Below are 144179 nucleotides of genomic sequence, written 5' to 3'. Positions count from 1 at the left end.
TGTCTTACTAATTCATAGTATATATAAGAAATAATTATACTAATGTCAACGTAAAAATAAAAAAGTGAGTGAAAGAAACACTGTTATTACAACTATTTGCTGTATTAATCATAATGAAATGTAGTTTTAGCTTGGCAGATGAAAGAAATGTAATTGAAGATGTAAAAGTTCAAGTTAATGTTTTGTAACCTGATTACCTTCAATTTCTTTACTGTATTCAATGAATCACAAGTTCTAAAATTGAAACACATACCTCTTCAAGAAGTCAAAAGCCCATGCCATTTGAATTCATCACAAGTAAACATAAGCACTACTGATATAATTTTTCCCAAGTACAAAAGTAATTCCAAATCCTTAACCCCAATGTATATATAAGCACACACGTTTTACTTCAACAAAGATTTAACTGCAGTATTTCAATAGTGTATGAAATGATGTGTAAACAGTATTGTGTACATTTATTGTGCTTTTTCTGTTTTATCTCTCCCCATCCTTTTTTCTGTGTTTTTTTTTTTTTCTTATTTTACTAATGTATTCATTTCTCCTTTTTTTGTTTTGTTTCTGTCTCATTTTATGTTCTTTTTTTAAAGGTTCAAATCCCTCAGGAACAGACCAAGCATATGACTCCCAGGCTAGGGAACACTCACCAGGGATGACCTCAGAGGGTTGGACTGGAGGAGCTGGCCCTTCAGGAACTCCCAGTAGGTGGCAGCCTGGAAAGCCTCATAAAATGGGGGCTTTGGAGTTTGGTTGAGGATGTACTGGTGGAGGTAGGCGAGAGACAAATTCAGCCAAATGAAGCCTCCCTTAGTGTGCAGAAGACATATTCTTTCAGTTGGTGCTGATAACAGCACCAACACAGACCACAATTCCCCCTCAACATCCGGGTCCCCCGCTGCAACGTCATCTGGCAGTGGACATGTTTGAGGCTTTGTGGACTGGGATGCCAGATGGGGCTTCCTCAGCCCTTCTTCCCTTTCCATTTTTCTTTGACCATCTTCCCTGTTTCCCTCCCACACTACCCCCTCATAAAAAACAATTGAAATATAAGGGTGTCTATCCACTGACAAAAATGTAGTGCCCATTCTCTCTAACCTCCTGCAGCACAAACCCTCGCGATATTTCCCCCTTTTTGTTCCCCTCTTTGTTTTGTCTCCCCTTTTTCAATTTTTCCTATCACTCCTATTCTATTCTTTAATGAAACCATTGAGATATCCACAAAAAGGATACCACTATATAAAAAATGATAAACCCCATTTCTTTAAAAAAAAAATCCATCTTAGCTACTGCACAGCCCACAGTTTTAATAAAATGCTTTGTGTGGCTGTATGGAGCCACTCTTGCTCTTGATATGCAAAAAAAGTAGCAGCAACATTCAAGATTTCACAAAGTAATTCACGAATTCTTAATGCTGAACTTTATTCAACTTAGTCTTTTGCAAAAAGTGGGCAAGTTTTCAAAAAAATGCTTCTTTTTTCCTGTATTTATCACAAATGCATTTCACTAACCTCCTTTGCTTATAGGGTCACAGGAGCTTGCTAGGCTAATGGCCCTATGGTCTTTACAAGCCTATGCTATAACCATGTTCCCTAAATGACCATGGTTAGATGGTCTTTATTTACAGGGTGAGTCTAAATCAACAACGAATGACCCTGTCCATAAGGGACATAGAACCCACCCCCGGGATGAATTTACAGTCTCTCATCCAATCATCTAGGTTGCTCTTAAATAGGGTCATTGATGAGCTCTACTTTATATGAATTGGGATTTTATTCCTGAGGACTGTCAATCTCTGGGAGACATATCTATCTCTCCTTTATGTTCTGCTGATGCCACAGCCTAGGTGATTGAGATTCCTAGAGTGAGTGACTCTTGTTCCATTTGATTTGAGGACATGAATCATTTCTATTACATCAGGGACAGAGACTGCTGTAGGCCAGGTCCAAGTTGCCTCTCAGCAATCTGTAAGATACAGAGTATAGTGATAGGGCTTTCAGTCTTTCCATTTAGATCATGTTTTGGATACCCAGAATTTTCTTGATGAGAAAACTCTGTGGTCTCTCCAGTAGCTGGAGGTGTCTGCTGAGGTATATACAAAAGAGAACATTGTACTCTATTAGTGGTCTGATGAGGATTGAGTAGTGAAGAGTTAACATCCTTAGTTTTGGCTGCTATGCCCTTACTTATAAGATGTGCAATTTATGGCACCTTAGGGCAAACAAACACAAGATGCAGGGTTTGATTCTCACATGGGGTAATTGGCTAGGTTTAAAATGGCCTACAAGAGCAGTTAGCCTAGTACTAATGTGTGAACCAATGAATAAGGTTTTCCTTACCACTGTGAACACATGGTGATTGAAGTTTAGGTTGCTATCAATCTGTGTTCCCAAATCATGCACCACTGGGTTTGATCTTTGGGACGTGTTGTCAGTATTGTAATTTGTAGGGACTTCCTCTTTGCCAAAGGGGATTAAATGCACTTTTTATCATTATCATTTAGTTTTAGTCCGTGGCTTTTGCACTAATCATTTGTCTGTGTTAGCCCCTTTTGCAGTATGTTAACATCATTGGAGGACTCAGTGATGTTTCCAAGTTTGTAATTATTAGTGAACTTGGTAAGCCACAGGCAATCTACTTTCACCTGGAATTTCAAGAAATAGATTCCAAATAGTAGAGGGCCTACCATGTATCCTTGTGGAATACTACTGGTAACTGGTCTACTGGTAGAGGTGGACTCCTCAACTTTGACAGTATGCGTTCTGATGGTGAGCCAGTTGGCTACATATGTAGTAATGTATGAGTTAATCCCCAGGTGGGAGAGTTTCTCAATGATACCTGAGTGGGGGATGGTGTTGAAAGCCTTGGCCAAATCAAGATAGGCAGTATGTAGTCTTTTGCCTTCATCCAGGGCTTTCATATCATTCTCGAAGAGGTCCACCAGGTTTAATGACCATGATCTACCTTTAACAAAGCCAAACTGGGTCTGGTCAAGAGTTTGAAGGCCACCTATGTCCTTGTTGATAAAGTTCACGATGATTCTTTCCATGGCCTTGTAGATAATATTAGTTATACTTATGGGTTTATAGCTCCCAGGGTCAGTTGATATGACCCCTTTGTGCAATGGGATTACTGTTGCAGTCCTGCTCTGCTGGAGCAAAACCAGAGCTCAGGCCGTGGTTAAAGAGAGAGCTAAGTGGTTCAGCTCGGTCTTGTTTTAGATTGTTTAGTAAGCTGCCTGGGATGTTATCTGGTCCCATAGAGGCCACGTTATTTGCCTTGGACAGTGCTGATATGACCTGCTCTTTGGATATGTTAGTAGAAGACTTGTATCAGGTATGCTTTTGAGTATGGCTGGTGGGTACAGTAGGTGAACTTTCTGCCAAATCTGTCAGCTAGTAGATTGGCAATTTTCTTGGGTTCAGTATGAATGGTACCATCCACTATAAGTTTTGCACATAGCTGAGCATTCCCCTTTCAGCTTTCAGATGTAGCTAAAGAATGCATTATGGTTATACTTAGCTAATTTAGCCCTGTAACTAGCTTTGAAGAACTTTACAAGATATTTGATTTGCTAGTTCAAGCTGTGGAGAGTATCTTTCTTCTGCTGAGTAAGTTACATTTTGTTCTTAGATAATTTTTTTGATCCAGTCAGGTACAGCCAAGTCTATACAGTTATAAAAGCAGTTGCACAGAGCATTTGTGTACTCCTCTGCATGGCAGTCATTGCTAGCTGCTAGGGATTTGAAACTTTTTATACCATTGTTTGGTAAGCTATAGTTTTTTTCGTTCCTGTTTGGATGTCAGGACTGATCATTACTTTGCACAAGACAGATTTATGGTCTGCCCTTAACAGGGAGGGCAACACATAGGGAGTATTGCAGTGCTGCCCCTCCATGTTAGTGAGTATGAAGTCCAGGACACTTGAACCCCTTGTGGGGATGCAGAATAACTATCCCAGGGGATTTGTATTGTCATAATCCAGGAACCTCAGATCAAGCATGTGTTTGATGGAAGGATAGTTGAAATCTCCCACAACCAAAATGTTTGGTGGTATAGTGAGTGAATCTGGCAAGTCTAGGTGAGAGGTGTGCTTCTCTTGGTACATGGTGGGGGACTTGTATCTTGCTATGATGTGGTATGGAGTTTTGCCTATAGTTAATTGGACCTGGAGTAACTCAAGTAAGTCATACTATTTAACCAGTCTTTAGGTGTATTTGGTTTTAATAAAGATGGCTATAGCTCCACCTTTGGTTCTTTCATGCTCATTCTGAATGTGTGGAAGGTGTTGTAGCCTTACATGGTCAGGGTGCTCTCTGCAGCCTTGAACCATGTCACAGTGACTGCACAGACATTAGCATCTTCCAAGGTGAAGAATGCTTCCAGGGAGTGCAGTTTCCTGTTTGGGCTCTTAGGATTAAGCAACATAACCTTGAATTTGTCTCAAGTGGATTTTTTTTATGTTGGCTGTTTTGCTGTTTTGACATTTCCTAAAAAGATACTATGGGGGAGGCAAGTGTCTTTGTCAGTATCCAAAAGGCTAGAGGAGACAGGTGAAGACCATATTTGGCAAAGTGGCATGGTTTGTTGACCATGTCTTCCTGGGCTGACAGATACTGGATGCCCATGGATTGACCCAGATCCAGCTAAGCCAATTGTTGAAGTTAAATACATTTTATCTATATTGTGGCATCATCCAGGGTGAGGGTAGAATGCTGCTTAGGGCTAGGGACTTACCTACCCAGGGCACATAATTTGAGAGTTCAGTCATGTTTCTCTTTATGTAGTCTAGAGAGGTACATCTCAGGTCATTCACCCCAACAGGTACTATGACATAGTCATAATGGTAATTGTTGTTGAGTGACTTGAGTGTTTGCATAATTTGACAGATCTTGGCACCTAGCAGGCAGCTGACCATGACCTTCACATTGTCCAGCCTGGTGAGAGGGACGTGTGTGTGTGTCTCACTATAGAATCGCCTGTGACCAGGACATTTGGTTTTGGGGTGTTTTGCTTTAGGGGCTTCTTTGCTGAGACACTGGTGTGTATGCTATTATGTGTAGTGGCTTCTGTTTGCTTTGCAGTGCATGGAAGTGGTTTGTACTTGAGAGGTCTCTGATGTTTTAGTAGGCTTCTATTGAGTACCTCCTTATATGTGGGTTTATGTGTTGTGACCTTGTTTTGTGTGAGAGGTGATGTGTGTGCTGACAACCTATTTGATGTCTGGTTTGTTGTTAGAGAATTGATTCCAAATTCATAGTGTAATTACATTTCTCACATGTTGTATTTGTTTGTTTTGGGGGTAGGTGGTTGTCAGTATACATGTGGGAATTACCACATTGACTCATTTATTTATTTATTTATTTTACATTTGTTAACCGGGTAGTGTCCAGCTGGGCAAGTAGCTTGTTTTCAGCAGAGACCCGGGGAGAAAAGCTCCATAACAATAGTCAAAAAAATTACAAAAATTTTACAATGACCTACAAAGAATATACAAAAAGTGTAACAGTTGCCTTCAATCACAATTTACAAAAAGTGAATGCAACAGAAAACATCACATTTCCTAAGCCTTACTACAGACAGTAATATGAAACTCATTAGATACATAACTAAAACAAACCATTATAGTATTTTCATTTGACAGAAGTAAGACCAGGAGAAGATAGCAGAAAAGAAACAGATGATTGATGGCATGAGAAACTAGCCAAGAGTATCAGAGGACCATAGCCATTGTTGAGTAAGCTATTCTTTTAGGAGTTATATGAAACTATGATTATCTGCATTTTTTAGGATATTCTGGGGTATTAGATTCCACTGTTTGGCTACTTTATAGGAGAAGAGAGAAAGTCACCAAAGTAGTTATGGGACATTGTTACCTTGAGTATGTTTATCAGATGATCTAAGGGTCCTGGGGTTGGTATTTAGTTGCACTGGGTTGGAGAGTGCAGGGGAGTTTTCAGGTTTGTGGATAATGGACTGGGCAGTGATTAGCTGATTGAGTGATAACAGACTGAGAAATTCAAGCCAGTGTAGTTTTCAAAGAGCAAGGCAATGATGGGTCCTGTTGGGTATATCAGCAGCAAATTTTGCTATTTTATTATAGGATGCATATGCCAATCAGGCTGGCTGTAGAAATGGTTGAAAACTGACCATCCATTATGGCAGGAATTTACCATAACTACTACTGGTGAGTAAGCTAGTTTGACCAGATTTTGCTCAAGGACTAACAAAGGGGCTTATCCTATTGAAACATAGGGGGAAAAGACTATGGCAGTGCTTCTCAGTGCATAACTAAATTACCTGCAATGCAGCAAGAAGCTTCAGAGGGCTCAACTAACAGGTATATAGTGGAAAGTTGTCTTTCAAGGTATTTGCATCTGTACAGGGCTCCACTTAACCCCATTGCTTGGTGTGCAGCTACAGGCAAATGGGAGGCTTAAATAGAAATGAGAATAAAGACTTTAAAGCTAACCTACCAATGGGAAAGCACACAATGAGCTTTCCTCCTGTAATCTCCAACTCAGATAAAGCTCAGACTACACACTTCTGCCAGAAGGGTGTAGACAGGGCCCTCCTAATGTAAGATGGTTGCAATAGTACTCAAGTGTCGCAATATAGCCTACATTTAGCAGATCTGAATCTAGTCTATGGTATGTGCTAGCTACTTAAAGCTACAGAACAGTTTTTTTTTTATTAATTGCAGAATATACAGTAAAATTCAGCAAAATGAGGCAGTAAAATGATAGAATACAGTCAACAAAGTGCAAAGGAAACTCAAAATGTACTTATTTTTTCAATTCTAGCAGTGGATGTTTTGGATTTCAGCAGAATCTCTCCAAACATTTGGCAAAAGTCACCAGTCGTTGAGCAGCTCCCAATAAAACTGTTCAAACTACCTAAACATGAGGCTTAGATAGAAATGAGAATAAAAACATTTAAGCTAAACTACCACTGGGAATGCACACAATGAACTATCCTTCATTAATCTCCATCTCAGGTGAGGCTCACCACTAATTGCAGAGAAACATGACTCTTTTGTGAAACCACAGATTTTTGCAGTCAAATGGGCCTTAATTAGTAACCAAACACAATGCTTCTCAAACTTGGTAGCTAACAAAGATATTCTTATTATAACACAGCATATGGCTTCTTTTTTTAATTTCTCATAGTGTACTCTCATTAAATAGTTTAGCTAAGGCCCCAGCAGTTAATGCAGCCTGTATAGTAAGGATATTTTCCTTATATTCTTTGCAGTTGTTAATAGGTTTTACAGACACATCATATAATTCATTGATTTCTAGTTCATAGCTTCATAGGTGTACTAGGCTAATGGCCCTGGGACCTTTACAAGCCTAGCCCATAGAAGTGCCCTGGCGTTGTGCCGCCCATCGTGAGTTCCCAGTGCCTCTATCAATTAGAGCCCCTTAGAGTGATCCCTGGGGTAAAATTTCTATTTCCTATCTATTCATTAAGATTTCTCTTGAAGAGGGTTATTGAGGTTCTCTGCTTGACATGTATGGGAAGTCTATTCCAGAGCATCAGCAGTCTCTGGGTTATGAACCTGTCCCTCCAGCATGTTTTGTTGATTCTAATAATGAGGTTGAGGACTCTGGAGCATGTGCTGTGGAGGGATTGGGATTTCTATAGATGTAGCATTTCTAACAGAGCTGGGTCAGCCAAGGCTTTGTAAGTCAAGCAGAGATTGCCTCTTAGTAAATGATATGAGACAGAGAATAGCTGGAGCTTTTTTGAGTCTCTTCATGTAAGACGTGTTTAAGGCCTAGGATCTTCTTTGTGAGGTACATTTGTGGCCTCTCCAGCTGTTGAAGGTGTCTAGTGAGGTACATGACAAATGGGCATTATACGCTATGAGTGGTCTAATGAGGGAAGAGTAGAGAGAAATGATGACCTCCTTCTTCCTGGATGCAAAACCCTTGGTAATGAGATGTGTCACATAGAAAGACTTTCTGACCACAGTTGCAATGTGGTGGTAGAAGGAGAAGTTGCTGTGAACCTTTGTTCCCAGATCTCTTATAACGCTTTTAGTGTTCAGTGGGCTCTCATCAATGTGGTAATTAGTGGGAACTGAGTTTTTCCCAAAAGGGATGGCAAAGCATTTTTTGACATTAAGCTTAAGGCCATGGTTTTGACACCAGACATTGGTCTCAGTCAGGCCTTTCTGTAGGATAGCAAAGCACAAATCCAGGGTACACGCACGTAGGACAGGCGTGCACGATCCCTCAAACACCAAATCAACACACAAAAGTGGACCAGCACGTAAAGAATTGCCAGATAAAAAAGTATTTATTCCATCATAGTTTCATCAATCCATACAAAGTAATGGTGGTAACCATTACTGAAAGCAAACCGGTTTCGGCTTGTATAAGCCTTTGTCAATGCAAAAAATGAAAAAAATCAAAATCTCCACCATTTTGAGCACTATTTATAGTGCAACTCTTAAAGGACCATGCCTCCAAATCTTACATGTATGAAATGTGGGTGAATTGAATATTCTAACTAAACAAATAACTGTCATAGAGAACCAAACAACATGTATATCAAAAAATATGTATATCAAAAAATGTATATCAAAAAAATCATACTAATATGGATATGTATAAAAATAAATCCATATGTATATATATATCTCTAGTGTATACATGTTTCTCTCCCTGCTGATGACCACTTGATTATACCAGTCTTAATATAGTATAAAGACCATATCATACATATAAATATATAATGTATATATATGATTAATATATAAAAGATTATCAGGTCTAAAGAAATTCACTGTTAGTCATGAGCAAAAAAATATAATTTTTATCTTATTACATGATTATGTATTCATGGCTCTCTTATAATTGTTCGAATATGTTCAATCCAGGTCTAAAAAGACCCCCCAATTTAGTAATCCATTTGTTTTCCATGTCATTAAGCTTTTGATGCCATCCTGCTTTGAAATTTCTATGTAACATAATCCTGTCTATAACAACAAATTTGAATGTGGCAGAAGGATGTTCCAAAGTATGTTTGTACAATGCATTTGTAATACGTCTGTTTCTGATCGCACTCATGTGCTCACCTATTCTGAGTTTAACAGACCTCAAAGTCTGTCCAATATAAAATGCAGAGCAGGTACACGTGGCCAGATATACTGCCCAATCTGAGCTGCAATTTGCAAATATCCTAATATCAAAAACCTGAGAGGTATTTTTGCTGGAAAATTCACTGGTTTTTAACATATATTTGCAAACAGAACAGTGGCCACATGGAAAGCAGCCTTTCAATTTATCTCCAAATAGAGTAATTTGTTGTGGTATGTGTGGAGTGTATCTCTTATAATGAGTGAAATATGAATTCAAATTTCATCCCCTTCGGTAGGAAAATGAACATTGATCCGGTAATATTCTATTCAAAACCTCATGTGACAATAATATGTCCCAATATTGATTAATGATGTCAATGAAACGATTTGTATTTGCCCCATAAGTGGTTACCAACCTGAAGGGTTGATTACATTGTGATGCAGAATTTGCCACCTTATGTGATTTATATTGCAGCAGTTCAGAACATGATAGCTTATTGGTTATGTTCCTAGAAGTAGAAATGTTATGTGCCTTATAACCACGATTGACAAATCGTTTAGATAAATCAACACTAAAATGAGAACAGTCTTCAGGGGAAGAGCATATCCTTTTCATCCTCATAAATTGAGATTTAGGAATATTGCGGATGATGTGGCGTGGATCACAGCTCTCAGCATGCAACAAAGTGTTATATTGAGGAAATTTTCTATAAACTGATGTAGCTAATATATTATCGCCAAGTCTAGTTACCAAAACATCCAAAAACACAATACATGCACGTTCCATAGTAGCCGTAAATTTAATACCAAAAGAGCTGTCATTAAGATAGGATACAAATTGAGATAGTTCTTCCTTGTTACCACGCCACACCATCCAACAATCATCCAGATATCTCCTCCAGATGTCAAGATGTGGTAAAAATATGTTGTGTTGACTATCATATATAAATGTGGCCTCGTAATAACCCATAAAAAGGTCTGCATATATAGGTGCAAACGAGGCCCCCATTACTGTTCCCTTGATTTGCCAATAAGCTTTACCATGGTAATAAAAGATTTTCTTACGTAACACAAATTCAGTAAGTTTAGTCAAAAAGTTGTTAAACTCTGTTGAATATAACTCTGATTTATACAGCCAATATGATACAGCAAGAATGCCTAAATCATGGGGGATACTAGTGTATAATGAAGCACCGTCTAAAGTGCACAACCACCACGAAGATTCTAGCTGAGAGTCTTTGACAATATTAAGGAATTCAGTAGGGTCCTGAATCCGTGACCTAATTTGACTCAACAATGGTTTTAAATATTGTGTAAGAAAGGCTGACAAAGGTTCTGTTAAAGAACCCCGGCCAGAAACAATCGGCCTGCCAGGGGGATTAAGTGCATCTTTATGTATTTTGGGTAGCAAGTACAAGTATTGTGGAAATGATGACCTCCTTCTTCCTGGATGCAAAACCCTTGGTAATGAGATGTGTCACATAGAAAGACTTTCTGACCACAGTTGCAATGTGGTGGTAGAAGGAGAAGTTGCTGTGAACCTTTGTTCCCAGATCTCTTATAATGCTTTTAGTGTTCAGTGGGCTCTCATCAATGTGGTAATTAGTGGGAACTGAGTTTTTCCCAAAAGGGATGGCAAAGCATTTTTTGACATTAAGCTTAAGGCCATGGTTTTGACACCAGACATTGGTCTCAGTCAGGCCTTTCTGTAGGATGCCTGCATCACTTGGGGAGTTAATAATAATTGCAGTTGTCTGTGAATTTGGTCAGCCAGAGTACCTCCCTGTTGGCCTGGACTTCTAAGAAGTAGATACCAAACAGGAGAGGACCCAGGACTGATCCCTGTGGGACTCCGCTCATGACAATGCCAATGCCAATTTGCAACCCATCTAATGATATAGGGGTTGATGCCTAGTTTGGTGAGTTTATCAATAATTCCTGAGTGAGGAATGGTATCAAAGCCCTTGGCCAGATCGAGGTAGGCTATATGAACTGCCTTACCTTCATCCACCTCTTTGGTGACTGTCTCAAAGAAGTCAACCAGGTTAAGCATGCAGGATCTACCTTTCACAAAACCAAATTGCATGGGATCAAGAGTTTGGAGAGTCCCTATATCTTTGTTAATTACTGTCGCAGTGCACCATTTGGTAGGGACAAAGCCTAAGGTGAGGCTGTGAGTGAACAGAGCACAGAGATGTGGTGCCAGTTCACTTTGTAATTCATGTAGAACACAGCCAAAGATATTGTCAGGTCCCATGGAAGCTGTATTCTTGGCCTTAGATAATGCAGCTTTAACCTGTGCTGCAGTAATTCAGGGTGCCTGACATTTTTCTGGTATTGAGATCGGTCCTGTAAGGGGGGGGGGGGTGGAGAGGGTAAGGATGGCAATAAATCTTTCGGCCAGCATGTTGTCAATATCTGTTGGCTCTGTATAGCAGGTACCATTGTGCAGTAACTCAGAGCAGATCTGGGTGTTGCCACGGAGATTCTTGATATAACTAAAGAATGATTTGTGGTTGTTTTTAGTGTCTGCCACAATTCTGCCTTCATAGCTGGTTTGGAGGTTTTGATAAGGGATCTCAGCTTTTTGTTGAGGCTAATCAGGGAATTTTTCCAGTCTTGGGACTTCACCTTTTTCTGTAATAGTTTCTTCCTTCTGTTGTAGAGTGTATTAATGACAGAGGACCACCAGATTGGCTTCCTTTTTTTGAAAGATAGCGTCTTGGTTCTGTTGGGTATGGCTAGTTCCATGCATTTATGTATGTGTTCGTACAGTGCATTGGCGTATAATTCAGCATTCCTGCATCCATTTTCAATTGACATGGGTGTTGTGATGTTAGCCACCTCTGTTTTTTGGAGTCCAAAGTCAGCTATGGAGAAGTTTTTCATGGTGGATACCTTTCTGAGGGGTGTGGGCGAGATGTGGATTTCCATGGTGATAAGTTTGTGGTTGGATCTAAGCAGGGAGGAATTGACTATAGGTGTAGAGCAATGGTTGCCCATGTTAGTAATAACCAGGTCAAGGATGTTGCTTCCTCTAGTGGGCATAAGAATGAGCTAGTCTAGGGCATTGGAATTGATGAATTTCAGGAAGCGTTGGGCCAGTGCATTGGTGCTTGAGTATTTGTCCCAGTTGATGGAGGGGCAGTTGAACTCTCCTAGCATGAGAGTGTTGGGTTGGACCTTGATAAATTCCAGGGTACATAGAAACATGGAGTGAGAGTCTAGGGACTTAGTTGGGGACCTATAGCAGGCTATGACCTAGACCACAGTCTTACCCAATGTTAGTTGTACCTGAAGTATCTCAGATGTATTATGCTGGGCTACTAGTCTGGAGGTGTGCATATCCTTTATGAATATGGAGACACCACCGCCTTTGGAGCTTCAGTCCATGTTTTGAGGCCGAAAGGTGTGGAATCAGTTATAACCTGGTAGCACAGGGATGCTTTCTACAACTTTAAACCAGGTCTCCATTTTGAGGAGTGCTACAAGTGAGCGCATCTTGAGATTTAGACTTCTAGCTTTGAGCAGCATGACGCCCCAGATTGCATTTAGCTGTTACTGTGGTAATTTAGTCTTTGGAACTCTGCCTAAAAAAGGCACTATAGGGGTGGTAAGAGCCTTAGCCAGTACCTGGAAACCCAGGGGTGACAGATGCAGGCCATCTCTAGCAAAACATTGAGGTCTGTCAATCATGTCATCCCAAGAAGATACTGGATCGCCTTAGAATGACTCCAGAAACTTAGCCAATTGTTGAAGTCCATCATTTTTTGTTAGTACTGTGGTATCATTCTGGGTGATGGTAGGATACTGCTCAGGGCTAGTGTCATACCTTCCTGGGCCAGATAATCTGAGAGCTCCACCATGTCTCTTTTCATGTGGTCTAGGGAGGTGTATCTCATGTCATTCACACCCACATGGACAATGACAGAGTCATACTTGCACTTGTTGTGGGGTGACCTGAGTGCGTGTGTTGTGTTGGATTCTGGCACCTGATAGAGAGCTGACTGTTAACTTCTCCTTATTCATCCTATTGAGTGGGACATCTGTGTGACTCACTATTGAGTCACCTATGATTTGTGTATTGGGCAAGGTGTTTAGACTTAGAGATTAGAATGAGGAGCACACTGTGAGGTGAGCTACAGTAGATATAAAAAGTTCACAAACCCCTGTTAAAATTCTAGGTTTTTGTGATATAAAAAAATGAGACCACAATAAATCATGTCACCACTTTTTCCACCTTTAATGTGACCTATATCCTGTACAATTCAATTGATAAACAAACAAATCTGTTAGGGGAGAAAATATAAAAAAATAAAAAATGTACAATAAGCTGGTTGCATAAGTGTGCACACCATTTAACCAATACTTTGCGGAAGCACTTTTTGATTTAATTACAAAATTCAGTCTTCTTAGGTACACATCTACCATCAATTAAAAAGATAGTAGGATTTTCCTGACATGTGCTCAGTTGCCTGGTACAGCAAAAGCTATGGTTCACAGAGAGCTTACAAAGCATCAAAGAGATATCATCGTTGAAAGGTATCAGTCAGGAGAAGGGTACAAAAAATTTCCACAGCATTGGATATACCATGGAACACAGTGAAGACAGTCATCAATATGTGGAGAAAATATGGGACAACAGTGATGTTGCAAAGAACTGGACATCCCTCAAAAATTGATGAAAAGACAAGATCAAAACTGGTCTGGGAGTCTACCAAGAGACCTACAGCAACACTGAAGGAGCTGCAGGAATTTCTGGCAAATACTGGCTGTGTACTACATGTGACAACAATCTCCCGTATTCTCCATGTCTGGGCTATGGGGTAGGGTTGCAAGATGGAAGGCTTTTCTTACACAGAAAACATCCAGGCACAGCTAAAATTTGCAAAACAATACAATAAGTGTCCAAAAAGCATGTGGAAAAATGTATTATGATCTGATGAGCCAATGTTAAACTTTTTGGCCACAATTCAAAAAGGTACATTTAGTACAAAAACAACACTTCGCATAAGCAAAAGAACACCATCCTCACGGTGAAGCATGGTGATGGCAGTATCATGCTTTGGGTTTGCTTTTCTTCAGCTGGAACTGGGGCTTTGGTCAAGGTGAAGTGAATTATGAACAGTTCCAAATACCAGTCACTTTTGGCATCAAACCTTCAGGTGTCTGCTAGAAAGCTGAAGCTGAAGAGGAATTTCACCTTTCAACACGACAATGATCCCAAGCATACATCCACATCAACAAATGAATGGCTTCACCAGAAGAAAATTAAAGTTTTGGAATGGCCCAGCCAGAGCCCAGACTTAAATCCAATAGATAATCTGTAGGGTAACCTGAACAGGGCTGTGCTCAAGAGATGCCCTCGCAATTGGACAGATTTGGAACGCTTTTGCAGGGACGAGTGGGCAAATATTGCCAAGTCAAGATGTGCCATGCTGATAGACTCCTACCCAAGAAGACTGAATGCTGTAATTAAATTAAAAGGTGCTCCAACACAGTAGTAGTTTAAGGGTGTGAACGCTTACCAGCTTATTGTACGTTCTTTTATTTTTTTATATTTTTTTCCCTAACAAATTTGTTTATTTTTCGATTGAATTCTACAGGTTATAGGTCACATTAAAGGTGGGAAAAGTACTGAAATGATTTATTGTGGTCTCATTTTTTTATATCACAAAAACCTGGCATTTTAACAGGGGTGTGTAAACCTTTTATATCCACTGTATGTGTCCTATGGCTTGTGCTGTGTTGTGTTGGTTGAGTGCATTTCTGTTTTGGAGGTCTCTACTGTTTGGGTAAATTTCTATTGAATGCCTCCGTGAAGTTGGGAGTGTAGTTTGTGTTTTTATGTGAGAGCTGTGATAGTGGGTCTTCTGTAGGGCTATGTGTTCCATGCGGTGTGGTGCAGGCGTTGACCTTCTCCTCTTGACCAGCTAGTCCGGTCTTGGCTGGAGAGTGCATAGCTTTGAATTTGGTGATATAAGTGCATCGAGAGTCTCTGTACATGAGGCAGTTGCTACACTGCTTTAGAATGCCCAAGTGCCCCATTTCCATTAAGAAAAACTAGTGCTGATGGCTCTTAAGTGTGCTATAATTGCTACAAAAACCTGTTGAAGTGTAAAGCGATTAGGCTATATGAAGTGCAAGAGAGAAAGTACTAGCAAGATGTAAGGGAAAAACTGAAGAGCAGACTTTCTGGCACCAGTAATAGTTTACCTCAGCTCGGCGCCACTGAGCGGAGTTTAAACAAATGCAAACCTATCCAAATGTGGGCTTTTAAACCAGAAAGTTGAAGGGGATAGAAAAACTGCCCAAACGGCCACTAAACTACAAATTCTGGGCCAGAAATCACTCCTCTTGTGGTAGATAGGTTACCTAGTGCTTACCACTCCCACTGATAAGCTAGAAGGCTTCCCTCCAACACAGAAAGGCTTGGGGGGAGGCTCAGATGCTTACAAAAGTCCTGGATACAACAAACCTGAATTTGGACTAGACTAGTTACAGGAAAGGTGGGAAACAAGCTTACAATATTTTTTTCATACAGAAAAGCAGCTAAAACAGCAGTAAAACAATTCAAAAGTAGTGCAACTTAGCACACTTGAGTGTGTAGCAATATTAAAGCAAATACAGATTAAATAAATGCAATTAAATTAAAAAATGACTAAAAACGTACAGAAAGCAGTAAATTAGGAAAAATCAAAATGGAGGCGCTTTGAGTATCAGAAAACAATGCCAGCAAATATATAAATAATTCAATCAAGCAAAAAATAAAGACAGTGCAGACCTCTTAACAGTTATAAAGTGACAAAAATATACTTATCAGCTATATATTTCCAGATTGTTTGAGAAGCACATTCCGTCAGAACACAAGGATATTCTAGCAATGGTAGATTCTAGCAAAGTATTGTTTTTTTTCTTCTTTTTTATATAAAGTGGAAAGGGAGAAAGGAGGAACAGAATATAATTCAAGGTTGAGAAACTAAGTTGGTTGGCATTCTCAAATGTTCTCTCTGTATTTGGAAGAATGAACTAGTGACACTAGACAGGGAGAAGTGTCCCAGATCAAATTTATAGTAGGGACGGGCAACTGCCAAGCCACCACGTGTAAGAACAAGACACCAGCAGGGAGGGAGGGTGATGAACTACTCACATAAAGAAAATACATCTCTCAGTATGAAAAGGCAGTTTACAGTTAAGTAATTCAATAAAATACAATTACAGTAATGAAACACTATCTAGCAATGAAAAATACAGTTAAAACTGTATAAAACAGTACACAAATGCAATGAAACAGTAAAATAAAAGCTTTATAACAGTGCAAAATGTAGTAAAATATCTCTATAGCACAATTATAAGCATTAAGAAATGCAATTCAATGAAATAAATTCAAGAAATAACTTATTCTGCTCTGGGAGTCTTATGGAATTTCTGCTTTGTCCCAGTGATGAATCACCACTCCATAGCCTGGTAAAAAACAAGCACAATCCCCGGCAGACACAGTGTTTAAATACCAGAAAAGATGGAAAAACTTAGAAGCTTGAATTACTATCCAGTCCTGCTAGCCCATGCTCTTTCAACCAATCACTTGTGCTAGAGGAGGTCAGGCAACCCTGAGAAGACAACACTATCAGCAGAAGATGGCTGTCAGAAACACAGGAAATTCAACAAACAAAACAACCAGGCCTGGATAACAGCAGGGCTCTATTCAGACTATGCAACCCTACTAGAACACAGAAACCTCACAAAAAATGCATAGAAAAGTACAGCTAGAGCACTCACAAACAGAAAATACAACTCTCAGTATGAAAAAGCAGTTTACAGTTAACGAATATAGTAAAATGCAATTACAGTAATGAAACACTATCTAGCAATGAAAAATACAGGTAAAACAGTACACAGATGCAATGAAACAGTAAACAAAGCTTTATAACCATGCACAATGTAGTAGATTATATGTATAGCAGAATTATAAGCGTTAAGAAGTACAACTCAATGAAATAAATGTAAGAAATAACTTATTCTGCTCTTGAAGTGTTAGTAGTACATATTTACTTTTTTCAGCATGTTGAGTCCTATTATGAACAGCTAAAGATATACAATGCTGTTTGACAGCTCTGAATAACTGTATTAGTCTTTCAAAATGGCTGCCTATTGCAATTCTGAAATAATTATGAACATCCAAAAAAGTAAATGTAGAACATTGCTGTTCTCTTCCAAAGTTGTTTTTAGTAGGGCATACGCTTTGCCTGCATAGCCAATCCCAAAAAATCTATATTTACCAACTCCCAGATTTTCATACCTCAGAGGAAAGGGAATATTTTGAGAAATGGCAGTTTAAAACTTTGGAAATGAATGTTCACATTTTCAGTCAGTCAGTCTCATTATCCTGAGACCCACACTGTTGAGTCTCAGAATATCAAGCAGTAACCCCTTTGAAATGCTTCAGCAGATAAATAATTTGCTGCATATGGAGATTACAAACTAGTCCTTTACAATTCCATAACAACACTGTCTGTATATTACAATATCCCACTGAAATATGCTTAAATAGATTCAGAGATTGTTACTATGCTAATAACCCAGGGAGGGGAAGCTTTTATAAACCTAGCCACATTCTCCTGAAAGGATAATGACATCCTGTATCTAAATTGAACATTGAAGGCCAGGCATTTCTAAGCTACCTCTGTCCATAAGGGAAATGGATGCCAGGCCCAGTATAAAATTCCTATTCCTCATCCACTGGTCAAAGTTCTGGTTAAATTAGGTAATACATGGAGGAGAAGCCTGCTCCATAGGAGGGGCAGGTTCTGGGTCACATATCTGTGTCTCCAGCATGCTCTGTTTCAAGTTGCAGACAAAATTCAGGTCTCTATGCCTTATATTTCTGGTACTGTTTGACTTACAAATATGCAGTAGATTCACAAGTGTGGGGTTTATGGATGCCTTGTAAGCCAGGCATAGATCACCTGTCAGCAATCTATAGGAGACAGAGTGAAGAGAAAGGGCTTTAAGGCATTCTCCATAAGGCAGGTTTGTTATGCATTGTATTTTTTTAAGGAATCTTTCAGGTTGCTGTAGTTGTTGTATATGCCTGGTCAAGTACCTATGTAAGAGAGCACTACTCTTAAGACTGGTCTGATAAGGGCAGAGTATGGTGGAATAATGAAATATAGGGAACAGCAAAATCCACAAAAAACAAAAATACAGGAACAGACCAGACCAAGAAAAGCTGTTGAACTGTTTTGACATAATACACACCATTAGTACCTCGGCTTTTCACCTTCAGTGGATAAAGTGTAATAAAAAGACAGCCCTTTTTATAACAAAGTCAAACCCCATTAATTACATTCAATTAAACTTTCAAATTTTCTTAAAGTGCCACCATTCTAACAAATACACATACACAGTATTGCATATAAATATATACACCTTTTTCAATATAATAACCTTTCTACCTTAAATTAATTCTACATTTTATTTATATTTTATAAAAAAATGTATTTATTCATAATTTTGATACTAAACCAAACATACTGTTAATTCACCAAATTCATTTTAAAGTTGAGACCCCTGGGAAATTATGAACTATAATTTAGAATAAATTTACTTTCTAATTCATTCAATTTCCTAACAATATCTCCCCCTCTATCTAAAATTGGTTGAGCCAATATACTACAAAAGAATAAAACAGTGTTACCCCCATGTTTATTCACAAAATGTTCAGCAACTGGACTTCTCATGTTTTTATTGCGAAAGTCCCTCAGATGTTCCAAAATTCTTACTTTAACAACTCTTTTCTGTTTGCCCTATGTACCATCTGACATTTTCACAACCACAACCCACAATGTAAACTACACCACATCAATTACAATTAAATCTACTTCTACAAACAAATGTCCTACCATTGATACAAATACCTGAAATATCCTTAACACAATTGCAAACTTTACAACATCCACAGGCAAACATACCAATGAAGTCTTTAGGAACATTAGTAAGAGCCATATTCAACAGTTCCTTCAGATTAGCATTCCATCCATATGAAAACTTAATGAATTTAGGAAACAAATTACCCACCATTTCATCTTCACAAACAATATACCAAAGTTCAAGAATTGCCTTTCTCATCTTTTCTGAAAACCCAGAGTATTTTGAAACAAAATACAACTCTTTTATTCCAGGGGAATCAGGCTCAAAAATTATATTATCAGCATTATTCCTTTTCATTTTATTAGAAGTCGATCATTTTTCACCCAGTACCTCATCAAGAGCCTGCAATAAAAATTCCTCCCTGTAGCCCCTTTCCATAAGCCTCTTTTTTTGTTTCCAAAAGAAACTCTAGCCTACAATTTTTTTCAGAAGTGTTTTGAGCAATTTGCTTAAATTCACCTAATGGAAGTCAATTTAACAAATGTGGGGGATGCATACTTTCTGCGTGTAAAAAAATATTCACCACAGTGCATTTCCTAAAAGGTTTGAACTGGATCTGATACTTTCAGTCCACATAAAATTCAACATCCAAAAACTGTGTACATAAATCACCTTTCACCATAAAAAATCTCAGGCCATGTTCATTTTTATTCAACTCTGAGAAAAATGGTGGAATAATGACCTGCTTGGATTAGATGCCATGCCCTTACTTATAAGTTACACAACATAAAAGGATTTCCTCACCACTGTGGCCAAATTGGGGTCGAAGGTAAGGCTACTGTCTGTGTGTACCCAGATCCTTGACCACTAGATCTACTCTTAGGGGCATATTATGAACATGGTAATTAGCTGGGATGACTGGCATCCCAAAGGGTACAATTATGCATTTCTTAGTATTGAGTTTAAGACCATGGTTTAGCAGCATTTGTTAATCAGAGATAGGCTTTCTAGAAGAATCTGGTGTCTGCAGGGGAGTTGATGATGACCCCTAGCTTGTAATCATCTGTAACCTTAGCTAGCCCTAAATTCTCAATGTTTGCTTCCACTTCAGAGACACAGATGTCAAAAAGGAGCAGGCCCAGTACCAAGCTCTGGGGGGATTCCACTAGTGACTGGCATCTTGGTGGAGGTGGCCTCACCTCTTTTGACCTCCTGGGTCCAATCAGTGAACCAGTTTGCTATCCAGGGGGTGATAAAAGGGTTTATACTTAATTTATTGAGCTTGTCTATAAAACCTGACTAAGGTATTGTATCAAGAGCCTTGGCCAGTTCAAAGTAAGCTCTGTGAACAATCTTGCCCTGATCCATTGCTTTGGGAACCCTCTCAAAGAAGTCCACCAGATTTAATAAGCATGGCCTTCCTTTAACAAAGCTGACCTGTGATGGGTCCAACATTTTCAGGTTACCTATGTCTTTGTTTATCATAATCAGGATGATTCTTTCCATGGCCTTACATATGAGGCTGTTCAGACTTATAGGCCTGTAGTTATCCATTTCAGTGGTTGGAGCTCCTTTGTGTAGATGAATGACTGTAGTTATCTTCCATTCCTTGGGCACAAAACCTGACTGTAGGTTCCAGTTGAAAAGTGATTCAAATGGAACAGAGAGGTCATATTTGATGCTATTTAGTAAGTATCTCAGGATCTTATCAGAGCCCATTGATGAAGTGTTTTTGGCCTTGAAATCTGCATGGATGACCTGTTCCCTAGTAATAGCTGAAGGGATTTTGGTGTGTGGTATTTCCTTTGGACTATCAGGTGGTAGTGGGTGAAAAACTTTGAGATGAACCTGTCTGTCAAAAGGTTTGCAATGGCCTCTGTTTCAGAGTGGGTGATGTCATTTGCTATAAGTTATGTGCATTGTTGAGTATTCCCCTTGAGGTTACAGACATAGCTGTAGAAAGCTTTGTGGTTTTCCTTTGCCCTAGAACCTATTTTTTCTTCAAATTTAGCCTTTGAAGTATTAATTAACCCTCTTAGGTGCCTGCTTAAATTGGTTGGGGATTTTAGTATGTTGAGGTTTGTCCCTCCTACACTTTGCCAAAACTTTTTTCTTTTGTTGTATAACCATTTGAGACTGTGATTTCACAAGGGTGGCTTGTCTTATGCGTTTGTCTTGTCTTAATTACATAAATGTTATGCTAAGCCTAACCTTCAAAACATACATGTGTAGATCTTAAATACAGATGACAGACTTTAATCATAATAAAACATATTTCAACTTGGATTATCCTGGTGCATCTCATCTTGTCAGTATGGTTGTTCAATTTTTTTGATACATGTATAGAACTAAGGCCACTATCTACGAAATGGAGACAAGTGAGCACTCTATAGCAGCCCCAGATGCAGGATTCAGAAGCACTTTTACTGCATATTTTTTTCTGCAATTATATAAAAAAATGCAGTTGCCAGTGTCATGGCACCTCTGTCAAAAAAAATTAGAAATTCAAAAGACATGCAACTTGGAGCATTTCTCCTTGGGCCTCCTCTGAAAATGGGCTTTGTCCCAGTCCAACTTTCTTGGTAAACAAATATTAAATAAATAAATAACTTTTACACCTTAACCTTTCACAACTAGTCAGCTCCTCAGCAATGAAAAAAATGTTAGATGTCATAATGACTAACATATCACAGAAATTAAAAGTATCCTGCCAATCCAATTCTTAAATGACCATCTTCCCATTCAAACCCAAACTTCATACAAACCCCTCAAAAACCTGTAATAATGCCGCACTGTCATTTTCCAGAAACTGAAGAATGACTTCCATACTCTGAGCAACAAATTGGAATCCCTTGTATCATGCTACCTCCCAGACACTATGCTAGATATCTTCAATACCCCTTTTTTCCCTATTATTGAAAAAGTATTCTCCAATATTTAAAGCTAAACATTAATGGGAAATCCTTTCCATGGAGAGCAAAGGAGGTAATTGCCAAATTTAAATTGTGGAAAAAAATCTTCCTATGTCCTGCCTTTCTAAGCTAGAAAAGTCCGGTTTCAGATATTTGCTGGTACCTGGACTGTGTTTAAGCTTCTGTGTTGCCCATACGTTATTGGATAGAAGGAAGTTACTTTGTTCACCAGTGAGAGTGGGGAGCTTTGAACAGCCTACCTGTCCTTGGAAGAGTGGTTTCAGTCGAGAAAATGTTGTTTTATTGGCCATTTTGGGCTAATTTCTATCTATTTTATCTTTCTGATATAAAAATCACATTTGCATGTTTTTTGTGCTTGTATCAGCTCAGCAAGGTGTCCTGCAGAGTCCTACAGCACCAGAAAGAGAATAAAGAGACTTTGCAGTGTTTAAGTACATTTTTTCTGTTTTTTCTTGCTGTTTATTGCTAAATCCGCCTAAATGCTCGGTTTCTGGCATTTACTGATACTCTAGAATCTCATTTTTAACTGCATTTGTACTTATTTATGGCCTGCACTTTAAAAAAGCCATTTTTGTTGTATATTGCATTATTTAATTATATTTGGCTTCACACACAAGTGAGACAGCCTTTTCTATACCTTAAAAGTGTTTTTTTCTGTTGTATCCGCTATATTTTTGAAAACAAACAAAAAAAAAAAATCTTCTTATTTCCTGCCTTTCTAAGCTAGAAAAGTCCGGTTTCAGATATTTGCTGGTACCTGGACTGTGTTTAAGCTTCTGTGTTACCCATACCTTACTTGGATAGAAGGAAGTTACTATGTTCACCAGTGAGAATGGGGAGCTTTGAACAGCCTACCTGTCCTTGGAGGAGTGGTTTCAGCCCAGAAATTGTAGTTTTTTTGGCCATTTTGGGCTAATTTCTGTATCTTTTATCTTTCTGATATGAAAACCGCACTTGCACAGTTTTGCACATAGTGCAGCGGCGGTTAGCTAGGGTTAAACTATCCCAGGCTCCACAGAGTCTGCTCTTCAGCATTTCCCTTAGTACTAGCCATTTCTTCCAGTTTTAGCACTCAAATCAGCACTTTCGGACTAGCACTTGCTCAAAAAAGAGACAGAAGCACAAATAAACTATAGTACTCAATCCCCAACATTTGTTTGTAGGGAACAGTCAAATTACTCTTCCCCCACCAGCTCAACAAGACAAAAGTTCCTCAACCCATTCAGGCATGTCCAAAGGCCAGTTCTGAGTGTATTCTACTGTTCACCTGATGAAGCTGGGCATCCTGAGGCAATGTCACAACTGCCTCATGTACACAGACAACCCTCTCCTCCTACCACAAGACACCAAAATCTGCGAGAGATGCACTTACACAGCCAAACGTGTGGCAAAGCTCTCTCCAGCCACGACTGGAGGTAACAACCTGCAACATCTCACTCACCACACATAGACTCACCACACCTGCAACTGCAAATCCCACACTTAGATAAACAAAGACATACTTGGAGGCTCTAAATAAAAATCAGTGGAAACAACAGAGTCCTCCAAAGCAGACATGCAAGCAACCTCCACCCATAAACACACCACAACAAACACATAACCTCCAAAACCAGTGCACCACACATCCACAACCCATAAGGCATAACATCATACCTTGCACACTTGTAATAGGGGACTCCATAGTCAGGCACACTGATGTCCCACTTACCAGGTTGGACAAAGAGAAGGTTACTGTCAGCTGCTTGTCAGGCGCCAGAATCTGCCACATCATGCAGGCACTCAGGTCACTCCATAACAAGTACAAATATGTTGGTATGAATGACCTGAGACGTACCTCCCTGCACTACATGAAAAGAGACATAGAAGAGCTCTCTGATCATGTAACCAAGGCAGGTCTGACCCTAGCCCTGAGTAACATCTTACCTTCACCAAGAATGATACCTCAGTACAAGGAAAAAATGATAAATTTCAACAATTTAATCTTGAAATTAAAATGACAAGTAGTATCCAAAAGAAACACAGCTCACAGATAGCTCCACAAACTGTACACGGCTCGAACAGGAACACAAAAAGAGTTTATTGATGTACAACCATATTTAAGCGCTTTCATCTGTTGTAACAGACTTCATCAGAACGAGATACACCCAATTAAAACCATTTAATTACTCTAAAAAGGTGCCAAAACGTAATCTCATTTAAACAAACATACAACTATTTCCTCAAAAATTTGAAAGCGCTTAACTTATGGTTGTACATCAAAAAAATCTTTTTGTGTTCCTGTTCGAGCCGTGTACAGTTTGTGAAATTTCAACAATTGGCTAATTTTCTGGTGTCATTCAAAGTGGATCCAGTATCTGTCTGCCTGGGATGACATGCTCAACAAGCCACTATGCTTCACCAGAAATGGATTGCACCTGTCACCCCTGGGATTCAGGATACTGGCCAAGGCTCTTGCCACCCCCATAGTGCCTTTTTTAGGCAAAGCTCAAAAGACAAACCCACCACCATAATAAGTACCAGTGACAAAAAACTGAGGGTAAGGCTGTTCAACGACAGGAGTTTAAACCTCAAAATGCACTCACTCGAGGCTCTTCTCAAAATGGAGAACATCGATATTTGTGCAGTAACTGAGACTTGGTTCAGGGTTCAAGGGAGAACCCCAGTGATTCCAGGCTACAACTCATACCGCACATTTTGGCAACAAAACCTGGACAAAAACACCAATGGAGGAGTCGTATCCATATTCATCAAGGATAACCACACCTCCAGACTAGTTGCAAAGAATGATGCCTCAGAGATCATCCAAGTGCAACTGACAATGGGAATAACTGCAATCCAGATTGTAGCTTGCTACAGATCATCATCCCTGCCCCAAGACCCCCACTCCTCATTCCTCAAGGTACTGAAAAACATGTGGGTCCAACCAAACACCCTAATGCTGGGTGATTTCAATTACCCAAACATCAACTGGGAAAACTACTCAAGCACTAATACCTTTGCTCAATGCTTCCTGGACTATATTAACTCAAATGCTCTGGACCAGCTTATCAACACCCCTACAAAGGGCAATAATATACTGGACCTGGTCATCACCAACATGGGGGACAAGTGCTCCACACCTGAGGTAAATCCCTCGTTTATTAGATCAGACCATAAATTCATCACCCTCGATATCCACAAACCACCCTCTCCCGCCCAAGGAAACCACAGTGAAAGATTTCTCCAAAGCAAACCTTATGCTGCTTAAAATGGAGGTGGCAAACTTCATCACCCCATGCAGACTCCTCCCTTGGTGTTTTTGTCCAGGTTTTTTTGCCAAAATGTGTGGTATGAATTGTAGCCTGGAATCGCTGGGGTTCTCCCTTGAATCCTGAACCAAGTCTCAGTTACTGCACAAATATCGATGTTCTCTATTTTGAGAAGAGCCTCAAGTGAGTGCATTTTGAGGTTTAAACTCCTGGCATTGAACAGCATTACCCTCAGTTTTTTGTCACTGGTACTTATTATGGTGGTGGGTTTGTCTTTTGAGCTTTGCCTAAAAAAGGCACTATGGGGGTGGCAAGAGCCTTGGCCAGTATCCTGAATCCCAGGGGTGACAGGTGCAATCCATTTCTGGTGAAGCATAGTGGCTTGTCGAACATGTCATCCGAGGCAGACAGATACTGGATCCACTTTGAATGACACCAGAAAATTAGCCAATTGTTGAAATTTCACAAACTGTACACGGCTCGAACAGGAACACAAATCTTGAATCTGCTGCAGCATACACAAAAGCACTCTACAAGCACTTACATGACTGCATGGACCGTGCTATTCTGAACAAAACCAAGACCAATTCCTCCAAAAAAAGGAAACCAGTTTGGTGGACCCCGGCCATAAACAACTCTATAATAGAAGGAAGAAATTATTACAAAAAAGAGTAAAAACCCAGGAATGGAGAAGCACCCTGACCAACCTTAGCAGAAAGCTAAGATCCCTTATAAAATCCTCAAAGGCAAGCTTTGAAAGAAAAAATTGCAATGGACACCAAAGACAACCACAAAACATTTTTTTGGCTATGTCAAGAACCTAAGTGACAACTCTCAGACCTGCTCTGAGCTACAACATAATGGTTCAAAATTCACGGAACCAACTATCACCAATATACTGGCAGATAGGTTCAGTGCAAATTTTACCCCACCCTCACCCCCTAAAAGGTCCACATCTATATCAGAATATTGTGCAGCCACCATAATTATGGACACCCAGGTGAAACTGGCACTTTCTAAAGCAAAAAACACAGCATCCATGAGACAAGGCAGCATCCCAGGCTGCGTGATACATGAACTCCAAAATGAACTAATCCCTCACGTGAATACCATGTTCAACAGCATCTCCTCAGGCTAAATTCCCACTGAGTGCCACACAGCAATGGTTGTCCCACTTCACAAAGGAGGAGCCCCACCAACCCTGGGAACTATCGCTTCATAAGCCTGACGAGCCTCATCTGTAAGGCCATGGAGTGCATCATCATGGAACTCAAAAACAACAACATTGGGAACCTACAAACCCTAGACCCTACAAAGTTTGGTTTCGTAAAGGGCAGGTCGTGTCTCCTAAACCTGGTTGACTTCTTTGAGATGGTCACCAAAGCAATCGATGAGGGAAAGGTGGTCCACACAGCATACCTTGACCTTGCAAATGCCTTTGATACTATTCCCCATTCAGGAATTATAGACAAACTCACTAACCTAAATATAACCCCCTAGATAACAAAATGGGTTGCTAACTGGCTCACAGACAGAACCCATACAGTGAAAATAGGAAACGTTAGGTCCGACTCCAAACCTGTGACAAGTGGAGTACCCCAGGGCTCAGTCTTGCGACCTCTCCTGTTCGGTATTTACTTCTCCGAGGTACAAGCAAACACAGAGGGACTATGGCTAACAAAGTTTGCAGACGACTGCAAACCGGGCGCCATAATTGAGACTCCTACTGACATAGATATCCTTCAGAAGAAGCTCATTGAAACAGATACATGGTGCCAAAATCATGGCCTCAAGCTAAATGCCAAAAAGTGCATTGTCATCCCCTTCAGGGAAAACCAAGTACCTATGAACTGCCACATAGGTGGTAACTCACTTAACACAGAAAGTGTGATAAAAGACCTAGGGACCCAAATGGATAGTAACCTCTCCTTTGATAACCACATCACTTAAGTAGTTAGAAAATCCTTCTACATGGCCCACCTTATCACGATGGGGTTTGCATCTAGAAAAAAATAAGTTATTGTCCCCCTTTACTCATCACTCATTAGACCCATTATTGAGTACAATGCCCCATTCGGGATGTACCTTACTAGACACCTGCAATAACTGGAGAGGCCTCAAAAATACCTCACCAAGAGGATAACAGGCCTTAAATATGCCCTATGCCACCAGGCTAAAAAAACTTCAGCTGTGCTTGGTTGCATACCAGCTACTCAGAGGTGATCTCTGCCTGACATACAAGGCTATGTCTAACCCCAAATTGCTGGAAATGCTCCACCTAAGGAAAACCCGAGCTACACGCTCTAGGGACCTAAACCTGACCTCAATAATAAATAGGACTTGCTGGAGGGACAGATTTGTATCTCAGAGGCTTCCCTTGCTCTGAAATAAGGTCCCCATATATGTGAGGCAGAGCTCCTCATTGGCGCTCTTCAAGAAGAATCTTGATGAGTGGATGGGGAACAGGAAATTCACCCCGGGAATCACTTCTGTGGCTCTGCTTGACAGAGGCGCAGGTAACTAAACCACCTGGGAAGTGCAAGCCAAAACAGTTTGGCTAGGCTTTATTATGCCCTAGGCCCAATAGCCTAGTACCTACCTATGAACCTATGCCTGGTACAAATGCACTTACTCTGTTTCATAATGATGATGACATACGAATGCAAAATGCATAAAGGAGGCAAAATTGTTTTACTAAAAAAATAAGCAAATGCCAATATCCTTCAATCCAAGATCTTGCTAGAGACCTTTGAAAGAGTCATCATTCTTTAACAACAATATGCACTCTGTTAACCTGCTGTCTTTCACTATGAATCCTAACCTTTTGGAAGAGGTTACAATAGGTAGTTCCACTGATATAGTTTAACAAAGTGATGGTTTACATTCCTATTCCACCTCTACCTCATCAGCCTCTCCTCCTTCCTCCTCCCCATATTGACTTTCTTTCCAAAGTCCTCCATTACCTTTTCCTTCCTTCCTTCCTCCTCTCCAATTTAGTTTTTCTCTTCTACTTCCCCTCCTTCCCACATCTAAATAGCTTCATCTAAATATATTTTAAGCTTCTGGACAAAATAAATATTGAAGCTAATATTAACCCTCAAGCTATACCTACCAGTTGTCTTCACTCCACCACCCTGTACATGTAAAAACCACTGACTCTTATATTTAACCTGCAGACTAACACTTGTATTGTCCCTTCTCAACTCAAACATGTTCCAAAAATCTCCATGCTTAATGTTTCCTCTTGTTGTTATAGGACTACTGACCCATATCTCTTGTTAGTCCATTAACCGCACTGCTGGAAAAAAATACTCTACAGCCAAGTTCTTGAACACAGTAACAAGTATGGCATTTTAATTAGCAGTGTACATGAGTTCAGGCAAAGCCACAAAACGTTCATAGCTATATAATCCTTCATAACAAAACTGTTTTTTTAAAATAAACCATCAAGCAGATATCATCTTCATAGATAAAGATGAGCCTTAGAACTTTCAGCCATAAAAACATCAGAAGTAAACTATAAATCATAGACTTCTGAGATTCAATACTTAAAATGTTTCTCAGATTAGCTTACAATTATAAAATGTTCAATTTCTGACTCTTTCAGTCAGTGAATCGCAGACAGTTTTAACTCCGACGTTTCTCAAAGCTGTGTGCTAGGCTCATTCCTCTCGGTTCATCAGTGATATAACCACTTGACAATGTCCATCTAATATTACCCTCTCTGACAATGATTTTATACTTTACCAGTACAGCAAATGCCTTAAATCTCACTTTGACAGATTCCATAACTTGCCAGCTATGATCTTTGGTTCAAAACTCAAAACTCAAAGTTACTCCCAATTATTCATGCTCTCCCAAGATGCAAATTCTGACCTGCAAGTGAACCAATACAAATGTGTTAGCCTTCTTCTTCTAGATCCATTTGCTAGCATATAAAACCATACTGAAATGATGTGACAGTTAATGCAAAGTATTAATGATTTGAGATGTTACATTGTTTTCTGTGATCCAGAGCTTGGTTTATCAACCTTCATTTACCTAAAAGTGTGAACCTGATTAAGTAAATTTATCAGGAATGCCTCCTGGAGTGAGTCTGAAATAAATACATAAGGACAGTCTGCTACTGTGGAGAATAAATATATGAATATATATATGAATATGCAATAATTCTGACTAATAAATTAAAACCTCAATCTCATTTTCTAATCACCTGAATCTCCAAACCTTCACAGCAAAATACAAGAATATCATCATCCCCAGAGTAGAATATGCTTTCCCTCCTATCCCTCTTACTGCCCTCGACTCCTTCCTACATAAACTGACAGACACACACACACACACACACACACACACACACACACACACACACACACACATACACACATACACACACACACACACACACACACACACACACACACACACACACACACATTCCCTTTCTATCTCTCTCTTTCCTTCTCCAAATTACATACACATCCATCCCCTTCCACACACACACACACACACACACACACACACACACACACACACACACACACACACACACACACACACACACACACACACACACACATACACCATACATGCACACACCAAATTACAGCAAAGTAAACAATCTCAATCACTTACTTGACAGATTGCAAGCTGTCAGCTATAAATCTAATAGTCTAACATTGTCTGTTAAGTGATGACATTCACTTAATTGACAGCTTTCAAGCTCTCAACCTTTTTATACATTCCACTCCCCCTTCAAGTTGGCACCAGGAGCAGGTGCTACATTCACTGCATCCTTGCTGCACAAAGGTATTGTTTTTCTTACCCTTCATTAACCTTATACTTTAATAAATTAGTACTGAATGGATGCTACTCTTCAGGTAATTGTATTCAATGTGCTCATCTCAAATACATTGATTCGTCTACTATCAGTAGGATAACTGCAAGAGTCATTTTATGCCACAAGTTTCAGTTCATGTGCCACTCAGTGGTTCCAAAGCTAACTTTCCCGCCATTCATGTAGAGTGAGAGTGAGTAATGACTTTCCTTTGCTTATAATCACATCTTCCTGAGATCCTCAAGGTTTGGAAATTAAGTACTCTACCATTCTTTCTATTTGTAAACCATTTTCAAATTGATCTTTGTGTGTATAACCATATTCTCTTTGAAAATGTTATACTTCTTTTTTTAGATCACCACTTCTTACAAATTTATTGTTGAAACCTAAATGATGACCTTAGTAACTTGACCATATAATTGTGCAAAAAGTAACTATTAAACTATTACTAAATAGCAATAATACAAATTATATTTTCTAAACCAAAGAGTAAAAAGGTCACACATACAAACCAAATAGTAAACACTACAAGAAAAACCTAGCCAGCTAGAGTTTTCACTGTGTGATACCTTAAACCTCATGTAACAGAGGCCCATGGGATATATGCAAATAACGCCTTAAGGACATCAGGTGTTTTGGGTACTGTATATGGCTTCTAAATGTCCATGACTTTTTACTTTTTCAAGACTTTGTGGATACATTCAAGTCAATAAAGCCAAAACCCGCTATCTGTGGTAATTTGTGTTTCAGCCTTCTTATAACCTCATCAGCACAGCATACGTGGACTGTTTGGCTATACTTTAGAAACACAAGGTCTTTACACCATTACACCATCAAACTTGCACTGCTATCTGCTGATCTTCAAAATGTTTTTAACCTACCAACCCTTTCAAACAGACATTGTAGAGCCTTCCTTCTCTCTTGACGTTCAACGAACCACTGTATCTTCCTCATAGATGTACTCCCTGGCAATTTATATATGAGTACAGCAATCTCCTCTATGAAATCTCATATACAAACTTTGCAATATCTTTTGTCCTCCCTTATGTTTTCTTCTAAACTTTCAGTTAAAATATACCTCATTACATTAATTACCAGTTTAATTCAAAAAGAGAATTTGTTCTATAGAACACTCATTGTACTATATCTGTCCAACAACCTTTAGAAAGAGTACAACATACTTTAGGAACAGTCCACCTTTCCACGAATTTAAATCTAAGCTCCCATTCTCTGTCACTGAAAAAGACAGTTGTACTTATGTCCAACACTCCTCCATCAAAGGAGATGTATACCTGTAGAAATCAGAGCCAGACTCAGTTGTGCTGTTAATATTGCAGTTCTGATTTATTAAGTTGTAGAATAAATCTGTGCTGTTTATCCCTTATGTGCTATTTATCCTAACCCTGATTTGCTTTATCAGTTTAATGTCATCACTGATGATATGATGTTTAAACATCTCATTTAGATACTTGCCCTGCATTTCCTTTATCAAGATATGTATACATAAATTGTTAATAAATAAAATATTTTACCACTATGATGATTATGCATTTTTCCTTAACATCTCTTCGACCCTGTATCTGATATGCAAAGCTATGGAACGCATCATGGACCTAATAAACAAGGATATAGGGAATCTCTAAACTCTAGATCCCACACAGTTTGGTACTGTGAAGGGTAGATCATGCCTGCTCAACTTGGTTGACTTCTTTGAGTCAGTCGCCAGTGCTGTGGATGAAGGCAAGGTGGTTCATACAGCCTACCTTGATCTGACCAAGCCCTTTGATACCATTCCCCACTCAGGAATCATAGAAAAACTCACTAAGCTAGGCATCAACCCCTATATGACTAGGTGGGTTGCTAACTGGCTCACAGATAGAACCCATAGGATGAAAGTAGCTGACTCCAAGTCAGACTGCCGACTAGTCACGAGTGGAGTCCCATAGGGTTCGGTCTTGGGTCCTCTCCTGTTTGGTATCTACTTCTCTGAAGTCCAGGCCAGCATGAAGAGACTTTGGCTAACAAAGTTTGCAGACAATTGTAAGTTTGGAGCTATTATTAACTCCCCAAGTGATGCTGACATCCTACAGAATGGACTCACTGAGATCAATGACTGGTGTCAGAACCATGGCCTTAAGCCCAATGCAAAAAGATGTGTCATCATCCCATTTGGGGAAAACCCAGTTCCCATGAATTACCACATTGATGGTAGTCCACTGAACACAGAAGGCGTTATAAGAGATCTGGGAACACGGGTTGACAGCAACCTCTCTTTTGATCACCGCATTGCCACTGTACCCAGAAAGTCCTTCTACGTGGCACATCTCATTACTAAGGGTTTTGCATCCAGGAAGAAAGAGGTAATTGTCTCCTTCTACTCTTCCCTCATTAGGCCAATCATCGAGTACAATGCCCCATTTTACATGTACCTCACTAGACACCTGCAACAACTGGGGAGACTGCAAAAGTACCTCACAAAGGGGACCCTAGGCCTTAAACACTTGTCCTATATGGACAGACTCAAAAAACTCCAACTATTCTCTGTCTCATAATGCCTACTTAGAGGCAATCTCTGCTTGACTTACAAAGCCATGTCTAATCCAGCTCTGTTAGAAATGCTACATCTAAGAAAATCCCAATTTCTCCACACCACACGCTCCAGAGACCTCAACTTCATTACCACAATCAACAGAATGTACTAGCGGGACAAGTTCATAACCCAGAAACTGCCTATGCTATGGAATAGAATTCCCATACATGTCAAGCAGAGTACCTCGCTGACCCTCTTTAAAAGAAATCTTGATGAGTGGATGGGAAATAGAAAATTTACCCCAGGGATAACTTCAGTGGCTCTACTCAACAGAAGCACTGGGAACTAAGGTTGGGTGCCAGGATGCCAGAATAATCCTATTGCTAGGCTTGTAAAGGCCCCAGGGCCATTAGCCTAGTGCACACCTATGAACTTATGAGTAGTACCTGAAATAATTCCTTTGGAATAAGCACTTAGCCCTATTCAAATAAATAAATAAATGAATAAATAAATCAAAGAGTTTACATTTACAAAGTTCAATGCTAAAGCTATTTATCATCCTTTAAGTAATTAGTGTATAGTAGGAAGTTTTTGCTTGTTCCTACAATTTGCATGAATACTGTGTCATAAAAAGTTAAATACATCTAGGCTAATTAAACAATATCCCATAAGTGGGTGTGGGTATTTGATGATTTACCCATGTCTGCTATTGTATGATTACGAGGGCAAAGTTTGAGTGATTAAAGAAAGCCAACTGTGGGTAAATCCTGATAATCCCACACCCGTGAGTGGGTTATTGCTATTATACAATGACATTTGGGGGATTCAATAAAGCCTACACCATCCTTTTTGACCATGTCTGCATCAGGGGCATTGCGCTCATGGCCAAGAATATTTTTAGATTCAGTAAACTCCATGTAAAGGCTTTCACTCAAACACAGACATGGCAATTTCCATGGCATGCAAATTACAGCATGAGTAGCTGAATTGTATGCTAATGAGGCAAACCAACACAGCAGAGTGATTCAACAAGTTGTAAAGTGACCATGTAGACTATATCCTCGTGTTGCCCATGTATTCGGAAACTTTTCGAATACAGCCACAGAAAAGGGTCTACACAGAAACAAGAGCAAGTAAAATTGAATAGATCTGAACAGAACTGACCTTAACATGTAACAGCAGACACATAATTACATTATTAAATACGGTGGATGCTACAAAAGTAGAGTAACAATACAAACCATCCTTTTTAAATGCCATGACATAAATGCAGCTTTGCTGCCCACCCCCAAATGAAGAATATACTCTAATGTAGGCAGCTAAAAGTGTAAACCCCATGAAACAGACTATTCATACTGTTATGCAAGCATTTGTAATATGTAGCTAACAGAATACAGTCAAATTTGATCAAAACCTGTATTCCTCTGTGCAGATATGTAGCAAAGTAGCACTCTCCCTTGTGTGTACAACATTAGGCTCTCTTTCAGTTTTCCTGCCTACATGGTTACCAACTCTGTAGATTCAGGGCTGTCAGCATGGTGAAGATGCAACTGAGGTCAAAACTCATTAGAATTTCTGAATCCCCAAAAATTGTAACCATGTAGGGATGTTTACTTCATGTACGCACTTCCACAGTGTTTGTTTTCAGTGGATGTAACCGTGAATGATGACATCAGGGAGTTGTGTTAGATTACACTTACAGAGTAGGTCTGTGAAGTGTGAAAGCGTATGTAAGCAATGCACAATTCACAAGTTCTATGTCATCCTCTTTATTGTTAGTTAAAATGTGTTGTCTCTGGCTGCTTTAAGTAATTTTAAAAAAAATTTCATTGTTTGCACAATGAGACACTTACAGCAATCACCAGAAAAGGAGGAATGAATGCCAAGTTTCTCAGTGCTTGTCATATGATTATTCCTGTGGCTGCACATGCATTTGTACGGCTAGAAAATAGATGGTCATGTGTTCTAGTACAGGATCTGCAACCATTCTTTTACCTTTTGAGTTCCATGTTTGCATGATATCACAAGAACACAAAAAAGTAATAAGATTACCTGTGTTTTTCTTATTTAAGCATAGGTGTGTGCAGTGGTGTGCATTGTGCACTAATGAGCACCAATGAAATTAACATACTCATTTAAGCAGCAGGTGTTTTTCATAGGTGCTAATTACAACATAAGCAGGTGTTTTTCAACACTGTGGAGTGATTCAACAAGCTATAAAACATCCATGTAGCCTACATTCTGTTTTCTCCTGAATACTTCATTACCATTGGTGTAGAGAGAAGGAAATTTTAGCCCTACAATAAAATTATGTCAGTTACTGCATTTGCAATTAAGTCGTGAACCTAGAATATATTTTTTAATAATATTATGGCATATCCTTGTATTTCTTAAGTTTGTGCAGTAATCAAATAAATAGCTGTGGATTTGTACAAAAAGTACCATAACATATGACAACAGACACTTATTTCAATTATGTGTGTCCATTACTAAGTTTTTTTCTATTCTCCTTGTTTTAATTGCACATTTTGTAGGATGTGCTGCATAGTCCAAACAGTGGAAGCATGAAGCAAAGACATTCCAGGTTTGGCTGTGTTTATCTGCTTTGTGGGAAGAGCAGTGGACCACCTAGGAAGCAGACAGTCAAAAATAGAAACTGGATACATTCAATTAATGTCCTTGAGCATTGTGAAAACCTGGCCTAGAGTATAGCTGGTACTGGGATCTAGTACAGAGTGTGCAGCCTTTGTTTAACTGCTGTGACATTACAGTTTACAGCAATTAAGTGCAACACAGACAACTGTTTCCTCAACATTTTTGTGGCAACAGGTGTAAGTGTAGGACTGCCATATCCATGCTCCTGGCTTCAAATACAGCATGTTCCATACTGCATTACTTTTACTGATAGAGTAATCTATGTATTATCACATTTATGATCAAATGTATGACTGCGGGTATACTGTGTACTATAGTACTGTAAATGTATTCCTGCTATCTGGACCAACATGACTTTAACTTCTGCAAAAAACACATACACAACTGCCTAGACATGCAGTCGCTTGCTACTGTTGTATTCTGCATGTCAGACATTAGCAATGCAGCTTGCATTTTCACACCACTTACCACATTCAAACAGGTGTAACTTGCATGCATGTACACTTTGTTAACGACTAAGCAAATCTGCTGCTCACTGTACAATGTAACTGTATATATGATGCTTTCTTATTGGTTTTTAATGTTCATTTCTTTTGTATAACATAAAACTACATGTGGAACCCTTGCAAACTAACAGCACAATCTAGCAATACATCATATATTTACAATAAATCCATGTGCCCCCCCCCCCACACCAAGCAGTATAATCCTGAGGTCTCAGTATTTTTTCCACATATATATCAACCACAGTACAATGTGTAATGTATAATAAATAAATAACTAATAAATGGCATACAAGGACACAGGATCCTCATTGTTAATGAATGTAAGAAACTATTTTTAGATTTGTATGCATGTATGGAGCTTTTCTCCCCAGGCCTACGCTGAAAATGGGTCTTGTGCCCAGCTGGACATTACCCAGTAAACAAATGAAATAAATAAATAAAATAAATAAATACAAATAATGTCGGTGCTCTATCATGGACAGGGCCAGGTGGTGGTGCTCACAACCTCACTCTGCTAAACTCAAACATCCAACTATGCTCAGTAAGGATAGTTGTGTTTTTACACAGCTAGGCGTCTACACACCCTATTGCTGTTAAGCTACTGGCATCATATGAACCTATGAATCTATGTGACTATATATCCTAGCCTGTTGCCCCTACATGGCTTGTCTTTTACTATAAGTTCACCTGCAGTCTTGTATAAATCAGACTTCTGCCATGACACTTGTGTAAGGTACTGAGTTCTGTAGTCCTTGTACTTAGATAGGTAAGGACTCTATTCTCAGTGCAGTCAACTGTGTGTGCGTGTGTGTGTGTGTGTGTGTGTGTGTGTGTGTGTGTGTGTGTGTGTGTGTGTGTGAGTGTGTGTGTGTTTCTAACCATAATAGCAAGTAAGTATCCTGCAGGTAGTCCCAGTACCATAAACTGACAGTATTTTGATACTTGCACCAACCTACAGACTCATTTCATGCAAGCCTCTCAACTTCTTCTCTCAGACATGCACTGCTGATATCATCCACTGTAAGTTGACCTGCAGCAACATAAAAGTCAGACTTGTGTTGTGGTACTTGCATTAAGTACTGTATTCTGTAGTCTGTGTGCTTTAGATTGGTATGTGTTCTGTTCTCATCACAGGCGACTATATACATATATATATATATATATATATATATATATGTGTGTGTGTGTGTGTGTGTGTCTAGATGAAGGTTAAGTGTGTATCCTGTAGTTACCACATCAATCCCATAAACTGATAGTATTTTGATACTTGCACCTGCCTTCAGATCCATTTCAAGCAGACCTCCCAACTTCTTCTCTCCAACATACAGTGCTGATATCATCCACTATACGTTGACCTGCAGCCATATAAAAGTCATACTTGTGTTATGGCACTTGATATGTAGGGGGTCTGTTCTCATTGCAGTTAACTGTGTGTGTGTATCATATGGTTACTTCTCTGATGGTATTGCTTACCAGTATTTTTTGCACAAGTCTACTCATCCATTTTATGCAGCCATCACAACCTCTTGTCTTCCACATGGCCTGCTGATGTCATCTGCTATAAGTTCACCTGCACTCTTATATAAATCAGACTTGTGTTGCGGTGCTTGATTTAAGTACTGTGTTATATAGTCAGTTTACTTAGATAGGTAGATGTTCTATTCTCACTGTAGTCAACAGGGTATATGTGTGTGTGAGCTGTTCCCTGACATTAGATAGAGCATTTTACATCAGCATGTGGGATACTGTAATTATCATATGCTCAACAGACAATGCTGATGTCATCGGCTATATCATATTATTGCATATGTAGTCATCTCATCAATGCATGATCAGACACTGGCCTGGAGGCCAGGAAGATGTTACCTCATCCAGTACTAGACAGATTACAGTGACATATCTTTTAATCTATACTCATAAATCATGGTGTGGTTTGTAGGCCCTGTGTTATCTTGATGAGAAAGCCCTGTGGTCTGTCCAGCTACTGCATGTGTCTGTTGAGGGTCATGCAAAAGAGAGCATTATACTGTATTACTGCTCTGAAGAGATTTGACTACATTGCTGTCATATAATCCTGGGATCTGAATGTGATGGCATGACTTATGGAGTGCACCATACTTTGTACTGGAAAATCATTAAAGAGAAAGGTTTAGACTGTAATGAGTCACATTGCTGTTTATGACTTCACAACCCTTATAAGAGAATACACTATAAAGTAGTGCAATGATGATGCTATCCACTGTATAACTTGACAAGGCAAATATAAGTGACAGGTACAATTCTCAGTTCAACAATACAAACATAGATATACTAAGCACGAATGTAGCTATGCACCCTATCCATCAGACGCAAAGCTTTTGTATCATTGAATCCAAATGAGAGAAAACAGGGATATGGCACAGTCATCACTTTTACAGGGTGTTATGTGGGGGGAGGCCTAGGCTGACACAAAAGCTCTGTGAGTGTGTGTGTGTGTGTGAGTAAGAAACAGAAGCAGGCAGGCTGAACCATGTAACTGTTGTGTGTGTATCGGTAGAGAGTATGCATAAACACAGCCAAGTTTAGTGCTAGCTCTACATTTTGGTATGTTGGAGAGGTGTGAGACATGCATGCTAGAGTTGGTAGTTCATCATTGTTATCCCCAACCATGACAACTGCCTCTGCCAGATGTTGCACTGGCATTTCCACACCTAAGGTCAGATGCAGTGCTGCTACCTGCATGTTACTGATGTCTACTGGACATGTTGCCTTCACGGGAAGACATATGACCACAACCCCATGGTGTGACACATCTGGATGAGCACAGAAATCTCACCAATGGAGCAGTGGAAGTACTGCAACTATGGGAGCATGATCGGGCATGGCCACATTAGCTATCAACAGATGTTGTGGCTGGCCTGTGCCCACAAGGATGCCATTCCCCTCACAGCAGATGTTCTGTCATAGACACTGCTCATTCCAATGTGTCATTCATTCAATCCATTGCATTGGCAACATGTTGGAGGCAGTCACACTTGTCAGACTAAGCCACATCTACAACCTTGAGCATTTGTCTGGAACACCTTTCTGACTGGGCCTGTGCCTCCATGATGGACCTAAACATACGGTGATTGACAAGTAAAGAGGCACCTGCACCAGGTGGAGGAGGGACAGCAGGACTCCTCTGAGCAGCCCTATCAACCATCCTCCATGGCACCTCACCCACACTTTGACTACGGCCACAGTCAACAGGCATTGAAGCTGCAGTAGCCACACTTCCCTGATAAATGTCCTCATCCACCACCTGTCCAAATTTGTGATCTCAGTGGACTGTATAGGTCTAGGCCTATTGGCTGTGTCTGGAGAAAATGAAGGGAGTGGCTGGATGTCAATCTATGTGTCTGATTCAACCTCTGTACCACCTGACTGTACCTCAATGTGGCCACCATCATCATAAGTGTCTACTGAGACACTGATATCAGGTGGTACAGGGCCCACTCTCCCACTGTCATGACCACCTGTGATAAAAGCCTGATCTGCAAGGGCATGGAACGCATTATCATGCAACTTATAAACAAAGACATTGGCAACCTTCAAACACTGGACCCCACCCAGTTTGGATTCCTGTAGGGCTGATCTTGTCTCCTCAACCTGATTGACTTCTTTGAATCATTCTCCAGAGCTGTGGACAAGGGTAAGGCAGTCCACACAGTCTATCTGGACCTCGCCAGGGTCGTCAACACCATCCTCCACTCTGGAATCATAGATAAACTTACTAAGCTGGGCATAAATCCTACGTCACTCGATGGGTTGCCAACTGGCTTACTGACAGAACACAGACTGTAAAAGTAGCCAACTCCAAATCCAGCTCCAGACAACTGACAAGTGGAGTACCTCAGGGTTCAGTCCTGGGACCGCTCTTGTTTTTGCATCTACTTCTCTAAAGTACAGCTCAACACTAAGGGACTCTGGCTAACAAAGTTTGCAGATGACTGCAAATTGGGAGCCATTATTTAATCCCCAAATTATGTGGATATTCTACAAAAGGGCCTTACAGAATCAGATGCTTGGTGTCAGAGCCATGGGCTCAAGCTTAATGCCAAGAAATGTATAGTTATCCCCTTTGGGAAAAAACATGTACCCATAGATTAATTACCACATCACTGGCAGTACACTAAACACCGAAAGTGTGATGAGAGACTTAGGGACAAAGGTGGACAGTGGTCTCACCTTCGATAACAACATCGCCACAACAGTCAGGAAATCTTTCTATGCGGCACATCTCATCACTAAGGGCTTTTCATACAGAAAAAGGAGGTCATTGTCCCACTGTACTCATCCCTCATTAGACCCATTATAGAGTACAATTCCCCATTTGGTATGTACCCCACAAGACATCTGCAACAGCTGGAAAGGCCACAGTAATACCTCACTAAAAGAATTACAAGCCTAAAGCAGATGCCCTATACTGACCATCTAAAAAAACTCCAGCTATACTCTGTTGCATATCATCTACTCAGTGGCAATCTCTGCTTAACATATAATGCCATGTCAAACCCTCAGATGTTGGACATGCTCCACTTAAAGAAATCCCAATCCCTCAGAGCCACATGCTCCAGGGATCTAAACCTTGTCATTACAATGAACAAAACATGCTGGAGGGATAGGTTCCTGAACCATAGATTCCCCATACTCTGGAATAGACTGCCCATACATGTCAAGCAGAGTACCTCCTTAGCCCTCTTGAAAAGGAACCTTGATGATTTGATGGGAGATAGGAAATTCACCCCGGGCATCATGTCATTCGCTCTGCTAGATAAGGCCAATAGCCTAGTACCAATTTATGAACCTATGAAAAAAGAAGAAACACAGGAATACATTAATACTTGCACTACTATTGTGCAATATATGCTAAAAACCTAACAGTGTTGCCACTATTACAAACAGTACAGCAATATACACAACAGGCCTAAAAATGACATATTATGATATTTCTTTAAATTGATCTGCAGTACTGACATAAATTTATTTGGCTTGCCATCTGCTAGCATATCTTGCTGGATTCCTGACAGTCCTGAAAGAAGTTAGCAAGAGATAAGGGAAACATCATCACATTTAACAGTAAGACAGGAGTAACACATGTACTCCTCTATATCTGCATTAACTCTACTTTCAACAAGAATGTGGATGATACCTCCAAGCTAAGCGTATAACTGTAGCAATCTTAAACCCCCCCCCCCCAAAAAAAAGACATGTGACACAGAAGTAACATTTATGTCACTTGTTTTACTATACAATTGTATTCAACCGGTCATATAACAAAGCCTACCTGGAAGCTCCAATTGGGACTAAGAAGGAGTGGAGCCCATGTCAAGTACATACTGTGGTCCACTCTGCTTTGAGCTGTCATGATGGAGGATATTTGCTAGGAACTCTTTATTGGGGGTAAGAGGTGGTTCTGTAGCAGGCCCTCCCCCCACTAACCTTTGGTCTAGGGCAACTGCAGCTGCTTGCCTCCGTGCAGTGATAATTATGTCAGTGGCTCTGTGGTACACCTGCTCATAGGTTCGGCTATGGCCAGCCACAAAAGTGATGTTCTCAACAATTTGCTGCCATAATTGTAGCCTGTGTGCCGCATTGCACCGACTCCTTCCCAATAGAAATGCCCTATGTGGATGGACAGCATCAACAATGATGTTTTTCGCATCACTGAATGGGGGTCTCCACTTCACTGACATTGTTTGTGTTCTAAAAGACAACAGAATGATAATACACATAAGTATCACATAACTACAAAGTAACTGTTTCCAGATAAAGCAGTAAAGGTGGCCAGTTAGTATTACACACTGGAGAAAACATAAAACAGTCTACAGATGTGAAATACTAACAGCAAGCAGGATGCAACATGAGGAGAATAGCAAGAACAACATATCCTTGTCTGTGTCATAGCAGTAACTCAGCTGTGCTCCCCCCCCCCCCAGGAGAACAATCTATTCTAGTATGTGACCTAACAGTAACTCTTCCTTGCTCCCTCACCCACAAAAAAATAGTCAAATGAGCCATTTTGCTAATAAATATCTTGAAATTGCTAAAAGTGCTTTCAAATGACCTGTCCCTGAAATATTTGACCATATTTATCACACAGCATTCTAATTTTATGTATTGTCAATCATGTGTACCTCTGAAATGGCTTGACAAACAAGGCCATGCCATCAGTACACTTCTAACTAATGCATACAGATAAAAGTGTAAAAACCTTTGCTTCATATTATTCATAAATATATTCCAGCATATGTATTATGTAGGTAACAAAATGGGAGCATACCTGCTGGAGTTCAATACTCCTCTGCAAAGATATCTTGTGAAGAATATGCCTCCATGAGGTTCTGCAAACACGTAGCAAGTGTCCTCACCATCAGTTTGGTTAGCTACACATATTGTCTTTTTATAATGGAGTAGATTATTAATGGAGTACATCTGACTTAGCCTGTGTTCCAGAGATTCCAATTACAGAATAAGCAGCTGAATCACATGCTAATAAACCAACCTGTTGAGCTAGTAAACAAGTTATAAAGCATCCATGTAGATTCCATGTTGTTGTTTCCTGTGGATTTCAAAAGTTGTGGAGTACAGACACAATGTCTGCACAGACAGAATGTTAGGAGCTGCTGCTGCTTTAATCCATTTGTACATGCTAGATGCTGCAGGCAATACTGCTGCTGTTGCCAAAGGGCCTAGGATGAGACACAGAAGAGTTTTCAGGCCACATTTTTCTTATCACAAAATACACAATATGGATATTGTAGAGTACTACAGGGTGGACAGGGATACACTACAGGAGCTCTGTCACCTCTGCCAGCCTCAACTCAGAGACAGAGCCTTTACCTCCCCATGTATTGACTGTGTACTGCACGCATCACAGTCGGTCCTGAACTAACACTGTGGCAACTGCTGCTTGCATCACAGTCAGTCATGAACTAACACTGTAGCAATTGCTTTATTTACTGGGTAAATTCTAAACATGTACTGGATTGTATAATAATATTATGGCATGTCCTTTTAGTTTATCACTTGGTACAGTAAGCAAGTAAAAGGTGGGAGATTTGTGCAGAAATAAATATACCATGTGACAGCAAAGAGTTATTTGACTTGTATGTGTCCATTAGCAAGTAGTAGGCCTCAAGCATCAAAGATTAACACATTCATATCTCCAAAGTACTTATGATCACTGCATGCACTCAGTTTAGCACCATATATTCATAAAGGGAAATCATTACAGAGAGAAGTTAGAAAGTAATGAGACACATTGCAGTTTCTGACTTCACGATCCTCACAAGATCAAACAGTCAGGATGCAAAACAAGGAGAGTAACAAAAGCAACATATTTTGTTTGTTCCATAACAGTAGCTCAGCTTGCCCCCCCCAAAAGAACAGTGTACCCTTGCATGTGCCATAACAGCAACTCACCTTTGTACCTTTGCTCCCCCAAAACACCAATCTATGCTTGTTTGTGCCATCCAACCTGCCCTTCATTTGATGGCAACTGCATATCATAAGTTAATATCCTCAGTTACACATTTTAAGATAAATTATATAGACTGGCTTACATACTGCATGTCTCTGATTACTGGTTGGATAACTGATGAATGACCAAGAAACACAGAAAGGTAAGAGAGAGCTGTATACTTGCAAACAATAATCATAGCAGGTTGTGTGAACACTAAGTGCACTACATCCAAATATATTAAATATAATAGATATACAAATAATAGCTTATGCCTTGATATCAGTGAACATTCAGTTGCACTTGGCTGTGTAAGGGATTACTCAATTTATTTGCTGTAAAGTTATTTGTGTGTCAAAGATGGGTAAGGCACCCATCCTGTTTTCTGAAGGTGAATTGGAGTGAGAGTTGAAATCCACAGCTTTGTAAACATATCTCATGTGTACTAACAATTTCATTTCAACTATTTCTCAGTTTTCATTTTTTTATGAGGGGCACTGTTTGCACAATGCACCGCTTAGCACAGACGGGTTTAGCTATGGTCATTTGATTTACATGTAGAGTGGCAGTGAACAAACTGGACAAAGGGACCACCCAGGTAGCAGACAGGACCCAAACAGCTACAAACATAAACTGGATACATGTAATTAATACTTCTGCCCATCATGCAAACATGTTACCCAGCAGTACACACCAGCAAGTACCATGTTTGCTTAATGGCAAGTGATGTGCAATATTTTCAAATGTTGCAAAACCAAAAAGTGTGTACTTTCAGTCAGCGCGATACCTGCAGTTTGTGGAAAAATACCATTCTACATAGATCTTGATCTGTGGTAGGCATGGCAGGCATTAATAGGTTCGTAGGTTGGTACTAGGCTGTCAGCCTTAGGGCCTATACGAGTCTAGCCATAACAATTCCCTGGATATTTCTTCCCACAATATTTACTTCCCTGGTCCCCTGTCTAGCAGGGTGATTGAAGTGATCCCCGGGGTGAATTTCCTATCTCCCATCCAATCGTCAAGGTTCCTTTTGAAGATGGCCAAGGAGGCTCTCTTCTTGACATGTATGGGCAACCTATTCCAGAGTATGGGGAGTCTCTGGGTCAGGAACCTATCCTTCCAGCATGTTTTGTTCATTGTGATGACAAGATTTAGATCCCTGGAATGTGTGGCTCTGAGGGATTAGGATTTCTTTAAGTGGAGCATGTCCAAAATTTCAGGGTTTGACGTGGTCTTGTATGTTAAGCAGAGATTGCCTCTGAATAGACGATATGCCACAGAGTATAGCTGGAGTTTTGTTAGATGGTCAGCACAGGGCATCTGCTTTAGGCCTGTGATTCTTTTAGCGAGCTACTTCTGCAGCCTTTCCAGTTGTTGTAGATGTCTTGTGAGGTACATATCAAACAAGGTATTGTACTCAGTAATGGGTCTAATGAGGGATGAGTACAGTGGGACAATGATCTCTTTTTTTCTCGATGAAAAGCCCTTAGTGATGAGGTGTGCCACATAGAAGGATTTCCTGACTGTTGTGGTGATGTGGTTATTGAAGGTGAGACCACTGTCCACCTATGTTCCTAAGTCTCTCATCACACTTTCGGTGTTTAGTGTACGGCCAGCTATGTGGCAATTCATGGGTTCATGTTTTTTTTCCCAAAGGAGATAACCATATATTTCTTGGCATTAAGCTTGAGCCCATCGCTCTGGCACCAAGCATCTGTTTCTGTAAGCCCCTTTTATAGAATATCCACATCATTTTGGGATTCAATAATGGCTCCCAGTTTGCAGTCATCTGTGAACTTTGTTAGCCAGAGTCACTTAGTGTTGGCTTGTACTTCAGAGAAGTAGATGCCAAACAAGAGTGGTCCCAGGAGTGAACCCTGAGGTACTCCACTTGTCACTTGTCTGGAGTTGGATTTGGAGTCAGCTACTTTTACAGTCTGGGTTCTGTCAGTAAGCCAGTTGGCAATCCATCAAGTGACGTAGGGATTTATGCCCAGCTTAGTAAGTTTATCTATGATTCTAGAGTAGGTGGTGGTGTTGAAGGCCTTGGCAAGGACCAGATAGGCTGTGTGGACCACCTTTCCCTTGTCCACAGCTCTAGAGATGGATTCAAAGAAGTTAATCATGTTCAGGAGACAAGATTGGCCCTTCACGAACCCAAACTGGGTGGGGTCCAGTGTTTGAAGGTTTCCATTGCCTTTGATTATAAGTTCCATGATAATGAGTTCCATGACCTTGCAGATCAGGCTCATCAGACTGATGGGACAGTAGTTCCCGGCATCCAAGGTGGATCTCCTCTTGTGGAGTGGGATAACTGTAGCTGTGCACCACTCAGTGGGCCTGAAGCCTGAGGTGAAGCTATGATTAAACATGACAGATGAGGTGCCAGTTAATTTTGTAGTTCATGTAGTACACAGCCCAGGATGTCATCTGGTCCCATGGATTCTGTATTCTTAGCTTTGGAGAGAGCGGTTTCTACCTGTGTGGCTGTGATTACTGGAATTTGGCAATCTTTTGCTATTGAGATGGGCCCTTTAGGGAGTGAGAGGGCTTGAAGTTGGCACTAAATCGATCTGCCTGGATATTGGCAATATCCTTGGGGTCAGTATACTTAATGCCATTCTGTTGTAGCTCAGAGCAGATCTGAGCATTGCCATTTAGATTCTTGACATAACTATAGAATGAAAACACACTGTAAACCAAATAACTTTGTACAAAAAACGAAATCAGCTTCGACCCAACAGCCAATTATGAGACTCCACAAGTTGTTTTAGCGCTTTCATTCACGTTTAATATTCTGTGAACTTCCTCAGAAACAACTTCTCCAGCCATACAACTGTTTAAATACTACATCAATCACAAATAATTTACATAATTGATCAATTTAAGTAATTAAAACTTAAAGACATACATTGAAACAAATGTGAAAAATAAAATAAACTCTTTTCAGCAACATAAAATAAATATGTATATAGAAAAATATATATATATATATATATATGTGTGTGTGTTGATGCTTTAAAATGTGTATTTGGTAATATGATTTATGAATTCATTTCCAAAAAACATCTCATATTTATAGTTTCGTTGAGAACTGGAAATCAATCAGCTCCTAAGAATATTTGCCAAAAAGAATCTTTGCATTCCAATAAAAGTTTAAAATTTCCACCAAAAATTTCACTGTTGACACTATCTAACACAGCAAATGTAAACTTTTTGAATTCATTACAGCTAATGGAATGCCTTGCTAGGGCATTGTTTATGTCCTTTTTTCTGATAGCCAAAATGTGTTCACTAATTCTAATTTTTAAAGTTCTTGTAGTCATACCCACATAATAACTTGGGCATGTTTGGCACTGAGCTAAATAAACAACAATAGTGCTATGACATGTAAAGTAATGTTTTAACCAATAGGTTGTCCGTAGATGCTGAAAATACACAAATGATGAATTGATAATATGTCTACACTGTTTACAACAGTGACAAGAAAAAGTACCTCTAGTGTGTATAGCACCCACTCTACTAGTAATACATGTGTTCTCCTTTTTCTCAAGTACACTTTTAAGATTGACTACTTTTTTGAAAGTGAACTTTGGTTTAGTACCTAGGATGTTCACTAAGTCTTGGTTGCCCAAGATAATCTTCCAATTATTAACTATGATATCTTTGATTAACCACATCTCATTACTAATAGGTAACAAAAAGGAACTAGTAAATTCCTTATTATCCTTAGTTGTTACATTTGTTACCAATGACCCTACTGTTAAAATGGGCCTTGCTGTGGTCTCACGAAGAGCTATTACCTCTTTTTCTATTGTTTTTAACCATGACAACTTGTAACCTCTGTTGACAAAAAATCCCCTTAGGATATTTATTTCACTTAGAAAGACATCATTATCAGATGTTAGCCTACTTAAGCGAATGTATTGACCTTTTATAACTCCTTTTTTCATATGATAAGGATGTATACTGTTTTTGTGTAGATACTGATTTGCAAATGTAGATTTCCTGTGTATGGTACTTGAAAACTTTTTAAGTTCACTATCGTAACTTAAATGCAAATCTAGAAAGTTTATGTTAGTTCCAAATTCACCAACAGAGAATATTAAACAATTTGTAGTGTTGTTTAAATAATGAACAAACTCATGAAATTCCTGTAAAGTACCATTCCATAAAAAAAACAGATCGTCTATGTATCGAGTATAATAAATAATCTTGTTTTTATAGATACAGTTCACCAAAAAAGTGTTTTCCCATTGTGCCATGGTCAAATTGGCATAGGCTGGAGCTACCCGTGCCCCCATTGCAACACCCGAGATTTAGTCTATAAAAGTTGTCATTGAATTTGAAAAAGTTATTATCTAGTACACATTCCATAAGACTACAAATGGTGTTAACCCTAGTACTACTGAAACTTGTGTTGGCAATTAAATATTGCCTTAAATATTCAATGCCAAATTCATGGTCAATGCTTGTGTACAAAGACTGTACATCCAACGAAGCTAGAAAAAAATTCTGACACCGAGAGTTGTAATTCTTTAAGCTGTTCCAATAGGTGCTAAGAGTCTTTCAAATAATGTTTTGAACATTGTACTACTGGATTCAAAATGTAATCAAGCCAGACAGAAATGCTCTCTGTCTTGCATTTGGGTGCTGAAATGATTGGCCTAAAAGGTGGATTGACCAAATCTTTTTGTAATTTTGGGATACCAAACATGGTTCCCATCTTGGGAAATTCAACAAGTAGGAAACTATAAGTAGCATAGTCTATTTCATCTTGACTAAACATATCAAATAAAGTAGTGTCTAATATCAAAAAACTTTTTTGTATCTGTTTAGTGTCTACTTCTTGATAAACTTGTTTGTCTACTAATAAAGCTTCCATTGAAGTTATATACTGTGAATTTTCCATAATGACTATTTTACCCCCATTATCTGCCTTCATAATTCCTATCTCCGTATTATCTTTTAAATCTTTCATAGCTAATAGCTCTGGCTCACTTAGATTCCGAATAATGTTAGAAGTGTTGATGTTCCTTATAGCTTCTTCACATATGTTTTGAAAAACCTGGAGTGTGCCAACTAATGGGGGGTTAAAAGTGCTATCTTTCTTGGGACCTTCATGTGTGGAAATTATTCCAATGTCTTTCATAATATATTTCAGATTTAACTTTCTAAGTGTTAATCTGAAGTCAATAATGGTTTTTGTTTTATTGAAGTGGTTAGAAGGAATAAAAGACAAACCTTTTTGTAAGAGACTAATAGTCTCTCTAGAAATTTCTATATTAGACAGGTTGTGTATCTGTATTTCAAATTGATTAGAATTAATTATCTCTACCATCTCTTTCTGTTTCTCAGCCAGCGTTTGGGTTTGTTTTGAACCACTTTGGACCAAGTCGGCCCCCGTTTGTTTCCCTGTTTGTCGACTAAAAAAGGACCCCCATTGGATCCACCATCACCACAATTATTGTCCACATTCACATTATTATTGTTGTTAAAAACTTCATTGTTTTCATTGTTAGATACACTAGTACCATGAACATGATTGTCACAATTGTCTACAACGGGGGCTAAAATGTTATTTGCCCCACCATTGTTAATAGACCTATTGTTAGAACCAGACAAGTTTCTCTTTTCATTAGATTCTACAATGTGCTTGTCCCTATTGTTAGTATCATGTTTGTAGTCTGTGTCAGAGTTTAAGCCCAAAACATAAGCATTCTTATTAGCATAAGCTGTAATGTCTCTCTTTAATTTCTTTTGCTTCCTTAAAATAGTCGTTGCTCTCTGTCTGTCAGCTCTAGCAGTAATGCTGGAATATAAGTTCGTAAAAGCAGAAAAACAAGCAAAGTTCTTTATTTTTGAGTCTAACTCAGTCATTTGTGATTTTAAAGTTTGTAATTGCTTCGTATAATTATTTATCAAAGCCATCATCAGTCTTATTCCAAAGTCATTAAATAACTCAGTCAGTTCTTCATAGAAAGTGTCCCCAAAAACTACACAGTTTGGAAATTTAGTGTAACGAAGACCTTGTGGAACGCACTTGCGTTTAACGCATTCAGAAAGATAGCAGATTTCCAAATCTAAATTCACGTGTTTGAAAGTTAATCTTTCGAGCTCATAAATGCTTTGTTTGCAGCTTTTTTGATTCTGAAATTCAGAATCAGCAATGTTACTTACTTCGTCAGCAATTTCTATGTCCTGAATGTTCTGAAAAGGGTTCTCTGTATCTTTAGTGATGTATTCCATCACACTACTCGGACCCATGAAAGGAACGTCTGGCGACTCACTAACACTTCCGTTATCCTGTGTGCTGGCCAAATAACCTCGATTACGAGTGTTCACAATATGACTTCCCTCACCAAGTAAGGAAGTGCCTGGTTTAGAAGCGTTCTCAATACCCTTCTGTATTGCTGTTGTAATCACGCTTGTTAGCTGCTCAGAAAATTGAGCAAACCCCTCAGGAACTGGATGGGTGGATAAATCCATCAACGGGTCTTGTGACATAACTGTAGCCAAGAGTAGAAAACTGAAAACGTATAAAAAACTCCAAAGCACGAAAACACACTGTAAACCAAATAACTTTGTACAAAAAATGAAATCAGCTTCGACCCAACAGCCAATTATGAGACTCCACAAGTTGTTTTAGCGCTTTCATTCACGTTTAATATTCTGTGAACTTCCTCAGAAACAACTTCTCCATCCATACAACTGTTTAAATACTACATCAATCACAAATAATTTACATAATTGATCAATTTAAGTAATTAAAACTTAAAGACATACATTGAAACAAATGTGAAAAATAAAATAAACTCTTTTCAACAACATAAAATAAATATGTATATAGAAAAATATATTATATATATATATGTGTGTTGATGCTTTAAAATGTGTATTTGGTAATATGATTTATGAATTCATTTCCAAAAAACATCTCATATTTATAGTTTCGTTGAGACCTGGAAATCTATCAGCTCCTAAGAATATTTGCCAAAAAGACTCTTTGCATTCCAATAAAAGTTTAAAATTTCCACCAAAAATTTCACTGTTGACACTATCTAAAACAGCAAATGTAAACTTTTTGAATTCATTACAGCTAATGGAATGCCTTGCTAGGGCATTGTTTATGTCCTTTTTTCTGATAGCCAAAATGTGTTCACTAATTCTAATTTTTAAAGTTCTTGTAGTCATACCCACATAATAACTTGGGCATGTTTGGCACTGAGCTAAATAAACAACCATAGTGCTATGACATGTAAAGTAATGTTTTAACCAATAGGTTGTCTGTAGATGCTGAAAATACACAAAGGATGAATTGATATGTCTACACTGTTTACAACAGTGACAAGAAAAAGTACCTCTAGTGTGTATAGCACCCACTCTACTAGTAATACATGTGTTCTCCTTTTTCTCAAGTACACTTTTAAGGTTGACTACTTTTTTGAAAGTGAACTTTGGTTTAGTACCTAGGATGTTCACTAAGTCTTGGTTGCCCAAGATAATCTTCCAATTATTAACTATGATATCTTTGATTAACCACATCTCATTACTAATAGGTAACAAAAAGGAACTAGTAAATTCCTTATTATCCTTAGATGTTACATTTGTTACCAATGACCCTACTGTTAAAATGGGCCTTGCTGTGGTCTCACGAAGAGCTATTACCTCTTTTTCTATTGTTTTTAACCATGACAACGTGTAACCTCTGTTGACAAAAAATCCCCTTAGGATATTTATTTCACTTAGAAAGACATCATTATCAGATGTTAGCCTACTTAAGCGAATGTATTGACCTTTTATAACTCCTTTTTTCATATGATAAGGATGTATACTGTTTTTGTGTAGATACTGATTTGCAAATGTAGATTTCCTGTGTATGGTACTTGAAAACTTTTTAAGTTCACTATCGTAACTTAAATGCAAATCTAGAAAGTTTATGTTAGTTCCAAATTCACCAACAGAGAATATTAAACAATTTGTAGTGTTGTTTAAATAATGAACAAACTCATGAAATTCCTGTAAAGTACCATTCCATAAAAAAAAAACAGATCGTCTATGTATTGAGTATAATAAATAATCTTGTTTTTATAGATACAGTTCACCAAAAAAGTGTTTTCCCATTGTGCCATGGTCAAATTGGCATAGGCTGGAGCTACCCGTGCCCCCATTGCAACACTCGAGATTTGTCTATAAAATTTGTCATTGAATTTGAAAAAGTTATTATCTAGTACACCTTCCATAAGACTACAAATGGTTTTAACCCTAGTACTACTGAAACTTGTGTTGGCAATTAAATATTGTCTTAAATATTCAATGCCAAATTCATGGTCAATGCTTGTGTACAAAGACTGTACATCCAACGAAGCTAGAAAAAATTCTGACACGAGAGTTGTAATTCTTTAAGCTGTTCCAATAGGTGCCAAGAGTCTTTCAAATAATGTTTTGAACATTGTACTACTGGATTCAAAATGTAATCAAGCCAGATAGAAATGTTCTCTGTCTTGTATTTGGGTGCTGAAATGATTGGCCTAAAAGGTGGATTGACCAAATCTTTTTGTAATTTTGGGATACCAAACATGGTTCCCATCTTGGGAAATTCAACAAGTAGGAAACTATAAGTAGCATAGTCTATTTCATCTTGACTAAACATATCAAATAAAGTAGTGTCTAATATCAAAAAACTTTTTTGTATCTGTTTAGTGTCTACTTCTTGATAAACTTGTTTGTCTACTAATAAAGCTTCCATTGAAGTTATATACTGTGAATTTTCCATAATGACTATTTTACCCCCATTATCTGCCTTCATAATTCTTATCTCCGTATTATCTTTTAAATCTTTCATAGCTAATAGCTCTGGCTCACTTAGATTCCGAATAATGTTAGAAGTGTTGATGTTCCTTATAGCTTCTTCACATATGTTTTGAAAAACCTGGAGTTTGCCAACTAATGGGGGGTTAAAAGTGCTAGCTTTCTTGGGACCTTCATGTGTGGAAATTATTCCAATGTCTTTCATAATATACTTCAGATTTAACTTTCTAAGTGTTAATCTGAAGTCAATAATGGTTTTTGTTTTATTGAAGTGGTTAGAAGGAATAAAAGACAAACCTTTTTGTAAGAGACTAATAGTCTCTCTAGAAATTTCTATATTAGACAGGTTGTGTATCTGTATTTCAAACTGATTAGAATTAATTATCTCTACCATCTCTTTCTGTTTCTCAGCCTGCCTTTGGGTTTGTTTTGAACCACTTTGGACCAAGTCGGCCCCCGTTTGTTTCCCTGTTTGTCGACTAAAAAAGGACCCCCATTGGATCCACCATCACCATAATTATTGTCCACATTCACATTATTATTGTTGTTACAAACTTCATTGTTTTCGTTGTTAGATACACTAAAACCATGAACATGATTGTCACAATTGTCTACAACGGGGGCTAAAATGTTATTTGCCCCACCATTGTTAATAGACCTATTGTTAGAACCAGACAAGTTTCTCTTTTCATTAGATTCTACAATGTGCTTGTCCCTATTGTTAGTATCATGTTTGTAGTCTGTGTCAGAGTTTAAGCCCAAAACATAAGCATTTTTATTAGCATAAGCTGTAATGTCTCTCTTTAATTTCTTTTGCTTCCTTAAAATAGTCGTTGCTCTCTGTCTGTCAGCTCTAGCAGTAATGCTGGAATATAAGTTCGTTAAAGCAGAAAAACAAGCAAAGTTCTTTATTTTTGAGTCTAACTCAGTCATTTGTGATTTTAAAGTTTGTAATTGCTTCGTATAATTATTTATCAAAGCCATCATCAGTCTTATTCCAAAGTCATTAAATAACTCAGTCAGTTCTTCATAGAAAGTGTCCCCAAAAACTACACAGTTTGGAAATTTAGTGTAACGAAGACCTTGTGGAACGCACTTGCGTTTAACGCATTCAGAAAGATAGCAGATTTCCAAATCTAAATTCACGTGTTTGAAAGTTAATCTTTCGAGCTCATAAATGCTTTGTTTGCAGCTTTTTTGATTCTGAAATTCAGAATCAGCAATGTTACTTACTTCGTCAGCAATTTCTGTGTCCTGAATGTTCTGAAAAGGGTTCTCTGTATCTTTAGCAATGTATTCCATCACACTACTCGGACCCACGAAAGGAATGTCTGGCGACTCACTACACTTCCGTTATCCTGTGTGCTGGCCAAATAACCTCGATTACAAGTGTTCACATTGTGACTTCCCTCACCAAGTAAGGAAGTACCTGGTTTAGAAGCGTTCTCAATACCCTTCTGTATTGCTGTTGTAATCACGCTTGTTAGCTGCTCAGAAAATTGAGCAAACCCCTCAGGAACTGGATGGGTGGATAAATCCATCAACGGGTCTTGTGACATAACTGTAGCCAAGAGTAGAAAACTGAAAACGTATAAAAAACTCCAAAGCACGAAAACACACTGTAAACCAAATAACTTTGTACAAAAAATGAAATCAGCTTCGACCCAACAGCCAATTATGAGACTCCACAAGTTGTTTTAGCACTTTCATTCACGTTTAATATTCTGTGAACTTCCTCAGAAACAACTTCTCCATCCATACAACTGTTTAAATACTACATCAATCACAAATAATTTACATAATTGATCGATTTAAGAAATTAAAACTTAAAGACATACATTGAAACAAATGTGAAAAATAAAATAAACTCTTTTCAACAACATAAAATAAATATGTATATAGAAAAATATATTATATATATATATATGTGTGTTGATGCTTTAAAATGTGTATTTGGTAATATGATTTATGAATTCATTTCCAAAAAACATCTCATATTTATAGTTTCGTTGAGACCTGGAAATCTATCAGCTCCTAAGAATATTTGCCAAAAAGACTCTTTGCATTCCAATAAAAGTTTAAAATTTCCACCAAAAATTTCACTGTTGACACTATCTAAAACAACAAATGTAAACTTTTTGAATTCATTACAGCTAATGGAATGCCTTGCTAGGGCATTGTTTATGTCCTTTTTTCTGATAGCCAAAATGTGTTCACTAATTCTAATTTTTAAAGTTCTTGTAGTCATACCCACATAATAGCTTGGGCATGTTTGGCACTGAGCTAAATAAACAACCATAGTGCTATGACATGTAAAGTAATGTTTTAACCAATAGGTTGTCCGTAGATGCTGAAAATACACAAAGGATGAATTGATAATATGTCTACACTGTTTACAACAGTGACAAGAAAAAGTACCTCTAGTGTGTACAGCACCCACTCTACTAGTAATACATGTGTTCTCCTTTTTCTCAAGTACACTTTTAAGGTTGACTACTTTTTTGAAAGTGAACTTTGGTTTAGTACCTAGGATGTTCACTAAGTCTTGGTTGCCCAAGATAATCTTCCAATTATTAACTATGATATCTTTGATTAACCACATCTCATTACTAATAGGTAACAAAAAGGAACTAGTAAATTCCTTATCATCCTTAGTTGTTACATTTGTTAAAAATGACCCTACTGTTAAAATGGGGCACGGGTAGCTCCAGCCTATGTCAATTTGACCATGGCACAATGAGAAAACACTTTTTTGGTGAACTGTATCTATAAAAACAAGATTATTTATTATACTCGATACATAGACGATCTGTTTTTTTTATGGAATGGTACTTTACAGGAATTTCATGAGTTTGTTCATTATTTAAACAACACTACAAATTGTTTAATATTCTCTGTTGGTGAATTTGGAACTAACATAAACTTTCTAGATTTGCATTTAAGTTACGATAGTGAACTTAAAAAGTTTTCAAGTACCATACACAGGAAATCTACATTTGCAAATCAGTATCTACACAAAAACAGTATACATCCTTATCATATGAAAAAAGGAGTTATAAAAGGTCAATACATTCGCTTAAGTAGGCTAACATCTGATAATGATGTCTTTCTAAGTGAAATAAATATCCTAAGGGGATTTTTTGTCAACAGAGGTTACAAGTTGTCATGGTTAAAAACAATAGAAAAAGAGGTAATAGCTCTTCGTGAGACCACAGCAAGGCCCATTTTAACAGTAGGGTCATTGGTAACAAATCTAACAACTAAGGATAATAAGGAATTTACTAGTTCCTTTTTCTTACCTATTAGTAATGAGATGTGGTTAATCAAAGATATCATAGTTAATAATTGGAAGATTATCTTGGGCAACCAAGACTTAGTGAACATCCTAGGTACTAAACCAAAGTTCACTTTCAAAGAAGTAGTCAACCTTAAAAGTGTACTTGAGAAAAAGGAGAACACATGTATTACTAGTAGAGTGGGTGCTATACACACTAGAGGTACTTTTTCTTGTCACTGTTGTAAACAGTGTAGACATATTATCAATTCATCTTTTGTGTATTTTCAGCATCTAAGGACAACCTATTGGTTAAAACATTACTTTACATGTCATAGCACTATGGTTGTTTATTTAGCTCAGTGCCAAACATGCCCAAGTTATTATGTGGGTATGACTACAAGAACTTTAAAAATTAGAATTAGTGAACACGTTTTGGCTATCAGAAAAAAGGACATAAACAATGCCCTAGCAAGGCATTCCATTAGCTGTAATGAATTCAAAAAGTTTACATTTGCTGTTTTAGATAGTGTCAACAGTGAATTTTTTGGTGGAAATTTTAAACTTTTATTGGAATGCAAAGAGTCTTTTTGGCAAATATTCCTAGGAGCTGATAGATTTCCAGGTCTCAACGAAACTATAAATATGAGATGTTTTTTGGAAATGAATTCATAAATCATATTACCAAATACACATTTTAAAGCATCAACACACACACACATATATATATATATATATATATATATATATATATATATATATATATATATATATATATATATATATATATATATATATATATATATATATATATGTATATATTTTTCTATATACATATTTATTTTATGTTGTTGAAAAGAGTTTATTTTATTTTTCACATTTGTTTCAATGTATGTCTTTAAGTTTTAATTACTTAAATTGATCAATTATGTAAATTATTTTTGATTGATGTAGTATTTAAACAGTTGTATGGATGGAGAAGTTGTTTCTGAGGAAGTTCACAGAATATTAAACGTGAATGAAAGCGATAAAACAACTTGTCGAGTCTCATAATTCGCTGTTGGGTCGAAGCTGATTTAGTTTTTTGTACAAAGTTATAACTATAGAATGCCTTGTGGCTGTCATTGGAATCTTAGGCAATTTTATTTTCGTAACTAGCTTTGGATGATTTTATGAGGGATCTCAGCTTCTTTCTGGCTGGTAAGGGAATTTTTTTACATCCTGGATTTTCCTCTTTTCTGCAACAGTTTCTTCCTTCTGTTGTATAGTTTGTTTATGGCAGGGGACCACCAAATTGGCTTCCTTTTTTTGGAGAAGAGCATCTTGGTTCTATTTGAGATGGAACAATTCATGCATGAGTGGATGTGCTTGTACCTTGCCTTAGTGTAGCATTCAAGTCGTTGGAATTTCAGCTCCCAACTGCATGGGTGTCATGAAGTTTGTCACTTCTGACTTGAGTAGCATGAAGTTTGCTTTGGAGAAATTTTTTTTATGGAGGTTTCCTTACTGGGGGGTGGGGGTGGGATGTGGATGTCAAGGGTGATTTGCTTATGGTCAGACCTGACCAATGAGGGGGTGACCACTGGTGTGGAGCATCTATCTCCCATGTTGGTAATGACCAGGTCTAGGATATTGGTTCCCCTGGTGGGACAATGGATTAGTTGATCCAGGGCATTGGAATTTATGAATTTCAAGAACTGTTGGGAAAAGGTGTTGGTACCCGAGTAGTTTTCCCAGTTAATGGCAGGGTAGTTGAAATCACCCAGTATTTGGGTATTTGGTTGTATCTTAATATTTTTCAGTATGTTTAGAAAGGTGTAGTGAGAATCTTGGGGCATTGTGGGGGATTTATTGCAAGCTACAGTTTGGATTGCAGTCTTACCTAGTGTTAGTTGCACCTGGAGAATTTCAGATGCATTGTGTTGGGCAACTAGCCTGGATGTGTGAATATCCTTGGTGAATATGGACACTCCTCCACCTTTAGTGTTTCAGTCTTGGTTTGGTGGCTGAAAAGTGTGGTAATAGTTGTAGCCTGGTATTGCAGGGGTGCTCTCTGGAGTCTTGAACCAGGTCTCAGTTACTGCTCAGATATCAATGTTTTCCATTTTTAGGAGTGCCTCGAGAGACTGCATTTTGAGGTTTAGTCTTCTACCATTGAGTAGCATTACCTTCAGATTTTGCATGCTTGCATCTGTTATAGTGGTGGTTTTGTCCTTTGACCCTTGCCTAAAGAAGACACTATAGGTGTGGGAAGAGCTTTAGCCAGTAACCTGAATCCCAGGAGCAACAGGTGCAGATCATCTCTGGCAAAGCATCATGGTTTCTCAATCATGTTGTCCCAGGCAGACAGATACTGGATCCCCTTTGAATGATACCAGAAGCTTAGCCAATTGTTGAAGTCAATCATTTTGTCCTTATACTGTGGTATCATTCTGGGCGAAGGCAGGATGCTACTCATGGCTAGGGTCATACCTGCCTGGGCCACATGATCCAAGTGCTCTTCCATGTCTCTTTTCATGAAGTCCAGGGAGGTACGTCTCAAGTCATTCACTCCAACATGGACAATGATAGAGTTGTATTTGTACTTGTTGTTGAGTGACTTGAGTGCATGCGTTATGTGGCCGATCCTGGCACCCGACAGGCAGCTGACTGTCATTTTCTCCTTGTTCAGCCTGGTGAGAGGGACATCAGTGTGCCTAACTATAGAGACACCTATGACTAAAGTGCTGGGTACTGTGTCTTGCCTTAGGGGCTGTTGTTGGGTGGCACACTAGTGTTGTGAGCTATGTGTCACTTTGGTTGTGACCGGTGTTTGTTTGCATTTCAGCTTTGGAGGTCCTTGTTGCTTGGGCAGGTTAATGTTAAGGGCCTCTGTATATGTGGGTTTAGTGTTTCTATGTGTGGATGTTGATGGTGTGGGTTTTGAAGGGCTATGTGTTGCTTGAGGTATAGTGCATGTGTTAACCTTCTCCTCTTGACTGTCTAGCACAATCATGGGTGGAGAGAGCTTTGCTTCCAGTTTGGCTATGTAAGTGCATCTCTCGCAGGTTTTAGTGTTGGGTGGTAGGAGGAGAGGGTTGTCTGTGTACATGAAGCAGTTGCTACATTGCCCTAGTATGCCTAGATTCACCAGGTGGACAGGAGAAATCACTGGAACCTGACTCTTGGACATGCCTGTTTAGGTGCTTTTTTTTGTAAAGTACAAGAGCTGTTTTCCCTTACCTTTTTAAGATACTTTGCAATTATAGGCTGGAGAGGTTTTGAGATTCCGTACTCAAAGATGGGGTGTCCAGGAGCCCAAAGTGTCTGTTGGACTCCTAATGAATGCACATGGGTCCAGGCTTTTGCAGAGGGACTATTGTGGCTCTGATTACAAGTCAGAACCATGGAATAGCCTTGCCCAGGCTTTGACCAGTGCTACTGGTATTCCTCACTTGTGAGCAATGTAGCATTCACTACAGAGGCCTCTAGATGAGGAAGAAGGACACCATTGAATGTTGGATTGAGGAATGTAGGACGGGGGCATCCCACAGATGTGTAAGTATCACTTACAGAGACTACTTGTAAGAGTTAAAGGCTGGATATAGTCAGGATTGGTATTCATAATTGTATTCTGCTCTGTTCTGGTTTTTGCTGCAGCTGTCACAGACCAAGAACTAAATACACAAACCCATGGCACTAGATTGTCATGGACGGAGAAGCATGTGGCATGTATATATCCGAACAATACTGTTATTATAGCATTAAAAGTGAAGACACATTTTTTGTTTATTATACAGTTGTATTAAATTGAGCATATATCTCTAAACTGTAACAGGAAAGTATGCATGCTTTAGTCAGTAGGTCATAAAACAACAATTCAGTGTTAGAGAGTAGTCTGAGGTTGTGGGTTCAAAACACACAATTCATAAATAAACAATACTGTTATGTTTTCATCAGTTTTGCAATGAAATATCAGACCTCTAAAGCAGTGGCACCAATGGCCTGCTGTAAACTGTTATCAGTATAACTGAAACAGGCATATGTGCAATATATGCACACATCTATGATTGCTTGCTGCAGTCTGTAGTATTGAGTGCATCTGCTATGAGCTGAGTAGTCTTAACAGTAAAAAAGTTATTTGTTAGGAGTTGGTAGTCTTAAAACCTAAGGTAACAGAATAGAGTCAGATAATTGTATCACTGCACTGTACGTCACATATGAATTTGCTAATGCTCTCCTTTGTTTTTCTCTCAACCCAACCCTTATGTTCTCTTTCTCTATCTTTTTTTTTTTTTTTACATTTTTTCCCCCGCAGCACAGTGGGGTATGCCTGCCCAACAGGATTCACTTGTCTCCACTCTAACAGCTACAGCACAGAGGCCCAGCACATTTGACATGCAGCCTGGTAGTAGCTCCTCTGGTGCCCCTGCACTACCGGGCCCCTCAAAAAGTTCTGCCCTGCAGGAGAGGTCAGTTGTTCCCTCTGGTAGCAGTGGTAGAGGTGGTGATTTTATCACCTGTGAAGAACTGCCACAGTTGGTGCATAAAATTGTGTGCCACACAGTTGGTGCATGCCTATGCTGGATGGAGACACTGCTCTCCATCATTGTACTGAATAACACAAGGAGAAGCAGACATCAGACACTGCAATCATCAGCACAGTAAGGTGACAGTGATGACATTCCAGTGGATGATGACTTGATTCTCACTGTCTACAATAGTTATGGTAGACCATGGATTAGCAATGTCCCCACCCTCACTCCAATCATGTTGTTCACCCACATCTTGTGTCTTTCACTGTCCCTGTGTCTTGTCTTGTAGGTCCTCTCTGTCTATGATTGTTTCCTCACCTATCCAACCTATCTGACTCAGACATACCTACAACCCTTTTCCAAAATTCCTCTCTCTCTCTCTCTCTCTCTCTCTCTCTCTCAAAAAATAAATAAATAAAAAGGGCACCTTTACCAAAAATGTAACCCATACATAGCTTTTCATTTTGCACACACGTCTTCTTGACACCATTGATTCAGTTAAATTGGCTATACAACATGATTGTGTATGGTCAGCCCTGTCTCTGGAGGTAACTCTGCAAATTCAGCTAATATTCTACATTTATGATTATGTTTTCTTGTTGAAGAAATGGATAGCTATGGTTCTTTCATATCACTCTCCTGCACATTCCTGTGCTGCTTTCTCTTTGTTTTTCTTCCTGCTTGCTCCTCATTTCACCACTTACCTATCTTTCCCATTTCTTTTCTTTAAATCATAATTGTGCAATGGTGCACATTGCACACCAATGTGCAGCAAACAGTTACAAGTGTTAGATAAAGCTTTGAAACCTATACCATCTAGCCCGAAAACATATATATTACTCCACTGAGGGAATGAATACATCCTACCACACAGTCAGTTAAATAGCAGTTATATTTTAGAGACTCCACACCAGCTACCACACTTTACAATCTGGATTTACTTGTAAAAGTATTTGAAACTGTTACATGCACCTGAATTCAAACCCAGTACCATCTGAGCCCAGAAAGGATCGGATCAATGCACTAACAGATGGTGCTACAGACTCAGTTGAGAGGTAGGTGTATTTTACAGACTGAATAGCAAATGGCAGACTTCACTGTTATTGCATACACCTGCTATGTAACTGACTCTCTGGCTGCAGGTATTAATTCACTTACTACAGTGACGCATTCCTTTTTGGGGCCAGATGGTGCTGCTTCTGAATACAGTTGTAGGTAATACATTGAACTACTTTTGTATCAGTGTTGCTTAATGATGATGTGGAATGCGCACCATCATGCACTAATGCTTTATAAAACATTACTGCGGATCACACAATGATTCTTCCTACAAAATTAATGTGGAAGATATGACATCAGTGATACGGAGAGCAAGCATGGGGTGTACAAAGGAAAATCCTTGCTAAACTGTGACAGTTATTATTGATTGCATAAAATACATTTACTACTTAACTGACTCTATGGGAACATGTCTTAATGCATTGCAATGGGGAAGACAAGAAAGTGGTGAAATGGGGAGCAAGCAGGGGGAACAACAAAGTGAAAGGAGGGCAGGAATTGGCAGGAGGGATGTTGGAAAGAACCATGGCTATCCATTTTTTCAACAGTAAAACATGATCATATAAACAGAATATTAGCTGGATTTGGACTGTCACCTCCAGAGTGAGGGGTGACCACAACACAATCATGTTTTACAGCCAATTGGAATGAAATAAGGGTGTCTAGAAGATGTGTGTGCAAAATGAAGAACTATTTATGGGACACATTTTTTTTTGGGGACAGGTAGCCTTTTTTTGCAGAGAGAAAGGAATGTTGGGGAAGGGAAGTAGGTTATGTCTGGGTCAGGTAGGTTGGGTAGGTTAGAAAGCAGTGATAGACAAACAGGACATACAAGACAAGACTTAGGGATGGTGAAGGACACAAGAGGTGGGTGAACACAATGGTTGATGAGTGGGTGGGGAAATCAAGGTTGCATGCTCAACAAGCTGGATGACAGTGAGAATCGCGTCCTCACCGACTGGACTGTCATCACTGTCACCTCACTACACTACTAGCTGCAGTGCCAGATATCTGCTTTTTGTTGGGGGATTTTGAACCAGGGTGAAGGGCAGGCACTACATCTGGCATTGGTGTGCACCCGCAGTGTGCCTCACAATCGTATGCACCATCCCTGGCAGTTCTTGTTGGGTGATAAAATCACCACTTCCACCATTGCTCCTGGAGGGAGCCAAAGGCCTGTCCTCCGAGGGATGACTACTTGAAGGGCCAGGTATTCTAGGGGCAGCAAAGGGGATAATTCCTGGTTGTGCACCAGCAGGTGGAATTGGGGCAGGAAGAGCCTGTGGGACAGGCCTACCAAAAAGAGAGAGAGAGAGAGAGAGAGAAGATAAGGGTTGGCATGAGAGAAAAAAGAGAGAACATTAGTTACTTCATATGTGATGTAGAAAGCATTGATAAAATTATCTGACTCTATTCTGTTACCTTTACTTTTAACACTACAGACTCCTAACAAATTTTATTATTACATTTAAGACTTCCTGGTCCATAACAGAGGCACACTATAGTATGGATTGTAGCCAGCATTCCTTGATGTTTGCATATATTGCACATATGTGTGTTCCAATTATACTGATTACAGTTTATAGCATGCCATTTGTGCCACTGGTATAGAGGGCTGACATTATATTGCAATAATGATGAAAAGCTAACAGTATTGTGTATTTGGAAAGTGTCATTTTTGAACCCACAACCACTGACTACTCTCTAATACTGTACTTTTATTTTGTCCTAGACTACTGCATGTATACTTTCCTTTTTACTGCTTAGAGATGCATGCTCACTGTTATTTGAGAATATGGAACTGTTGCTTTGTGCTACAGACTATGGCATGCATGCTTTCTTTTACAGTTGAGATATGCATGCTCAGTTTGATACAACTTTATTTAATACCAGTTAAGGCATTCTTAACTTTTAATGCTATCACAACTATGCTGTTCTGATGCGTATATACCACATGCTTCTCACATCCTTGTCAATTGCACACCATGGGATCTCACATTCAATGCTCACTCCATGGCAGTTGTAGAAAAAACAGAACAGAGCAGAACACCATTATGAATACCAGTCTTGGCTATTTCCAAGTTTTAACTCTTACAATTTGTCACTGTAATTCATACTTACACATCTGTGGGGTGTCCCATGTACTAAATCCCCCTATCCAGTGGTTCAGCGTATCCTGCTTCCTCCTCCTGAGGTCACCAAAATGATGTCGACAATGTTCACCAGTGTGGGGGGGATACTTGTAGCACTGGTCAAAGCCCGGACAATACTATTCCAGGCTTCACACTTGCATTCTGAGCCTGAATAATCCCACTGCAGCAACCAGGGCCCATGCTCCTTAACTAGGAGTCCAATAAAGACTTTGGACTCCTCAACACCCCACCTCTGCACTCAGAAGCACACTCCTTCACCAGAAACACCAACATGACTAATATTAATCAAGCCCAATGAAGAACGAGAATTTCCCACTAAATGCATTTTGTATCCTGATGTTTTCCTGCCAATTGCACATATTGCATTTACTGATACTGCACACTTTATGGCTTTGTAACATCTGAAACAGTTGTATATCGCTTACATTAAGCAAACACTGTAGTCAAGGTTGCGGACTTCTAGGCAACGTGTTTGCCTGATAGTAAGTGATGCTCAACAGTGGCAAGCAATGTAATTTATAGTTATTTGATATACAGGAACTTGTGCAACTAGTCAAATAGGGAGGTCATAGCAGTCCAGATAGTAGCAATATACATCCATGAACATAGTATGCAGAACACCCACAGTCGTAATTTTGATAATAAATGGACAATACATAGATAAATAAGTAACTGAAACAATATTAGTGTCTCAGCCCTCACAAATGTAAATAACAATATCAGCTAGACTATGTCAAGTGTTATAGGTGAGAGTGACTATACTGTGAAGTGGAAAAACATTGAAAGTTTATGGAATATGCAGTATTCGAACCCTGGACCATGTGTATGGTAGTCCTGTACTTAATTTGTTGCCAAAAGAAGGTTGAGAAAACAGTTGTTTATGTTCCACTTCATTGCTACACTCTGCAATGCTACAACAGGAAAACAAAGTTTGCACACTCTGTACTAGAATCCTGGATCATCTGCACTCCACACCTACACTTAACACCTGTTGCCACAGGATCACTTGCATGACATTCCTTGTCTTAGTTTTCATTGTAAAGGTCTCGCTCTTAATCACAGTGCAATGCCCCTTACCATGTTTGCACGATGGCCAGTAGTATTAATTGAATATAACTGTTTTATGGTTGGGGCTGTCTGGGTCCTGTCTGCAACCTGGGTGGTACATTCATCCCGTATGTGCACTGCCTTGCTTCATGCAAACCAGATAAGCACAGCCAAACACATTGCGCTAAGCGGCGCTTCATGAAAACACTGGCCAAAAAATAAATAAAAAAATTGAGAAACAGAATGAGGAAAAACAATATATGGCAGTGCTGAAGAAAACTAAAGAAAGGGAAAGTAATTGCCATGCTGTCATGCAATTGACTTTCATGTCCAGCAACCTTACACAGAAATGCTATCCGCAATTGCTGTGCCATCATACAATCCATTTTCATGTCTAGCAACCTTACATGGTAATGCTATCTGCATCATACCTCTCAACTGCCCAGATTTTTGCCTCATAGTTTTGGACTGTTCCTTGTAAAATTTGTGGTTTTCTGGAAAATCACTCAAGATTGAAGTCAATAAATAATGACATACATTTGAGTTTCGTACTTCATATCCTTAAGAAAATGCATACCAACACAAATCCTATTATTCTAGCAACTTTTCAAGTTTGTAAGAACAATACTTAAAATCTGTTCTTATTTTTGGGTCTTTGTCTCCCCATTATTTTAGTCTTTTTTCCAGATTTCTTGCACTAAAAGGTTGAGAGGTATGATCCTCATTCATATTAGAGGTTTTGCAACCAGCAACACTGGTTCAAGATATGAAACCTTGCATACATGCACTGTGCCTCATTAATATGCATGGAGTGATGCTGCGCAAAGAGCAACAGAGCAACATCACGTATGTGAAAGCACTCTGTGTAGGTTCTGCGCAAAGCCTACACAGAGTTTATTGAATCCTGGGGCTTATTTAAGAAAGAAATTGCTTGCCTTTCTTAAATAATGTTTTTGTGCAACAGTGCTGTAGTGTCCTTCTGCATTGTTTCCTCATTCTTCCATGGTCTCTGATGTACTGTGCATACGTATGGGACTTACATTCCCATGCCTGCACAGTACATCAGTGCTGTTGAAGACACATAATGGAGAAAAAAGAATCTCTGTTGCTGTTTTTTTTTTAAGAGTGTGAATGGAGGAAAGAGAATCTCTGTTGCTGTTTTATGTGACTAAAGTAAGCATATGAGGCAAACATCTGGACTATCTGTCTGTGTACCTAGAGCTCTCACTTCTGAGTCTACTCTTAGGGGTGCACTATTGATGTTGTTATTTGCAGGGGTATTTGACTTTCCAAAGTTTATTATAATGCATTTTTTTATCATTTAGTTTTAGGCCATGGTTCTGGCACCAATCATTTGTCTGATCTAGACTCTCCAGAAGGATATTTAGATCACTGAGGATTCAATGATTGCCTCCAGCTTGTAGTCATCTCCAAACATTATCATCCACAGGCTATCCATCTGGTGACTTAGGGATTAATGCCCAGTTTTGTGAGTTTATTTGTAATACCTGAGTGAGGTTGTGTCAAATCCCTTGGCCAGGTAATTGGCCAGGTCGAGGCAGATGGTATGTATTGTTTTACCCTCATCCATGGCCTTAGTGACTTTCTCAAAAAAATCCACCAGATTCGGTAAGCATGACTTGCCCTTGACAAAGTTGAATTGGGTCAATTACAGTGTTTGGAGATTTACTATGTCATTATTTTTCAGGTCTATGATTATCCTTTCCATGGCCTTATATATAAGGTTAGTCAAATTTCTGGGTCTATAATTTCCTGGGTCAGTAGATGTTCCCCCTTTATGCAGAGGGATGATTGTTGCTGTTCTCCACTCTATTGGACAAATATATTTTGGCGGCTGTAGTTAAATGAGATCCTAATGGGCCTGATAAGTCCTGATTTAAGCTGTTTAAGAGGCAACCTGGTAGATTGTCAGGCCCCATTGAAGCCATCTTTTTAGATTCAGAGAGTGCAGTTAGTAACATGTTGTTTGGTGATAATTGTCAGTGGAGTGGTTGAGGGTATTTATTGGGGGAGAACTGAGGGGTGATAGTGAAGTGAAATTTCAGCTGAATTTGTCAGCCAGCAGATTTGCTATATCTTCTGGCAGAGTATGATTGATGCCATCTACAACAAATACCACACTTTGTTGGGCGTTGCCTTTAAAACTGGGATATAACTGAAAAATATCTTGTGGTAATCCTTAGTTTTGGAGGCTATTTTTACCACAGAGTCTGCTTTTAGAGACTTGATTAGTTCCCTGATTTGCTTGTTTAAACTAATGGGGGAATTTTTGCTCTGTTGTCCACATTCCCTCTTAATTCCTGGCAGGATTTTTTTTATTTTGTTGTAAAACCCATTAATACCAGTGGTCCACCTGGGTGACTTGTTTTTCCTGTTTGACCTGAGTATATTTTGGTCTGGTACTGCTGTTTCTATGCAGTTGTTTATATGGTCATACAGAGGTTTTGTGTATGTCGCTGCACAGTTTTCTGTGTTTTCTGGATTTAGGGGAGCTTGGAAAGTAGCTATGCCATCCCTTAATGGCGGTAATTTAACTTAGAGAATTTCTTTAAGTTTTTGGGGTTAAGTGAGGGAACTATTTTTACTATTATTTCAAGGGAGAACACTTTGTGATCTGATCTTACCAGTGAGGACGTCATACTGGTTAAGTTTTTGGGGTTAAGTGAGGGAACTATTTTTACCATTATTTCAAGGGAGACCACTTTGTGATCTGATCTTACCAGTGAGGACGTCATACTGGGGGGGGGGGGGGGGGGGCATCAATCTCAAGTATTTGTGAGTACTAGATCTAGCATATGTGTTCCCCTAGAGGGAGTGCAGACTGGCTGCTCCAGAGCATTTGAATTATAAAGTCAAGAAATCTTTGGGCCTGCATGTTAGTAGTCATGTATGCCTCCTAGTTAATGGAGGGGATAGTTAAAAATCACCCATGATTATGGAACTGGGCTGGATGGTGAGTGTTTCTAGTAACTTCAGGTATGATATATGGGTTTTCTGGTTCATGGTGGGGTCCTGTAGCTAGCAAGAATATGACAATGGATTTTTTCCATGGTTAGTTGGATGGACTAGCTGAAGCTTGTCAGATTGTTTGACTAACCTTGAGGTGAGCTTATCCATTTTGCAGAAAGATACACACACCCACCTTTTGCTCTTTCAGTGGGTGGTCAAAACATATGAAAGGCATTATAGCCATGCACTGCTGAAGTGCTTTCTGTGGCTTTGAACCATGTTTGTGTAACTACACAGACATCAGCATTCTTCACGGCGAGGACAGCTTCCAGGGAATGCAGTTAACATGGTAGATGTGGTCAAAGACTTCAGGTATCAACATAATGAAAGAAAAACATGGTTAGTAAAGGCCAGAACTTTTGCATGATCTTGCAAGAATTAATTTGGAGGATGTTCTCTTTTTTGATAGTATTCAGTTATGCTTTAAAATCCAAGGTAGATCGGCAGACTGACCCATTTAAAGATAAACTATTTATTCTGAAATCGTCTACTTCCACCACAGCATCACCATCTATCCTCCTTTAATTGCACCTAGCATATTGTTTTACATCAAGCCATTTGTGGGTCGCTCCTTTCCGGGAATTTTTTTTCCCAAACACCTTTATTGAATTATTACTTGTGACATAGGCAAATTTACATTCATATAAAATAATCACACTATAATTAACATAACAAACATATAAACTTTGCATATAGTTCTATATTATATCATATAATGTAAGCAACATTACATATATTATTTAATTCCTGCCTTTTTCTAAAGAAACATCTTTGTTAAACCATCACTTACTGCATAGGCAATCATACATTTATACAAATGAAAACAAACCACACCAGCACACTCCTAGTTGTAAGCATTTTACATCACAAACCATGTGTCTAATTGTATTAAAAAGACAACAAAAACTGGGACTCCTATACTGTAATAAAAAGTACTTAACTTCCAAGGCAAAAACAACCCTATCACATGCATACCTCCTTCCTAGTCTATTGTATAGCTGTCAAATCTTTACCAATCTGAACTCCTCATTTCTAACCAAATTTGAATCTACCTACAATAAACTGGCTAGATTTGCTGCAAACCTTACTTACCAGTCTCACCACTGTCTTTCTCTAAAACAACTAGACTGACTGGAATTACCGTATCAGCTTCTCCTATCTCAACTACAGATTATTCACTCAATCCTTTACCAGCACTCTTTCTGTTCTAGCCTTACCCCCTATTATCTATAAATATTCACCCACCAGACCCCTGCGTCGCTCCAACCAAGCTCTGTTACAAATATATAAACCCAAGACCAAAACTGGTTGCACCCTCTACAGTTACAACCCTGCCATATCCTGGAACAAACCTCCTTTAGAAATTAGATCCCTTAAACACCCTTATCAATTCAAAACAGCCTCTAGAGAATATCTGAAAACTAGCTGGTATTGCCACTGCGCTCATCCTCTCTAAGCTACTTTCCATGCATCTTAGTCCTTTTTCAGCTCCATCCCTTTGTTCCTTTACTCTCCTCCTGTATAACTTCTCACCTTCCCTCTTTTCTTGAATAACCTTACCACCCCTTTCCCTAACAACCATCATTCTAGTTTTAGCCTTTCTACCTCCTTTTACTTCATCTCTTACACTCCTCACTTCTGTCCCTATACCCTCTCCCTTATTGAAACCTTATTAGCCTGAATGTCTTACAAATTGTCTAGGCACAAATATTGTACTGCCTATGGATATATCCTCATTATCAACTAACATTGTAAAATCTTTATTCATTTTGTATGTAGCTGGGGAGTGCTTGTTTTTAAACTTGTATCTAATTCCTATCTCTGATTTACCATTAAATTGTATTTTATTGTGGAGCTTTTCTCCACGGGTCTCCACTGAAAATGAGCGACAAGGCCCAGTCGGACTAACCCGGTCAACAAATGTAAAATAAATAAAATAAATAAAAATAAATAAATACTGACACACTCCCAGTTGTAAACATTATACATCATTTATAATCTACCCAATTGTTTTCAGTCAAACATTACATAGCTCATTTAAGTCCTGCTGGCTTTTAAACCTCATTCCTCACTAATATATATTGTTCCCACAACTTAGTCACACTTATTGCAATCATGAGCTGGTGGAGTTGAGTTTTGAATACCAAGTATTCATCAATTACATTTTTTTCTCATACTATCCTTTCTATTTCTGAAGTTTGGTCGTCCACAAAATCCAGATGGTTACCGTTCTGTATCTTTAAACATTTGCTATTGTATTAAAATGATCTGTCGTCATAGAGGCACAAACAACAGTTGTTGCACCTGGGTCTATCCTTCTTGTCTCTGCCAAAGGGTGTTTCATTAGAAAGACAGTTGTAGAGCCTCCTGCAAGGGAAGAAAGCAAGACATTTTTTTTGTCAGCCCTATGTCTCCTGCCGCAGGTTTCATCTTACAGGTCTTTTTCTTAAACCTTGTCACCCGAATTGTATTAAGATAAACATTCTCTACACCAATAAAGCTACCCTCATGGTAAGTTACTCACTGGGAAACAGTCTTGATACATTAAAAAAAAAAAAAAAAAAAAAAACAAGAGACCACGTTTTATTTATGAAGTGGCCAAATATGCTCTCAAAGCTGTTGTCTCTGCAATTAGTAAAAGTGAGACATATATGAAATTGTATGTTCCATGATGTCTTTTGCAAAACTTTATATTAACTGACGTTAGAATATTTGCATTCTGAAAGTATAAATATAAAACTACGTACCACTCCTATTAGAAATCTCTCCATCAGAACAAGGAATGCAGTCAAAACAACATGGTGGCTCTCCCCTTCGCACAACTTTTCTGTACCCAGGAAGGCAGGCTTCACTGCACACAGATTTAGGTACCTAAAATATAACATGAAACATGAAAGCAATACTAGCACATTAGAATGTACAGAAAAACACCAATCTTAATATTTCTGAAATTTGTAAATGCACATTTTGAAAAGGTGCCCTATATTTATTCTACAAGAGAGTCTAATAACTGAAAAGTGCTCAACACATATTCAGAAGATATGGACTGGACTGAGAGCTGCCTACTTTTGTGGAGCAGAGTACAGCAGTAATAACAGCATCTAGTGTAGCTACTCCTGGAAGGATTCCATATAGTAGTCAACATTAAATTCTTCGATGGTGATGAATGGTTTTGCTCCATCATTAAATATTCTATTTTTAGCACAACCACTAGGGACAATGAAGTAGTTTCCTGCCAAAATATGTCACCAGTTTTAAGCCACAAGGAGAGGAGTAGATGTATATATTAAACATGGCATCAGATTCAAGTACATTTTGTGACTCATAAGCTATCTTAAGTCTGTCCAAGTTGAAAGGTTGCCCAATGAATGAATGAGGGAAAACAACGAATTTAAGTAATAGGCCTTTATCTGTTGTCATATGATGGTGTGACTCCTGCACAAGTAGTCAGTAGGGCTAGAAAAACACAGTAATATCTCCTGGCATATTGTGTTTTATAGCTAATGAGAAAAATATGTACTGTCACAGATTATGCACTGTGACACCGATTCTCAAGTCAAGACACACATAAATATGTAAAAGCATTACTAAATAAGGACATTCTCAGTACTTGCCCCCTTCCCCTTATATCTAGGGATCAGATCATCACTGCTCTCTCAAAGGCAAAAAATACAGCCTCCATGGGACCTGATAACATCACAGGTGCATCCTACATGAACTCAGGCAGGAACTAGCAGCACCATTAGGTGCCATATTTATTTATTTATTTATTGCAGTTGGTTTACCAGGATAGTCCAGTGGGCCATAATGAACCCGTTTTCAATGGAGTCCTGGGGAGAAAAGCTCCAAAAATACAGTCAAAGTTACACAATAGGTACAGCAGGTAGTAAAAAACATATTCAACCAAAGCCTGAGTACCGGCTTTGTCCCAGCTAAGTGGAGGACAGCCATTGTCATCCTTTTACACAAAGGCAGAGCATCCACCAATCTGGGAAATTATAGACCCATCAGCCTAACTAGCCTGATCTGCAAGGTCATGGAATGGATTATCATGGATCTCACTAACAAGGGCATTGGCAACCTCCAAACACTCGATCCCACACAGTTTGGCTGCGTCAAGGGGAAGTCATGCCTGTTAAATTTTGTTGACTTTTTTGAGACAGTCTCCAAAGCCATGGACGAGGGGAAGACAGTGCACACCACCTACCTTGACCTGGCCAAAGCCTTCGACACTATTCCCCACTTGGGCATAATAGATAAACTCTCTCAACTAGGCATCAATACATATGTTACCAGATGGGTAACTAACTGGCTCACTGATAGAACCCACCTAGTCAAAATAGGGGGAAGCCACCTCAAGCAGTAGACCCGTCCAATTAATGGCTCTCTCCAACTTTCACATTGGCTTACAAGGATCTTCAGTGGTGTCTGGCAAACTTTGTAAAGCCTTTTTAAGGGGTACATTTCTCTTAAAACCTCCACACATGGATCCTATCCCTCCTTGGGATCTTAATCTGATGTTACAAGCAATCATTCACCCACTTCTTTGAATGTGCCAGTGTTTATGATTTAAAGTTTTTGTCTTGGAAAATTATTTTCTTAGTAGCAATTACTTCTGCTCAAAGAATTTCAGAGAGTCAAGCCCTTCTGTCTAAACCACCATATCTGGTTTTCCATAAAGATAGACACTCACTTCGTACCAAGCCATCCTTTCTGCCAAAGGTAGTTTCTGAGACCAATCTTAATCAGTGCATTAATCTTCCAGTGTTCTTTCCTGCATATTCCAACAAGAGTGAATATGCTTTGCATCTGTTAGATGTTCACAGACAATTCAGGTTCTATCTTCAAAGGACAAAGGATTTCAGAAAAGCTGATCAATTATTTATTTCCTTTTCACATACCAAGTTAGGGAAGCAAAAGGTGATGTTGGCTAAATGGTTCACTGATTGTATTTCCTTTTTCTTTATAACAAATTGGGTGTCACTTTAACAAATCTGTTAAAAGCTCAGTCAATTAGAGCTGTAGCACCTTCATCTGTTTTTCAGTCTAGAGCATACATTGATGATATCTCAGACCCAGCCTTGATGGAGTTGATGTATATCTGTAAGTCAAACTCCACTCATGTAACCCACACGCAAGGTCTCAACCTGGTCTGTGACATTAATAGAACTTGTTGGCGGGATAGATTTGTGTCCCAAAGACTCCCCCATCTATGGAAAAAACTCCCTCTCCCTGTCAAGCAGAGTACCTCACTAGCCCTCTTTAAGAGGAACCTGGACGACTGGATGGGAAACAGAAAATACACCCCTGGGATCCCACCTGTGTCCCTGCTGGACAGGGGAAACAGGTGCTGACTTTCTGGGAACATGGGCGAAATTCTAGCCTAGGCTTATAAGGGCCTCCGGGCCAATAGCCTAGTATCATCCTATGAATCCTATGACATTTGTGTAGCAGCTACTTGGGCATCTCCCCATACCTTTATTACACATGTAAAATTGGATTTGGTCTCTCAGGGTAGAGCATCATTCGGCTCAATGGTGCTTAGAAATATCCTTCCTTGAGTCCACCCAGATATATAGGTAGCTGGGAACTTTGTCCCACATGTTAAGGAGAAAATGAAAATTGATAACATCAGATAAAGAAGTTATGTACTCACTATAATGTTCCATTTGTTTTGTTGATTTTCATTTTTCCTTAACTCCCTGCCCTCCATCCCCTGCCCAGGTGTTTTGCTTTTGGGAAAATGTGCCTTGACAATGATTATTACTATTTGTTAGTGTATTTCTAGTTCCAGATATGGTTTACCTAAACTCCTTCTTTCTATTCTGTTTCTATCAGCAAACTCGATCTGAGGTAATGTGAGTAGTGCATTCTGGGTAAGGACAGAGCTCGAGAGTTTTTGGTCTCCATAAGATGTAAAAGCAGCCGAGTCATTTCTGAAGGATCAGAACCAAACTCACAAGTTGGGGAAAAATGAAAATCGACAATGCAGATGGAACATTATGGTGAGTACATAACTTCTTTTTATCACTGCACAAATGGTTCAAACAGGTGGTGCCAAGATTAATGGGGGAAAAAAGCTTACTAATGGGGTACCTTGGTACAAGACGATGTATTGGACAATATTAAGATACAGCCCAATACCCTAATTTTGGGAGATTTAAACTACCTCTCATCAACTGGGAAAACTACTCATATACTAACTCATTTGCTCAACATTTTCTGGAATTCATCAATTCCAGTGCCCAGGATCAGCTTGTCCTTACCCCTACCAGGTGTAGCAACATCCTGGACCTGGTCATTACCAATATGGGTTATAGATGCTCCATGCAGAGGTCAACTCCTCGCTGGTCAGGTTGAATCACAAGCTAATCACCCTAAACATCCATATCCCGACCCCCCCCCCCCACCATTAAGGAAACCACTGTAAAAACTTCTCCAAAGCCAACTTCATGCTTCTTATGTCAGAAGTGGCAAACTTCATTACACCCACACAGATGAAAAATACTGGCATAACTGCTGAGTCATATACAAATGCACTGTATAAGCACATAAACGAGTGCATGGACCATGCCATCCCCAACAGAACCAAAACGCTATCCTCCAGAAAAAGGAAGCCAATCTAGTGGTCCCCTGCCATAACCAAGCTTTACAACTGAAGGAAGAATTTGTTGCAGAAAAGAGTAAAATCCCATGACTGCAGGAACTCTCTGGTCAGCTTTAGCAAGAAGCTGAGATCCCTCATAAAATCCTCCAAAGCTAGTTACGAAAATAAAATCGCTTGGATTCTAAAGACAACCACAAAGCCTTCTACAGCAATGTCAAGAATCTCAATGGCAACACTCAGGTCTGCTCTGAACTACAGCATGATGGCACTACATTTACCGAACCAACTGATATTGCCAACATACTGGCAGACAGGTTCAGTGCTAACTTCACCCCCCCCCCACTCACCAAAGGGCCCATCCCCATACCGGATGATTGCAAATCCTCTGAAATCACAGCCACACAGGTGAAGAATGCACTCTCCAAAGCCAAGAACACAGCATCTATGGGGCCGGACAACATCCCAGGCTGCGTTCTGCATGAGCTCCAGACAAGTGACAAGTGGAGTACCTCAGGGTTCAGTCCTGGGGCTGCTCTTGTTTGGCATCTACTTCTCTGAAGTACAGGTCAACACTAAGGGACTCTGGCTAACAAAGTTAGCAGATGACTGCAAACTGGGAGCCATTATTGAATCTCCAAATGATGTGGATACTCTACAAAAGGGCCTTACAGAAACAGATGCTTGGTGCCAGAGCCATGGGCTCAAGCTCAATGCCAAGAAATGTATTGTTATCCCCTTTGGGAAAAAACATGTATCCATGAATTACCGTATAGGTGGCAGTACACTAAACACAGAAAGTGTGATAAGAGACTTAGGGACACAGGTGGACAGTGGTCTCACCTTCGATAACCACATCACCACAACAGTCAGGAAATCCTTCTATGTGGCACACCTCATCACAAAGGGCTTTTCATCTAGAAAAAAGGAGGTCATTGTCCCACTGTACTCATCCCTCATTAGACCCATTATAGAATACAATGCCCCATTTGGTATGTACCTCTCAAGACATCTGCAACAACTGGAAAGGCCTCAGAAATACCTCACTAAAAGAATCACAGGCCTAAAGCAGATGCCCTACGCTGACCGCCTTAAAAAACTCCAGCTATACTCTGTCGCATATCGTCTACTCAGAGGCGATCTCTGTTTAACATACAAGGCCATGTCAAACCTAGAGCTGTTGGACATGCTACACTTAAAGAAATCCCAATCCCTCAGAGCTACACACTCCAGGGATCTAAACCTTGTCATCACAATAAACAAAACATGCTGGAGGGATAGGTTCCTGACCCAGAGACTCCCCAGACTCTGGAATAGATTGCCCATACATGTAAAGCAGAGTGCCTCTTTGGACCTCTTCAAGAGGAACCTTGACAATTGGATGGGAGAAAGGAAATTCACCCCAGGGATCACGTCAGTCGCCCTGCTAGACAGGGGTCCAGGAAAGTAAATAATGTGGGAAGAAATAGCCAGGGAATTGTTATGGCTAGGCTTGTATAGGCCCTAGGGCTGATAGCCTAGTACCAACCTATGAACCTATGAACCTATGAACCTATGAACGAACTGGCACCCCACCTAAGTACCATGTTCAACCATAGCCTCACTTCAGGCTTTGTGCCTAAGGAGTGGCACACAGTGACAGTTATCCCACTCCACAAATGGGGTGCCTCCACAGACCCCAGGAACTACCATCCCAGTAGCCTGAGGAGCCTGGTCTGCAAGGCCATTGATCACATCATCCTAGAGCTTATAAACAAAGACATAGGTAACCTCCAAACTCTGGACACCACTCAGTTTAGGTTTGTAAAGGGTAGATCATGCCTCATAAACCTGACTGACTTCTTCAAAGCAGTCACTTGAGCCATAGACGAGGGTAAGGTAGTGCACACAGCCTATCTTGACCTCGTCAAGGATTTCAACACCATCCCCCACTCTGGTATTATAGATAAACTCACTGGACTAGGCATAAATCCCTATGTCATAAGATGGATGGCCAAATAGCTCACTGACAGAACCCACACAGTGAAAGTAGCTGACTCCAAATCTGGCTTCAGACCAGTGACAAGCGGAGTACCACAGGGTTTGGTCCTGGGTCCTCTCCTGTTCGGTATCTACTTCTCTGAATTCCAGGCTAATACAGCTGGTCTCTGGCTAATGAAATTTGCAAACAACTGCAAACTAGGAGCCATAATCGATTCACCTAAGGATGTGGACATTCTACAAAGAGGCCTCACTGAGACTGATGCTTGGTGTCAAAGTCATGGCCTAAAGCTCAATGCCAAGAAGTGCATTGTCATCCCCTTTTGGAAAAATACTGTACCCATGAACTACCACATAGGCAGTAGCCTATTAAACATGGAAAGTGTGATAAGAGACCTTGGGACTCAGGTTGATAGTAGTCTCTCCTTTGATAATGTCACCACAGTAGTCAGAACATCCTTCTACGTGGCACACCTCACCACAAAGGAGTTCTCCTCCAGATAAAGCGAGGTCATCATTCCTCTCTACTCATCCCTTATTAGACCCATCATAGAGTACAATGCCCCATTTGGCATGTACCTCTCAAGACATCTGCAACAGCTGGAAAGGCCACAGAAATACCTCACTAAGAAAATTACCGGCCTCAAACAGATACCATACGCCAACCGTCTCAAAAAACTCCAGCTCTACATCATCGCATATCGCCTTCTCCAAGATGACCTCTGCCCAATGTATAAAGCCATGTCTAACCCAGAACTGATAGACATGCTACACTTAAAGAAATCCCAATTTCTCAGAGCCACATGCTCCAGGGACCTAACCCTTCTCACCACAATAAACAGAACATGCTGGAGGGATAGATTCCTGCTCTGGAATAGGCTGCCCATTCATGTCAAGCAAAGTTCATCATTAGCTCTCTTTAAGAGAAATCTTGACAATTGGATGGGTAATAGGAAATTCACCCCAGGAATCACTGCTTGACAGGAGGACAGGAAAATCATTTTCTTTGATGGCGAAAGCCAGGGAACTTGTTTGGCAAGGCTTGTATAGGCCCTAGGGCTGATACACTAGTACTTACCTATGATCTATGAACCTAAGACATCCCTAGTGTAAGGGCTGGATTGCAAAGGGGAAAGTCCAGATAACGGAGCATCTACCCAAACCATAAAAAAGACAATGTCCATGAGGAGATGGGTAGAAAAAACTAAAACATTAAAAACCTTTTAAACTATTAAAAATGATCTTAAAGGTGATGATCAAATGGGCTGAGGGGCTCGTGAGGTTACTGCAGCTATAGTCCCAGAAATCTCCTTGGAGTGTAGACCACATGGTCTAAAGCACTTGATTACCTTTGTTTGATTAAAATGAAAAAAACTTTAAGAGTTCCAGTTAAAATTCAACTACGACCATCATGACCATCACTTAGGATAAAATAAAAAATAAATTAAAAATATAAAAATGTAAAATATAAAAATATTAAAAGTGCTAGTAATGAAAATAGGTCCATTGTGCATATGTGTGTGTGTGGGGGGGGGGGGGGTCGTGTTCAGGAGTAAAGCAGTGGAACTTGATAATGCCTATTAAGTGTGTCTCTATCATAATTAATTAAAGGATGAAACAGAGTAAAATAAAAATATTTAGGAGAGCTAGTTATGAACCTAGATACATGGAGCACGTGTTTGTGTGCGCCATGGTTGGGAGTACAAAATGGAACCTGTCAGTGCCTAGCCAGTGTGCCTCTATGTAATCCAGAAAGAGGGCAATCTTTACTAACTAAATAGTTAAATAAAAGGAGGATCAGGAGGGCATAAGACTGGGGAAGCAAAGGAGTGAAGGTTGAAGTGAAGAAATCAAATTGTGGAACCTTCAGCTAATTTAGGAAAATGCTTACAAAGAAGCAAGCATTACTCATCATCAGGATCAGTTTATTACAGATAGACATGCTTGCTATCACTTTTAAAGGTAGGAACAGAATACAAGGTGGCCGAGGGTGTCTGCAACGTTTGAATTCGCCAAGGGCTGGGGGTGGTATTTGGGTAAATTAAATGCTTAAAATGCTTGGAGGAAGCACATTATTATGCCAACCCTAATGCTTGTAGATATCCCTAAAAATGGGAATGAGTAGCCTCATGGACTGCTGATGTTGTGATCGGAAGGACTGGAGAAAAAATGCTGCTAAAATGTGAGGAAAAGAACAGGAGAAAACACACCATGACTACTTAAGTGAAATAAATATCTATGTCTGGACTTCATGCCTCACACCCCCTAAACATATATGCTGGCATCATGGCTACATAAACACAGGCACAAATAAAAAGTGCACACACACACACACACACACACACACACACACACACACACACACACACACACACACACACACACACACACACACACACTCAGTGAAGTGCTTATCCTGTCAAAAGACCATGCGCAGTGGATCACAACAAGTCACTTAACCAGACATTACTTCTGGGTTGCAACTTGAAAAGGGACTGTGTATCCAATGAGCCTACATGTTAATTATTATTATTATTATTATTATTATGATTATGGGGAAGAAAAGCAGTTTAAAGATGATAGTGAAACAGAGATTATATATAACATGCACATTTAGTGTTTTTACACCCTCACACCAGAGTCAACTGGGTTTCTTCATAGGTTCAGAGATTTATTGGTATATACTAAGCTAACAACCACTAGGGCCTTTATAAGCCTAGCTGTGCAACTCAGATGTGTCCCATGTTTTAAATGCATTTATACAGGGTGGTTGTTGGTTATAACATGATTTGCTGAATCCTTCTGCCCATCACAGACATAGACAGCAGACCAGGTGATGAATTTTCAATTTGCCATCTAATGGTCAAAACTGCGCTTAAATAGTATTCAGTATGGACTTTGTTTGACATGGATGGGAACCTATTCCAAAGAATGGGAATTCTCTGAGATACATATCTGTCTGTCAAGCATGTCTTAGTTATGTTTCAGGCAACATTCAGGTGTTTGGATCTAGTAGTTCTGATGCTGTTTGTTTTGTAGATGTGCAAAAGATTCATTAGAATGGGGTCCAGGGATGCCTTGTATGCCAGGCAAAGATCACCTCTCAGACGTCTGCATGATACCAAGTAAAGAGACCCGGCTTTGTAGTGATCAGAGTATACATTGTGCTGCATTATTTTTGTAACAAACCTTTTTAGGACATCCCATTTGCTGTCTGGTCAGGTACACACCAAATGGGGCATTGTTCTCAATGATAGGTCTGATAAAGGCCAAGTGTAGTGGTACAATGACTTCCTTGGGCCTAGATGTCATGCCATTACTTGTAAGTTGAGTGACATATAAGGATTTTTTGACTACCTTTGTCACAGTTTGGTCTAAGGCCAGATTATTGTCTACAAGTGTTTCCAGATTTCTGATTTGTGGGTCAACTTTTAGGGGTGTTTTATCAATGACATAATTTCCTGGGGTGACTGACTTCAGTGGCGGATCCAGGAATTTGCAAAGTGGGGGGCGCAGTCTGTGTAGCTGAGTCCCAGGGGTGGGAGTGGGAAAGTGAGACACTGTGTTTGGTGGTTGTGGAAAGATCACCTTAAGAAGCTCTGATATCATGTGTGGAAATACAGCAATATACATTCAGTTGCACATGATGTTGCTGTGTATTTGGTGGTAGATTTTGTTCCACTCAGCTCCCCTGGATCCTCCCACCATTGTCTGTAACTGCCTTTAAATAACTGACCTGTTGAATGTAATGTATTAGAACAGAACACTCATCCATCTACCTACTTAACTGAATAAACTACTTAAAAGTTCAACAAGGCATCTTCATTCCTCCCAAAGTGAAGGTATCAGATAAAGAGTCCCCTAGATCTGCTAGCTAAAGTGATTTTTTTCTGAAGTAATGCATTGTACTCTGTTTCTTGTTAATCATGTCACCCCTGGGTCACAGGTGAGATACCAGATCTGACTAGAGCTTCCTGGATTTCCTCTGTTCACAATTGTCACATTGTCCCATCAATATATTTGCCTTGCATACTGTTAATATTTCCATGTCTCTTTGTACTCACAGCTGTGTGGGGCAGATGGTCAAAGTAAACATTAACGTCAGACAGATCAACACAGAGGAAAAAGGGCATATCACTCAACAAAATTTCAATACTCAGGCTCGTACCACAAGAATGACAGTTTACAGAAGGAAGATAGATTAAATTAATAAAAATTTAAATAAAAAAATTAAGATACAAAAAAGTAAATAAAGTAAATTAAATGTAAAAGCTCTGTTTACATCAGAAACATAACTACAACATCAGGAATAGACTCAGTAGAAATACAAGGACATGCAAAAACAGTACTATAATAAATAAGAGAGGCATACATGTAAACTTACACACCAACAATATATACCACAAACTTACAGTTCACAGTTTTTCTAGTACAGAGAGAATTGTATGAAGTGAGATATTCAGAGAGTTTATTTAAAGCCACAATGACATATTGCACAGAAATGTTTTACCCATGTAGCATGTTAGGCTATGGGTTTGCTATTCAGCTATGGTTTTATTACTTTGGCATTAGGCTATAGATACGTCAGTCTTAGACACAATGTACTTCTCTGCATACTTTTCTTAAATAATGATACATAACAGGATATGCTGGGTTTTTTTTGCATGTTTTAAATAAATTCATTTATTCATTCATCCATTTCATAATTCAACTAGGAATGCCCTGTCAGCCAGAGGCCCTTGTATAAAAGAATTTTTTTACTTTAAAAGTAATGACTAGAAAGCGCAAAAAATGTGGTAGGGATGTTCTTGAATACAGATTGCATGCTCTTAGTGTTGGCATTCATTAATCCAAGGTTTAAGTCTTTCATACAATCTGGCCTTCTAAAGGGTATAATGAAAACTAGAAATCAAATGGTATTAAAGAATGTATTTATAACTATGATCAGACCCATGATAAAATATAATTTGCTGTTTTGTAATGCATTACTGACAAAAGGAAATTCAGAAATAGGTTAAAGAAGGTTTACAAAAAGAAGAAACAGAATGAATAAGTAGACGTACGTTGAGAGATTGAAGTATTTGGATGTTTTCAGCATTTCATATAGAGTAATTAGGGGAACTTATTAAGGCTACAAGGAATAGTTTTGATCTTAAGCAAGCAATTGGTTTAATAAAAGCTGTAGAATATATAAAAAACAAAATCGAGTAAAAGACAAGAGATAAGTTTATAAGTCAAAGGATTCCTAAATTGAGGAATAGTATACCTGTTTATGTTAGAAATTCTTGTTCAGTGTCAATCTTCAAAAAAAGTTAGATGATTATATGGGGAAAATAAATATAAGTATGGGCTTATGGGCTCTGCAATGATTAAGGTCAATAAAGACTATCTGCAGTTAAATTAAAGAAGGAAACGATGATAGGCATGCAATACAGTTAAGTTATGGTCCTGAGAAGTTCATGGATTGGTGAAAAGCAGGCTAAGTTTAAACACCTATAGGAGTGACAGTGACTGTTACTGATAGGAGATAACCACAAAGAAATATACAGCTTAAAGTTTAGTGCCTAAAGTGATAGTGGTAAAGTTAGTTAGGTATTTAAGGTAAGAGTTAAGCTTGATGTGGTAGGGATGTTCTTGAATACAGATTGTATACTCTTAGTGTTGGCCTTCATTAATCCAGCATTTAAGTCTTTAATACAATTTGGCCTACTAAAGGGTATAATGGAAACTAGTAAAGAATGTATTTATAACTATGTATTACTGACATGGGAAATTCAGAATTAGGCTAAAGAAGGTTTACAAAAAGAACAAAATGAATAAGTAGACGTAAGTTGAGAGATTGAAGCATTTGGATGTTTTCAGCATTTCTTTTCGTGTAATCAGGGGAAACATATTAAGGCTACATTATGAGAAACAGTTTTGATCTTAAGCAAGCAATTGGTTTAATAAAGGCTGTAGAATATATAAAAGTATTGTTACTGGTAGGAGATAACCACAAAAAATATGCAACTTAAAGTTTAGTGTTAAGATAATAGCGGTAAACTTAGTTAAGTATTTAAGGTAAGAGTTAAGCTTGGTGTGGTGATTATTAATTGTAGACTCTAAATTAGTAGTAAGTTGCTCCAGTGGTATGGTTTGGCTTAGTTTGTAAGGTAAGTTAGCAAAATATGGGACAGATTAATGTAATAATTAGGTAGGCACAATGAAGGAGCTAATGCCATAAACAGCTAATAATAACAATGATAGATTGCAGGTGAAGAATTAAATATCAAATAACCAACTAGGATAACAATCAGAATAGTAAAAGTGCAAAGGACAGTAGAATATATGAAAGCTATACAAAATCAAATCCATTTAACAGCAGGCGTCAATTCAATGGCAGGAAACAGTAGCAATTCTCTCAAGTAGCAAATACAGTGGAACAGCTACTATACTCACTATAAACAGTTAAAGTGAAAAAAGTACACTACCAGAAAACAGTACCATAACAGGTATGCCATCCAAATGTAGTTTAAATGCAAAAAAGCAAAAGTGAAAAGTCAACCCAGTAACATCAGTAAAAATCCAAAACAGAAAATAGCAGAAAAGGATTTAAAAACAGACAACCCAGCAATAAGTAATGCAAGTGTATCGAAACTAGTTAAACCAGCTGGGGAAAATACATCTTACTTGTAGCTGGCTGCCTGCTAGGCAAGCCTTACTTAGTAGTTGGTAACTAGTAGAGTAACCAGTGAAATTATACACAGAGTGACTAGTATAATAAGCTGATCGTGCTGCCTCAGTGCACTTTATTTAGCTAGTTCATAGGTTCATAGGTTTATACTAGGCTATCTGCCCTAAGGCATTTATAAGCCTAGCCCAAATTTTTGTGGCTTACGCCACCCCTTATATGAAAAAATACTGTGCCCAATAGTTTGTTGTGCCTCTGTCCAGCAGTGACACAGAGATGATTCCTGGGGTAAACCTACGATCTCCCATCCACAGGTCAAGATTTCTCCTGAACAGAGCCAGTGAGGTGCTCTGCCTCACATGGACCGGGATTTTATTCCACAGCATAGGGAGTCTCTGAGTGATAAATCTATCCCTCCAACACGTCCTATTTATATCCGTGCTAAGGTTTAAGTCACTTGCTCTAGTGGTTTTGGTGGATTTGGATTTTTTGAGGTGGAGCATGTCCATTAATTCCGGGTTGGACATGGCCTTGTATGTCTGGCACATGTCACCTCTGTGCAGACGGTATGCGACTGAATAGAGCTGGAGTTTCTTCAATCTGGCAGCATATGACAGATTTTGGAGTCCCTTTATCCTTTTGGTGAGGAACTCTTGGGGTCTCTCCAATTGCTGCAGATGTCGGGTGAGATACATCCCGAATGGGGCATTGTACTCGATCATTGGTCTGATAAGTGAAGAGTACAGGGGAACAATGACCTCACTAGATCTAGATGTGAATCCCTTCATGATCAGGTGGGCAATGTAGAAGGTCTTTCTAACTACTTTAGCAATGTAAGTGTCAAAAGAAAGGCCACTGTCAACCTGGGTCCCCAGGTCCCTGATAACCTCTTCTGTGCTTAGTGGATTGCCACCTATATGGTAGCTTGGGGTTACCTTGTTTTTCCCGAAGGGTATGACTATACATTTTTTGGCGTTTAACTTCAGGCCATGGCACTGGCACCAAATATCTGTTTCCTTGAGTCCCTTCTGAAGGATATCCGTGTCCGATGCACTTTCCACTATGGCGCCCAGTTTGCAGTCGTCTGCAAACTTTGTGAGCCAAAGTCCTCCCATGTTGGCCTGTACTTCTGAGAAGTAGATGCGAAACAATAGGGGGCCAAGGACCGAGTCCTGTGGGACACCACTTGTGACCGGCTTGGAGTCTGACATAGCGCCAGCAACTCTAACCCTGTGGGTTCTGTCCTTAAGCCAGTTTGCAACCCATCTTGTGACATATGGGTTTACATTTAAGCTGGTAAGTTTTTCTACAATACCCGAGTGGGGTATTGTGTCGAAAGCCTTTGCAAGGTCAAGGTAGGCTGTATGGACTGCCTTTCCCTCATCAATGGCCTTGGTGACTGTTTCAAAGAAGGCGACCAAGTTCAAAAGGCATGATCTTCCCTTGACGAAGCCAAACTGGGTCGGGTCCAATGTCTGCAAGTCCCCTATATCTTTGTTTATGAGCTCCATTATGATCCTCTCCATAGCTTTGCAGACTAGACTTGTTAAGCTTATGGGGAGGTAATTACCAGGGTCCGTAGAGGCGCCACCTTTGTGGAGTGGGACCACAGTTGCCGTACGCCACTCCTTAGGCACGTATCCTGTGGTAAGGCTGAGATTAAACAGCTGCCTTATGTGAGGGTTTAATTCCTCATTTAGCTCATGTAGCACACAGCCGGGGACACCATCCGGTCCCATTGATGCTGTGTTTTTAGCTTTATAGAGAGCAGCTTTCACCTGCACATTTGAGATGTCTGCGAGGCTACACTGCGCTGGGATAGTTATCTCTCCTTTAGGGGGAGAGAGGGGGGTGAAGTTTGCACTGAACCTGTCTGCCAGTATGCTGGCAATGTCTGTGGGTTCAGTGATTTTTGTATCATTTTGGACTAATTCTGAGCATATCTGGGAGTTTCCACCCAGGTTCCTAACATAGCTGAAAAAGGCCTTATGATTGTCCTTTGAATCCATGGCAATTCTCTCTCAAAATTGGCCTTAGTTGATTTTATGAGTGCTCGTATTTTTTTACTAATAATGATCAGGGGTAACTTCCCTTTTATGGATTTTGTTCTATCATGTAATAGCTTTCTCCTCTTATTGTAAAGTTTGTTAATGGCTGGGATCCACCAGACTGGACGTTTGCCCTTTGTGGAAAGAGTCTTGGTTTTATTTGGGATTGCCTGATCCATGCAGTCCTGGAGGTGTTCATAGAAGGCATTTGTAAGGGCTTCCGCAGCTTGGGTTATGGTTTCCACTGGCTCAGGGGCCTTGAAGGATACCACACCAGTCTTGAGTAGTGTGAAGTTTGCTTTAGAGAAGTTCTTCACTGTGGTCTTTTGTTTGGGGTGGGGCGGGATGTGGATTTCCAGTGAGATTAGTTTATGATCAGATCTCCCCAATGAGGGATATACTTCCGGTGTGGAGCATTTTGTCCCCATGTTTGTGATAATGAGATCTAGTATATTTTCTCCTCTCGTGGGAACAGTGACTAGCTGTTCCATGGCATTTGAATTTATGAACTCCAGGAACCGTTGGGCTAGAAAGTTAGGGCTTGAGTAATGTTCCCAGTCTATATTCGGGTAGTTGAAGTCACCCAATATGATGGTGTTTGGAGATACATTTATACCCTCCAGTGTCTTCAGGAAGGCTGTGCGGGGTTCCTGAGTTTGAGAGGGTGGCCTGTAGCATGCTACAATTTGTAGAGCAGTTTTGCCTATGGTTAGTTGCACCTGGATGGTTTCCGAAGCTTAGATGCGTTGCCACCAACCTGGAGGTGTGGGTATCCTTTATGAATATGGATACACCCCCTCCTTTTGTGGTGTGGTCCAGGTTTTGGGGCCGGAACGCATGATATGAGGTAAAACCTAACAGTGCTGGGGTGCTCTCAGGAGCCTTGAACCAGGTTTCAGTTACAGCACAGACATCGATGTTCTCCATACTGAGAAGGGCCTCGAGTGCGTGCATTTTGAGATTTAGACTTCTGGCATTGAGCAGCATTACCCTCAGTTTCTTCCCATTTTTGTTTTCTAGGGTGGTAGGTTTAGAATTTGAGCCTTGCCTAAAAAGGCACTATGGGGTGGCAAGAGCCTTAGCCAATATCCGGAATCCCAGGGGTGACAGGAGCAAGCCGTCCCTTGAAGCAGCGTGGCTTGTCAAGCATGTCATCCCAGGCAGACAGACACTGGATCCCCTTTGAATGACACCAGACATTAAGCCAATTGTTAAAGCTGATCATCTTGTCTCTATATTGTGGCATCATTCTTGGTGAAGGAAGGATACTGCTCAGGGTCAGGGTCATACCTGCCTGGGCTACATAATCAGAGAGCTCCTCTATGTCTCTTTTCATGTAGTCCAGGGAGGTGCGTCTCAGGTCGTTCACACCAGCATGGACAATGACTGTGTCATATTTGTACTTGCCGTGGAGTGACCAGTGCTTGTGTTATGTGGCGGATTCTAGCGCCCGATAGGCAGCTTACTGTGACCCTCTCCTTGTTCAGCCTGGTGAGTGGGATGTCAGTGTGTCTGACTATGGAGTCACCTATGACAAGTATGTTTGGTGTTGTATTTGGCCTTAAGGGCTGTGACTGCTTTGCACACTGCTTTTGTGGTTTATGTGTTGCTTGTGGGGTGTCTTGAGGTAGCAGTTGTTTGGGTGTCTGCTTTGGAGGCCTCTGCTGTTTAGGTAAATTTTTACTCAGATCCTCCGAGTATGTCTTTGTGTGTTTATATGTTTGATTCAGTGGTGCGGTAGCATTATGTGAGGCTGGTTTTGTGGTGTGTGTAGTTGCCTTCTCCACCTGTCTGGTCTTGCCAGTCCTGCGTTGAGAGAGCTCAGCCTCCAGTTTGGCTAAATAGCTGCATCTCTCGCAAGTATTTGTGTTATGTGGGAGGAGGAGAGGGTTGTCTGTGTACATAAGGCAGTTATAACATTGCTTCAAGATTCCCAGATTCACCAGCTGGACCGGAGAGGAGATTGACAACTGACCTTTGGACATGCTAGAATAATATTGGGAATTCCTTAATAATTGAAAACAAGGGCCAGTGGGGAGTGAGGGTGTAGTGCTTTTAATTTTTAGTGCTGACTTATATAATTGCTTTAGTGAGTAAGTGCCAGGTAACTTGAGTGCAATGTGTTACAAGTAACTAAATGCAAAAATGACAAACAGTAAGTTTCTTTCAAGTGAAACAAGGAAATAAGTACAGTAAGCAATGCAGGTATCACTAGTGATCCACAGAAGTGCTGAGAAGCCGCGTATTAGGCGGAATTAGCTTCCAGGGAAATAACAAGCAAACAAACAACAAGCATATAAACAAAGCTAGATTCAGCAGGCCTGGATCTAGTCTATGCTAGAGCAAACAAGGTGTACCAATTTCAGTAAGATACAGTTCAAATATTCAGGCACTATAAACCTTTAACCAGAAATTCCCAGCTCAGAAGGGCAGAGTCCAGCCTCTTCTCCCACAAGAGTGCAGACCACGAACCTTCTTAATGTAAAATAACTGGCCTGAAGCCCAAGTGCCTAAACCAGAACTAATACACTTGGACACTGGGCTCTCAATCAGCAGTTCCCAACTTAGAAGGATGAAAGCTACCTGTCCTGCCACCACAGTGCTTGCCACAAACCTTCCTAATGTAAAACAACTGGTCTGAAGCCCAAGTGCTTAATCCAAAAGACTTAGAATGATAGCTACACTTTAATCAAGTTACAACCAAGCAGTAATAAATACAATTGAATACTTTAGAGAATGTCTGGATTAGTGCTCAAGTTACACAAACAAAGCTAGATCCAGCAGGCCCGAATCCAGTCTATGCCACAGCAAACAAGGCGCACCAACTTCAGTAAGAAGCAGTTCAGATATGCATGCACTATAAGCCTTTAACCAGAAATTCCCAGCTCAGAAGGGCAGAGTCCAGCCTCTCCTCCCACAAGAGTGCAGACCACGATCCCTCTTAATGTAAAATAACTGGCCTGAAAGCCCAAGTGCTTAAACCAGAATTAATACACTTTTAGAATAACAGACACTGAGCTTTCAATCAGCAGTTCCCAACCTAGAAGGATGTAAGCTACCTGTTCTGCCACAACAGTGCAGACCACAAACCCTCTCAGTGCAAAACAACTGGTCCGAAGCCCAAGTATTTAAACCGAAAGGCTTAGAATGAGTTACACCAAGCAGTAATAAATACAACTGAGTATTTTTAAGATGATGCAAAAGTAAAATGAAGTAGGTAGAAACACAAGTACAGTAAAAGCAGATGAAAATTTTTTTTTTTTTAAATCTGAACAAGCGCTGAGATCAAAGAAACAGATTTGAGTGCTGAAACTAGAAAACTGGATAGTTATAAGAAAAAAAAAACAAGCTAGAAGGCTTCCCTCAAACACAGAAGGGCTTGGGAGCTCAGAAGCCTACAAATAGTCTATACCACTTAACAGGAAAGGCAGGAAATAAGCTTAAATTTTTTTTGTCTGTTTCCCAGATGCTCTCTTTGTACACAGTAGGAGTGCCTGAAATCAGAATATGATCTCACTGCACTCAGTTGAGTGAGCAAATGAGATGGGCCCAGAGGCAGGCTGACGGGCGGGCAGTTTCAAGGCCACTAACACCAAAACAAAAACAGGGACGGTGGGTGGGAATAACTGAAGAGCAGAATAACTGCCACTTCAGTTACATATTCCTTCAACACAGTTTAAATCAAATTAAATACTGTATTTTTTTTTTTTAAATTCTCTTATACGTCCAGTTGAATATAACCGCAGTCTGATCCCGGACCTAAAAATGGGCTTAAGAGAATCGCTTCCTTCTTTCCTCTCTCCTGTGCATTGCACAAATATGCACAGTAGTCAGAAAAAAAATGCTGTGACAGTTTCTTATTTAATGCCCAAGAGTTTTGCTTTGACAGTAGTCTGCTGAACAAGAAAACAATGATAGGAATGATTCCACAGCAGAGTAGCAATGGACAACTGTTCCTCTCTCATTCAGAACAGAGCAACAGTCCTAATCCATTTCATGCAGACATATTCTGGAACTCACTTCATGTATAGTGGATTGGAACCAAAAAAAGGTTTGGTGGTAGAACCACTTCCTGTGTAAGCTACAAAAGGGGGGGGGGGTCACACTTTAGGTACTGTATTAGGTACATATGAATGGAAAAAAATGAATGTTAGCTGTCTAAGTTAAGGGCTTCCCTAGTAAGATCTTCTAGTATTCACCACTATAAGCAGATGAGATGCCGCTGTGAGGAGCTTCTGAAGTCAAATTTACATATGGAACAATCAACTTAAGAGCCTCTGGATTTAAAAGCAGAGCAGAGCCAGGGTGAGTAAAAACATCCAAAACAAACACAGAACAACAGTCAAAGAACACTGGCAGCTCTCACAGTTTAAGCTATTCCTTAACTGATTTACCTTAACTCACCCCCTCAAATCGAGCTCTGGAAGTTTGCACTGTAGCTTCCAATGGCAGAGCCTAAGCTTTTTTATAAAATCAAATTATGTTACAACATTTTAAACAAATGTCCATATCTTTGCAACCATAGGGGTTATTAAAGAAGTGTAAATGGAAAACTCTTCAGCACAAACTATTTTTACAGTGGTGGTATTCTTTAGGTTGTAGGTGTTGAACTGGATTTTATAAGTTGAGTAAACATAATAGTGAAAGAGGCTAAGTAGCGATTTTGCCCTCGGTTGGAAGCACTGTAAGCTGAACAACTGTGATGGCATCATGTAACTAAGGTGATTGTAGATGCCTAACCAGGGAACATACACAGAGGCAGTTACTGCTCATCAGCTACTTAGACTGCACTTTATTAGCAGAAGCTTCTGAAGTAGGGTATAAGGATGTTTACTAAAGGTCCCATTCCACGCTTGCCTTCTATGGTAACCTAAAGGTTTACTTTAACAGCTGAAATGATGCTGTATTTTGGAAAGCAGTCAGAAAGCTCTGAAGTGTTAGCTAAGCTTTTAGGCCTCTTGGACTTCTAGGAATCTTTGATTTATTTCCTTTCTGGAACCTTCTGGGTTTCACAAATGTGGCAGATAGTGTGTGGTGGAATGAATGGTACAATAAATGTTTTTTTGTCATGGTCTGTCCAACATCACTATAATGAGGGTTAAGACTTAAGTGACTTCATTCTTCTTCCTAAAACAAATATAATTTAAGCAAAAGGGATTTTTTGGATATACTTACAACTAAGGGAGGCTCTGTATAAATCCTTCTTTTGGCAAATGAATGAGTTGGAAGTTACATCTGTCCTGCATCTCCTGTTTCAAGATCACCTCTTATTACAATCACCAGCAGAATTAAGACAGCACATAGTTATATGCAGCTGTTTTCTGAGCTGGAGGCACGTGGATTGTAATGAGTATGAAGCAAGTACAAAGGTTGTGAAAAGAACCCTGGACATTATACGGGAGATAAACATGTCCCCTAGTATCCTTCAAAAATGCTCACATTTATTTATCATAGGCACTGGGGTCAATGCACAGTTTCATGCAAGACTATATCCTTAGTTCAGATGGCATAGCTGTTAATTACCTTAACACAGTTTCTAAGTCCCATTCTTGTGTTATCTTCCATTTCAGGATGGCATAGTCTATATGAGTTAAATGTATATCTATTTCCCATAAAAGTGCCTCTTTCATTTTCATAAAACATCTGGATTACCTTAAGCATACCACAGCAAGAAAGGACTTTGCAAGGAGAGTTGCTGTAGCTGGAACTGATAATCAGGAATGCTATTACCTCCAGATGGAAACATCCATATGATTTTACACCAGAACATGGGGAAGTATTTCTAGTAATACACGGGAAAAGAATGAACCAGATGCAGCAAACATGTGAATTGTTCCCCACCCAATGTTATCTCCAATCAGACAAATGAAATTAATGAAGTAAGTTGGTCTTGGTACTACTTGTTAAGTTCTAGCCCATATGTCATGTAAGCAGCCCAATTACATAGTCACTCATTTCATTTTTAAAAAAAAATGGGCACTTATATAACCAGACAAAAAGAAAATGTAGAGATTATTTGAGCTGTGGTTCAGTGAGCATGTTGATATAAACTGCTATATTAAAAAAAAAAAAAAAAGATTACTATATTTACAATATAAATAAATTTATGGACAGAAAGAGAATTAGAAAGGTAAATAAATAAATAAATTAAATAATAAAAACATTGCATTACACTTTCTTATTGGTAAGCTTCTTTGTGTACTAGATTTCTCTACTGCTTTTAGTTATGTTGCATTTATGCACATTTCCTATACCTCGCTGCAAGTAATAAATTCAATGCACAATAAAGGGTAAGAAGAAATGGAGTAACTGTAAACAGTTGCAGTGCAAATTGCCATGTGTGATAGTGTGCCGAATTTTTATTATTATTTAATTTTCAAACATGGAGACTATATCACATCCCTGATCACTGCACTTCATATATCTGCATACACAGAAAATACTGTAGTAACAGAATATATACATCAAATCACACATCTATAAGAAATTATAGGTATGCAGCTGTATTTCAAAGCTTCTCTGTAAGAGTTTGCTTATGCAGATGGTATCAGACTCATGTTTTTATACATGATTAAGTTGAAGTACTTTTCAAAGTCATAAACACACAAATACACACATCAAATCTGCACCACATTTTACCATTTCAAAAGTACAATGTACCTTGTCTTTGAACTTATATATAAATGCAGTCACTCCAAAGCAGGATATGATATGCACGTATTAAAATCGAAACTTTTACCCATATTGACAAGAGCTTTTGCATATTCAGATCTCTTTTAGGACAATAAAAAACGAATTATTTATACTCAAGAAACAAGTTGTGCAATAAAGAGACGGGGGTGATGCACAATCGGGAATCAAACTGGTGGCTGGTAAATACAAAGGTTTTACACAAACTGTCATCACAGCTCATAGACAGAGTCCTTACCTCCTCCAGTGCTGACACCGTGGTCTTACACTGACCCATCTTAGTGGTGAAGTTGGAAGCTGTGGGTGATTTGTAATCTTCCGTAGTCTCTGCCACAAATTCCGCCACTGTGATCTGGTCAGGCATAGTTGTTTATATTCGTGTCAAAAGAAATACACACAAAATCAGTTTCCAAAGGAAGAGTCAGCCACACAAGTTCTGGAAATCGCAGAAAGACCAGCAGATCACTGATAATCAAGATCCACTGACATGTTAAGAAAAGTCCGCAAATATTCCCAAATGATGCCAACCAAAGTGGAACAGATAAACGTAAGACTGTTTTTAACATTTGCTCCCTGCTGCTGCTGCCACTGCAGTAAAGCCTTTGCTTGGCGTCTTTGCTTTTCTCTGGGATTTCTGAATGAGAGCGATCAGAGCACGTGCAGTATTGGCTGAAGTACAAACTAGGGCTGTCGAGCACGCGCGGCAGAATTTGGGAGTGCAAACCAGTGGAATCCTCGAGCTCGTCACTCAATTTACTACAGGTAGTAACAAGAAAGAGTGAAGAGCTCGCTTGTGATGTTCAGGCCTTGTATGCTTGATTTTTTTTTAAATTAGAGAGAGACGACAAGGAAGTTAGATGTGTTGTTACTTGGAAGTTGAAAAACAGAAGAAAACTTGTTGTTTCATTAATCACATTTATGGTAATTTTCCCTACAAGAAATTCGTTCTAGGTCAGTAACTGTAGTCTCATGGTGGCATTTGGTTGTTTTATTTATTTGTGTTTATTAACCATGGTGGAGGATAGGATTGATCCGTAGCAACAGAATCTGGGACAAATCCAAAAACAATCGGGGCCACTTTTAAAATATTGTATGTGTTAACTTGAGGTATTTTGATAGAGTAAGTGAACATAGTTTCTAAAGTAAACCGAAAGCAATATAAAAGCAGTAACTATTCTATTTTATTGAGTCTAAGTCACCACAGATAAAGAGGGACAGAGCTAAATTCTGAGCCTAAATCAGGGACAGTGGACAGGTAAAGAGAGATCGCAGAGGATTTATTTCAGGTCCAGGCCAGCCCTGGCGATAACAGAACGCAAACAATTACAAAAGGTAAACTTATACATATGCAACAAATGAGAAAATGCTATGGAGTACAAAGGAGGTAAAAATAATACAAATAAGTGAGTACATCAACAGACAGTATAAATTATACCATAGGTGGTATGCTGGAATCCGATAATGTCACCCATAGTTTGAAATATTCAAATCATCATTGATATTAAGTATAGTATCATAAGCAGGCTTATAAACAATGCTTAATTTCTCATAAATGTACACAGCACATATATATCAGAGGCAGTATTACAAATCTGATATACCTACTATTACTTCTCGTAGTAAAACTGTGAAAAAGCACACTCGGCTTATCAAACTTTGCTTCTTTTTCTCACCAATGAGAATCGCAGCTTGTGGATTTCTACATATCCCTCTCACCTGATGCAGTTGGAGGAGCAGTTCAGGATCGTCATATAGATCACCTGACCACAACCTCCAATTGCATCTCTGAAACGTCTTTCACCATTAAAACAAGTTTGCAAGTACAATTTTGGTGGCATATTTTCCAATTAAAACAAAATAATGGTGCAGTGCATTTTTTCTAATAAGAGTTCCAAGCAGCTTTAAAAAGGGGGCGGCGTGCACCCCTGCACCAATGCATAAATCCGCCACTGGACTTCCCAAAACGTACTATAATTCATTTGTTGGGATAAGGTTTGAGCCATGGCACATTTCTAGGTTAGTATACCATACAGTTCCATGCTATATTTTATGAACACATTTTCTGAAATATCTTGGTGCATCATCTTTCAATCTATTTGCAAACATTAACAGCTTTTATGATAAATTTGTTCACTGATATTGTCTTTTGGTCTTTTATTAGAAGTGCAAGCATCCAACATTATTGTTATCTGCATTACAACAATGGCAGAATGTAACACTCGTGAGAATGAGGTAAGAAAAGCTTTTCATAATGTATTGGCTTACTTCTAATATGTATTCTGTTTGGAAATGTTAGTCTTTAGGATGCTGTCCTTTCCCAATATATATCAAAATAACAATATGCGATTCTGAAGTGATTTATATTAATATCAATTATCAAAAAAAAAAAAAAAAAAAGCCAAACCTTAGTGTGACCTCCACTCCACAAGATGGCACTTTCATTTATGCTAACTTGTTGATCTTTCTGAAGATAAGGACTGTATGAGCCTACTGTTACACTTTTCATGAAACCATCTGTAGTTAGCTGCCAATTAAGGAAATGCAAATGAGGTAATATGTCACCATTCTCATCAAACAATAAGTCTTCACCATTAGCAGTTTTAAAGTGGACATTCCTTAGATAACCATATAGCTTGAGAGTAAAGGAAGAATAAAGTCATTACTGCACAGGTTATGATAATGCACATGTTGCTGTTACTTCAAAACATCAGTACATGGAGCACATCAGACCATATGAAATGCAAGTTAATAATGCATTTCCTTCATTTCTTCCAAATAATAATGTTGCAACTCAAAATATTTCTAGTCTACTAAGATAGTCAATTATTAAGTAAGAGTTTATGCAATTAATATTTAATGACTCAAATATTTTTGCAGCTAATGTGTGTAATGAACATAAGCCTAGCAGCATCTCCATAGCAAAGGTCATGGATACTTCCTTGAAAAGGAGCAAATTAATCTCTGCAGGTGAGTAGAGGGTTAATACCTCAGGTAGGCCTTGTTCATGACTAAATGCAGATAGGATCAGGAGATTAACCAGCTGATGGTGCAGTAGTACTGCAGCTATTCTACAAGACTGTGACAATAAATAAAAAGCTGAATCATTGTACAAAACTCTCAATTTACCAGTAAGTTTATGTATCCATAATAACTGATTGGTGAGCCTTGATTAGTGACTGCAAGAATGAAAGCAAAATGAGGTTCGTTTTTGGGGTGGTTGGGCTCCCTCTCCATGATAGCCTAAGAAGCTCAAGGATTACATTATTTTAAGAGGAGTCAGCTCTGAGTGCTTGGGTACCAGGAGATGAATCTCTCTTGGTGTTCTCCAAAGCAATATTACTAGGCAGAAACCACTGGAAAAAGACTATAGGGATTGTATCTCTCAGCTTGCCTGGGAATATCCAAGTACAACTCAGGATGAGTTGGAAACTGCTGGGGCTAAGGAATTCTTGGTCTACCCTTCTTGGCTTGCTAATACCAAGACCTTCAGTAGGAAAAGTTGTTTAGAAATAAGAGAATGAGTAAAAAAAAGTTACAGTGCTATAAATAATGACAGTGAATTCAAACAAGATCATACCATGCAGAAAAAAAAATAGTTACTTTTTGGTACAGATCACAAAATATAAAACATGCATTTATTCTAATGACTATGGCTCTTTGTAAGGTGTGGCATTTTAATTTTCCTTCACTTTCATGTGTTTTATTTAAATACTTTACATTTAAAAATCTTAACTATAGTAATAGTTGCAGCATACAACATAATCAGAACATAAGTTAAAGAAATCATTATGTTAGTGTCACATATGTACTCTACAAGTGTACTTTAAAGATATTGTTAAGGAGATGCGAATGAATACCCTTGAGCAAAAAAGATTATTGTGAAACGTATATGTCAATGTTTTCCAAAAATAGTTATCCTGATATACTTATTGTTTTTTTTTTTTTGTCCTTTCAGAACTCATTGATACTGGCCCAGTCCCCAATGATCCACATCCACATCAGGTCTACCAGCTTTCTCCACCCACCCCTCAGACTTGCTCTGGTATTGCTGGAGCCAATCATGGGTCTTGAGGGTGTCCTAGGAGCTTGGCCTCCTGTGCTTTCATCTTTTTTTTTTTTTCATTTTATATACCCTACCCACTTTTCCTTTTCCTCACCCCTCAAACTCGCTGGTTGCATGCAATGGCAACTTTCATTCTTGGACCACATCTCCCCTTTAGAGAGCATTACCAGCAAGCACTGACCCCCAGGATGTGCAGGCCTATCTGGCTGCTCTTTCCGATGCACAAGTCTCTAATGAACCTGCATCAGCTTGGTCTTAGTTAGGACATGATCTCTCTCTGCTGCACTAGAGGCTAACCTGGTAACCTTATTTTTAATCAGGTATCTATTATCTGTACATGTTTAGTCTTCACTTACTGTTACAGAGTACTGCTGTATTAAGTTTCTGATAGTGCTTACCTCCTCAGATGGTACCATGCATTTTTGTACATCAGCAGTAGTCGGCCACGGTGCTGCAGTGATTAGCGTTGCCCTCTCACAGCAAGAGGTTCTCCGGTTCGATCCTTGTCAGGGGTGCCTTCTGTGCAGAGTCTGCATGTCCTCCCTGTGGTCGTGTGGGTTTCCTCTGGGTGCTCTGGTTTCCTCCCACATCCCAAAGACATGCTGTAGGTGGATTGGCTACTCTGAAGTGGCCATAGGTGTAAGTGTGTGCATGTGTGTGCCTTCTGTGGAAAGTTGGGTGACAGACTGGCAACTTGACACTGTGAAACTCCACTGACAATCATGAGCAGACAGGTGATCCACTGTGGCAACCCCTAACCGGGAAAAGCCAGAAGAAAAAGTAGTCCTGCATTTTTGCCCATGACTGTTATATTTACTTTATAAGACTTTTTGAGCTACAGTCTGAATAGATGTTATGATATATATTTCAGGTGATATGTTCACATAATCTGATCCTCATTTACTGTACATATTAACTGGTGTCTGTTTTTGTTTATTGTTTAGCATTGCTAATTGGAAGTCCGGTATGTGATAGATTTGTACCCTAAAGGACACTGAAGTGTGAGGGTTTATTATGACAGCACTATCTTTGAATAAATATGAGAACAGACACAGAATCACATTTTAGCAAAGAAACTCTAAATAATAGTAGTAGATGGACAGGTGTAACACACTCAGATTATGTTTACATGCCTCTATACAAAGGTGCAAGTGAACTGTGAACTACAGTTATGTCTCTCAAAGAAATCACTGTATTAGTAATTTTACCCCACACAAATGATTATATTCAGAATAAGACACAGTTCTAATGTTTATTTTTTATTAAAGATAAGAAACATATTTTTTTTTCCATTATTTTATTTCTGTAGCTCTCGCACCTTAGCAAGAAGTGGAATAGTTGGAAATGAAGAATGTCAGTGCCTCAAAACAGCATGTGTGAGGACTAAAGAACAGATGTATGGTCATGCCAGGTATAGAAGCAAGGTACATAAGGAATGCTGGTGGTGGAATGCAAAGGTCCAGGAAGTCTTCAAAACAAAGAAGGAGTGCATGAAAAAAGGGAAGACAAAGATGATGGGCAAGGCAAAGAAGAAATACTTGTTAGCTAACAAACTACTCTAAGACAGCAGCTGCAGTAACAAAGAACAAGGCATCAGAGGCACTACACCAGCTATGAGAAAGTGACTTAGTAGTTAATGCAAAAACACTTTCAGGTTGCAAGGCAAATACGAAAAGATAAACAAGACAGTCAGCAGGCTACTTACCAGACCACAGCACATCAAAGGCAGAAAGAAGAAGTACTTTTGGCAGCTCCTGAATGAAGAAAACCCCACAGAACCAGTACTGCAGCACACACAGCCTATGATAAAAAAGAAGAGCCTACCCTTAAAGAAGTAAGAACAGTACTGAGGGAAATGAACTCATGGAAAGTAGCAGGCTCAGATAAAGCCACCACAGATACGATCAAGATGCTGGATGAGTTAGGGGTGAAACTATTCCTGAGGGTACTTATAGCAGTATAGATGATGTATAGTATAGATGATGGGAGAACAATCATACTAGTACCAGTGTACAAGAACAAAGCACGTTCACAGCCGTGGGCAGTATAGAAGCAACAAACTCCTGTCACATTGCATGAACATTCTGGAGAGGGTGATTGGCAATTGAGTAAGATAGGGATTTAGCAGTTTGGCTTCAGGTCATGATACAGAATAACCCACACAATGTTTACAGTGAGGGAGAATAGTTGAGAAGAAGCTAGAGGTGAGGAGAGAGTTCAACATGGCATTCTTAGTCTTGGAGAAAGCATATGACTAGATTTCATGAAAGCTGGTTTGAGCAGTCCTGCATTGGTTCAAAATCCCATAAACATTGGTAGAATTAGTGCAGCTATGTACAAGGACCCAATAACACACGTGCGAACAGTGTTCAGACTCACGGTGGGGTTCTCAGGGAGAAATGATGTGCATCGGGGTTCAGCTCTGAGTCCACTACTGTTCATACTGGTGATGGATTACATTAGCAAACTGGTTTAGGGAGACAGACCCATAAAGCTGCTGTATGCAGATGATGTGGCATTATATGCAGGCTCTGAACAAGAACTTCAGCAGATGATAAGGGAATGGAATACAAACATGAAGCACATGGGATGAAACTGAGTACGGGCAAGACAGGTGTAATGGCAGCAAAAGGGGGAAATCAGAAGAAGATGAGAAATTAGATAAAAGGGAAAATAGTATAACAGGTTAGCAGCTTCAAGTACTTAGGAGGGGTTGTAGATGAAAAGGGAAGTCTGAATTAGGAAGCCAGATCTTGAATCAGTAGGGGCTGCAGCTAACCAGCACAGTGTGTCAGGGCAGTGTGTGACAGAAGAATGCTGAAAAGCAAGGAGTACAAAACAGTGGTGGGACCAGTGCTGGTGTATAGTACAGAAACCTGCACAGTGAAGGCAGAGCAGTTGAGGAAGTTAGAAGTGATGGAGATTAAGTTCTTGAGACAATTAGTAGGATGCACTCTGTGGGAGAGATGAAGAAATGAGGACACCAGACCAGAAGCCCAAGTATCTCCAATCACAGAGAAAGTCAAAGAAAATATATTAAATTGGTTCTGGCACATGTGCAGAAAAGCAGGCGGCAATCTAGTAAAGAAGATTTTGGCAGACAGAAAGAAGGCAAGAGGAGCGAAAGGTGTCCAGCAAAGAAATGGATGGACTGTGTGAGAGAAGGCATGTGACAGACAGGCATAGTTTTTGAAGAAAGTAGGAGAGTGGTGTTAAAGCGAAAAAGATGGTGACAGTTGATCTCGCACCTAGACCTCATGGAAAAAAATGAGAAAAAAGGGAGATTGATGATGACAGTGATTTTACTTGTCTGGCCTGACTTCAAAATCCAGTAAAGAATTAAATCAGTAAAGCTTCTGTAATTAATCCAAACCTGAAAAAGTGTTTAACTAAGGCTGAGATGGTATGGCATGTACTATGTATGGAGGCTTTTGAGGTGCAGTTGAATAAAGTGAGTTGTACTAAAAGAATGGGCCTGTGCTACAGGACATTTGACAAGCAGATATATTTATATGTCTTGATAAGAGACCCATTACTCATGATTTGTGTTTTTCTGCTCTACTTTTTGTGATAGATTGTAAGGTAGGAATGCTCTTCACTCTTGTAAGTTTAAGTAGGAATGTGCTGTAAGAGATATACTATATTGTACTATGCAATACAATGTGCTTTATTTTGGTGTGTGTGTGTGTGTGTGTGTGTGTGTGTGTGTGTGTGTGTGTGTGTGTGTGTGTGTGTGTGTGTGTGTGAGTGTGTGTGTGTGTGTGTGTGTGTGTGTGAATGCTGCCATTTCAGTGTATTATGGTAGTGCATATGGACCATCCACTCTGAAATTATGAAGGCTTGAAACAGTACAGTTCCTTTTTTGAATATGCACAACCTTTTATTTGTATACAGATTTACAAATGCAGATAGTAGACTGTGCAAATGTATTTTGAGAATAAGACAGCAGAGACTTGAATACTACTATATGAGACTACACTGATAACCTTAAAGTATATTAAGGAGTGCAGGTAGCTCAGTCTAGCCTTTTTGTTTCAGGTTAAGCTAGAATTATACAGATTCGACTGTGAATGCATGGGATTGTGTTTTGGGTCAGCTATCTATTTTATGGTTTCACTGGTTTACAGCTAGTTGTATTGCAGCTGGTTTGGGATATTGTACATGATCTATCAATATTCACTAGTTTCTCTAGTTGTGAGAGCTCATGGTTTAGTATCTGACAACTTTTTCTGTAGGTTTTAGATTTTTTTTTTGTTAGAAAAAAAAGATTAATGCAGTACAGTGGTCACTAAAAAGGAACAAGAATGTAAACAGGAAAGTGATTAGAAAGCACTTTAGTAAAGTATAATTTGGCAGAGGTAGAGTTTAGGACTGGTTTGGTGGTTTTTCAAATGAATGAAGGATTATTTTATCAGTATGTCTTCCAACAACCGACTGAGTTGTCAGTTCCAGAGAATGTTACAGTTATCTAGGTCAACAGAATTTGGTGCGATTACACCTGGAGGCACAGATGTTCTATTGTACTGTGTCTTCTAATCCTGATAGTACTAATTTCATTAAAAACAAACTCCACGTGGGAAATGTTACGACTGAATTTCAAGGCACACAATTTCATGAATCATAGGGTGGGAGAGCGGTATAATGGTTACAATGTTTACCTGAGCGACATGAGGTGCAGGGTTTGATTCTCACATGGGATAATTGATCAGGCTTAAAATGTCCCACAAAGGCAATAATCTATACAAGTATCAACTACTGCCTTAATGCAGTTTTAAGTTCAATTGAAATGCTTAACCATTTACCTCCAAGGCAAAAGCAAAACATAGAAACTGCAAAATGTGGATATTCACTGACTGTTAACTAACTCCCAGTGCAGTTTGCGAAAAGGAAGCCTAGCTACATTTTTGAGTGTGTGTTTGGGGAGGGTAGTACTTAACTGTAACCTGTCCTGGGAACCAAGTGTCTTAGCACACAGTGTGCTTCAAGTGAACATCTGATGTTCATCGTGTTACCCTGCTGCAGTCATCACACTTGGGTTATCCTGCCGTCAGGCGGTCCCGCAGTCGGACGGATTTCCAAAGTCTTGGTCCGACGTCGGTTGCTGTCGCCTCATCCCTGACGTCAGTGCGCCAGGGGTACATATATTGCAATTGACGCCATTTTCTTCAGTCTTTCTTGCCGCGTGGTGCCTGAAGCAGAAGCAAGTGCCGCTCGGCCGACTCCTGAGATTTTCGAATTCGAATTTCAGACCGAAGTCTTCTATAAAGCTAAGTACCCCGTTGGGAAACTTTTCTTGCCATAGACCGATGTCAGAAAAAATTAACAATTGTATTTCTTGTGGGAAGCAAATACCTCATAAGGATTTTTATTCTAATTGTATACCTTGCCTAGGCCCTGATCACGATGTCCCTTCTAGTCGTTTTAGTGCTAGATTTAATAAACGTACTATTAAAAGACGATTTGATTTCACACGACACTTTCTTGGTAGAAAATTTAACTATAACATGCCGTCGGAGCTACCGACTACCGGCGTGCACAAAAAACGCAGGGACAAGGACCGACAGCCCAGGCCTAAGCCCGATTCCAAGGCCTCGGTTGATCCAGTCTCCGGTTCTCCGGTTATCAGTGAGGCTCCGACGCAGCCTCTGACTACCGCAGTTCTGGATCCCGAGACCGCTACAGATATTTTGTCGGAATGTACTAGACCGATGCAGCCTTTTACTTCAGGCCCTACCGACGATTTACCTTCCAAGGACGTCGGTACTTCTGAAACGCCATTGGTTTCTGAAGGCGTTTTCAGACCGACGACTCTTACAGTCAGAACGTTTTCCAAGTCGAAGACTCCTTCTAAACCGAAAAAGGCTTCACTTCAGTCTCCTGTTCAAGGCCCTATGCCTAAGAAACAGATGATCAAAATGGCAGAAGATTTGATTTCTCTTATCAGGGGTTCACAGCCTCATCCTGAAAAAAGGCCTAGACAAGAGGAAGATTCTGCTTCCTCTGAACAACTGTCTATTTCTTCAGATTCCTCTGAGGACCAAGACTATTCCTTCTCTCCTTATGAAGACTCTGATGCTGAGGAATCTATTCCCTCAGCTTCCCCTCCCAAAGACTACTCTTTAGGGGAAACTTTACACACTATGAGGGAACATTTTCACTGGGAAGGTCAGGATTACTCTGACTCCAAGAAATGGCTGAGAGAGTTTCTTTTACTCCCCCAACACAGACCTCTAGCCATCCCTCCTGTTTTGGACATTATGGATGATGTCTACTTAGAATCCAGTTTCAACCCTGACTCTCTACCTCCTGTCCCGGCCAAGCCTGACAGATACTACAGAGTACCTGATTCCCACAAATTCCTTTAAAAAAGCCCAGTAGATGACCCAGAGACTATCTCCCAGGGTCCCAAGGGGGTTAAGGCTTCCATGGCTAAAAATCCAGTACCTTCTGAAAGGGATTCAAGAGCGCTAGACAGATGGGGGAAAAATGTTTACACCTCAACCACTTTAGCTATGAGAGCACTAAACTGTCAATGTCATATGCTTATGTCATATGCTTAAGTATCAGCAATTTCTGTTCTCTCAGTTAAAACAAAAGATATCCACCTTACCTCAACAATCTGAAATGAAAGAAGTACAGGATTTGTTGCACGCCACCGAGCAGGTGGGCAAACATATCTTACAATGTGGGTTTGATTCTTTAGAGGCCTCCTGCAGAGCAGATGTCACTGGATCAGTTATACGTAGGCATGCCTGGTTAAAAGAACAAAGTCTGCCTGATCATGTTAAAGCAAAACTAATAGATGCTCCCTTACAGCAGGATGTTCTTTTTGGTGTTAAAGCAGAAGAAGTTTTAAAGAAAATGGAAGATAAGGCGAAATCAATGCAGACAGTCAAAGATTTTCTACAAGTACAACCCCCTCACTTCAGCAGAAACTGGCCAACAAAAAATTGGTCCTTTCCAGCCACTGACAGGCCTCAGAGGGGTAAATACAGGCGCCCAAGGGGCAGAGGACAACCACAAGCTCAGTATAAGCCTCGCCAATGGGGCACTCCAACCCAGAAGGGAAGAGAAGACAGGTCTCAACCCACCAGAAGGCAAACCCAATGACTTGCACCTCAGCTGGCCAAACAAAGCTCTTTTGTCAGCCCCCTTGGGGGGGAAACTAACACTATTTGCAAACAACTGGCACATGGTCACAAAGGACAAATGGGTCCTAGACATAATTTTACGAGGATACAGATTCCACTTTCACACCTTGCCAATAAAAAGAGGAATGCCAAACCTACCACAAAATCAAAGGTCAGAGGCTCAAAAACAAATTACAGCTCTCATGGCTATGAGAGCCATTCAAAGGGTACCAACTCAAGAGCAAGGCCAAGGATTTTACTCAAGAATCTTCCTAGTACCCAGGAAAGAAAATGCTTGGAGACCAATTCTGGACCTTTCAATTCTAAACACTAACTTACAAGTTCCCAAATTCAAGATGCTAACACTACAGCAGCTATTTCCCATGTTGGGCAAGGAAGCATGGCTGGTAACGTTGGACCTCAAGGAGGCATACCTGCATGTCCCTATCAGACAAAGTTGCAGAGGATACCTCCGTTTCATTGCAGGTTCAACGCATTATCAATTCTCTGCACTGCCCTTTGGCTTATCTACTGCGCCCAGAATATTCACAAAATGCCTGGCACCAGTAATTGCATACTGCAGACAAAGAGGAATTCAAATATATCCATATCTGGATGACTGCCTCATCCAAGCAGAAAGAAAAGGCATTCCTCTTACAACATCTGGCTTTTGTGAAGCATCTACTAAATTGTCTGGGGTACACAGCCAACGAAAGGAAGTCAAAACTAGTACCCTCGCAAAAAATGACATTCCTGGGTGCCAGCTTGGACACAACGGCCCAGAAGGCTTATCTTACACCAGACAAGCAATTACAACTGACTCAATATTTCAAGACAATGGCAACAAAGACCCAGTTAACTGCAAGAAAAATTCTGCAGGCTTTGGGCTTCATGGCATCTTGCATTCTGATAATACCATTTGCAAAACTGCATATGAGGAAATTACAGTGGTACCTAAAAAGCGTATGGTCTCAACACAGCCACAGCTTGGACACAGTGATATCTCTCATTCCCTGCCTTCAACAGGAATTTCTATGGTGGGCACAGGCATGTCACCTCAACAAGGGTCAGCCTTTCATCTTGCCCCCACCCAGGCAAACTATCACAACAGATGCTTCAGACTATGCCTGGGGGCACACATGGCAGGGCAATGCATTCAAGGCCTATGGACTGCAGAACAAAGAAAACTGCACATAAACCAAAAAGAGATGCTAGCTGTACAGAAAGCACTGACAGCCTTCAAGGATCTACTACAGCCAGGACAACTTGCAATAAAGACGGACAACACCACAGTAATGTGGTACATAAACAAACAAGGGGCACACATTCCTACCCTCTTTGCAGGCAAGCAATAATCTTATGGAACACAGCTCTGGCCTACCAAGTCCAGTTACAGGCTCAATTCCTGCCAGGACAGAAAAACACATTGGCAGACGACCTAAGCAGAAACATCAAAGATCCCCACGAGTGGAAGCTAGACCCACAAATATTTACAATGATAACTCAAAGATGGGGTCTACCAAATATAGACCTGTTTGCCAGTCCTCAAAACTACCAGCTGACAAAATTTTGTACAAGGGCATTCCACCATCAAGCTTGGAAAGTGGACGCTCTCTCCTTCAGTTGGAAAAACCTGACAGCATATGCCTTTCCTCCATTACCTCTTCTCACAAAGGTTCTTTTGAAGATCAAAAAGGAGAAACCTCGACTGATTCTCATAGCCCCAGACTGGCCACACCAGCACTGGTACCCACTATTGAAGAATTTGGCTCACAGCCCACCATGGATATTGCCTCAGATTCCTCATTTACTCACGCAGCAAGACAAGCAGATTCTACACAGCCAGATCAAAACCTTAAACCTGGCTGCATGGCAAATCAATTAAGCATCCCACCAGCCCCTCTTTCACAAGCAGTACTGGATGTTATTCTAGAGGCCAGGAGGCCAAGCACCAGGAAGACTTACTCGGACAAATGGAAAAGGTTTTGTGCTTGGAACCAAGCTAAAGGCCAAGACACAACTCAGCCTCATATGCCTCACATTCTGCAGTATTTAGCTGAAATGTTGCATAAAGGACTTTCCTTCTCCTCTATTAAAATCCATGCTTCAGCTATTTCAGCTCACTACGACACTAATCCACCTTTATTTTCCAATCCTCTTCTAAGGCAGTTCCTCAGAGGGGCAAAAAACATTAGACCACCTAGAAGAGCCCCTACACCAACATGGGACCTCAACTTTGTTCTGGAAAAACTAACGCTACCTCCCTTTGAACCAGCTTTTTCTGCATACCTTCATTTCCTAGCCTGGAAGACTGCCCTGCTCCTGGCAATAACTTCTGCTAGGAGAGTCTCAGAATTACAGGCACTTATGGCAGTGGAACCTTTCCTCATTTTCCATCAAGACAGAGTTTCTCTATGGACTAATCCTTCCTTCATGCCTAAGGTGGTTTCCAGTGTAGCTTTATATCAAACCATCCATCTATCCACTTTCTTCCCCAATCCACAGAACAAATGTGAGAGACTCCTGCATTCCTTGGACATTCACAGGCAACTTCGTTACTACTTGGATAACACTAAGGCTTTCAGAAAAACTGACCAGCTCCTTGTTTCCTATGCTACAGCTTCTCAAGGGAGGGCCATATCCAAGCAAACCATTTCTAAATGGATAGGCCATTGCATACGATTCTGCTATACCCATCATGGGAAACCAATTCCTCCTACTATTAGATCCCACTCTACCAGGGCAACAGCTACCTCTACTGCCTTTTTCAGGGGGGTTCCTACCAAGAAAATTTTAGAAGCTGCAACTTGGAGTTCTGTACACACCTTCACCAAACACGATCACTTACCTCTTTATTCTATGTCTAGGGCAGGCTTCGTCACTGCAGTTCTGCAGGGCCTCATTGCCTCCACTAACCCTCTATGATCCGTCCACCCTACCTTAGCTTTGGGACTCAACCCAAGTGTGATGACTGCAGCAAGGTAACACGATGAACATAGTACAGTTTTGTACCTACCATAAATGTAGATGTTCGAGTGTTCACCCTGCTGCAGTCCAGGTTACCCTCCCTCTAACCCCTCTGATCTACTGGCTAAATCTCTGCTATGCCTTTCTGATGTATTTGCATATAGCTGAAGGGATTTTGTGTTTGTACAGTGTTCCCACCTTTTGGTACTAATTTGGATCGCCTTTTTGGGGGCACCTGACATCTGGGGCAAGAAAAACTGAAGAAACTGGCGTCGGTTGCAATATATGTACCCCTGGTGTACTGACGTCAGGGATGAGGTGACAGCAACCGACGTCGGAGCAAGACTTTGGAAATCCGGCTGTCTGCGGGACCGCCTGACGACAGGATAACCCAAGTGTGATGACTGCAGCAAGGTGAACACTCGAACATCTACATTTATGGTAGGTACAAAACTGTACTTTTCAAAGCACAGAAGTTCAGCATACCCTGGACACAAAACATCAACTTTGGGCATGGAGGGGGGAACTAATATGATGCCAAATAATTCTGCATTAAACAGTATAAAATATACAAGAAATATAATTAAATGCAACTAGTATGCCACAGTAATGAGCAAAAAGGATGTGGTTTTAAACCACAAAGCCCGATATGCTCAACATCCATCCTAGTGTCAATCCTTCAGGTTCCTGTACCACATTAGAAGGGGAGAAAAGAAATCAGTTAGGCTTCCATGTGTAAATGTGGTAGTTTGAGTACTATCTGCAAACCATTTACATCCAGCTGACACCATAACAGTGTAGCAGTTTTACTTACAGTCGTGCTGCTTAGTTATCCCTACTATGCACGACTAGTTTAGAAGATGGTGCGATAATACAGAAATACTGAAGAATGTACCATGTAAGCAACTAGAAGCTTTTAAGAAATTAGCAAAAGTACAGCCAGATCTTCATTTATGATAGATCTAAACATGTAAAAATATGAATAAAAAGTTATATACAGACTGAAAGAGGAATTTCACCTGAATGTCAAGTTGTCTTCCCAAAAAGTGATTTTTCTTCCCTGTAAACAACACTAAACATTACACAAAAAGAAAAAAAAAACATTTAATGATAATTCCATTTGCTTTATGTTGGAACTTATTTCTGTTTGCATTTTTTCCTGCATTTGTCTCCTCTCTGCTGCACCACAAAGGCTGCTAAGAGTGGCAGAGTAACTAGGTTAGGTCACTTATTCTAACTACACAGACATTAAGAAAACAATGGCTCTTAAACATTGGCATCCAGACAGAAATGTGATATAAAAGAACTTGAGCAAGATGGAGTATATAAATATTTGGGACCTGATGAAGGATCAACAATAAACAGGAACAAATGCAACTAAAACTGTAAGGAATACTTTAGAAGACTGAAATTAATACTGAAAACAGCTTTGCTATCTAGGAACAAAGTCCAAGCTATAAATCAATTTGCTTTTTCTTTTCTAACTTACATTTTTGATGTGATTGACTGGCTACAAAAAGTATTGGATGAATTTGACAGAAAAAATAAGAAAAATGCTCCATGCTTATCAAATTATTTATAAAAATCTGTGTATAACAAGATTATATGGTCCTCGTTCTGAAGGAGGTATCATTCTCCTCAAAATTGATTGTATGTATAGATCTGCAATTGTACGGCTGCATACATATTTGCTGACCTCACAAGATCCAAACACAGAAAAGGTTTTAAAACATGAGGAGAAGAAGTCTATAATGACTGCTCTGCTTAGTTTAGCAGAAGTATATCAGTGTCAAGCAGGAATGGAAATCAAACCAGAAGTAGATAAAATCAGGCAGCAACTGAATGTGCCAAAAACAAAAGGAAGAATATAAGGTAAGGAATCAGATGAGAAGAGAATAAATGTGGAAAATGCATAAATATATTTCCAAGTACAGAAAACTCCTGGAACAACCTAATTTTGATCAGGATTTAACACAGGAATGGTTAAGGAGAGTTGAATTTAAACCAAAAGATGAAATATTAATACTGGCGGCCTGGGACAGTGGACTACTTATATGTAGGTTTACAAAATCCATTGAACATGTTGGAGAAACAGACAAATGCAAGTTTTGTAAAGCAGAATTGGAAACAGTCACACATCTTGTTGCTGGGTGTGATACACTAATGGCAGAAGTCCTGAAAACTGAAAGGTATAATAATGTGGCAAGACTGTTGCATTGAGGATTATGCCAACATTATAATATTGAAGCAACTGAGAAGCACTGTAAACATGAGACGCAAAGCATTTATATAAAATAATGTTTTTATTACATGGGATCACCCATTACCAACAGTTGAAAAATAGATATGAGAAAATCTGATACAGTAGTCAAGGAAAAGAAGACAAAAGTAGCATTGATCATAGAAATTGCTGCACCCAGTGATTACAATGTCTTTTGTACAAATAGACACAAAGTCATACAATACCAGGATTTGTAGGCAGAAACAAGGGCATTGTAGAAGAAGGATACCCAGCCAGTTCCAATAGTAGTAGGAGGAATGGGTCTCATAAAAAAGAATCTACAATTATAGTCAGATATGTTACCGATACACATAACTCCATATGAATTGCAGTAGGAGTCAGTTCTGGGCACATTGCTGATGCTGCAAAGAACACTTTTAGCTAACGTCAAAGATTGAACCAAAACCAATTTCATGAATTTTAGTCATAGTTTGACTTAGGAATGGAGTCCATTCCCGTCATGGTATTAGAAACCCAAAGGTCTTGGAGAAATTAAAGTGAGGCTACTAAGAGGGCAAAGTAATTAGGTTAGGTCACTTATTCCAACCAAACAGCCATTAAGAATACAATGGTTCTTAAACTTAAGCATTTAAATGTGCCTTATTGTCACAGATTACCAGCATCACACCTAAGAGAAATACTGTGCCCTGGAGTCTGAACACAAGTTAGGTTTTCAAGCTTAGTTTTCACTTGCAACTGAACAAGAAACTCAGATATACTTATTTTATTTTGTTTTCTTATTATTTGTCTTTCCCTTTAATCAAATGGTGCCAGAAAGAAAAATATTAACGTCACTTTTCCTATTTTTGTAAGGACTCGACTTTCCATTTTTCTACACTTTTTCTGTAAAAGTACTTGCTTCTTTTGGTGTTTTGTTGTAGCATTTTTGCCTTGCATACAGTTTTTGTTGAGATAAATTAGTGTGCTGGGGAAGGAAGATTAAAATCAAAGACTCTAACTCTAGCTACATTGTTAAAAACTGTAAATGCAACACAAAGCATGTCAGCCCAAGTAAGACGTATTAATCACAGACCTTGAATATAGAACTAGAGTTATTACTTAGAAAAGAACAGTCTAACAAATTCTGGTACTCTTGATAAATGTAAGCAGGGGCCTGGGAGATGAACCGTTTACAGGCTGCCTGTTTAACCAGGGATGGATTTCATGTTCTCGATCTAGTTGTCCAAGTTACACTTGAATTGGGTTAGGGAGGAAATCTGCCACATATGGATGGGGAGCCTGTTGCAGAGAAGGGACAGTCCATGGGATATATTCCTGAGTCTCCAGCAGGTCTTATTTATATAAAAAGCAAGGTATAAGTCTTTAGAACAGGTAATTACGATGCTGTTTGTTTTGCAGATATGCAGCAGGTCTATCGGAGTGGGGTCTGACAATTCCCTGTATGACAGGCATAGATCTCCCTTCAAAAGCCTGTAGGATACAGGATACAGGGATAGGGCTTTGAGGACATGTTATTTACACCCTGTATTATTTTAGTGAGAAACTTTTGTAGATGTTACAGTAGCTGGATATGCTTGGTTAGGTATATACCAAAGGTGGCATTATACTCGATGATAGGTCTGATGAGTGCTGAATACAGGATAACAATGACCTCCTTAGACCTAGGTGACATACCTTTGTTTATAGGGTCTATATTAAAACGTTGAACTCACAGGAGTCCGAATGTTGTAATATCGAACCCATATGTTCTATATGAAAGTAGCAAAGCCGCGGAACACCAATTTTTTTTCCAGGGAAAAAAAAAATCGGTCGGCCGTTTTCGCGGCTTTTCTATTTCCTCCACTGTGGTGTGATCTTGGAGTTGGTATATTTAAGTAGGGTGGTGTGGGGGGGTACAGCCCTTCACATTGGGGATGTGGGTGGCTAAGCCTCCCATATTAGTATAAGTTTAAAGTGTATGTATTCTTTTTGTTTTTGTACCAGAACAACGATTTATTTTCCCTGGGAAAAAAATCGCTGTTCAGTGTTTTCGTACTTTTTGCATTTCGAACTTCCTGGTTCGATATTACATCGTTCAAACTCTTGTGAATTTGACGATGTAATATAGACCCTTATTTATAAGTTGTACAACATAGAATGATTTCCTTGCTGCCATAGACACATAATGGTCAAAGCCTAGATTACTGTCTACGTGTGTCCCTAAGTTCCTGACTACTGGGCCAAAACTTAGGGGTGTGTTGTCAATATGGAAGTTACCAGGGGTAGTCAACTTCCCAAAGGATACTATTATGCATCTGTTTGCATTTAGGTTTAGTCCATGGCTGTGACACCAGTTATTTGTGTGTGTTCAGCTTTTCTTGGAGAAATTTAGTGTCAGTGGGGGATTTCTGTTCCTAATTTGCAGTCATCTGCAGATTTGGTCAGCCAGAGACCCTTGATGTTAGCCTTGGCTTCAGAGAAGCAGATACTAAAAAGGAGCAGTCCTACAACTGATCCCTGAGAGACTCTGCTGGTGACTAGCCTCTTTCTAAAGATGGTCTTCCCAGCCATAACTTCCTGGGTCCTGCTTGTGAGCCAGATGGCTATCCACAGGGTGACATAAGGATTTATACATAACCTCTTGAGTTTTTCCACAATACTTGAGTGGGGTATTGTGTCACATGCCTTGGCTAGATCAAAGTAGGCAGTGTGCATTGTTTTGCTCTCATGAATTGCTTTGCTGACTTTCTCAAATAAAGCCACCAGGTTGAGTACGCATGACCAGCCCTTGACAAAACCAGATTGTATTAGGTCTAGTGTCTGGAGGTTTCCTATGTTATTGTTAATAATTTCTGTGATAATTCTTATAAGTTCATATGTATGTATTAGTCTAACACCCATCAGAACCTTTATAAGCCTAGTCATGTAACCCAAGACTGTTGCGTCCCCCATGTACCTTGGTGCCAAAGGGGGAAAGTATGTTAGTTGGGCAGTATTTTACTTACTGTTTCCCTCTGTCCATTAGAGACATGAGGGCCATACTGGGGTGAGAAATTTATGATTTCCCATCCCTGACTCTATTTATATGTAACCTTGACTATTGGAATGGAAAATCATGGGTGTTCCAGCTGCTGCAAATGCCTGGTCAGGTACATGCCGAAGAAGGCATTGAATTCAATAATGAATCGGATAACAGTTGAGTAAAGTGGTACTATAACTTCCCTGGAATTGGATGCCATACCCTTACTTATATTGTTATGTTGGAAAATTTTACATTTTGGCATCACATATCAATGCTCTAAAGGGGTGGATAAAGTTTTAGCCAATATCTGAAAGCCTGGGGTGGGGTGATGGGAACAAGTGCTGACCATCCTTGACAAAGAAACATGACCTGTTAACCACTTCCTCTCATGTTGACAAATATTGAATCCCCTCTGAATGACATCAGCAATTAAGCCAACAATCAATTTTTGCTTTCTGTGACATCATCCTTGGTGAGGGTAGAATGCTGCTCAGTGCAAGTCACATACCTGTTGTTGACAAATACTTAGAGGTATCTATAATGCCTCTTTTCATATAATCCAGTGAGATATACTTCCAGACATTTACACCCAAGTGGACAATGATGGAATCATATTTGTACCTGCGGCACAGTGATTTGAGTACTTGCATGATACTGCGAATCTTGGTTCCAGATAAGCAGCTTGTCATTATCTTCTCCTTGTCTAGCCTGGTGATCATGGCATCTTCTTGTCGCATGCATATGTTACTAGTATGACTTATGGGTTTGTAGTTTCTAGAGTGTAGATGGCTTGGCTTTGCACAGAGAAATGACTATTGTTCTCCATTCATGAGGGACAAAGCCTGTTTGGAGGCTGCAGTTAAATAGTGATTCCAGATGGCCTGACAGGTCATGTTGCTTTATGCTGTTTAGAAAGCAGCATGGGATATCGTTGGGACCCATTGATGCAGTGTTCCTAGTCTTACAGAGAGTATTGAGGACCTGTTCCCAAGTGATAGTTGGGAGAGTTATATTTGATGTTATTTCTTGAGGGGACACTATGGGGGAGTGGGGAGTAAGGCTGGAGCTGAATTTGCCTGCCAGTAGGTTTGCTATATCTTCTGCCTCAGTATAAGTGGCTCCATTAACAATATGCTCTGCTCAACATTGTGCATTACCTTTGAGGTTTCGAACACAGCTAAAGAATGTCTTGTGACTGTCTTTGGCCTAGGAAGCCAGATTTACCTCAGATTTGGATTTGGTAAATTTTATTTGCCCTGTGAGCTGTTTGTTCAGTTTAATGAGAGTGCTTTTATCCTGCTGGGTGTTATGCCTTCTAATGTTTGCTATGATTTTCTTCCATCTGTGAAACAGTATACTGATGTTGTGATTCAACTAGGGTGGCTTGTTTTCTGAGTTAGTTCTGTAGTTATTCCTGGGGGCTCCAGCTGCCTGTATACAGCTATTAACATGGCTGTATGCTTTCTGTGCGCAGTTCTGTGTGGGCAGCAGTTTAAAGGCAGGGTTTATAGGTATTGAAACTTTGTCAAGTTATCACTTAACAGTAGGACATTAGTCCTAGAGTAGTTCCTGAACATTAATCCTGGGATTCATTTTTACTTCATGGGAGACCATTTTATGGTCTGATTATATCAGACAGGACATTACATTAGGGGGTGTGCAGTGCTCCCCCATATTAGTGATAGATCCAGTGTTTTTGTGCTCCTGTCAGCATATTAACAATCTGGTTCAGGTGGTTTGTGTTTACACAGTCCAGGAATCTTCATGCCTAAATGTTTAGTGTCATAAAGGATTCCTGGCTAATATTGTAGTAATTAAAGTTGCCAATCAGTATAGTTTGGGTGGACAGTGACAGTCAGTTATAGTGCATTGGAATAACAGTAACTAAACAAATTTATAAGCACTCCAGAAAACATTGTAAATCTAAAATCGACACTGTGAAATATTTACTTCTTACTTCTACAATACAAAGAAAAGCATTCCTGCCGTGGGAGAAGTACTCTGTGTCATTATATGGTGGTGTTGCTCCTTCAGTCCCTGTATCTCTGAATATACTGTCCTCATGATCACTTAGTCTCATAAGAAGAGGGAATTTTTCCTTCTTCCCAGTGTTTGTGGGCATGACACTATCTGCAATATGTGACTAATAGGCATCTGAGTACAAAATTCTCCGAACCCCATTCTAAAATAATGCCATTGTAAATCATGCATGTATTTGTTTATTTAATTGCTTGTTGGCTATGTGCATATGCTGGACCTGAAACCCTTTTCAGTTATAAGCCAGACCCATGGCATCCAAAGCAGCAGCATGAGAACAACATATGCAATTACAGTATGCAGGAAATTAATTGTACTATAAACGGATGGCATGAATAAGAATAAAGTGAAGTCATATAAGCTTACACAAATAAATAAGGGAGATGTACATTATATAATATTGGTGATGGAATAGAGTGAAGGGCAGCTTTATATTGTACTGCTAACAAACAGCAAAGCTTATTTTGTAAAACTACTCAGTACAGAATCTCCAAGGAATGATTTAGGGTACCATTAGAAGACTGCTGAACAATTTATTGTGTTAAAGTAGACACGAAACAGGCTGTCTTTAGACCAAATTTAATTTCAATTTAGAGGCACATGATAGAGAAACAAATAAGGCAAATAAAAGTGGATGGCAGTTTAGTTATTATTAAGTAAGTTTATAGATTCATAGGTGTGTACTAGGCTAATGGCCCTGGAGCCTTTACAAACCTAGCCCATAGGATTACCCTGACATTGTGCCACCCAACCTTAGCTCTCAGTGCCTCTGTCGAGTAGAGCCACTGGAGTGATCCCGGGGGTGATAGTAAAGGAAAAGAGAAATTTAAAGTCTGGTTTAAAAAGGGATGGGGAAGAGGTATTTTTTAAGTTATTCCAATGTCATGGTTATCCATTATTGTTGACTTATTATCTGTTTTAAGATATGTATACTGTAAGCAGATGATATGATTCCTGTATATTTGTTTAGGCTGGATGAAGTGTCCATTTAACCTTTGTTGCTTCTGTATAGTCTTATACACAAACTAATAATTTAATGATGTTTTATTTGTAAATGATAAACAAAATTACTTTATATAGGTTTGTTGCTTTGAAAGAAATAATCAGAACACAGAACCTACCCACTAAATAGTTTCAACTGCACTGCTTTATCTGCAATCATTTTTAATAGTTTGTTGAATTCACTCTGCAGCTATTTCAGAATTATATCTAGGAAGGACCCAAAGTTAGACTGACATGTTTGTCTGCAGAAACTGTTACTTGATAAATGGGAAAGTTATAAACAGGTCACTTTTGAACAGTAAGAAAATATAGCACAGATTCTGAGACACTTTGTTGGGGGCAGGAAGATTCAAATTAAAAATATAATCACAGCAGAGTACAAAGAGCCCAGCATAATCTGAAATCTGTGTCAGGTCATGTAGCTCTAAAAGAAGATGATTGGGTCATTCCCATACTCAGATGTCCAGAGCTTTAATAGAAGTAGGGCATGGTTAACAGACATGAATGCCATTTTTAGGTCAATGAATACAGCTGCCTTTTGAGGAACCTTTTCTATGTCTGAATAGGTGGGCTACATTACACTGTACACTGCTGTGAAATTCTAGTTTTGCATTGCTAAGCAAAAAGGAGCAAAACTGAGAAAATTTAAAGTGAACTGGACAACCAGGAAAAAGTAAAATTTAATTTGAGTGCTTTTGTCAATTTGTAACTATGACTTCTTCAGAATAAAATCAAGTTACACACTGAGTCTTATATAACCATTGCAATAAATCAATTAAAAATCCACTTGTAGAATGTACATCCACTTTTAAAGGTACAGGCTCCCTTAATGCATTTTACTAGCAAGTCATGTAAATTTTTACCATAGATGTTACATCTCTTTATATATATTTTCAAAACCAAGAATAAACAAAATCAATAACATTCTTGTCATGGTTGTAAGAGACATTAAATATTTAAATGCAGAAGTCTACTTTTAGTTTTAAAAAACTACTAAGTGAGACCATATCATTAAGACCTGGGCTAGTGGTGGCATTGACCCTCAATTGCCGTAATAGTTTTTTATACTCTGGCATATGATCAATAGGGCCACCCCTTTCATCTATAATGATCTGTTCAAGAACTATAAACTTGAAATAGTGACCTGGGTGAAGTTTAATATGTTTGGCTAATGCATTTGTGATGTTACATTTGTCTATATCATAAACATGTTGGTAAATGCGAGTTCTAAAAGCATTTTTGTTTTTTCCGATATAGAAGCACGAACAAGTCTGACAAATGCTGGCATAAATGACTTTTTTACTGCCACAATTGTATTTGTGAAATAATCTAACCCATCCATAACCTTTTGAGTAAAACCCTGTCTCCCTCTAATATGTGCTTATACTGCGTGCACTGCCCACATTTAGTCATTTTTCCTAGTCTACCGATAGTACTACTAACTGGATTTCTTTCAAGGATATTCTTGATGCTGGTGTCCTTTCTGTAAACCACTACGGGGGCTTCACCAACCTTCTGACCTATGCTTTCATCACTGTTAAGGATGAACCAGTTTTTGAAAACAATGTCCTGAATCAGTGGGAACTGTGGAGTATATGTGAGGATGAGCCCATTGTGAAAACGACCAGTAGGGTTGTTACTCTTCTCCAACGGTGCACACAATCTGGTAATATCAATTCCTAATAAGGGATAGAAAATATCCCTCTAATCTCTTTTTAGTAACTTCTTCCAACAAAGGTGTAACAAATTCTTTTGGATATCCTCTTCTTAAAAGCATACTCAATAAAACATCCCTTTCCTTCTGGAAATCTTCCATCCTACTAACCATGTGGGCTAGTCTCACCCCCTGGCCTTTAACTAAGGATCTTTTTTGATGCACAGGGTGCCCACTCTCAAAGTGGAGAAGGGAGTTTGAGTATGTAGGTTTGCGATAGATGGTAGAAAAGAATACGCTATTGATGTAGTCTTTGTTGATTTTGATGTCTAAATAACTAATGGAGTCAGAATTCATTTACATAGAGAATTTGAGGAATGCAGTGCTCAAATTGAGGAACAGTAAGAATTCTTGCAACTGGTCACGGTCTCCATCCCAAAAAATGAGGATGTCATCCAGGTAACAACCGTAAAACATTTTTGTTGCATTGCTGCAGGTCTTGAATTGTGGCTGACATATAACACTTCTGATCTGAATCACCTGGCTAAAGAAATGGACTAGAACCCATGCTTATATATAAATCCTCCTGTTAAACTAAATTTCACTCTCAGTCTGTATCCAAAAATGATCAAGACCCATTTAATCTTAACTAAAAACAGAAACTTTATTTTGTAGTACAATACATCCCGGTTCAAAAAAAAATGCCCTACTCAAACAAATAATTGAAGCAGCACTTCTGTCAGCATCCCTAATCATTCCTGTTACTTGAAAACAAGCCTAGCACCTCAGAAAATTCACATTAATAAAGCCCTAGCACAACATGATATGTAGGCAATAGTACAATAACCCAGTTATCTAAATCCTAGGTCAGGATATCATTGTGTTCTAGCCCTAATCTTAACTAATATCACACCTCCCCATTTCCTCAATACAATAACGTTCTCAGATTAAGTAAGCATTCCCCAGTCACCCTGATCCTCAATTTCTTTCCATAAACAATCCCACAAAAATATCATGTTAGCAAAAAATTAGAAAATAAAACCAGTCACTGAAAAAGCCACCTAAATTTCATTGTCTGGACTCTAGTGCTTCCCTGTCAGTCACTAGACTCAACCACCAAAAAACTAACTTCCTTTTTATTAAACCTTCAAAATAAATGTTTTCCCGTAGTTACTGAACTGTTATAACCATATTTTAACAACTGGGTAACTATAGAACTTACACAATTAATCACAGGAACTTTGGTTTTGTTACAAAGGAAGCAATACAAACTTGCCCTCAGACAGTGAAAACTTTGAAATGTTGCTCAACAAGGCTAAAAAGTCTCTAAGTAGGCTTAAGGCCATGACAAGCTATTCAGAATAAATCCATAATTTCTCAGACCCCAAATAATTCTAGTAATGAACAAAATCTTTATTACAGGCGATCTTAACAACACCAGCTGTATTTCCCCACCCTTTATTAAAACAAAAATGGACACATCTCCTGCCATTAGTTCTTAAAATAATTCTCTAATCTACATAATTCTAGGTCTGACCCCACAAGAAATTCCCTCATACCTCTACCTAATCAAACATGAGCAACTGCCCTCCCTTATTCATCTCACTATTGTATTTTAATCTGATAAAGAAAAAAATAATTTAATAACTCTTAAAGTAAAACTTATATTACATCTTTCTTGGAAAGACCAGTTACAACTCTGTCTCCTCTCCATTTGTAAAGACAACCTTACAGACCCTCTTCATTACGTTTCACAATATTCTTCACACAAAATACCTCTCTATCTATTTGGAAGTCTGCAGTAGTAGAGCTCAAATCAAAATAGAGAAATTCTCTACAACCTAAGACTATTGTCTAGTATTAGTTCTTCCAGCCTTAAAAATGTTAAAAATAATCGAAATTACACAGAACTAGTATGTCCTGGCTTAGCTTGGTCTGATTTGAGCTGACTAAATACTTTTAAGCATATTCGGTATTAAAATAATTCATCAATAAATCTAGTAATAAAATACCGATAAATGTTTTATCAGTGTTAGATCCTTATTAGGCAGATGAGCGCTGTTAAGTAACAAACTTATTGTTTCAAAATCAGCATTTATATTTTCCAAACATGTAATTTGAGCTATTGTAACAGTACAAGCTAAGCCAGGACATAATAGTTCTGGGTAATTTTGATTATTTTTAACTCTTAGTTTTTGACCTACATCATCCTAAGTGGGATAAGATTTATCTTATCTTGTGAGTTCCTAACATCCTTGCATCTGCTGTGGTTTTCTAATTTTCTTTGTAAGCCTTAAAAATGTTAGAGAAATTTACCTCTTCTGAACTGTCTGGATATGTCCTGTAATGCCATTTCTTTCCAGAAGAGCAGAATGATTGCTTTTTGGTCTGCTTAGCAATTCATTGGTATGTACTATGCTATTCATCTGAGAGGATCTTAAGAAGCCTAGCCTTGCTATACCATGGTAATTATTAGCTCTTATATTTCACAATAAAAATAGCCAAAGTCATGCCATACAAGTATATGTTGGGGTTGTTATGTTTCCCCTATTAATCAGGGACAGTGGTGCTAAACCAGAAGTGAATTTGTGGCTTCTCATCCATTCATTCAAATGACATTTGAACAGAGTAAGAGAAGCACTCTGCTTTATATGGAGTATGATGCAGTTCCACAGGAGACATATTCTCTGTGAAACATACCTAGAATTCAAGGATGTTGTATTAATTTTGCAAAAGAGATTGAGGTCATTTATGTGGGTGTTTATGATACCATTGGACTTGCAAAAGTGTAATAGGTCTGACAAAATCCGTAATGTTGAGGTTATCTCATAGGTTCATAGGCTCATAGGTAGGTACTAGGCTATCGTCCCAAGGGCCTACATAAGCCTAGCCAACAAGGTTCCCTGGCTTATGCCACTCAAGAAAGTTATTTTCCTGTACCACTATTGAGCAGAGACACAGAAGTGATCCCTGGGGTGTATTTCCTATTTCCCATCAACGCATCAATACTTTTCTTGAAGAGTGCTAATGAAGAACTTTGCTTGACATAGATGGGTAGCCTGTTCCAGAGTATGGGAAATCTCTGGGACAGGAATCTATCCTTCCAGCATGTTCTGCTTATTGTGATGACAAGGTTTAGGTCCCTAGAGCATGTAGCTCAGAGAGATTGGGATTCCTTTAGGTGTTGCATGTCCAACAGCTCTGGGTTTGACATAGTTTTATATGTTAGGCAGAGATCACCTCAGAGTAGGCGATATGCTACGGAGTAAAGCTGGAGTTTTTTGAGACGGTCAGTGCAGGGCATTTGTTTGAGGCCAGTAATCCTCTTTGTGAGGTACTTCTGTGGCCTTTCCAGCTGCTGCAGATGTCTTGTGAGGAATATTCCAAAAGGGGCTTTGTACTCTATAATGGGTCTAATGAGTGTCGAGTAGAGTGGAACAATGACCGCTTTTTTCCTGGATGAGAACCCTTTTATGATGAGGTGTGCCATGTAGAAGGACTTCCTGACTACTGTGGCAATGTGACTATCAAAGGAGAGACTACTGTCCACCTGGGTCCCAAGGTCTCTTACCACACATTCAGTATTAAGTAGATTGCTGCCTATGTGGTAGTTCATGGGCACAGAGTTTTTACCAAAGGGGATGACACTGCACATTTTGGCATTGATCTTGAAACCATGGCTCTGACACCAGGCATCTGTCTCAGCGAGGCCCTTCTGTAGGATGTCCACATCATTTGGGGACTTGACTGTGGCTTCTAGTTTGCAGTCATCTGCGAACTTCATTAGCCAGAGGCCTTCTGTGTTAGCCTGTACTTCAGAGAAGTATATACCAAACAGGAGAGGACCCAGGATGGAACCCTGTGGCACTCCACTTGTCATTGCTTTGAGGTCAGATTTGGAGTCTGCAACTTTTATAGTGTGGGTTCTGTAAGTGAACCAGTTGGCAACCCATCTTGTGACGTAGGGATTTATACCTAGTTTAGTGAGTTTAGCTATAATTCCAGAATGGGGGATGGTGTCGAAAGCCTTGGCAAGGTCAAGATAGGCTGTGTGAACCACCTTACCCTCATCTACTGCTTTGGTGACTGCCTCAAAGAAGTCAGTCAGGTTCAGGAGGCATGATTTGCCTTTCACAAACCCGAACTGGGTGGGATCCAGAGTTTGGAGGTTGCCAATGTCTTTGTTTATGAGTTCCATGATGATACGTTCCATGACCTTGCAGACCAGGCTCGTCAGGCTAATAGGTCGATAGTTCCTGGGACCAGTGGTTGCTCCCCCTTTGTGGAGTGGGACAACTGTTCCTGTGCCCCATTCAGTGGGCACAAAGCCTGATGCAAGGCTATTATTGAACATGGTGCTTAAGTGGGGAGCCATTTCGTTCTGAAGTTCATGTAAAACGCAGCCTGGCATGTTGTCCGGTCCCATGGATGCTGAGTTTTTAGCTTTAGAGAGTGCAGCGTTTACCTGCATAGTTGTGATTATAGGGACTCTACATTCTTTCTGTATAGATATGGGCTTTTTTGGGGGTGAGGGGGGGTAAAGTTAGCACTGAACCTATCTGCCAGGATGTTGGCAATATCGTTTGGTTTTGTAATTTATGTGCCATTGTCCTGTAACTCAGAGCAGATCTGAGTGTTTCCATTGAGATTCTTGACATAGCTATAGAATGCTTTGTGGTTGTCCTTAGAATTAGTGGCAATTTTGTTTTCATAGTTCACTTTGGAGGATCTTATAGGGGATCTCAGCTTCTTACTGAGGCAGACCAAGTAGCTCATCCACTCATGGGATTTTACTCTCTTTTGCAACAGTTTCTTCCTTCTGTTGTACAGTTTGTTTATGGCAGGGGACCATAAGATTAGCTTCCTTTTTTTGGAGGATAGTGTCTTGATTCTGTATGGAATAACATGATCCATGCAGTCATGTAAGTGCTTATAGAGTGCATTTTTGTAGGATTCAGCAGTCGTAACTGTATTGTCCATCAACATGGGTGTCATGAAGTTCACCACTTCTGTCTTAAGAACCATGAAGTTGGCTTTGGAGAAAATTTTTACCATGGTTTCCTTAATGGGGGGTGGGGGCAGGATGTGGATATCAAGGGTGATTAGCTTATGGTCAGATCGGACCAATGAGGAGTTGACTTCAGGTGTGGAACACTGTTTACTCATGTTGGTAATGACTAGGTCTAGGATATTGTTGCCCCTGGTGGGGGTATGGATAAGTTGATCCAGGGCATTGAAGTTTATGAATTCCAGAAAGCGTTGAGCTAAGGAGTTGGTACACGAGTAGTTTTCCCAGTTAATGGTGGGGTAGTTGAAGTCGCCCATTATTAGGATGTTTGGTTGAACCCTAATATTTTCCAATACATCAAGAAAAGAGGAGTGGGAATCCTGGGGCATGGTGGGGATCTGTAGCAAGCTACAATTTGGATTGCAGTTTTGCCCAGAGTTAGTTGCACTTAGATAACCTCAGATGCATTATGCTGAGAAACTAGCCTGGAGGTGTGGATATCCTTAATGAATATGAACACACCTCCGCTTTTGGTGTTTTGGTCCAGGTTACATGGCCGAAAAGTGTGGTATGAGTTATAGCCTGGTAGTGCAGGGGTGCTCTCTGGAGCCTTGAACCAGGTCTCACTCACTGCACAGATATCTATGTTCTCCATTTTAAGGAGTGCCTCGAGTGAGTGTATTTTGAGGTTTAGACGTCTAGCATTGAGTAGCATTGCCCTCAGTTTTTGCTTGCATGTTCCTGCTACGGTGGTGAATTTGTCATTTGAACCTTGCCTAAAAAAGGCACTATAGGGGTAGCAAGAGCCTTAGCCAGTATCCAGAATCCCAGGGGCGACAGGTGCAGGCTCTCTGTGGCAAAGCATCATGGTCTGTCAACCATGTCATCCCAAGCAGACAGATACTGGATCCCCTTAGAATGATACCAGAAGCTTAGCCAGTTGTTGAAATCAATCATTTTGTCCTTGTACTGCGGTGTCCTTCTAGGCGATGGCAAAATGCTTCTCAGGGTTAGGGTCATACCTGCCTGGGCTACATGATCGGAGAGCTTTTCCATGTCTCTTTTCATGTAGTCCAGGGAGGTACATCTCAGGTCATTCACACCAACATGGACAATAACAGTCATATTTGCACTTGTTGTGGAGTGACCTGAATGCGTGGGCCATGTGGCAGATCCTGGGACCTGACAGGCAGCTGACAGTAACATTCCCCTTGTTTAGCCAGGTCAGTGGGACATCAGTGTACCTGACTGTAGAGTCACCTATGACTAGTCTGTTGGGTACGTTGTTTTGCCTTATTGGCTGTGGTTGAGTGGCACACTGAGTCTGTGGGCTATGTGTCATTTGGGTTATGTTGGGGGATGGAGGTTGCTTGCGTTTCTGCTTTGAAGATTTGTGTTGTTTAGACAGATTAATATTGAGAGCCTCTACAATTGTTTTTGTGTTGCTATGTGTGGATTTTGGTGGTATAGATTTAGTGAGACTATGTGATGAGTGTGGTGTGGTGTAAATGTTTACCTTCTCCTCATGACTGTCAAGTTCAGTCTTGGCTGGAGAGAGCTTTACCTCCAGTTTGGCTAGTAGTGTTGGGTGGTAAGAGGAGAGGGTTGTCTGTGTACATGAGGCAATTTCTACATTGCCTCAAGATGCCCAGATTCATCACATAGACAGGAGAGAACACTGTCTCTCAATAGCCTGTATGATGCCAAGAAAAGAGAAAAAGACTTTGAGTCAGTCTGCATAGTTTTTATGATTTAGGTCAATGACATTTTTAGTGAGAAAAAATTGTGGTTCTTCCAGCTCTCACAAGTATTTGGACAAGTACATACCGAAAGTCACATTATACTCAATAATCATCCCAAATAAGAATATAGTACAGGTGATGATATACCTCTGTGGATCTGGATGCCATACATTTAGATATACACTGTGTGATGAAAAAGGGCTTCATTACAATAGTGGATAAATGGTGACCAAAGTACAGTTATGGTGGCCACGGTGGTGCAGTGGTTAGCATTGTCACCTCGCAGCAAAAGGGTCTCCTGTTCGATCCTCGGCTGGGGTGCCTTCTGTGCAGAGTCTGCATGTCCTCCCTGTGGTCGTGTGCATTTCCTCTGGGTGCTCCAGTTTCCTCCCACATCCCAAAGACATGCTGTAGGTAGATTGGACACTCCAAAATTGGCCCTAGGTGTGAGTGTGTGCTTGCATGTGTGTGTGTTCCTTCTGTGGAAGGTTGGGCGCTGGGCTGGCAACCCGACACCGTAAAACTCCACTGCCAATCTTGAGCGGACAGGTGATCATCTGTGGCGACCCCTAACCGGGAAAAGCCAGAAGAAGAAGAAGGTGACCAAAGTACAGTTCATTACTGACAGGTGCTTTCAGACCTCTAAATACAGGATCAGTTTTCAGGGGGTTCTGTCAGTGTGATAGCTATAAGGGAAGTTATGCTTGCCATGTGAAATGATTATACATTTCTTGGCATTTAGTTTTTCATCATGGTTTTGACAACAGCTATTTCTATGGGAAAGGCCTTCTAGTAGGATTGTGTTTTTTTTTCTGGGGAGTTTATGATGGTATCAAGTGTGGAGTAATGAAGAAGCTTTGTTGGACACAGACCCTTAACACTGACTTTAACCTCCGAGAAATAAATGTCAAACAAGAGTAGCCCAATGACTGAACCTTGGGGCACTACACAGGGGGGGGCAAGACTTTTGAAGAAAGTAGAGAAATGCAACAGTACTTCAACTGTTCTATTTAAGAGCCACTTTGCTATCCAGTGAGTTGCATAGGATTGCATTTATCTGGAAGTGTTTATGCATGTTGCCTAAGTGTGTGATGGTATCAAAAGCCTTTGTGAGGCACACATATATAGTGTGCACTGATTTGCCATTATCCGTTGCATCAGTAACTTTTATAAAGAAGTCAACTAGACTTAGTAGGCAGGGCCTGCTATTGACAAATCCAAAGTGAGCAGAGCAAGAGCCTTTAGGTCACCTATATTCCGAGTGTTGCCTTACAGAAGAGACTAGTCAGGCTTATGTATCTATAATTACCTTAGGGCAGGGTAATGACTATTGTTGTCTTGCACTCATCCTGCACATAGCCTGTTTTGAGGACAATATCAAATAATCTCTGTAGGGGTTTTGATAAGTCATGTTGTAGGCTAAGCAGTAGGCAGCCTGGTATGTTATCCAACCCCATAGATGTTGTGTTCTTGGCCTTAGATACTGCCTTGAGAACTTGTTCTTGGGAGATTTGAGGGGGGTGTAGATGCGGGTATTTAAATACTGAAGGAGAGAGGAGTGGGGAGTTAGAACTGAATGCATTCAATTATAGATTTGCTATGTCCTCTGCTTGTGAGTATGTGATATAACTATTGGTTAGCTCTTTGCAGTGTTGGGCATTATTTGTGAGATTTCTTACATAAAGAAAGCTTTGTTTATCTTTCACCTGGGCAGTTATTTTTGCATCATATCTGGTTTTAATGTTTTTTATCAAGATTAATCATTCATTGTTTTATAGCAAGAATGTTTTTTACTTCTTGAGACTTAGATCTATATCGATATGCAATGAATTTTTTATTTTGTTATAGAGCATGTTTTATTAGGGTTCCCTCATAGGGGTTTAATTCTGAATTTGGCACTGTATTTGTTTTTGAGGGGTACATATGTATTTATGCATCTATGCAACTATTTACATGTACATGGCATTTGGCTGTAAAGTACTCAACATAAGCAGTAGCATTGTCATGGTGGGAAACGCTTTTGAATTTAGACAGGACATGACTCAGTTTTAGTATCTTAGTCTTTTGGTAATGTCTGAATACTGAGGAATTGGAGGATGATTCAGGCTTCATTATTAAGGTGAATCTGACTGACTTGTGATTTGATTTAATAAAGGAGGAAGTTAAAATAGTTGAGGAGTAAAGCTGTCCCATATTGGTGAGGACCAAGTCTAGGATTTTATTGCCCCTGTTTGGGGTGTGGACTCCAGAGAGATTGCATTCATGAAGTCCAGGAATCTCTGTGCATAAATGTTTCAGGTGATATAAGTCTCACATTTTACGGCTGGATAGTTGAAGTCTCCTAGGAAAATGGTGCATGTCTTAGTGTGTAGGGACTCTACACTTGTTTGATAGAATATATAGTCTGAGGGGAGACATAGAAGGGGTCTTGTAGTTAGGTATGACATGATAAGGGGGGTTGCTTATAATAAGTAGGGCTGTGGAGGATTTCCAGGCTATTATCTTGTGACTGATTTTATTTTGTAATGAGTCTGAAGGTGAGATGGCTTTTGAAAAATAGAAAACCAAGCAATCACTGTGATATCCCCAAAGTCTCATACAACCCACTAAACAAGTATAATGGGTCCAAAAACAAAGCAATGTGAGAAAGTTCTCTGTGTGGAAGATTTTCAATCCATATATATCTAGTTAATCACTGTATATTAATCAGATCAGATAATGGTAGTAGAAGTAGTGAACGTAAACTCGTCCTATGTCAAAAAAATAATAAAAAATATATACTTTGAAATATGGTACAAAATTAAGTATTCAAAAGTAATCCAAGTTGGGTAGGCAGTCTAAAAATAATATATATAGTTAGAAAGCTTGTGAGGAAACTATTACTCTGTTATTTTTGTTTTACTTGGATCGCTTGTCTGTGTACTTAATAAAGGATTTTCCACTGGAAACAGATTACCTACCCTCCTAGGACTGGTTTGGTAGGCCTATGCAAGTGATAAGTACTGAAAGCCTCCACTGATGGTATGCTTTCTCTGGTCTTAAACATGCATATATATCAATATTTTCAATGGAAAGTAGTGTTTTAATGTGTGGAATTTTCCATTAAGGCTTCTAACATTCAACAATAATACCTTAATGCTTTTCAGATTCTGTTTTGTTATGTTGGAAGCTTTAGAAGACTGATATTGCCTAAAACAGACAGTATGGGGATGGAGAAAGCTTTGGCCGATATAAAGAAATATTGTGGGGACAAATGCAGGCCATTTCAGACAAAGCAGGTAGGACTGTTTACCATCTCTACCCAGGCTAATTTATATTGTACCCCCTTTTAATGCCACCAGAAGCTAAGAAAATTGTTGAAGTTAGTTATCTTTTGTTCATATTATGGCATCATTCTTGGTTATGGCAGAATACTGCTCAAGGTCTGGTTCATACTCTCCTCAGATGCATATTCCAAGAGCTCTATCAAGTCTCTCTTCTTATAGTAGAGGATGGTATGTCTCAAGTCATTTACACCCACATGTAAAAATATGTGTATTTGCTGTGCAAGGATCTGAGTGTCTGTGCGTTGCGGTGAATCCTGGTGCCTGATACACAGATGACTGTAATAGTTTCTTTGCATAGCTTAGTGAATGGCTCATCAGTGTTTTACTATGGACTCACCTAAAGCTAGGATTTTGGATTGTATGACAGTTTTCCTTATAGGCAAACAATTTGGTTACCTGAAATTTAGAAGATTTCATAGATATCATAGTCTCTTGAAAAGGGGGGGGGGGGGTCAGCAATTAACTTTCTCATATTGTCAAAGGAAGTAATCAGAAACTTAGGTATGTGAGCCTGACAATAAACTACTCTGAAGGCTAAGGTTGAAGAGGTATACATTTTATTCCAAAACCTTTGGAAAGCTTTCCCATCTTTATCAAAATAAATAGATAGTGTTGCCATAAGGTATTTGGCAGAAGATAGTTTTGTCAGAGAAATCACTGCCAAGTCTGATCTATGGCATGAAAAAAGAAATGTGCGAGTCTGGGGAGCCTTATATAATATATCCTCTTTCGGGGTGAAGGTGACTGGCCACCAAACCGCTGTCTGCAAGAAAGGCATGATTTCAGACTGGCAAAACAGAAGGGAAAGCAGCAGGTTGAGGAAACTCTACTTGTATCAAATCATATTTTTTCTGTCACTGGCAAAAGACAACTCTGGTGAGAAATCAGAAGAATTTTTTTTCTCAGAGCCAGATTCCCCATTCTGTGGACTAGGAACTTTAGAAACATAGTCTGAGTCAATTCTTGTGCCTCAGACTGAGAATCGGAATCTGAGAGAGAGGACAACATTTAAATAAAACTTTATCAATTTTCCTTGTCTGCCTTAGGTGATACAGGTGAAGAAAAACACCTAACTTATGTTTCCTTTCCTAGGAGAACCAAGAAAAAAGCACAATACAGTGTGGTCCTTTTCCTGGGAATCAAGCTCTTCAGAGTGGCTCCATGAAGGAACAACATCCTCACTGGTGCAGACAAAAGTGGTTCTCCCTTGCCCAAACAGGACAGTCATGTAGCTACAGAGGACTTATCTGCATCTGAGTCCTTAATGGATTCCCAAGGAGCAGCATCAGAGGAGACCAAGAGCGACTGATAAAGAATTCGAGGATTCAAGTATGGCCAAAGTAGAGTCACTCATCAGTGGCTGAGTGAAAGAGGAATCTGGTGTTAAGACCAAAGACTCCCATACAACCTTTTTCTTCTTGTGGATTGAGAAGGGAACAACTGAGGTACCAGCACTCGGGTCCATTCCAGTGCTACAAAAAGTATCTGACAAGCAATTAGAAGAACATTGGTAAGTCAGTCTTGTCAATGGATTAAAAAATTAAGTTTGAAGTCATATTGTTCATGACAATCATCAAAAACACTAGTTCTAGCCCCTGGCAATAAAGTTTGACAGACAAGATAAACTTTTCCTTACAAAAACTGACAAAGTGTAAAGTATTCCCTAGTGGGGTACTTATGTGTCCAGCCTTGAAGAAATGCTAGCCAAACATTGATTACTCAAAGCCTGCTGGGAAGAGCCCACTTTAATGTCAAGAAAGGTTTGAAGGCACCCAGGCCACTGACTTTATACTGCACTCCTTGAGCTGTGCAGTGGTTAGGCTGTGTGTAACACACCCTATATCTATGAAAGTTATCTGATAATCCAATCTTTGGCATGATATTTCCCACAAAGCTTATGCTACAGCAACTGTGATCTAACTGTGAACATGTCTGAATTCTCTTCATTGTGTAGAAAGCAGCTCATGTCCAAAATATATATGTATCACTTCCATGACCTCTGCAGTAAATATTAAATATTTTTCCCTTAGGAAACAAAACTATTTCTTTATTTTGAATATTTTTTCCTGAAAATCCATCAGTAATAATTTTCCTTCAGCTATAAATGAAAATATGGAGGATTCAAATTCAAGACAGAAATGCATTAAAAAACATTAAAGATGGAATGACACTCTTCAGTGCTTTTTGTACCTGGTTGATAAAGGAAAATTCTCTAAATGTTTAACTAAGACCTATCAGAGAGTGAGATATATTGTCTCATATACAAATATGCCAGTTGCAAACCTTTAATGGCATTTGAATGTTTCATTCAGGGGATCCCAATCAGAAAATGTGAGACCCAGGAGCAAGAGTTCTGATACTTTAAAAATATATATAACAAAACTGGTGAAAGAATGTGGAAAAGCAGAGAAATGTAATATCCAAACAGTGAAAAAAAAAAACTTTGGATCATTAAGTTTCTTAAATAAAAAAAAGTTGTAAAACTTTCATATACTATCCTTCACTAGTACACAATACACAATTAAAAACACAATTAAATATTAAAACATCTAATCACATGATGTTATACAGCCAATGAATCTTCAAAATTAATACAATAATTATCAAAAATTATCTCAAACACATTTGTCTTTGTTTAAGAACTGGTTTTGGAGAAACCATCTTATTAATGCCTGGTGAGTGATCAGCCTTTAAATGTAGAATCCATTCATATTCCATTTTATTATTCATATTCCCACCCCTAATGTTTTTAAAAAGGGTTTCCATATCCCTAAATGTAAAAAGATTATAACTGCCATTTTCTATTTGATGTTGAGCTAAAGAGTTAGTCACAATACCTCTTCTTATTTCAGACTTATGTTCCACTATTCTTTCTTTCAACTTCCAAGTTGATTTAGCAATTTAAAACTTGGAGATTTTTAACATGTTGCTAGATATATGATAGTAGGAGAGTTACAACTAGCAAAACAGGAACACTTATACTGCTTGCCAGTAACAGGATGTATAAAACAGTTTTCTAAATTAATCATCTTACAGCTCAAACAATTATAACATAGAATTGTTCCTATTCTAGAAGATGTATACTGCTTGCGGTGCAACATATCCTTTTAACATAAACAGTTTTTTAAACTTGTACAGTTCCTATAAGAAAATCTTGGTATATGTCTAACACACTCTTCTAGTTCAAGAAGTGATTGTAAACTGCATCAGTTATTCTTGGTAATATTTTCTATCTCCCTACTGTATCTACTATACCTTGTAATAAAACATAACGTATCTTTGTGTTCAGGAATCGTATTATCATAAGAAATATGATTTATTTTAAAATAAGGTTGTGCTATACCATCCCTATTATTGATAACCTCATTAAAAGAGGTAATTAACATGTTGTCAGTATAACCTCTAGCTCTAAAATCCTGTGTTACGTCCGGCATCTGATTAAGATATTTATCATAGTCAGTATTTAATTTAATTGTTCGTATATACTGTCCTTTCTTTATGATGAATCGGCATGCATACTAGTGTATATAAGAAGCCCACCCATAGAAATAAGCATTTACATAGAGATAACATGCACGCTCAACATACTTTTAAAGGGATTGTAAAGGGACAGTATATACAAACATGTAAATTAAATACTGACTATGACAAATGTCTTAAAGCTAGAGGTTATACCAAGAACCAGTTAACGACCTCTTTTAATGAAGTTATTAATAATAAGGCTAGTACAGCACAACCCTAGGGAGACAGAAAATATCATTCGTCCCAAAATGTAAGCAAAATCTTATTGAACTGCAGACAGTCCAATGTGTATACAGGGCATTAATCTCATTTGTCCTAGGAATTTCATAGCTGTGCTCATATATTCTGCTTTTTAATGTTATTGCTGATTTACCAACATAATATGAGCTACATATACCACAGATAATAACATATATATAACCACTTTATTTCACAGTTGAAATATTGTGAACACCTAATAGTTTCATTGTAATTGTTCACATTTAATTCCTTATCTTCATAAATATATTTACATTCATTACAGACCTCACCTTTATGTGTACCCTTTTTGGTAGTGTTTGTTTTGTATAAATTCCAACTATGGCATACTTTTGGAAAGAGAGAGAGTATTTAATTAAGCCCCTTGCAAGCAGCAAAGCTTTTGGAAGGAGAGAATATTATCACCGAATACTGTTCGTAGTAATTACAGTGAAGGGAGATAAGAAAGATGGTGGGCTGAGTAGCTGGCTGACTATCTTCAATAACTGCTTCCTTTTACACAGGTTGCAATTCTTATTTTATTGACATATTATTTTTTATTTACAAACAAACAAGAGTTCACGTGTCTGTAAGGAGCACGAAGGGAGAGTGCTCTTGCAGGAAAGGAGAGTATTTAATTATATTTATCCTAAAGGTTGTATATTGGGAAACAAATTGCAGAAAAATATTTGTTGATATTAGGGACTGGGTGCCAGTTTTATTAGTGTGTTTAGTTTTAAATTTATTTTAAAAATAATTAAATTTGTAAGTGTTGGAAGATCTAGTAAAAAATAATAATTTAAATGAATACCAAAAAGGTGGTGAATACCCCAAATCTAAAACTTTGTTCCATAGTATACTGTTATCATTGTACTAAACTTGATAAAATTCTTAATATTGTCACTATTAAGCCATTTTTAACTGTAATTGCACTAGGGGACTGTCATTTAAAACTTGAATTAATTTGTGGTTGTGAAGATATTCAGTGTTAGATATGATAGTCATAGGTGATTCGATAGTGAAGCACACTGATGTCCTACTCAGTAGGTTGTATAAGGAGAAAGTAAGAGTCAGCTGCCTGTCAGGTGCCGGGATCCACCACATAACCCATTCACTCAGGTCCTTCAACAACAGGGACAAATATGACTCTGTCATTGTACATGTGAGTGGAAATGACCTGAGATGTACCTCCGTGGACTACATGAAAAGAGACATGGAGGAGCTCTCAGATTATGTAGCTCAGCCGGGTATGACCCTAGCCCTAAGCAGCCTCCTACCATCACCCAGAATGATAACATAGTACAAGCACAAAATGATTGATTTCAACAATTGGCTATGTTTCTGGTGTCATTCTAAGGGGATCCAGTATCTGTCTGCCTGGGATGACATGATAGACAGACCTTGATGCTTTGACAGAGATGGCCTGCATCTGTCACCCCTGGGCTTCCAGATATTGGCCAAGCTTCTTGCCAACCCTATATTGCCTTTTTTAGGCAGTGTTCCAAAGACCAAATTACCACTGTAACAGCTTCAAACAAATGCAATCTGAGGGTCATGCTGCTCAATGTTAGAAGTCTGAATCTCAAAATGCACTCGCTCGAAGCACTCCTTAAAATGGAGAACATCGACATTTGTAATGTAACAGAGACCTGGTTCAAGGCAGCAGAAAGAACCCCTGCACTACCAGACTATAAATCATTCCACACCTTTCGGCCCCAGAACTTGGACTGAAGCTCCAAAGGCAGCGGTGTTTCCATATTCATAAAGGATGCGCACACCACGAGACTGGTAGCTCAACATAATGCATCAGAGATACTTCAGGTGCAACTAACGTTGGGTAAGACAGTAATTCAGATCTTAACCAGCTATAGGTCCCCAACCATGTCCCAAGACTCTCACCCCATGTTCCTAAGCACCCTGGAGAATATCAGGGTCCAACCTAACACTCTTATACTGGGTGAGTTCAACTACCCCTGCATTAACTGGGAAAATTACTCATGTACCAATTCACTTGCTCAGTGTTTCTTGGAATTCATTAATTCCAATGCCCTGGATTAGCTTGTTTTTACCCCCACTAGAGGTAGCAACATCCTTGACCTGGTCATTATTAACATGGGCGACCAATGCTCTATACCAATAGTAAACTCCTCCCTGGTTAGATCCGACCACAAACTAATAACCTTGTAAATCCACATCCCTCCCCCCGCAAAGGTAACCACCATGAAAAACTTCTCCAATGCTAACTGTGGACTCCTAAAAACAGAGGTAACTTCACGGCACCCATGCAATTGGAGAAGAGCTGCATGACTGCTGAATCATACACTAATGCCCTGAATGAACACCTATACAAATGCATGGATCTCACCATACCCAGTAGAACCAAGAAGCTCTCCTCCAAAAAAAAGGAAGCCAATCTGGCAGTCCCCTGCCCATAAACAAACTCTACAACAGAAGGAGGAAACTGATGCGGAATATATATAAGTCCCAAGACTGGAAAAACTCCCTTATCAGCCTCAACAAAAAGTTGAGATCCCTCATCAAATCCTCTAAAGCTAGGTATGAAAACAGAATTACAGCAGATAGTAAAGACAACCACAAGAGCTTCTATAGTTATGTAAAGGATCTCCATGGCAATACTGAAATTTGCTTGGAGATATTGCACAATGGCATCTCCTATACCAAGCCAACAGGTATTGCCTATATACAGGTTGACACATTCAGTGGCAACTTTACCCCTGTCTCCCCCACCAAAGGACCAATCACAATACCAGTAGATTGCCAGGCACCCAGTATTACTGCTGCACAGGTTGAAACAGCACTGTCCAAGGCCAAGAATGCAGCTTCTATGGGACCTGACAATATCCCTGGCTGTGTTCTACATAAACTACAGAGTGAACTGGTACCTCACCTATGTGCCCTGTTCAAACACAGACTCACCTCGGGCTTTGTCCCTACCAAATGGTGCACTGCTACAGTCATCCCTCTCCACAAAGCAGGATTGACTACAGACCCTGGGAACTATCACCCCATTAGCCTGACGAGTCTAATATGCAAAGCTATGGCATGCATCATTATGGACCTAATAAACAAGGATATAGGGAATCTCCAAACTCTGGATCTCAAATAGTTTGGTTTTGTGAAGGATAGATAATGCCTGCTCAACTTGGTTGACTTCTTTGAGTCAGTCACCAAAGCTGTGGATGAAGGCAAGGTGGTTCATACAGCCTACCTTGATCTGGCCAAGGCCTTTGATACCATTTCCCACTCAGGAATCATAGAAAAACTCACTAAGCTAGGCATCAACCCCTGTATCACTAGGTGGGTTGCAAAATGACTCACTGATAGAACCCGCAGTGTGAAAGTAGCTGACAACAAGTCAGACTGCCGACCAGTTACGAGTGGAGTCCCACAGGGTTCAGTCCTGGGTCCTCTCCTGTTTGGTATCTACTTCTCTAAAGTCCCCACCAACATGAAGGGACTCTGGCTGACAAAGTTCACAGACAATTGCAAATTAGGTGCCATAATTAACTCCCCAACTGATGTTGACATCCTACAGGAAGGCCTCACTGAGACCAATGACTGGTGTCAGAACCGTGGCCTTAAGCTTTATGCCAAAAAAATGTGTTGTCATCCCCTTTGGCAGTTCCCTTGAATTACCACATAAATGGTAGTCTAATGAGCACAGAAGGTGTTATAAGAGATCTGGGAACACAGGTTGACAGCAATCTCTCTTTTGAATACCACATTGCCACTATGGTCAGGAAGTCCTTCTATGTGGCACATCTCATTACTAAGGGGTTTTGCATCCAGGAAGAAAGAGGTCATTGTCTCCCTTTACTCTTCCCTCATTAGGCCAGTCATCAAGTACAATGCCCCATTTGGCATGTACCTCACTAGACACCTGCAACAACTGAAGAGGCTGCAAAAGTGCCACACAAAGAGGATCCTAGGCCTTAAACACTTGTCCTATATGGACAGACTCAAAAAACTCCAACTATCCTCTGTCTCATATCACCTACTTAGAGTGATCTCTGATTGACTTACAAAGCCATGTCTAACCCAGTTCTATTAGAAATGCTAGATCTAAAGAAATCTCAGTCTCTCCACACTGCACACTCCAGAGACCTCAACCTCATTACCACAATCAACAGAACAAGCTGGAGAGAGAGACGTTCGTAACCCAGAGGCTGCCCATGCTATGGAACAGACTTCTCATACATGTCAAGCGGAGCACCTCAGTGGCCCTCTTCAAGAAAATGATGAGTGGATGGGAAATAAAAAATTCACCCCGTGAATCATTCCAGTGACTCTACTCGACAGAGGCACTGGGAACTAAGGTTGGCTGGCACGAAGCCAGGGCTACGCTTGTAAAGGCTCCAAGGCCATTAGCCTAGTACACACCTATGAACCTATGAACTTGAAATAGACAAAACAAGTTGCTTAGATGTAAATAATGAATATGTAGTACAATTTGATAAACAAGATAAGAGATCTAAGTCTCCTCCTGTATATTTTCCCAAACAACACTGAAATAATACGATCAATACTGAAGCAATTACATCCCTTAATAACAGCAGTTTTAAAAATGTCACAAAATGGAGGAAAAGGTTAAAAATGTTTCCTATAAAAGGGTCATGGGTATTAATGTAATTAATGTTGTTTCATCAAACACCTCTTCTGGTAAAAGTACAAGAATTAGGATAAACAAAAAATAAATTTCCTAATTCCAAAAGAGTTGCTCCCAAAGTAAGTATGCTCTAATTCTGAAAGACATGCTCTTTTTTAATTTCTCCAAGACTTTTGGGTTTCTAATACCATGACAGAAATTGACTCCATTCCTAAGTCAAAGTATGATTAAAGTTCATGAAATTAGTATTCTTTCAATCTCTGATGTCAGCCAGCAGTACTCTTCGCTGCACCCGCAATGTGCCCAGTAATGACTCCATCTGCAGTTTATATGGAGTTACATGTGTTGGTAACATATCTAAATACGATTGTAAATTCTTTTTATAAGACCCGTTTCTCCTACTACTATTGGAACTGTCTGGGTATCTCTCTTCCACATTGCTCTTATTTTTGCCTGCACATCCTGATATTTTATGACTTTGTGTCTCTCTGTACGCAAGACACTGTATTCACTGGGTGTGATTATTTCATTGATCAATGCTACTCTTGTCTTCTTTTCTTGGACCACTATATCCAGTTTTCTAGCATCTATCTTTTGAACTGTTGGTAATGGATGATTCCATGTGGTATAGGCTTCTTCATTTTCTATGATGCTTTGTGGCTCATGTTTCCAGTGTTTTTCACCCACTTCAATAGCATAATGTTTACACAATCTCAAGTGCAACAGTCTCACCAAATTATTATGCCTTTCAGTATACAGTCCTTCTGCCATTAGTATGTCGCAATCAGCAATGAGGTGTGCAACTGTTTCCAATTCGGTTTTATAAAATCTACATTTGCCTGTTTCTCCCACATGTTCAATGGACTTTATAAACCATGTACACAGCCCACTATCTTGGGCCACCCATATTAACCTTTTATCTCTTCATTTAAATTCATCTCTCCTTAACTATTCCCGTGTTCGTTCCTTGTCAACATGAGGTTCTTCCAGAAGTTTTCTGTACTTGCAACTATATTTATGCTTTTTTCACGTTTCTTGCCTTCTTATCCAATCCTTCACCTTCATAACTCTCAACCATACCGAATTACTCTGTTTTTACTGAGTTTTGGGGTCCAAATGAAGGGGTTTCATGATTCCCAAGTGGCACCATGTCATTTCCAACGTTTTTCTTTTTTTTTTTCTTTTTTTTATGCTGTATCAGCTGATGTCATCACATGCGCGATGACGTCAGCTCCGTCAGGGCTACCAGTCTGTCGGAATTGAGCTGAAGGAGCTCACATCGTGCACGCATTTCCGGCTAGGCATTTGCTGTATTCACAAAGCGTATACTCTAGAAGCTGTAAAAATCACTAGCCGTGCATTTCAAGATTTTATGTAAGCAAATGCTACACATGCAGTATTTGTTATGTAGGCGGATCAATTAAAATCAAGTCCAGGAGGATGAGGTGCCCAAAACAAAACCAATAAACAGTAAAAAAGCACCAGCAAGCCGTAATCACCTTAAAACATTTAATGTGTTCCACAGCAAACAAAGTACAACACAGCACACAGTGATTCACCTGGCTGAATCAGCGTGTTTCTTTTAACCGGATAGACTTTCATTCAGATGAAATTGACATCTATTCGAACAAGTTAGACAAAGTGCCTGATTTATTACTTAAATTTAAATCTCTTGATGCTGACAATGTGTATCTAAGGGAAAGTTGTACCTAAAGGGTTGCGTGTGTACAGATACCCAAACAATGTTTTATAGGGATCTGAGTTTCACTCAGAATTGATAAGAATATTTGATTCATGTGGTTTTGAAATTTTGAAAGCTCTTATTAAGCAAAATGAAAGGCTAATGAGTGTTTTGAATGAAAAAAATTAACAGTGTCAACACCTGTATCTTAAAAGATTTAATGTTTACTGTAGACAAAGAGCCCAAGTAGATGAAAACGTGTCATTGATTGTTGGTAGAAAGAAAAGAAAGTTAAATAGGGATCTGCATGAATATGAGCATAATACTCACTACCCTAGACCAAAAGGTATTGCTAATTTTGAAAGGTATGGAAATATTGGTGGGTACAACAATGGTAGGTGTAACTATTATGGTTCTGTTTATGTTAACCATGATTCTAGTACAGATCACCCTGCCGGGCACACTAACTATCAGGACCCTCTAGAATATCCCCCCTCCGAAGGTCCAAGAGACTGAAGAGCAAGCCTATGACCAATTATTATCAGGGCAATTGGAGGGGGTGGAACAACAACAGGCGGGGGAGACAAGCTCAATAGTTGTTACTGGGAGTACCACAGTACATGATGAAATGGAGTCAGATGAATGTATTGTGGAAAATGGACCTATTTTGACTTGCCAGGGACACACTATTTTTAATTATACAAGTTTGCACATTACTAAGTTCTTTTTTGATTTATTTTCAAAAGGTTTTAAATTTGTTCCCACAAAAAATGTGTTTTAAGTAATGTATTAATTGACTTGAAAATGTTCATCCGCAAGAAGAATTTAGAACTTTTGCTGGATGGGCAAAGTGTTGCAAGTGAAGGTTTAAGAAGGAAAAGTATGTGGAATCCCCCTGTGCACCCTCAGCTTAAAAATTTAGAGAATGTTTTGGAAATGGAACTTAGAGAAAAACTTTCTGTTAATAAGGTTAATTTTAACTGACATCTGAAGAAAAAACACTTTTAGATTCCATTAGAAAAAACAAGTATGTGAGGGTGATGAAGCCGGACAAGGGTGGGGGACGGTGCTCATGGATGTTATTACGTATGACAGTAAGATGATGGATATTTTGTTAGACAACAACAATTATGTGAAGGTCTCTATTAATGAGGTGCATATTGCATACAAAAAGGTTTACATTACACTCAATCATTTGGTATTGGAGGGTTGTATAGATATAGAGACTTTCAGATTCTTACACAACAGGGAACCAAGAGTACCATCTATCTTTGGAATTCCGAAGGTCCACAAAGATGTACAAGATCCACAACGATGTACAAGACCCCCCCCTTGAGGCCCATTGTGGCTGCTAGTCAGTCTGTCACTGCACCCATTGCTAAATATTTAGATCACAGGTTAAAGAACCTATCTGCGGGTGCATGTAATGTGCTGAAGGACTCATGGGATTTTTTAAAACGTGTAAAGGACAAACAGATAACCAAAGAAGTAAGTTTTATTACTATTGATGTGGTGGACGTTTTCACTTCTATTCCCCATAGAGCTGGCTTAGAGTTTTTTGAAGAGATTCTAAGGTACGGAAATAATTTTCCTGAAAAAGAGATTTATGTTTTTACTGTCTTAATGGAATTGGTATTAAACAACAATTTTCTCTATTTTGAAGGGGAATTTTTTTGACAGTGAAAGGGAGTTGCCATGGGGGCCATCTGTGTCCCCACTAATGCAAACCTAGTGATGGCTTGGTGGGAGCAAAAGTATGTGTTTAATTCAGTATTTAAGGATTATTGGGCACTATACAAACGTTTCCTTGACGATAGCTGTATATTTTGGACAGATAGTGAGGAGAAATTCATGGACTTCTTTGAACACATTTCCAACAGTACTGATTTTTTTAGATTCACATATAAGATAGGTTATGACAGTATTGACTTTTTGGATGTCCAAATTAGGAAGAGTAGTAATGAGTATGAATCAAAAGTACACAGGAAGGAGACATATTGTAATTCATTTTTGCACTTTTCTAGTGCCCACTTATACTTCCAAAAGAAAGGAATAGAGAATGGTCAATATGTACGTGGTAGTCGAATGACCTCTGATGACAATGATTTTTTGGATGAATGTGACCTACTAAAATGTATGTTTTTAGAAAGAGGATACCCAGAGACCTTGATTAAGGAAATCCAGGGAGAAGTATTGCAGCATAGGAAGGACAGATTTACACCAATTTTACATTCAGGTGAAACAGGTATAAAAGAAAGGGTAACAAGCAATGGGGACAGTGATTCCTATGAGAATGCCTTTATTGTGGATTTTAGTGGTGATGCGCAGGTAATTAGAGACATTGTCCAGAGGGAATGGAACAGATTTCCCAAGCTCTCTGACTTGAATTTAAAATTCTATGTTCCACTAAAATTCATCTTCAGTAAAGGTAGATGTATTAAGGACCTTATGGAAAACAAACTTGGGGGAAACTTAATTAGAAAAGTGGTTACCTTCAAGTGTGGAGCATGCCAACAATGCCCTTTTATAGCTGATACTTCTGAAATTACTGTCAGTGACAAGAATAGACACATTACCTCTAAACCCTATTTTAATTGTGAAAGTAAGGGACTTGTTTACATTGCAACCTGTAAGTAATGTAAAGCGTTTTACATAGGTAAGACGGAAAGGTGTTTAAAGAAAAGAATCTATGAACACCTTTATGACATTTAGAGGGGTAACAACAGAAACACATTATATAAACACACTTTGAGCTGTGAAGGTGCTTCTTACACTTTTTTTGTATTAAATGAAGTGGTAATGGATGGTAGGGGTGGTTCTTGGGAGACCATGTTGGAATATAGAGAGGTTTACTGGAAACTGGTATTAGAAGTCAATAGTGGCCGGGTTTGAATGACATGGTCTCCCTAGTCCCAGTTTTAAAATTAAGAGCAGCGAAGTTATGAATTTCACACACATGTGGTTTGAAATATTGTTCAACAAGATTGATTTTACTTGATTTTTTTACATTCATTTATTCATTTTTAACATGCATTTATTTTTTTATATCCATCTGTTTATTTACTACAAGTTTTGAAAGTGTGTTTTTAGATATTTAAAAGTGTTTTAAACAAGGAAAAGTTGTATTTATTATGCTCATATTTATTATGCCTGTTTTAAGGTATGTTTAGGAAAGGGTTAAAATTGAATTCAATGTCACATGATTTTAAGTTTTAGCAGTGTGCAAAGGTATAAATGGGGAGGGGTTTGGACTGTCAGCAAGTTGGAGATGAAAACGAACTGGTAGTAGTTTCAGCGTTATCATTGTGTGCTGTGTTGTGCCTTGCTTGCTGTGGAACAAGTTAAATGTTTTAAGGTGGTTACGGCTTGCTGGTGCTTTTTTCCTGTTTATTGGATCAATTAAAATATATACGTAGATGCAGGATCAAATAAATAGAAGTAATGTGCAAATCTGCCATACTATTTCCAGTTATCACTGTGGTTGAGGGTGATGTGGAACTGGAGTTAGAAAATTAGGAAAATTGCACTGAGCGGCCTACTTAGAAACCCTGTAAACATGACAGTGGTACAGCAGATTTGGAAAGTGTCACCAATTATGCAAAAGAAAAGGAGATTCATAGCTCAAACTTGGAGATGGTAAAAAGGGGGTAATTAGATTTGGAAATGGGGAGGAATACTGGGAGTAGTATGATGTGTCATATCTTCAGCATTTCCTTTTGTTTATGATAAACAATAAGCGTGTTGCCGCGAACGTAGGGTTGCTAAATGAGTAGTTTATTTAAAGAGTATTATAATGACGCTGTTACCTTTTTTTATTCCTAACATTAGAGCTTACTGGAAGTAGGGCTTCAGAGTAAAATCTTTTAGTGCAATTGTGGTAAACTGTTTTGCAACTTTTCACCAATGATAAATGTGTTTGTTTTAAAATTAACTTGTATTTTTTTCAATTGTTATTGAAAATTGTTTTTATTCATTTAACATTGTGGTATATATTTTAATTGTGTGTACACTTGTGTGCTTTTGATGCTTGAGTCCTGGATGAACAAGGTCCCAGAACAAGCCCACCATACTAGTTTGTTAACAGGTAAGTAAATAAACAGTGTGCTGTGTAGACTACTGTCCAGGAGACATAGGTTTGATTAGTTACTTTTGCTGCTGATGTAGTGAGTGTGCCTATTCTTGAGGGTAGTTACCCAGATGGTATCAGCAAATTGATTGGTATGCCCTTGTGAAAATCAGGACTTGGAGTGATGGCTGGGCTATGTGGCATGAGCAAGGAGGTGGGCTGCATTCATGTCCACTTGGCTATGCCTTATTGACCTTTCAGTTGTACGATAGACTATCTGTACCTTAGGGGAATCTAAGATGCAGCTCTGGTTGTGCAAAAAGCAGGAGAGCTTTCCTACTCTTTTACACGCTAGCATTTAAGCTGCTTGGTGAAAGCTGTTGCCTACCTCTTCATAATGTATACAACAAAAACATATCTGCTATGGCTCAGTGGTAATTCATGCAGTCAAGTGTTTCCAATGTCTGGGGTTCGAGACTGACAAGGGTATTTTATTTTTTATGGGGGATCGTAGCTTTGTCCCGGGGATTACTTCCATGTCACTATTAAACAGAGGCACAGCAAACTAAACCTTAAAAAGGGCACAGTATACTCAAATCAAGGGGTGGCGTAAGCCAAACAAAATCGGGCTAGGCTTATAATTGCCCCAGGGCAGATAGCCTATTATGAACCTATGAACCTATGAACCTATAAGAACAGGATAAGCACTTTCGGCATGTGCCTTCCTCAGATCCTAAAAACAATTCCTACACACAACTATTTAAGAACCAGCTAACCAATCTAGTTAAAAGGCAATTAAGCAATTAAAAAACTACATTTTGTTAAAGACAATCAGTACAGAATATTAAAACTTATAGTAAATAAATAAAACACTGCTGTGATAACCATTACACAGCTTGTAAATCTGTTAAAAACTCAGAGCTCATAATGTTATTATGCTGATTGTCTTTAGCAAAATGTAGTTTTGTTCTAAGCTTGGATCTAAGTTATTTTAAAACATGTTTTTGTTACAAGTGCATTATACAAATGGGAAGTAAGTGTTGCTATGTTTCATTGCCTCATTTTTCAATTGCTTAATTTGCTTAATTGCCTTTTAACTAGATTGGTTAGCTGGTTTTTAAATAGTTGTGTGAAGGAATTGTTTTCAGGATCTGAGGAAGGCAGATGCTGAAAGCGCTTATCCTGTTCTTGTTTGTATTGTATTAAAGTTCCAGTTTTATGTCTATGGTGTTACATTCCTTTTTTGTTTTCTTCTAATTTGTGTATTGGAGCGTTCTTTGGTGGTGCTACTGGATTTTGGTACTGTCTTCATAATGTGTAGTATTATTGTGGCAACAGTGTAACACTATATAATTCTGAAGGTCTCATTTTAGATTGTCCTCCCCCTTTCCCTCTATGTGCTTCGCAAAATTCCCTCTTTAAACTGGCCCCTCACCTCCTGGAACACACTCCCTAGTGACATCAAGTAGGCATGTACCTCCCAATACAAAAAGAAGAAATCCCTCAGCACTGGATTAAGTAACCAATGAGCAATAAGTCCAAAGTGTAACAGAAAACATACGTAGGTTACACACAGCAGGTATCTTTAATAACAAAAATAAAAATAGTAAGCGCTTTCACGGACTCCTTTCGCTACATCAGACTAACAATCCCTCTAGACAGCATCACATTTAAAAAGCCTCCCAATTACAAAGTAGCCAATCCACAGAATGTACTATACGTTAAAGCAACAGTAACAATAAGAAAACACCATATTTATATATCTAATAAAACATTAAAAACATATATAGTAGCAGGAGGTATGAACAAATGTTTAAGCACATACATATACAAATGACCATGGTTTCCATAATGTACGGCCTACCTAAAGTTCATAAAAACCTATTTAATCCCCCTATGCATCTGATTGTTTTCAGTAGGGGGTGGGCCACTGAGCCTCTCTCAATATTTGTCAAAAAGAATTTGCATCCTGCCCTGTGTGAATTTACCACTGTCCTAAAGGACACAAAGAATTTGCTCAATAATCTAGGCATCTATTTAGAAACATTAGAGGATCCCTGTTGGTCAAGCCAGTGCATTTCTTTGTGCCGGTCCCAAGCCCGGATAAATGGGGAGGGTTGCGTCAGGAAGGGCATCCGGCATAAAACTTCGCCAAATAATTCATGCAGACACCAGTAAATATTTACATACTGGATTGGTCGAGGCCTGGGTTAACAATGACCACCACCAGTAATGTTAGCCAACAGGGTACTGGCAGAAATTGGGCTACTGTTGGCCGAAGGAGGAGAAGAGGCAATAGGCATGGCCAAAGGCAGGAAGAGAGTAGAAAGTCTAGAACTGTGATAGTGAGGGTCGGAACTTTGATTTTTGGCAGTATGACTGGCATAGGGAGAGAGCTAGCCAATATGATGGACAGAAGGAAGGTTGGTATATTGTGTGTGCAAGAGACCAGATGGAAGGGGAGTAAGGCTAGATGTATCGGATGCAGGTTCAAATTGTTTTATCATGGTGTGGATGGGAGGAGAAATGGTGTAGGAGTTATCCTGAAGGAACAGTATGCTAACAGTGTTTTGGAGGTGAAAAGAGTGTCTGATAGAGTGATGATTATGAAGCTGGAAATTGATGGTGTAATGATGAATGTTGTAAGTGCATATGCTCCACAAGTTGGGTGTGCGATGGATGAGAAAGAAAAATTTTGGAGTGAGTTGGATGAAGTGGTGATGACTGTACCCAAGGGTGAGAGAGTGGTGATTGGAGTAGATTTTAATGGGCATGTTGGTGAAGGGAACAGAGGGGATGAGGAAGTGATGGGTAAGTATGGTGTTAAACAAAGGAATGCAGAAGGTCAGATGGTAGTGGGTTTTGCGAAAAGGATGGACATGGCTGTGGTGAATATGTCTTTTGACAAGAGGGAGGAGCATAGGGTGACACACAAGAGTGGGGAAAGATGCACACATGTGGATTATATCTTGTGTAAGAGGGCCAGTTTGAAGGAGATTGGAGACTATAAAGTGGTGACCAGGGAAATTGTAGTTAGGCAGCATAGGAAGGTGGTTTGTAGGATGACATTGGTGATCAAGAAGTGAAGGAGGAATGTGAGGGCAGCCCCAAGGATCAAATGGTGGAAATTGAAAAAGGGTAATTGTGAGGTGGAGTTCAGGGATGAGTTAAGACAGGCACTGGGTGGCAGTGAAAATTTACCAAATAGCTGGGTAGCTACAGCAGAGCTAGTAAGGGAGATGGCTAGAAAGGTGCTTGGTATGACATCTGGACAGAGGAAGGATGACAAGGAGACATGGTGGTGGAATGAGGAAGTACAGGAGAATATACAGAGAAAGAGGTTGGCAAAGAAGAAGTGGGATTTTTGGAGAGATGAAGAAAGTAGACAGGAGTATAAGGAGATGAGGTGCATGGCAAAGAGAGAGGTGGTGAAGGCTAAGGATAAGGCATATGAAGAGTTGTAGGAAAGGTTGGACACTAAGGAGGGAGAAAATGACTTGTACCAATTGGCTAGACAGAGGGACCGAGCTAGGAAAGATGTGCAGCAGGTAAAGGTGATAAAGAATAATGAGGGAAACTTACTCACAAGCAAGGAGAGTGTGTTGAGATGCAAAGAGTACTTTCAGTGGTTGATGAATGAAGAGAATGAGAGAGAGAGAAGGTTGGATGATATAGGGATAGCGAATCATGAAGTACAATGGATTAGCAAGGAGGAAGTAAGGATAGCTATGAAGAGGATGAAGAATGGAAAGGCTGTTTGTCCAGATGACATACCTGTGGAAGCATGGAGGTGTTTAGGTGAAATGGCAGTGGAGTTTTAAACCAGATTGTTTAATGAAATCTTGGAAAGTGAGAGGATGCCCGAGGAATGGAGAAAAAGGGTTTTGGTACCTATTTTTAAGAATAAGGGTGAGGTGCAGAGCTGTAGTAACTACAGAGGGATAAAACTGATCAGTCACAGCATGAAGTTATGGGAAAGAGCAGTGGAAGCTAGGTTAAAAAGGATAAGATGATTAGTAATCAGCAATGTGGTTTCATGCTGGGAAAGAGCACTACAGATGTGATGTTTGCTCTGAGAGTGTTGATGGAGAAGTAGACAGAAGTTCAGAAGGAGTTGCATTGTGTTTTTGTAGACTTAGAGAAGGCATATGACAGGGTGCCAAGAGAGGAGTTGTGGTATTGTATGAGGAAGTCGGGAGTGTCAGAGAAGTATGTGAGAGTGGTACAGGATATGTACAAGGGTAGTGTGACAGCAGTGAGGTCTGCAGTGGTAGTGATGGATGCGTTTAAGGTGGAGGTGGGATTACATCAAGGATCAGCTCTGAGCCCTTTCTTATTTGCAATGGTGATGGACAGGTTGACAGACGAGATCAGACAGGAGTCCCAGTGGGCTATGATGTTTGCAGATGACAGTGTGATCTGTAGTGAGAGTAGGGAACAGGTGGAGGTGACCTTGGAGAGATGGAGATATGCTCTAGAGAGAAGAGGAATGAAGGTCAGCAGGGCTAAGACAGAATATATGTGTGTGAATGAGAGGGAGGATACAGGAATGGTGAGGATGCAAGGAGTAGAGGTGGCGAAGGTTGATGAGTTTAAATACTTGGGATCAACAGTGCAGAGTAATGGTGAGTGTGGAAGTGAGGTGAAGAAGAGAGTACAGGCAGGATGGAGTGGGTGGAGAAGAGTGTCAGGAGTGATTTGTGACAGACGAGTACCAGTAAGAGTGAAAGGGAAGGTCTACAAGAGGGTAGTGAGACCAGCTATGTTATATGGGTTGGAGACAGTGGCATTGACCAAAAGGCAGGAGTCACAGCTGGATGTGGCAGAGTTGAAGATGTTAAGATTTG

Source organism: Protopterus annectens, chromosome 1.part1, assembly GCF_019279795.1.
Source record: "Protopterus annectens isolate FY-2018-M chromosome 1.part1, PAN1.0, whole genome shotgun sequence".
Taxonomy (NCBI): domain Eukaryota; kingdom Metazoa; phylum Chordata; order Ceratodontiformes; family Protopteridae; genus Protopterus; species Protopterus annectens.
Note: the sequence above shows the minus strand (reverse complement) of the source record.